This window comes from Cyprinodon tularosa, unplaced genomic scaffold (assembly GCF_016077235.1).
Source record: "Cyprinodon tularosa strain WSP-4 unplaced genomic scaffold, ASM1607723v1 ctg643, whole genome shotgun sequence".
NCBI classification, from domain to species: Eukaryota; Metazoa; Chordata; class Actinopteri; order Cyprinodontiformes; family Cyprinodontidae; genus Cyprinodon; species Cyprinodon tularosa.
In genome coordinates, this window is record NW_024039389.1 from 283 (window position 1) to 144,461 (window position 144,179).

At 37.1% G+C, this 144,179-nt stretch overlaps 5 protein-coding genes across 5 annotated transcripts in view; 1 reads left to right on the top strand and 4 right to left on the bottom strand.

Moving 5' to 3' along the window:
* Nucleotides 1-13,317: 13,317 nt before the first annotated feature.
* LOC119799009 (carboxyl-terminal PDZ ligand of neuronal nitric oxide synthase protein-like) lies at nucleotides 13,318-18,459 on the bottom strand. Its single transcript, XM_038308696.1, has 2 exons — nucleotides 17,951-18,459; nucleotides 13,318-13,491 (listed from the first exon to the last, which is right to left on the bottom strand). Exons 1-2 carry the CDS (start codon nucleotides 18,053-18,055, stop codon nucleotides 13,333-13,335), a joined length of 264 nt encoding a protein of 87 aa, XP_038164624.1. The 5' UTR covers nucleotides 18,056-18,459; the 3' UTR covers nucleotides 13,318-13,332.
* Nucleotides 18,460-24,867: 6,408 nt separating this feature from the next.
* On the bottom strand, nucleotides 24,868-31,279 carry cacfd1 (calcium channel flower domain containing 1). The gene is made up of 5 exons (XM_038308688.1): nucleotides 30,734-31,279; nucleotides 27,579-27,651; nucleotides 26,208-26,333; nucleotides 25,944-26,051; nucleotides 24,868-25,612 (listed from the first exon to the last, which is right to left on the bottom strand). Exons 1-5 carry the CDS (start codon nucleotides 30,840-30,842, stop codon nucleotides 25,522-25,524), a joined length of 507 nt encoding a protein of 168 aa, XP_038164616.1. The 5' UTR covers nucleotides 30,843-31,279; the 3' UTR covers nucleotides 24,868-25,521.
* A 2,384-nt stretch (nucleotides 31,280-33,663) lies between these two features.
* Nucleotides 33,664-40,066, bottom strand: ptcd2 (pentatricopeptide repeat domain 2). Its single transcript, XM_038308667.1, has 10 exons — nucleotides 39,940-40,066; nucleotides 39,251-39,343; nucleotides 39,049-39,178; nucleotides 38,850-38,967; nucleotides 36,910-36,988; nucleotides 36,719-36,810; nucleotides 36,049-36,162; nucleotides 35,879-35,953; nucleotides 35,675-35,788; nucleotides 33,664-34,499 (listed from the first exon to the last, which is right to left on the bottom strand). The coding sequence occupies exons 1-10, from the start codon at nucleotides 40,052-40,054 to the stop codon at nucleotides 34,278-34,280; spliced, it is 1,152 nt and encodes a 383-aa protein (XP_038164595.1). The 5' UTR covers nucleotides 40,055-40,066; the 3' UTR covers nucleotides 33,664-34,277.
* A 10,964-nt stretch (nucleotides 40,067-51,030) lies between these two features.
* On the bottom strand, nucleotides 51,031-77,803 carry map1b (microtubule-associated protein 1B). The gene is made up of 7 exons (XM_038308700.1): nucleotides 77,410-77,803; nucleotides 74,840-74,941; nucleotides 66,945-67,027; nucleotides 66,065-66,205; nucleotides 57,712-62,845; nucleotides 57,374-57,603; nucleotides 51,031-53,128 (listed from the first exon to the last, which is right to left on the bottom strand). Exons 1-7 carry the CDS (start codon nucleotides 77,597-77,599, stop codon nucleotides 52,973-52,975), a joined length of 6,036 nt encoding a protein of 2,011 aa, XP_038164628.1. The 5' UTR covers nucleotides 77,600-77,803; the 3' UTR covers nucleotides 51,031-52,972.
* Nucleotides 77,804-137,884: 60,081 nt separating this feature from the next.
* ptger4b (prostaglandin E receptor 4 (subtype EP4) b) overlaps nucleotides 137,885-144,179 on the top strand; it is a 6,462-nt gene continuing 167 nt past the window's right edge. The window contains exons 1-2 of the mRNA XM_038308697.1: nucleotides 137,885-139,013; nucleotides 143,195-144,179. The exon at nucleotides 143,195-144,179 is cut by the window's right edge and continues 167 nt beyond it. Of these exons, the coding sequence (XP_038164625.1) occupies nucleotides 138,204-139,013; nucleotides 143,195-143,764 (1,380 nt within the window). The 5' untranslated portion in view covers nucleotides 137,885-138,203 and the 3' untranslated portion in view covers nucleotides 143,765-144,179. The remainder of the gene's footprint in view (nucleotides 139,014-143,194) is intronic.

Genomic DNA, 144,179 nt, shown 5'->3' on the forward strand with positions numbered 1-144,179 from the left:
GTGAATAGTTCCGTCTGAAATTAATGAAAATAGTTGTTTTAATGGTTATTGAGTCAGATAAGTGGCGGTAATGTTTGATTTATCTAAAGGTTTTTATCTGTTACAGTGTAAATGGGTTTGGCAGTAATTTAAGGGCAAACAAAGAAGCACACCCACAGACCACAACAACTCTGTAAAGTCTGCAAGAGAAAAGGTGGATTCTTGATTCTCCTTTAACTGTACCAACCTGCAAGGTAGAGCCCATCACTCGCGGGACCCAATGCAAAGCAGTGCGGTGCGGGACAAATATTGAAAGCTCATTGTGGATGCGGGTGGGAGGGAGAGCGCACAGCGCGGGTGATAAGCGGCAGTCCCACAAACTAAAAATGTGTTTTAAAATGTAAAATTAAAGTCATAAATTATCAGCCTATGCAGTGTGCGAAATACCTGTCAATATTTGGGCGGGCGGTCTCCGTCTCCCAATTGTTGCGCAATACCGATCTAAATTTTCTCAATATGCGGTAGGCCTATAACATTGCAAAGTTAGCTTTAATGTCAATTATTTACATTCACCAGACAACCAAGGACTCGAGACTTTCTCATTCACCAACAGTGAAACAGATAAAGTGCACAGGCACAACAGATAAGATCCGTTCCTAATACTAAAATTTAAACATTCAATTTCACAATAAAATATAAAATGTACAATAATATAAAATATACAATACTTCTGCAGATGGTAATGGCAGCAGAAAAAATATTATTATTATTATTACCAATTATGTAAAATATTTTTAACAAGTAACAGTGCAAAAAAATAGTTAATAAATATAGTAATAATAGTAGTGCAGGAGATAGTTTGTCCGGAGTGATTTTTTTTTTTGAGGAGGGGTCAAAACCTGGAGTATGTGGCTTTGGGGAGAGAGTTTAGCTTCCTGACTACTTGGTGGATGAAGTTTTCTGTGAATCTGGTGGAGCGGGCAAGAGCCTGAACAGACAGTCAGTCTATGAAAACACACACACGCACAAAGACTGTGTCTGTCTCTCTCTCTGTTTGTCTCTCTCTTTCACAGACACGCACATGTCCTGCTTTAATCCAGTTTCTGATGAATGAAACTGGTTTGAATTTGTCCAGAGGAGGTCCACTGAGGTCCACAAATAGGAGTGAAGACATGTGCTCTGTTCGAAATCCTGGGATGCATCCTTAGAAGGCCTGATTCGAAGAACGATTACATCATCGCGCGGCGCCAAGGTCTGGTCGGATTCCAAGAGTCCTCGTTATGCGACCTCAAAATGCATCCTTCTTTTTGCCCGATTTGAATGACGGGTCTGATGTATCCTCGGATTCCTTGGTTTACCCAGGATTCATTGAGAGACCAAGCAAGCCGTGATTTGCTCCGTGATCAGAGGACAGGTTACTTGGCACCAAACAGTGGTGAAAATTGGAAGTTCAGTTTAATATAATACAAGTATGTGAATAGTTCCGTCTGAAATTAATGAAAATAGTTGTTTTAATGGTTATTGAGTCAGATAAGTGGCGGTAATGTTTGATTTATCTAAAGGTTTTTATCTGTTACAGTGTAAATGGGTTTGGCAGTAATTTAAGGGCAAATTCTAATATATCTGCAGTGTGGAGACTATAAATCCGATAGGAGTTTAATGTTTTTATTGCTGTTTTGCACAATATGCCTAACTAAGTATTTTTTGTTGTTGAATATTAGAGATTTTTCAGATATATTTTTATACATACATTGTTTTGATTTACTTATATATTTCAACCCCTTTTATAGAATAAAACATTCCTTTATTGTTCCACATTGGGCAAATTTACAGCAGCAGAAAGATTATTGAAAATGGTCACATAAATGTGGACCTTAGAAAAATGTATAAGAATAACATAATAGGGAAGAGTTAAAATATAAACAATACAATTCTGTAAAGTGTTTTAACAATATAAAACTGGAGAATAAATAACCAATGTCCAGCTATGGACATTTTTACAGTAATGGATATTTGAAAATAGCAGCAACATAAGAGATGTGCAAAAAGACAGCAGCATGTTATTTAACTGACTAAGATTTCTATCATTACATTTGCTTTTATCTGTTCCTGCTCCCGGTGGTTGGCTTCTTTATTCCACTCTGGATTCTCGTGAGTGTAGTCTTTGTTCACTTTATAATCAAAAAATAAATAACAGTTTTGAAAACTTCGGTTTTCATTCTTTTCTTGCTTTGTGTGTCAACATTCACGGTTGCTAAGCAACATAGCATACGGCGGTAAAACCCACCGAAGGGTAGACCTGACCTGTTTGAATTAACAGCCAAAACACTTCCGGTCTCCTTATTTTCACAGACTTCGAAGGATCCAGTGTAGGTAGACCGCGTCCTTGGAGGATGCAGCCCAGGAATTTCGAACAGAGCCATGCTGTCTTCCCGCAATCTGTTTCGCGTCTGATTGCGGAAAAGCGCATGGATAATTTGCATACGCGAACAGGATTGGCTGGCTCCACTTGGCAAAAAACAGAACATATTTTTGAATAAAGGTTTTGAATTTTAAATACTGGACATCTTGAGCTTAAAAACATTTTAGTGACCATTAGTGACAAAAATATTATATTTTAAATTTTTTTAAAATTTTTTTTTTTTTTGCTTTTGAGGCTTTCAGGGCGTCTCATGGGTTAATCGGGGGGGTCGAGCCCCCCCGGACCCCCCCGTATTTTGCACTCTGAGCCTATGTCTATCATATATATATATATATATATATATATATATATATATATATATATATATATATATATATATATATATATATATATATATACACACATCACAATGTGCTGGGTGGGCTCCATCATATGGTGTTTAAAATTATTAATTATAACTTTTTATATTTTTATTTCTTACGTGCGTATACAATTATGCACAATATATTATTCCTAATATCTTCAGTAGATTTTGGTAGGTTAGTTGAGTATTGCTGTAAAGCAGCAGCTCGTGCCACCTAACACGGGTCATGCACTATGCGGTGAAGAATTGGCCGGTAATGTGCTCAGCTAAGCACAGCGTGTTTAATTTCTCAAACTAATGACACGAATTGCCTTGAGCAGTAGGCGAACATCTGAATCATGCGGCACAAACTATTACAGGTGGGGGCGGGAGTGGGACTGAAAAATCATAATTCTTTGCGGGACTGAACACTGCGGGAGCGGGCGAGCGCGGGACTGAAAAATCTGTCCCGCGCAGGCCTCTACTGCAAGGCTTTTAAAACAGTCTTCTGTACAGTGGTCATACATTAAAAATACATAAAAAAATGTTCATTAAATTTTTTTCTCTTAGACATTGGAGTGGTGCATTTAAATGTTATAGAGCTAAACATGTAAAATTGGTGGGTAGTGGTAGTGTAAGTTTTTAACCTATCAAGTTTTTTTTAGATTTTTAACATTACAATTTATATTTTTCCAAGCACACAACAGTTTAAAGCAAAGTTTAGTTGGAAAAAATGTGCAGGAAAGATTGAAAAGCATGTTAAAATGTAAATTTGTTTTCTGAAATGATAATTTTTTTGGGAACTTAAGTTTTTTTTAGATTTTGTAATGTTGGTTTGCACCTCCCGGCCACTGTATGTCTAGGACCCTTCAGTTAAAAAAAAGATAGAAAAGATATAGGGACCAGAAGGATAAAAATATTTTCCCCCTCAGAGATACCTGAACTTATTAAGGTTTATTTTATAAACGATGAAGATGTTTTTTTTTTTTTTTTTACTAGATCCTGACAAGAAGTAATAGCATCTGGGTTTCAATCTCTGACAGGTCCAGAGTGACCGAGAGTTTAGGATAAATCAAGTAAAATACAGTTCAATGAGCTCACTGACACAGATTCAACAGGATTGGTGTTGAAAACTAATACAAATGTCAAGTTTGTTTCTTTCCTGCACACCAAACAGAGGCCCTCTCCTGAGAGGTTCCACACAGAGGAGTCCTACAACAAACCAAATATTCCTCCTGGCAGACCAAGTAGAGAGGCTGCATCTTTAAAGGCAGGAGCCCTAAAATGCCATTAAAGCTGATCAAAATTGAGAGAAAAACATACATTGCCTGCCCTCAGCCCCAAATCTATTCCTGTCAGTACTGAGTGCTAGATGTGCTAAATCCAGACTCTCTATTTTAGTAGGAGGAGAGTGGTGGTGGTAGAGGGAAGAAGGGAGGGAGGGGAGAGTATAAGAGACTAGGAGGGAGCACAGAGATGGGATGAGGAGGAGCGTTGCCTTCAACTTGTTTCTTTCTTGAGGAGAGAAACAGGCCTCCTGTAAATTCAATGTTCATTTCCCAAAGAAATTCCAGCGCACACCCACTCTGGTCCTTTTCTGAGCTGGCGAGCCATGGAAGAAGCCGGATCTTTCCGTGCAATGGAACGGAACATCAGCCTTTGTTATCCGGCCTCGTTAATCGATCGAAGAGGTCGCAAGAGGTCTCACAATAATGGAGTGCTGCGGCTTTCACAAACACACATACAAACATCCCTGTTAGCGCACACTTTCTGAGCCACCGCGCAAACTGAATGAATGGAATTCCTAAAAATCAGCACATTGGGGGGTAGGGGGATTTGCAGGATACAGGCTCATATCTTTAGCTTTGCCAAACAAAGACTAGGTGTGTGAACATTGCAAAATCTATTCTACTGATAATATTACATAACAACAGACACGAAGTAACATGTTTTAAAATGTAGGAAAATCAGACATGGTTTGAAACTTTCAATAATAATGTAAAATTTGTTGTGCTTCAGATTAGATCCACTGACTCTGATACACCTTAATGAAATCTGTTTCAATTGATCACTGTCAAAGCTCACCTAATTGGTAACAAGAGTCTGTGTAATCGAACCTTAGTATCCTATAGGAACAGTTGCTCTGTAAAGACCTCTGAGTATCAATGGAGAACATTATTAAACAAACAGCACCATGAAGCCCAAGGACAGAGATAAAGATTTCCCCAAACAATATAAGGGAAAAATGCCATTCTGATTCTGTGGGCGAATACTGAGTTTACAATGCTGTTTAATTTGCCTAAACGTTTGGGAATATAGTTTTGTTTTTTTAGATTCTTCATCATTAGCTTTGCATATTAACCAAATTTCTTGCATTTAAAATTCCTTCTGCTTTTGGCTCAGTGTTTAATAATTAACCAAGTGTACCATGGTAATGTCACAGGACATGTTTTTATGCCAACACCTAATAATGGAAGAAGTAAACCACTTCTAGCAGCCTTCCAAGACAGGAACTTTTATTTTAGTGTCCAGGTGGGGTAAGAAGGTCCTCAATAAGAGAAGCAGAGTAATAGAGTAACTGAAGGAGCTGTAAACATGGACTACTCTGTTGACTTGTGATCTGCTGGTCCATAAAACCTGCAAAACACTTAAGTATTGACTGGAGATTAAGCTTCAAGAAGGACGACAGTAGATATACAGGCAGTGATGTAGTAGAATAGTTTTGATCAATGAATACTTGTGTGTCATTGATCAATCGTGAAAAAAACTGTAGCAAGATTTTGCAAATTATCATTAACAGATTTGTCTGAACTTAAGCTAGCTTGTAAAGATTATATAGATTTTTTTTACCACATCTTATTTACGTTAAATTGTCTCCAAGGCAACTTTAGGTGTGAGTATGAGTCTGTGTGGATATCCTTTATGTCAAAACACAGGCAGCTCTAATTACACCTGAAGGTTGTTCTACAAGGTACTAACTCAGGTGGGCCTAAAACAAATCACTGCAACACTTTCCACATTTTATTATGAACATAATGTTTAATCGCTTCCCTTGCATTTCCCCATCCTGCACTGCTTTGTCACATAAACTCAGTAGAATACAGGCTAAAGGTTCTGGTCGCTTTGGGAGAAAATGTGAAAAAGTTAAAGTGAGGTTTATGTAACGCACTGTAAAAACTTCAGCCAACAAGCACAGAAGTCCTCTACGCTGTCAAACCGCCGTTCTCTGTGTGATGCCTGCTCCTGTTTTCCCACAGTGACTGAGACTAAGGAGATTAGCGGAGGGAGATGAAACCAGTGTGGCTTTGCCAGCCACTACACAGCCCCACTCCGTTATACGACTTCCTCCCCAGACTTTTCTCTCACCACCATCAACCTCAGTTTAATTACAAACAACTCCACTGAGGCTCTGTTCAGTCCCGTGGTTAAAAGCTCAGCTTCCAAATGAAAGGAGAGGAGCTTTACTTTACAAGAAAACAAGATAAAGGGAAAGTCAGAGAGGTTAGTCGATAGTCATCTAGACAAAGCTTTTTGCATTTGATTTGGCAAATAAGCCTAACTGAGCAACCTCTCCCTTTATTTCCCAACACTCAGACTATGTGAAAAGGTTCCTAAAGCTCTAACAAAGAAAATCCACCCACGTAGTTGAAACCGGAGGCTAAACAAACAGCTACTGGAGCTTGCACTTTAATAAGAGGGTTTAAAGGTAGACGGTAAAACTGGAAAACAGCTAACACTTCAAACTTTGCTCTTAAAGTTTTAAAAAATCCAGGCATTTAAACAGTATACCAAAAGCACAGGTTCACAACAACAAATAATTTCCCTGCTACTTGTATACAGCTAAATGTAGAGAAATGTGACTGTCTTCAACCTTAAAGATAGAAAACCTGTTTTAGAGCAGAAGCTGTCATTTTGACTTTCTCAGCTAACACTGAACACCCCTAAACCAGCAGAGTAAAAAAAATGCTACAAGGCTCAAGTGCATTTGTTTAACAATCATTTTATTTTGTTCACAACTCAAATTCAAACAGCAATGCTGAAACCGAGGCCATGCAAGCAGCCTGTGACAACACCGGCAGTAAGGGATGTCCCGATACAACCTTTTAATTCACGATTCGAAACACTATACTGCAGCTTTGAGTATTGGCTGATACTGATATCGAACATTGTTGAATTACTTAAATAAAGAACAAAAGTCAGCAACAACAGGTATGAGAAGAAGTGACCCATGTTTTATTAAGCAATGAGTTACATTAACTTTAAACAGAAGCAGAGTGTTTCTATCAGCATTTTAATATCTGAGATTTTAGATGTTAGGCAAAATGGCCCAATATTAGTTTGTTGGCTGATATCGGGTTGATATCTGATATTAATATCGGATTTGGACATACCTACTGAAGGAAAGGTGACAAATAATGGATACAGGGTTTATACAGGAATGAGGAACTCTTATTTAATGCTCTTTTAGTGCTCTTAGAAATAATCTTAATGCCATCAACAAGTACCCATGACTCTCATATATACATGGCAAATTCCTTCTTCTTTACTGTCGGCAGGCTGCAATTCCTTGATTTCCCATCACTTTTGTTAAAGTTTGCATTTTCCCCATTCTCTTGCTCTTTCTCTGCCTCGAGCTTCTTTTTCCAGACATACGGCTCTACGATCAACAGGAAGCAGTATTTGCAAATATGCATTGCAAATGTATTGCAATATAATATATTGCAAAATATTTGCAAATATATATATATAACAAATTGTTTTTATAATTTTTTTTTTCTAAATAAAGCATTTTAAATGCCATGATTATCACATTTAAAGAATTTTAACGCCAATTCAGGCCTTAATTTAAAAAAATGATAATTTAATGACTAATGATTTTAATGACCCGTGGAAACCCTGGGAGATTTCTTTTTTCTTCCAGATTTTATTGTCACAGGTACAGAGCAACGAAATTAACTATCTGCATTTAACCCAACAACTTTGTTTTGTCAGTTTCACTGACAGAATTTAACTCATATATTCTGTGTTAGTGTGTATTGGATAGGTATGTCAAAATTATTAATATTCTCAAAAGCATAAATACTTAAATGCTGTTTCCCGATACAGTACCAATTTGTCATGGTATCCATACTAAAAACCACATTTTTTTGCATGTTTTTGCTAATTTCAGATTTCTTAATTATTTGCACTTTAAAAGAATAATACATCAAACAACCTTAAAATACTGTATAGTCAAATTGTCTTATATTTGGGTTAATTTAAATTTTTTTTGTATACTTATGTAATAGAGTCTCTGATTCTGCAGAGAAAGAACGTTCCATGTTGAGATTGAAAAAGGTGAGCTTTTCATTTTAATCAATATGTTTTTACGACTTTAATTATTCAGCATTATTTATTCAATGGCATCTATAATGGTAAAGAGCATTAAGTATTTTCCTGGGTATCAATATCGAGTTTGAAATTTTAGTTTCATGACAACCTTAGTGCACATGAACACCAGAACCTGAAACAGATCTACAATGTAATATTGTGTTTTAAATGTTTTGTTCCCATTAGAGTGCTTTTAATGGTAATATAATGAGCTATGTGTATTTTAAATGTTGTTGCACTGGGACACTAAGAAATATGCTCATGGCTGCTGATCTGCTGAGACTCAACCAGATGAGAGGATCCGTGCCACTCTCATATTAAACCATAAATTATTAAGCCGACACTTAAAGCCTGCAAGCAGAGTAAGGCAGGTAGGCCAACTCTCCTCACAGATGAAAAAATCTAAAAGAGAGAGAGAGAGAATTTTTTCTCTGACATTCAGCAAAGTGCTGTAATCGGATTTAAATTAAACAAGTGCATTATCAATTATACAAGCCGGATATTACAAATCAAGGACTATCATATTAAAAGCACAAATTTCTGTGTATTTCACATTTTTATTTAATAGCCCAGCTGAAAGTAAACGTTCTAAGGAAAGGTGTATACTGTTTTACTCAGCTCCACAGGGTTAATACAGATGCTATTTTCCTGCTTGAAGGTGAAATCCCTCCTCATTATCACATATTTTGCAGACACAGGTTTCCTTCCAGAATTGCTACGTTTTTGGCTCCATCCATCTTTTTATAACCTCAGACCCGCTTATCTGTCCTTCTGAAGAAAAAAAAAAAAAAAGCTCTCTCCCACACAGTACTATGATATTTTGAATTATCGAATGTAATGATTTGACTTTAAAGGACCTAGAAATGAGTGCACCTCACTCTTTCCAGACCTTTACTGGTGGAATAATAGAACATATACAGGTGCTGGTCATAAAATTAGAATATCATGAAAAAGTAGATTGATTTCAGTAATTCCATTTAAAAAGTGAAACTTGTATATTATATTCATACATTACATACAAACTCATATATTTCAGATGTTTATTTTGTTTAATTTTGATGATTACAAATGACAACAAATGAAAATCTCAAATTCATCATATCAGAAAATTAGAATATTGTGAAAAGGTTCAAAATTGATGGCCCCTGGTGCCACACTCTAATCAGTTAATTAACTCAAACCACCTGCAAAAGCCTTTAAATGGTCTTTCAGTCTAGTTCTATAGGCTACACAATCATGGGGAAGACTGCTGACTTGACAGTTGTCCAAAAGACGACCATCGACACCTTGCACAAGGAGGGCAAGACACAAAAGGTCATCGCTAAAGAGGCTGGCTGTTCACAGAGCTCAGTGTCCAAGCACATTAATAGAGAGGCGAAGGGAAGGAAAAGATGTGGTCGAAAAAAGTGTACAAGCAAGAGAGATAACCGCACCCTGGAGAGGATTGTGAAACAAAACCCATTCAAAAATGTGGGGGAGATTCACAAAGAGTGGACTGCAGCTGGAGTGAGTGCTTCAAGAACCACCACACACAGACGTATGAAAGACATGGGTTTCTGCTGTCGCATTCCTTGTGTCAAGCCACTCTTGAACCACAGACAGCGTCAGAAGCGTCTTGCCTGGGCTAAAGAGAAACAGGACTGGACTGCTGGTGAGTGGTCCAAAGTCATGTTCTCTGATGAAAGTAAATTTTGCATTTCCTTTGGAAATCAAGGTCCCAGAGTCTGGAGGAAAAGAAGAGAGGCACTTCATCCACGTTGCTTGAAGTCCAGTGTAAAGTTTCCACAGTCAGTGATGGTTTGGTGTGCCATGTCATCTGCTGGTGTTGGTCCATTGTGTTTTCTGAGGTCCAGGGTCAACGCAGCCACATACCAGGAAGTTTTAGAGCACTTCATGCTTCCTGCAGCTGACCAACTTTTTGGAGATGCAGATTTCATTTTCCAACAGGACTTGGCACCTGCACACAGTGCCAAAGCTACCAGTACCTGGTTGAAGGACCATGGTATCCCTGTTCTTAATTGGCCAGCAAACTCTCCTGACCTTAACCCCATAGAAAATCTATGGGGTATTGTGAAGAAGAAGATGCAATACACCAGACCCAACAATTCAGAAGAGCTAAAAGCCACTATTAGAGCAACCTGGGCTATCATAACACCTGAGCAGTGCCACAGACTGATCGACTCCATGCCACGCCGCATTGCTGCAGTAATACAGGCCAAAGGAGGCCCAACTAAATACTGAGTGCTGTACATGCTCATACTTTTCATGTTCATACTTTTCAGTTGGCCAACATTTCTATAAATCCTTTGTTTTTATTGGTCTTCAGTAATATTCTAATTTTCTGATATGATGAATTTGAGATTTTCATTTGTTGTCATTTGTAATCATCAAAATTAAACAAAATAAACATCTGAAATATATGAGTTTGTATGTAATGTATGAATATAATATACAAGTTTCACTTTTTAAATGGAATTACTGAAATCAATCTACTTTTTCATGATATTCTAATTTTATGACCAGCACCTGTAGAATTGCCCTATCATATCATCATATCATATAATTAGCTTATTACCTCAAATCCAAATAAATACCTTGAAGTTTGCTGCTGTGAGTAGACAAAAACTGTCATGAGCAATTTGTATACTTTTTTAAATTATTTAACTGCTGTTTTCTTTATGCAACTAAGGCCCTATTAACACAGTGTATTTTTTGTTAAAAATAGAAACACTTTTTTTGGTGTTTCTACCATCTATATCAACCGCAAAATTGCACAATTTGCCTGAAATCGGGATAAGCTTGGTGACTTTCAAAAAATATACCACCTACTGTTGGCGCAGCAGGGAAATTACATATTTTGTAACATTTCTACTAGTGTTGTGCACAAAGAGGTGGTAAATACAACATTTTCCTGTTCACATACACTGAAGAAAAATCCTGTTTTCAAAGGATCCCTGTCCTGTAAAGCTGGTTCTATATCTGACATTTAAGGCTGTACACAGAAGAGGATTTTAAAAATTAAACAGGTCAGGTACAGATAAAAGGAAAAAGCCTCATCCATAAATAAGCATCTTTGATCACTGCCAGCAGAGATCATGTCAAAAAGACAATTTAATAAACTAGGGGTTGTTCTAGTTGCATAGATCATTTATACTCATCACAGGACGTTACTTCTTTCATCAGCTCATTAAGGCAAAGTCGTTCTGCGTTACAAATTGCAGCAAGGGCTTATCTAAGTGGGGTTACCAGCCTCATAAGCATAACTGCTGGACCGCAGTTTAAATTATGTTTTTTTGTTCTTTTCTCTTAGTGTCTATCTGAAGCATGTCATTTATTTCATTTCTATCCAGAAATCAAGAACAGACCAACTGAAAATGGTGCAGAAAGAAAAAGAAAGCATAAAAAGTTGGGTCTGTACTAAATGATTCATTAAGACGTTGTTGTTAATCAAAAGAAAAGTTGCAAATTTATTTTCCTGCATGCTCGCTCAGTCCGATCCGGGAAGGCTGTGATTCCTGAAGCTTGTCTGCAAGCGAGTCACACATAAATTACAGAACCGTCTACGGTTTCCTCTCTAGCTACTGCTTCGGTAGGAGAAATAGATTAGCTGCTTCTGTGATATCATAAAGCAAATGAAAACTTCATAAGAGAAAAACAACTTAGAGGCTGTAAATAAATCTTACTATCAACTGATAAGGGTGCAATAAAAATTAGCAACACTTAGTTTAATCAAAACCTACAATAAATACCTAGACACATTTCATCCAGTAATTCAGAGGGACACACATTCCACCTGAGTCTCTCAGCCCGTTGCCTTTCTATAAAAAGGCCTCTTTGAATTGCTTTCAGGCGTTGTGATCTGTTGTTCAGCGGTCAGTGAATGCATCACTGAACCGGCTGTACAAAATGCATTTGACAGCATACGCTTTTTATTCTGTGTGATTACAGGGGTTAATGTTAAAAGCGTCTCACTGCTCTTTCACGCAGCATTTCCTAAAGGACTTCATAGGAGCAAGAATGTTTTATTTTTTTTTAAGCTGCCCCTCATGAAATATAATGACAAAGCGTGTTATCAGATGCTGTAACCCAGGTTACTGACAATAAAAGTATGTTTACGCAATTTAAAGAAATGATCCAGCAATACATTGTCTGTGTGTAACAAATACACACAGACAATAAAAAAATCGTCCAGGGAAATATATGGATTTCTTCTTCAGGATTTAAAATAAATACCAAGATCTTTTAAAAAATACAGATGAAGGAAAATTTCATTTTGCTTCAATTAAAATAAGAAATTTAAGTGATTGACTGACTTGTCAATAAAACTTGTGTCATTTTGATTTCTTCTATCTGGTTTATTGCTGAAAAGCTTTTCTTGCTTCAGCTGTATAAAAACATGTGCAGGTTAAGCTTAAAGCTGAGTGTAATTTTTGAATGATTAGTCAAAAAATTGTAAAGGTGAAATATCAAATTGGTCTAAGGGGTGAATCGGTTACAGTCTCCTCTCTCAGTGTATATATCAACATAAGAAATTGATTTAGTATTACACACCATATCTGATCCTGTAACGACATCTTTCTAAAAATACGTGTATTTTTCCGTTAAATCAGACTGGTAAATTACATGACTGCAAAAGGTATAAGTAGTTTTACTGTTATAAGAAAATTTTATTTTATTTTTTTTTTTTACATAAAACATCTTATCCCACTGGCAATTTGTCTTACCTCCCTGTTTAAATCAAGGGACAATACACTTAACTGAAACAATAACAATTATTGCAACTTTTGTTTTCTGTACAGGGGCCAGGATCCCTTCTATAGGTTCCCTGGCTCCTATTGGCCCCTTTCTAAAGCAACCCATTGTTGTGCATAATATACACATTAAATTTACATTAAAGTTTACTCAATGTCCTCACTCCTTACAAAAACAAAGATTCTAAAAAAATATCTGAATGCCAAAAAAAAGAAGAAAAAAAGAAACACCAATGTGGTCTAATTTCCACATTGATCAGTGGCTTTTGGTTCTTTAGTGAGTCTTGGAGCATCTTAAGACTTCGCAAGAGAGAACACTAGTGTAAATTAGGACTAAAACCGAGGGTGGCGACGACTGGAGCAGAATAGACCGTGTTGCCATCGGGGGCAAAACCCGATCCCTTAACACTTAAAGCAATCCAGATCCTTAAAATTGAAAGTCAAAAATCAGCCCAAAAATTTAATATTTAAAGTAAAAAACCACTGGATGACTTATAAACAAATCCTTTTAGGCTCCACATTTTTCTTAAGTTTAATTTAAGCATTGACCTTACCCTGATTCTCCTCATAGCTGCCACGATCTCCATCCGACTGTTGGGCCTGGGCACGTCAAGACTTCCCACGTACTGTGGCACAGAAACACAACATTGGTTATTCAAGGATCCAGGCAGTGCAAAAGTCGAATTAATAACCTAAAAGCAATATCATTAACCAAGAGACCTTGTGCTGGTCAGACTTAACCAATTATTTCCATGTGAAAATGCACATGACAGGCATTCAGATCATACTTCAGAGAACAAAGTTAATCTGATTAAGTGTTTCATTTTGTTGTTAATTCAATCTGTATATTTTTTTTTCAGAATTTCTGTTTCTAGCTCTACACGAAGTGAGATATAGATGTAATAAGACAGCTCTGCAAAGCCCCCACCTCATGCTCCACCCAGCTGGCTTAAAATGAGCTACTTTTAGTTTGTGTTTTTGAATTTTTGCTTCTCTTGCCTTTTTGGATAAATAAATACGCAAGAAACCACCTTCAGCTTCGTCTCTGTATTTGGGTCCTGTCAAACCTCGACCATAGTAGATTGCACTAAACCCAACCCATGCTTGGGTTTAGTGCAAAGTAAAAATTGCAATAACATCGCAATCACTATATTGGTGAAATCGCAATTTGGATTTTGAGCAAAATTGTTTAGCCCTAATTTGAATTGCTGTTAGCAGCTGACTACATGATCAGATACCTTGAGTTTATTAACCAGCTGATCCTCTTGGTAGACTCCCACTGTTGCTCTGTTAAAAATAAACTACTGAAAAGGAAACTATATTCTTTAAATAAGCTTCTTTAGTTGCTGGTTACTCCATTTGTTTGTTCATTCAGTGTCCTAAATCTAATTATTTAGTATACATTTTTTTAAATCAATCAATAACAATTAACGTAATATAATTGATTATGTAACAATATATAGATACATTAAAGTATTTGAATAGTGTTTTCTTTTTCAATTTTGTGGTAAATATTTAAAATCATTATGTTTTTTACTCAAGGTTTTCGTATGACGAGAAGCTCCAATTAGCCAGCTACCTCCAAATAATGTGGTGGACACTACATTTTGCATTTGGAAAAGAACCTCTTTCTTTGGGAAAAAAATAAATAATGGTATATGTGTTTAGAAATAAGGAAGTTACCCTTTTTCAGATGATTTCCATGTCATTCGGCCATCTACAATTCCTTCAAATGTGACTTTCATTTGAAATTACAGCTTAGAAATTTGACGAAATGCTCCGTGAGTGCAGATCTCTCATTCCCCATTCTGTGCCTACCACACATGCTAATCATATTAGCCTCAGCATCGCTGCAGATTTTGCCTTCGAAAGAGAGCAACTTGTTTAATACACTATAAGATGATGATTCTTCTTGCATCACCTCAAATCTGTATGTTTCTATATCAAAAATAGGTTTAGTGTGGCAAAGAGGACACAGCCTTGCCTTATTAGTAAGCTCTTTGCAGCTTGCATATATTTAAATTCATGAGCAGCCCTGGAGAAAACGCTGCCTTTGATGTTGTTCTTATTTTGATTGCAGTAAATGGTCTGGGAACAGAAAATCCGAAACCACTGCCTTGGTAAAAAAATATGTCTGTGCGGATTAATATTTAGAGACTTCCTGTTTGCATCCATTCACTTCTTTTCATTGATAATCTTTGAGTCATTACAGCAACTTTCATCACAAATATGTGATTTCTATCTTATGCAAGTGCTGTTGGATGGAGAAAGCTGGTTGTACAGTAACCCATATTTCTAAAAAAAAAATTATGGTAATTTTGTTCATTATTTAATATACAAAGTTGTTTATGATCTAAATAATGAGAAGCTTTTGATAAACCAATCAAATAAGCAGCAGTCTGCCAGAGTCATGGAGGCTGATGCCTTTCTCCAGGAGTCTATAGGTAAAAGGCGGGATACACCATGGACAGGTTGCCAGTGCAGCAGGACGCCACATAGGGACATACCACCATACACACATTCTCAACACCAAGCCAATTAACCTAACAGTCCTGCTTTTGGACTATGGGTTTAAGCCGGAGTGCCTGGAGAGAACCCACGCATGCACTGGGAGAACATGCAAACTCCATGGAGAAAGAACCTCGGCCCAGAACCCGGGACCTTCCTCCTGCACCATGCGACCCATCTCTTTATTCATCAAATGTTTCAGCGTGCATCATGGCCTCAAAGCTTGTAGTTATGTCTGATTGGCTCAGAGTCAAGGGTTTGGACACAATCAAGTATTTCTTTTGAGTTTTTCTATAACAATTAACTGATTAACTAATAAATTAGGCAAGGCTCACACTGATTAGGGAATGGCTGCAGTTCTTGTCTACTTGTCCCAATAGATCTAGGGTTAGTCCCAATGGAACTGCATCTAGCCTGACCCAGCTGTAAATACTAAAGCAAAAGTTTAAGTGAGTCTCTGCTCTTCTAAGGAATTCTAGAGCAGAACTTGTTAGAAATATGCCTTTTCATCCCCCAGTAACTCCACTGGTTCCTTTTTTTGCCATTTCATTTCCACTTGTCAGGTAAGTTGGCAAGTTAAAGTGTTGATTTTATTCTGAAAGTCTGGTGGCTGACCTTTCCTATTTTTGGTTTGTGAAAATAAACAGCTTGGTCTGGGTGTCCAATCTAATGTTCTTCTGACAGAAGCATAGTCAGTCTGAGTCGATTGTAAAACATTAGTTAGCATATTTTAAAATAAAATAGAAAAAAAACCTATTTGGTTCCTTTGTGGACCCATGCCCCTATTACTCCTTGCTAAAGGCTAGAGCAAGGGTCTGCAAAGCGCTGCTAATGAGCTGCAAGTGCCTCTGCAATGGCTCTTAATATTGGCTAAAAATAAAAAATGCCAGGTTTTAAAGATTATCTGAAAATAATTTTCACTACAGATTGATACTAAAAAAATCTGGAATATGTTATTAGATCTATTTCTCGTCATTTGGTCTGTTTAATTTTTACATAAAATAATATCCTATAGAGCAAAATCCAAAATCAACGCTTCTTCTTTATGAACCTTTATGCTTTGTCCTCATTTTGAAAACAGAAAATAAGCTGCTTTTTTGTTTAAAATGGCAACAGCATTCCCCTTGATATTAAAAGAAATTATTATTTTAAGTTGTGTTTTATTTAAAGACCGTTACAGATTAGTGGCCCTGAAGAAATGAATCTCTGGATTAGAAAGGTTGCAGAGTCCTGGTCTAGAGAAACACAAACTGAGGATTTCAGACTGTCCTCTGTACATACAGTAGATATGCATGTAATGAAAGGTCAGAAGGTAAAAGAGCCAGTGGATTTATAGGGATGCCATTCCAACCCCCAGTTCCTCTTCTCTGTGGACACCATTCACAGAGATCTTTATTGTAAAACAACAAAGAGCGCCTTGCAAGAAACCGTTAAAACAAGGGAGTGGTACAGGTCCAAAGTTCAACAAATACTAGTTTCCTATAAGGCTGCTTTTATCTTCTCAGTTTTCCTACTATCCTATTTACAGGTCCAGTTAACCAGGAAAACAGCCAGGGAAATATATAGACTATATAATTAAATACATCAAATATAAAAAATACATTTATATATATTTCAAAAAACATAAAGTGATGGAAAATTTTGTTTCTAGTTTGTTTTCTGGAATACCCTTTGCTTTCCATGAATTAATGACAATGAATGATTACATGTTGTATGTCATGTATTTATTTTATAATGCTTATGAGACTCTAGGTGGGGCGGGCTTCTCTTCTCTGCAACACTGAAAGTTCCATAACTGTTTGCAGGCTGCATAGAGGAAAACATGCTGTCTAATCTCACCAAGACAAACTGAGAAGTTATTTTACTGCAGTTTGTCTGTAAATATCTCCACAGCCTTTCTGTCCTCACTTTTAAGACAAATAACTGTGCAAGCGAAGAGTAACTCTGTAAAGGCATAAAGCATCTGACATTTTGAGAAAATGTTGATCTTTTCACTAAACAAGAAACTGGACTAAGTCCTTTTTATCTTAACAGTGGATAATCTTTTGTTTCTACAACAGTGTTTTGCATGGATTAATAACTCTGCAATATCTGACCCTTGACCTTGAGCTGACCAGACTTAACAGAAGCTTTAATCTCACACTCCCTGCATACAGTTTTAGTTCCCTGGATGGTTTCATGTTAAAAGAAAATGAGGCCATGTTTACAAAGCTCTAAACAGATTTTGTTCCCTATCAGTCCTATTAATTTGAGTAAATAAAAAAAACATTTTTAGAAAAAATAAATGCAAATAAAGGGCAGGACTAGTTTAAATAGATGGGTTCTCTCATTCATCTGTCAGATCTGCTGTTGATTCTGCGTTTGGGATCTGAAATGATGATGATTTCTGGGATAAACCTGGAATAAAGCAGGAGCTGCTGATGCCATGTGTTCAAACTTCCTAATGGATCCGCCCAGTATACACCTGCCACTAACACATGGTGACACATCACGGGTATGTGGCCAAAAAAAACAAACAAAAACAAAAGAGAAATAGTCAGTGTGGTCAGACACAATGACTGGATCGTGTTATTTCACCTTGGCTTGGAAGTATATCCCGTGCTGGTAAGCCTCCTCGTTGTGGAGCGGCAGCCTGGAGTCCGCCACATCGTCCACCAGGTTGTACCTGTTCCTCACGGGCATCCCGGACTCCTTTCCCTCATGCAAAGAAAACACTGAACAGAAACTAAGCGGATCGATCCAGAAACGCTACAGCAGCCCCAGGATGTGCGCGCCGCGCAGGTTGTTCCCGGTGGGAAGGCTTCCCATGGCGCTGCGCTCTGCTCCAACACAGCCCGACCTCAGGAAGGACAAAACTGCGCGGCTTTTTTTTTTTTCCCTCTCACACACAAACACAAATCAAAACAAAAAAAAATCAAAGAGGGTATCATTTCACAATAACCCCTCTAATAGAAAACAAACAAACAAATAAAGGCAGTATTTGTGCTTTCTTTCCCAGGACAAATCTGTCCGCAGGTGATAAATCCAGAGTCCTGTTGGTGGATTCAGCGCAGCTCCTGCTGCAGACGAGCTGAGCGTCTCCCCCTCCTTCCCTCCCTCCCTCTGCAAAGCACAAAGCGACTCCCTCATTGGAGCGAAGTTCCCAGGCATGATGCAACCGGGAGCTGGGAAGACAGCCAGCAAACAAAGTGAGTCCTCCCCTCAGGAGGTGAAAAACAGAAGTCTGCAGCTGACTTTACCGTGGGAGGCTAATTCTGCAGATATGTGAGAGTCCCCAGATATGCAGGGCCCTGCAAAAGTATCCATGCACCTTGATCCACGTGGTTTTGTTTTTGTTTGTTTTGATTTGATTAACAGAGGTGGGTAGCATTTCTAATAGTAGCACTACTTATAAGAGAGTAAAAGCATTTGGTAAAACTGATTTACTATTTAAAATTGAGCAATAAAACTGAGAAAGATTTAAAACAGCAAATTATTTTCTTTTTTTTTTCAAAGACTAATGTAGTTATTGAACGTTTAAACAATATGTAAAAAAAAAAAAAGAAAAAAAAAAGAAATCCAGGCCAAAGACACACTTTAAAAAAAGATTTATTTAAAATTAAACTTATAAAACCAGTACCTCATGTGACCATAGATAGATAGATAGACAGACAGACAGACTGTGGGGTGTTGTATGGAGCTTTATTGTTTAAAATAAGCTTTTTGTTATCCAGAGAAAGTGCATTTTACTCAGGTAAGAGTAGTGACATTTATTAAGATATCTATTTAAGTAAAAGTAAAGTATGGTGCAATAAAGCTACTCCTAAAATATAATTTTTTTAAATCAAAATCATATACTAAAGTAAACATAGTGAGTTAAATGTTACTGCTTACTCTGTTAATGGCATAAGTAGTGTTAAATGGTGAACTGGGAGAGATTTAAATGATTGAGAAACTTGAATATAGTAAAATTTCACATGTTTTGACCAAAGGCATAAGAAAAAAAGAAAAACTGGAGGGTATATGGTGACTCTGGAGGAGCCGCAGAGATAACGAGCTCAGGTAGGAGACCTGTTGACAGTACTAGTTGAATGGATTGTAAATATTTATCCTTTTGAGTTACAAGACGTTACTGTAAACACATTATGTTATCTGATGTGACAAAGTTTAACTTTTGCACACAGCATAACGTGTTAGCATTTGTCTGTGACTAGAAACATTGTGGTCTGAGCAGGTGTGAAATACTATCAAGATGAAAACCGTAGGAAAACCCATAGAAGCCTGTTACAGTGGAAACACTTCAATAAAAATAGTGCATCAGCTATATTGGTTTTTAAAATCTATATATTTTTTCATATTAGAATTAAAGGGGAAAAAATTCTACATTTCTTTAAAAAATGTCAGCAATACTATTGTTTAGTTCATTTAATCTCTGCTTTCTTTTCTTTTTCTGTTTGTTTATCTGGATGCCTGAAGCACAAGATTATAAAAGGACATGAATTTGAAAAAAAAAAACTAAAAATAAAATTCCTAATGTTCTACATGTCTGTTGTTTTCTGCAGGTGCCGTTTGTAGGATATATTTTTTCTGCTTCTCTTTTGCAGAGGGGAGGGTAGGGTTAGGGTTTTCTCTATAATTAAAACCAATACATATAAATGCTTCTTGATAGTAAAATTAGGATTTGTCACTTTTTTTTGTCTTCTATATTTCCAGCACTAGTTGCTGTTTGTCTTTTATCAAATAAGACAGGAAAAAATACATTTATTTCCTCATTCTGAAAAAAACTCACATACCCTTAGGCTTGTTTTATAATGAAATGATTAAAACTTCTACGTACATTTTGCGTTTTCCCTCAGAAAGTCCATAAGACCCCTTTACAGCCATTAGTGTGAGTGTTAGGATAAGTTTTTATGACTATTATGTCACTTTTTATGCACAGTAAAGTTGAGAGTCAAGTGGGAGAAATGGCGAGTTGATTCTTGCTCTGCTTTTATTAAGCTGCAGCTGCTGCTGATGATGTCTAACATGTCGTAACGCAATACAGACCTGCAGGTGCTTGAATAAATACTAAACAACACATCAGTGATGATTATCATCCCATTATTTTGATGCAGGAGAATGGCTTCACTGTTCTGACCTACAGAAGTTTACATAGAGCGCCCCCTGTTGGTTCTAAAGTTGACTGAAATCTATAGTGCTATTTCATGTTTTAAAATTGTGTGTTTAGTAGGTTACTTTGCATCTTTTTAGAAAGGTGTTCTACTAATCATTCCAAATTAGATCTGTTCATCAAAAGATGTAGGAGACATTTTAACTGCATGAAGATCAGATGGTTTTAACATCTGGGTGAACAAGAGGGTTTTAATAAACCAAAGATCTTTAAAGAAAAGTTAATTTTTGTTTTGTTACAATTACTAATTTGTATACAGTTTAGCGTGTAATGACATTAGTATTCAAATATCATAACTGTACATTGCCTGAATTTGATAACCCTGTCAACCAAACAAATACTTACAAGACCTAAGGAATTAGTGTTTTACTAAGAAAAAAGGATTCCTTTCTGTTTTATGTATTTTTTTTTATCAAATAAGTGTCTATTAGCTGCACATATGTAAAGCAAATCTAAAAATCAAATGCTATTCACTTATAGTACAGATTTAAATGACGTTACTGTGTTTACAGTAACATCATGTAACCTACAACTACCAACATTTAGAATTACCGTAAAAAATAAATAAAGTAACGGCCACTTCAAGTGGGAAATAAATCATATGAAGATGCTAATTCTCATTAATGAATCCACTGTACATCTCAGCTTCTGTATCTTCTTATTAGATTAATTACCAGAGTAAAACAAGCTGTTATCTTGGTTGTGGCCAGAAACAACAGGAGGATCCATTGGTCTATAGCACTCATTCTGTAAAACAAATGAGATGTTAAAAACAAACTAAACTTTTTGAGGTCAAATAGTAATAGCACAACATATGACTGATTTATTAATTGGAGCATATTCTGTGTTTTGTAAAAAAAAAATAAAATTTTAATAATCCATGATTTGGCCCAATATGCCCTCCTTCATATTTCAATCTCACGTTACCAGTTAGAGGCTTTGTCCTTTCGTGATGCATTACATTGTGCCCTGAAACGATCCCGCTGCTCTTTTCCAACAGTAGGTCATACATCACTGTGATTAACCGGATGTCTTTTGAGGGCCATAAATGGCACGCTATGGTCGGGTCAACCTATTAGAAGCATAGGATGGATGTTTTATTAATGTGCTTTGGTCCAAATGTATTATTACACCTCAGATCTCTTCAAAAATCAGCAAAACATTAAAGAAAATAAGGGTCCTGTATTTAATTTCTGCAACAATAGGTACTGGCTACCTTTAGATTGAACATACCGTATTTCTTAAACCCAGTAAAAAAAAAAAAATCAGAGAGCACTTATGCTGCAAGTTGCTATTTAAGGTAGGAAGTGGTTGCAGTTACCGTGTTCCTTAGAAACCATTTGTAATATTGTCACTTTCTGGCTGGATTACTGCTAAGCTGCGGCTCATTTACTGTCTGAAAGCTGTACAAAACGAGATTTCCTTTTGCATACAGTCCGTGTGTACAAAAGGACAATAAAAGTTGCCTAAGTCTAAGGATTATTAAAACCTGTAATATTAAAATAAACCTCCTGGGAAAAATATTCATATCTGCATTTTGCTTTATGCAATACATGATAGGAGGAACAGAAACATGTAGAAGGTGCACTGCTCAGATTAAACCAAAATGTTATTTTGTCGTGTATAGAAAATACAAAGTGTTATAATAAACATGCAGAATATAACTGTAGGTTTGCATTGTTTTCCATACACAGGAGAGCTGTTCAGTTCATTGAAGGATACATCTAATTAAGACCATGGTGGAAGACCCTTCTCTACAAGGACAAGGTCCAGATAACCAGAGTATAGAGGAGCTGAGCAGCTCCTTTAGTGAACGAATTTTACTCCTCGTTTGTAAAAAGGAGCGCCACTGCAGGTCATTCATTCCTGCTGCCATCAGACTCTACAATGTGACTCTATAATGTCAATAACTTTGGGAAAATCTAATATGCAATCACTATTTAATACCCTGTGCAATAACGTGTTTTTATATTTTATACCTAGTGCATTGGCTATATACCCATGTAAATACCCTGTGCAATAACCCGTTATAATAATCATCATATATGTGTGGACACACTGTATATACAGTATATACTCCAATGCACCTTTTCCTTCTTTTGGCACCTTCTTCCTCTTTAACTATTAAGCCAATGTAACAAGTAAATTTCTCCACTGTGAGATCAATAAAGTCAATCAATCAATAACAATGCACCACAATACGCTCCACTGAATCTTAACTTCTGTCCCATTTTTTTTGCTTCTAGCTCAACTATTTGTATAGCTTTAACTTCACACCTAAGTACGTTAGTCCATTTACCCTGTAAGGTTAAATCTAACATTTAGTTTGGTCTCTACTTTAATTGATAAAACCTTTAAGCACAACTTCACAGAAACAAAACACACACTGAGTAGTAGTAGTAGCAAGTTTAATTCACAAAATTAGAGTTCACATCACAATACACACTGACTGTACACACATCTCTTACAGCAACACAGGCATTAAACGTCTGCAGACAATAGATGAGTCTGCATCAGTAGCTTGAATTAAATAAGCAATAAATAAAATAGATTTTGACAAAAGAATAATAAGACCGGTGTGGTGGTGGTATGTATTTTAACTGCCGTATATTAATAATGCTTACACATTCATGAACGCTGCACGTCTGTGTTTAAAACGCATCACCAGTTTTTCAACAGGCTAGAGTGATGCATTTCAGACATATTTGAAGAAGTTCTTTGTGATACCTGAGAGCTGTCCAGGGTGGTACAGATGAAATCTGATTAGTTACTGACTTTTTATAAATGTTAAGATGGAAAAGGCTGTAAGAGACACATGCAACTAGCCTCCAAGTTTTCAATAAAAACAACAAAACCGTGTCGATTCTGCCTCACTCTAATCTAATGACAAAGGTAAACCCAAACTCTGGCTAATGGGTGGAAAACAGACCAAAATATTCCCTGAATAAAGAAACGCAAACTTCTCCTTCAAATGTACACAAAGTCTAATTATTAACAATCTGGAATACTTTTAGAAAAACAGAGAAATAATAATTCAAAAATGTTTAAAAATGAGCACACATTCGTGTTCATTTGATCATCTGCTGCCAAACCCAGACATTCAGTACCTTAATCAGGAACAGGCTACACAGGCTGAGCTACACTACATCAGATAAGCCAACTAAAAGAAAACAAAGATAAAAATGCCAAAGCACAAAAATTTAAAAATCTGTTTTTTTTTATCTTTGGATATACTGATTACATTCCCCAAAGTTAAAATGATCCCTTTTGACTTCATTTGTTCATAAATGCCAGAAAGCTACAGTAGCTTGTGCTCTACCTTGTTTGTCTTCACTTTACTTGCCCCACGTTTGGCTGAATTAGGGTTTAAACTCACTGGGAATCAACCGCGTCCAAACATTTTCAGTTAAACTCATCAAGGTCCATTCAATAAACACCATTAAAAAATAAGGTGAACTTAAGATTCCTCCACTGTTGGAAACAACTATGGTACTTAAACACAATACGGGCTGGGCTACATGACAGCAAACACACCCTTCTTCATATTTACTTTCATTCCTGACAAAAATGAAACAATAACTCCTTCCTTACTATGTGGCGAAATAAACGTGGTTCCTCATTAAACCTTCTCTGTCACAATTCCAGTTTTTAACTTTTTAAATGTTCCCAATACAGATTTGAAATTTAGTGATTAAGCCTTTTTTTCTGGGCTATTTTATTATGTGTAAACATATCCGCCTTACTAGAAAGGATGTTTTCACGTTTATCATTTTGAGGAGTGCCTCAAAGCAATAAAGTATGCAATTTCCAATGAAATCAGAATTTATGGATTTCTACTTAATAGTGAACATGAAAGAAATATATATATATATTTATATATATATATATTTCTTACCATAGATATTTTACCTCCACCTCTAAATAAACGGTCTAGTTAGAGGACGTATTTTTCTAAGTTTATTTTATTTACGTTTTTTTTTTTTTTTTTTACATATTTCAAATTGGTGGCTGTAAAAAGGTGGCCATTGTATCTGTTTTGGTTGAATAATTCAAAATGTCATTTAAAAAAAACAAAAACAAAAAAAAGCAGCACAACAATGAATAAAGCAATTGCACACATCCTAAATATTTATGAAAACTGACCTTTTTACTTATTGTTCTTATGTGTTTTCATTGATTATTTTGCTAAGGAAAGCCTCAAACTTCTGGACTTATACATTGCTATAAATGTTTAGCTTAAACTGTAAGGCAGACCTTTTCGTTTTTGTCGGTGCCTGGATAAACTCCAAGCTTCAGAGCATTTGCTGACAGGAATCATTCCTGCTTGGGTAGTTAGTTATTAAGTTATTAAGACTCAGTAGTTTTAAGCAATAGAATTTCTTCTCACTTGAGTTTAAATGAAAATAGACCTTTCAGCAGGTATGAGTGGCCTGGATCTGTAAGACCTGACATTTCAACCACCGCAATAATCCCCTAGCTGGCTTTTTGTTCCAAGAAAGGTGAAAGTTTCATGTAAAAATATATATTTATGTTAATGTTTAAATTTGTTTCAGCTGGTGAGGCAACTGTGTTGCTGTAAATGGGCCTTCCTGTTTGCCCTAAGAATGCGCACTTTCCTTTTCTCTTTTACTGCCACGTTATCATTAGGAAATAATACCTATACTAGAAGGCTTCAAGGAAGTATTTTTAAATTTTCTGCAAATATTTTAAACTTAAACTGGAGATAAATAATGGGTGATTATTATCTAAATGGAGAATTTAAAACATAGCTGTAGTTAAATACTTTGAGCCATATTGAAAAAAATCCCATCTGGTATCCATCAAGGTATGTTTATGTTACTGGGTTCATGCACCAGACCAGGCAAACAAATAAACATTACAACAGTTCTGTAGTGTTGGAGAATAAAATCAGACAGATGGAACGAAAGGATGGCGGCGGGAAAAGTTTCAAGTAAAAACTGCAAAACAACACGATGGAAACACTGCAACAGGCGCTGCCTCACTCTGGAGCTCCATTTGCTGTCCCTGCCATCCTCTCATCGTCCCCCTGCTTCTGATGCTGTAGTCTGGCATAAGTCACAGCATCTCCCCTGGGATGGAAGGAAAGGAGGAGGCGGGAGGCGAAGGAGGGTTTGGTAATAAAAGCAGGTTTAAAGTAAGTGGGGGGAAAAAGGGCAAGCATGAGAGGAAGTTAGAAATTAGTGCAAAACTCACTCCATTAAAAACTGTTTACATTTAAAAAGGAATGCTGATTAGGATAGGCAGGCAAACATTTAAGTTCATGGATTAAAATGTTGTGAGCTGCTTTTAATGCAAATACCTGTTATAAAGTGATGTAATAGGAAATAAAAACAGCACGTTTAATTACAAACTCTGTCATGTGTTGCATGCATGTTGCATTATAACCAGAGGCTTTCTCACTTTTTGCCTAAGGATGCGAGGCCATAAAGCACGCCGGTAGCGAAGGCGATGGCGTTTCCAAACAAGGTCGTAAAAGAGAAGCTCAGGAACACGGGAAACAGGGCCATCCTGAACCAAGAACAAAAAAAAAAGAAACAGGAGAAAGTTGGCCGCTGAGCAAACTTAGCATATAAATGAATTACTGCAAACCAGGGATTCCCCCAAATAACTTCTATTTCTGTTCCCCTGATATCAGGCATTCTGACAATAGATGGTTGTTCTTACCCACAGTAAAAGAGGGCTTTCTGCCAGGGTTTGAGTTTGTCTGCGCGGGCTGCGATCGCGTTTGCAAACTCTATGAATTGGCAGCAGAATGGGACCTCACAAAGGAACAGCACGAAGGCATTCAACCTTAAGACAGAAGGACGGGGCCACAAACACAGCGGAGGAGGGAATTATTCAGCCGATGCAAATCTTAGACACAGAAACATTATTCACCCCTACAGATGTTAGAAAGTATTAATATATAATAATATCTGAAAGTCAATTAGTAATAATCAATGTATACTTGTTAAAGGTTTAGTGGAGGATGTTCTTTTAATGGGTGGATCATCAAAATAAGTGGTCCTCCTAATTGTCATATTCTTTTTATTCATTAACATTCTGGTAATATGTTTACGTAAGGCTGTAACACATGCTGCATGGAGAGTCTGGCAGAGTGGAAAAATTTCAAGTCTTCTTTTGGAAAGTAAGTTTGTATGAGCGGTGCAAACAGCAAATTTTAAATACGGATGGACGAGGTGTACTCTCTTGTGCGTTTAATAGGTGTTCCCTCTCAGGATTTATTAAAAGTATAGTGGAGGAAAATCCTCCACTATACTTTTAATGTTACCAAGTTCGGACTGTTCGTGGTATAATTACCAACCTTCTGGCAAAAACGCATCAGCTAAAATGAAAGTGAGTCAATGTAAACTCCTAATGTATAGAAATATAAAATTGTATGTGTGTATCGGCTTTCTTTCTGACTTTAGCCAGAAACAATTTCTTATTTTATGTATTACATAGAAGTACCTTAAGAATACATATTAGATTTTGTCACATTAGAGTCACAAACATCTGTGTATTTTGGGGGGTTTCATCAAATAGACATAAAGGAGTCAATATTTGGGAAGGCTTTTTATAAAAGGACCAAATATTTTTTTAGACCCACCTTTATTGGTGCATATATTATAGGTTTGTCTCTACCAGGCTTTCAGATATTGAACCTGTAATGTTTTTGTCCATTCTTCTGAGCCACATAACTTGATTTTCTGTGATTCTTTTTAGTGATTTAGATACAAGAGGCCCAACTGCTTTTTCCTATTTTTTGTTGTGTATCTGCAGCAGAACATTTGATTTAAATAATTTGCTTTACCCTCTCAGCATGTTATTAAATGTTGCCGCAGCCTGTATATCACCCATTATTTAAGTCAGGCAGCAGGGGAGACGCCTAAACATTGAGCCCTTAGGGCAATGTACAGAACAAGTAAATGTTTGGAAAAAGTTCTTTTAAAAATATTTTTTAGTTTCAGCAAATGCAAACAAGAAAGAAAAACAAAACCAAAAAAACTTTAAATCTAAAGGTGTAGATTAATGTGTAATAATTAAGGGACTTACACCATCCATACTCCAGCAGCGATGTTTAAAGGGTTTACAGTGACGCAGTTCCACACACCTGATACAGCACAGGCTAAATGAGGGAAAAGACAAAGCGGCAACACTATTACTGTGATAAAACACATTGTAAGTCATGGGATCAGACATAAAACATTACAACTCTTTACTGGAAACTTTTCAGAGAAGTGAATCTATAAGAGAAATATCTGGCTATAAAGGGATCAATGTCAGTTCTGTGAAAAACATTAACTTGAGAAGTACAAGAAGCTGTTTCTGAAATAAATCTGTATATTTACACTCCAAATGACACATCTGGAACACATTAGCATACGTCGACACTGTTTTAACCTTTAGATGTTAAAGATTTGACTTGGAGTTTAAATAGGAGATAAAAAAAATGATTCAAAGAGCACCAAGTCAAGAAAACGTTTTCTTTATGATTAAGATGAGTCACTTAAGACAGAATTAAGAACATGTTTCTTTCATAAAAAACAAAAAACAATAAAACCGTCATTCCAGACTCCCTGAAATGTATGCATCCTATAATATGAGCCGAACTGCAGCAGTCTATTTTAAATATATCTCTTAACAGATCACCAGCATCTTGTTCATATGTTCTACAAAAGCTGTGAAATACTCACAGTGACATTATAAGGGTGGGAATTAGAGAGGGAGGGTGAAAATTGGCTTTATCTCACAATGCAGAGGAATGTGAGATAAAGCAAACAACTGAAGAAAAAAAAAAAAAACTGATGATCTAAAAAAACACATTAAAACGCTGTACTAAAAAATATAATTCCCATACATGCCGCATGCTTGCATCAGTGATTGTTTAATAAGCAAAACAATGAAGTGGGTATTACCAACTGGCATCAAATAATCCAAATGTTTATAACTGGATATAACTATATTGCATTTTAGAATAGACAATTGTCTTACTGATTCAGAATCTGAATGGGTTGCATTTTTCACACAAAATGTTGATTTGAAGTCAATCTGGGATCAAATCAAAATGTCAAAATAAATTGGAGCCTTTTGCCCTGTAAAATACCTTGAGTTAACATTTGTTGACAACTGGAACAATATATATAAAAACCGAATGCAAGCAAAGATCACTAGGGCTAAAACAATCAGATTAATCATGAGTTATTGATTAACAAATCAATTAAATAATCCTCAACTAATTAAGTAATCGACTCATCATAAACTGGAGTATAGAGACTCTGAAACATGTCTTTAGGTGACAGAGCGACCCATTTAGAGCTGTAATTATACCAAAATTGTAAAAAAAAAATACATGAACATTTTGCATTTAAGATTAAAAAAAAATATTTTCCATCTGTCAATATGCTCTATCCAGAACAATTGGAAAACTTTTAGTTTCAACTGGTTTAATTTAGCAAAAAGTCTTATTTAAAGGATCTTTGGCTATCCGATTATTAGTCCATTAATCGAAAAAAAATAATCTACAGATCAATTGATTGCAAAATAAACATTTGTTGCATCCCTACCTGACAGCGTGTGCAAAAGACATTTATATCATAATATATAATTGTAAACTGAACCATTGTAGTTTGAAAAATGATTTTGAAGATCTAAAATTAAGAGGAAGAGAACTTGCCTTGCAAAGTTATTCAGTGGTAAATCTCACAGTATCACAAACACTGGAAAACCAGGCAGGCTACCCTGCTCCCTTACAGCTTCTTAATAATACATAGGCATTGAATATGCAGTGGTTAATGTGATCCTGGGACTCTGGTGTCACAGAGGAGGATGGAGAGGGTGGAGGGCTGGAAAACTGCATAGGCAGCACTTAGAAATCTACGGAAGAGGATTAGGGCCACTGAAAAAAAACAAAAAAAATTAACTGATTTTTTAATTTTATTTCAGTATAATATGGGGAAAAAAGTCAGAATTCTGACTTAATCTCAGAATTGTGGATCTTAATGTAGATGGGCACCATGAAGGAAGAGATGTGGGAGCACTCAGCTTCACTGACAAAGATGTGAGTTTTTTGAGAGGGCCAGTAACACATTGGTGGAAAGTAATGCAATTAGGCAACTTTTTACGTGCCAGAGCGGTCCCCTGTGATGCTATTTCATTAATGGAAGAGCAAAAGGTGATTAAAAGAAGACAGCTAGTCTCTAAAACAGACACGGCTATGGCTAAAAGCTAACATGTTGGTTGAATTCAGTCAAAATTCTGACAGAAAAAAGTCAGAATTCTGAGATTACCGGTAAAGTTGGAATTCTGAGATTAGAATAGGAATTCTGAGAAAAAAATGTCAGTATTCTGAGATTAAAGTCAGTATTCTGAAAAAAGTCAGAATTCTGAGATTAAAGTCAGAATATTGAGCAAAAATGTCAGTATTCTGAGATTAAAGTCAGTATTCTGAGATTAAAGTCAGAATTCTGAGATTAAAGTCAGAATTCTGAGAAAAAGTCAGAATTCTGACTTTAAAGTCAGATTATTGAGCAAAAAATTTCAGTATTCTGAGATTAAAGTCAGAATTCTGAGATTAAAGTCAGAATTCTGAGTTTAAAGTCAGAATATTGAGCAAAAATGTCAGTATTCTGAGATTAAAGTCAGAATTCTGAGAAAAAAGTCAGTATTCTGAGAAAAAAAGTCAGTATTCTGAGAAAAAAAGTCAGTATTCTGAGATTAAAGTCAAAATTCTGACTTTTATCCCATATTAAACTGAAATAATATTTGAAAATCAGTTAACTTTTTTTAATTTTTTCATTGGCCCTATTCCTCTTCCGCAGAAATCTATCTCCAAGATGGACAGGGTTTTTTTCTTTAAGGGGTTATTGAGCAAATTAGATTTAGTGTCGCTTTGATTCAGGAGTAGCTGGGTGAACTGCAAAGCAAACAAACAGGCGGCGCCCTGCTGCAGCAGGGGGACAATGGACAACTGATGAGCTGAAGAGAATCACTATTAATACTTTATACAAATCATATTCAATGAAATAATTTCCCCCCAAATATAACCCCAAGTAAAAACCTACAGTGGATAAATTGGATCAACAACGAATATGAGAATAAATCAACCATAAACAAACAAACAAAAAAAGAGCCTGTAATCGAGAAGAACACCAGCTATAATGAGAAAGGTTAAAGTTAAAGAGAGCACACGGACTCTGACAGCTACTTACATATTCCTCCTAAAACCCCGGCGATTTTGCAGAGCCATCTGTACCACCAGGTCATGCCATCTTCATCCGGAGCGGCTTTGCTGGGCGCTGCTGCCTCTTCGGAGCTCATCGTAGCGGGTTTTCTGCTCCCTCAGTCAGAGATCAGCTACTTTAACTTAGCGACAAAGGGGCTGGTAATTACCTTAATATCCCATCTACTGAAAAAACAAACCAAATTCCAGATTTTTATGCTATTTTTAAAAATATTAATATTGTTTCCCTCGTCTGTCGATAATCAGCTGCTTTTTGCCCACGGTCCTCTCTCCCCGTCACCCGGACCTAGCTAACCCCGGCTAACTATGGAGTAGCATCGCCACCAGCTGCCGCTAGGAGAAGATGCCACCACTGCATGTATCCTTCCACTTAAATTTCCAATAAACTAAATATCAAAACTTTATTACAACGGATAGAAAATCTATTAGATTGGGTTAAGATAAATAAAAGCAGCTCTGCTTTGTTGCTCGCGCTGGGAGCTCTGCTACGTCAGCACAGCGGTACTTTTGGGAGGAGTCTAAAATGCGTCAGTCTTTGTTTACAGATGTCTCCACATCTGTATATGTAGCTTTAAATGGGTTTCCTACTATTATGCTCGCTGCAATAGAAATACATTCAAAACATAAATTCATAATAATTGCATTACTCGTTTTTTTGTTAAATGTAAATATTTAATCATTCTAATTACCGCGTAACACTCATATAATACTGGACGTCATTGGAAACGTGTCAAATTAGTAAACATTTCCATGATCAAGACACAGAAACGAACCATTTGAGTTCAAATACACCTTTGGAACTAGCTGGGCTTTATATAAATACTGCATACAACATTTCTATGTTTTTACTTAGGAGCTGTCTTTTATCAAGAGCTGGGGAGATGCTGACCTCAAACGAACAGGGGCGTAGCTAGAACATTTCTATGAGGGTGGGCAGGCAAAAACCGATCTACACTGAGGGGTGGCCAAAAGTGGATCGGTGCCAGAACCTCAGGGTCAATCTACACCTTTCCAACAGGAAAATTAATGAGCAGAACATCCATATTTTCTAAATAAAGACAAAATATCCTTTCTTACAGCCTTAGCTAAAAAAATAGACGCATATATTTAAACATCTTCCTAGATAAAGATATAGTGGATACAATTCTTTCAGATTTGAGTTCTGGGGCAAACATCTTTTCTTTTCTCATTAGTTACATTTATCAATAATCATTCTGCAAACATAATATAATGACAACTAGTAATATCTACATAATAGTTATCATAGTTATCTATGATTTCAATGAATACTCCTATATGATTTGCAGAGACAAATCATTTTCTCATTACCCCATATAACACAACATCTAGTTCTCTTCTGACATCTTTAATGACAGTATATTGATGTCCAAAATTAACCAGTGTTTTTGTTGTCAAGAAAATGTTAATGTATGAAAAATTAAAATGTTTTGAATATTCCTGTCGAGACTGGCCCCCCATCTAGCTCCGCCCCTGCAAACAAACTGCTTTAATCAACACTTCAGATAGATTTGAGCTACTATTGTAAAAGAGAAGATGGTACACCAGAGCTAACTGTCTCCATGCTATGCAGCATTTCTGGATTGTGAGTTCAGTGCGGTTTGAAAACCTCACCTTTCAAGACTTATTTCCAGGTTAACGTAGGTAATCCTAAATATACTTTCAGTTTCTAAAAGTCACAAAATCTTAAAGTTACAACACAAATTTTGACATTCCATTTGACGCTGAGGTCAAAAATTGCATCACGCATCATCAGTCACATCCCGATTCACATCTTATGCCTTTATAAGACACAAACCACCAGTTTGATATCTTAAAAGCGAAGTGAACATTTACTACATAGGCAATGCAAGCTTATATTATTTCTAAGAAATGTATGTATATGAAGACAGACCAGCAATGTTATAGAGTATAATAATCATTGTTATCCAGTAGCTAAATGACTGGTAAAATCTATGTCCTGCAGCTATAACCAACTGTTTTTATTACTCTTAACAGTAATACTGGATTTGTATTTTGGGTAACTGCAGAACTGGCCATGCTCCCCAGAAATATGTCATGTTGGAGTGTTAATATTTAAAACTTTGAAAATCTGAAATATGGCAACAAAAAGAGGTTAGTGATCTTTAAGTATAACACATAATTATAAACCACAAATAGCTAAACTAGTATAAAAATATGTTGATAAACACACTTGACTTATAATTAGATGCCAAATAATACATTCATGGCTTCAACATTACGCTATTATATAAATAGTTCAACTTTAATTGTACCGCATGCTGATAAGATGAAGGTATTCTCAGAACCAGATTTATTTTAAAGTATTTTGAAAGGAAAAATCCTATTCATCGTATGAAAATAATCAGGTTCTGTATTTTTTTTTTTTATGTTACCTGTAAGTCAGATTAGCTGCCACTGGAGAAGTGTCCTTGTTTGTTTTGTAAATGGAGATACATTACAAGCAGATGTTGGCAGTTTTCATGGATATTACATTACAATTCTCCCAAACACAACAGAAAATATCCCCAAATTGTCAAATAAAGATTTTTTTCTTTTTAAGTGAACACATCTGAATGATTATTATAAATATAACAAGATATATGTTTCATTCTAAGGTTTTGCCAGTCAGTTTCTGGATAATCATGACCAATCCAATCACAAAAGCATCAGTGATGTTTCAGGTTTAAAAATGTTTTTACAAATCAGAAATGTACTTATCTCTGTGACATCAGCTCTACAATTTCAATGTTCATTTTACAATAAACACTGACTACATTTCTGTACATAAGGTGCTGGCTGACAATTATTACTCTGCAGTAACCCATCTTCTACATATGATGTCAAACCCAGCATTTTGATTCCAAAAAAAGAGAGAGGTTTAATATTACTTCTCTTTATTTTAAAACAATTTATTATTAAATATTTGACAAACCTTGAGTCACTCCTTCACACATCTATACAGAATATACAACACACAGCCCTCCTAAATCACTGTTATGTTAACATGGGATTCTTGGCAGCAATGTAACACAAATATTGTTGTTCTCTTGATGATTTTAAAATGTGTAAAGAGAACAGGTAAATAAGGAGTAAAATACTTCTCTGAAGACCAAGCAATCCAGTAAAGAGTTGGCTAGAAAGAGGTAATTTGGATGCACAGTATATGACTACAGAGTAGTGATCTGATTCCTTTATACCTCTTAGAGGTAAAGAATAGCTTTAAATAACCAACAATGCTTTCATTTTTCATGGCAATAAGCTCGGGTTCAACCTGGGAAGTTTTACAATGCAATAGAAGAGATTTGAGCTGCTTAATCTGGCAAGATTAAAGTATCTATTTCTATCTTACTCTGCCCATTTAATACATGTAAGGTAAACACCACTGGCTTTCATGATTGTGCTGGTAACAGAGCTCATATTTCAATGTGGCATTAAACTTTTCTAGTTCATCCTTTAGTGAGAAAGCTGATTTTAAGTGTTGGTACTGGGCGTCACTCTGACAACAGATTGGACTGCAGGGGCCTTAAAGTTCTCCGGCTGGTCCTCCTCTCCTCCTCCATTAGAGCTGGTTTCCTCTTCCCCGTCGGGGCACGGCATAGCATATCGTCGAGGGTCTGCTGAGTCACCTGAGAGGCCCTTTGGAGCTGAGCTACTATCTGCTCGACTTTCATCTCGAGTGGTCTACCTTCACTCCTCAGACGGAGTAAATCCACCTAAAAACATCAGCAGAGTGTGACCAAAAAATATTCCTTCTCTTTAAAACCTCACGCATTTTGTGACCTTACAACCTAAAACCTTTAATGAATGTTATGTGACAATTGTGGCCTACATGGAAGAGGAATAAGAAGAGCCATGAGACATTCATTTTAGAGGTTACTGCAGGTCAATTAGGGCAAAGATTCTCAAACCTTTCAGCTTCTGACTCACAAACTCTAACCAGAGTCAACCCATGACCCAAACTATTGGTTGAAAAAAAAAAAAAATACTGCACATACATTCTAAAAAGTCAATTAATCATGGGTTTAATAACATTACAAATGGCAGGAGCAACAAAAGTAGCTTGTTTTGTCAATTTTTAACTTATGCTCTTAGATTTTTAAGCACATGAAGTAACAGAAATATTTGTTATTTAGTGTAATTTCTGTAGTGGATATAAATATCCTATACTGGTTGATCAAAGACTCTAACTTTGGGAGTTAATGATCTATTGGACCGAGCAAAAATGTGGAACAAGGTGAGCTCTTTGGGACCAAAATTGATACTTTTTGATTTGCATGATGAAGTGTTTAGTTGGTCAGAGCTGATGGAAGAAAATGATGCAGCTTAATGTAATACTGGGATTTGTTTGTAGGCCAGATTACAGCAAACTGGGAGAAAATCTGTTAGATTCTAGAGAAAAACCTAGAGACTCAGGTGGAGCATCACTGCCTGGAATGATTAAAGTTGAACCATATTAATGTATTAGAACGGTTCAAACAAAATCAACCATGACATGGACCCAGATATGTAGCATTACTCTAAAATCGATGTTCCCAGAGGCTCACTATCAATAATGGCAGAAGCCTTAGTTTCTAGATGTGCAAATCATATAATCCAAAAAGTTTTGGAAAGATGGTTCAACAGACTATTGACTAAGTTGGGGCTTAAAGAGATGCACACAACTGATTTTTGATACAAGTGATAAAAACCTTTAAAATCCATTAATCATTTTCAAATATTCACAATTTTTGGTTATTCTATCTAATAACATTTAAACAGCTTTCACTTAAGATTGTGGTTGTATTTTAAAAAATGTGAGAGACACTGTTGTTGTTTTTTTAATTAGTGAACACTATAATGAGTATTTATAAGCTCTTCTCTTGTTTAATCAGCATTTGTAATCACTTACCACTTCCTGGGCAAACTCTGTCTTCTTCACAAAAAATGGACTTTTGGGTAACATGGCTGCTGACAGGATAGAAAGAGCCTCTAAGATTTCTCCGGACATTGCTAGAATCATAATCTGTAACGCAAGTAATAATTAGATATATATAAACTTTAAAAACAAATAAACTAAGGCTAGATTTAACTGAATTCTGTGCATCATATTTACCTTTAAGTTCTGGCACAATATGCTGTCACTGCTCATAATTTGTGAGTACATATACTTTGCCTTTTCTAGATTGTTCTGGAAAAAGAAACAAAAGAAAAAAAAGGGACTTAAAAAAAAAATACCACAAACCTCTGCAACACAAAGAAGATCGCAAAGAAGGTTAAACCCACCCGTTTTAGAGCTAATGCTACAGCGAAGCAGTATGCATGGCGGGGGATGAATTGTCCTTTGGTCTGTTCCTCTTCTATCAAAGACAAGCAGATTCTGTAGGATTCTGCTGTATTCTAAACAAAAAGGAAAAACATAAAAAAATAAAAACATTGCTTATTTTTAATGATTAGGGTAAATAGGAAGCATATAAAAGTGATTCTGTATGATTTCCTTCAATATCTGTGAGGAATATCAACAACAGCACATCACCCTTGGTTCAATGTTATTACAATTCATTTATTCAATTAATGCTTAAACTAAGTTTCTATTTTATATGGTTTTGACTAAATACTCTTCTAGCCTCATTTTACAATTTTTTTTTCATTGTAAAGGTTAAATGGTCATTTGTTGTTTAAATTCATAAAATATCAATTTATGTTAAATTTCCTAGGCGATCAATATCTATAAAATCAAATTTTATTCTGTAGCAGCAGTACCGGTAATAAAGTGGCTTTTTAAACAGAAAGGGTTCCAGACCTGTGTGTTAGCAAATTTTAAAACAAACTTTACCAACAAATGTTTTAACACTCCATTAATTTTAAGACATTTAGTGAATCTACACCTCTTGGCTTTGATGTATCTAATCAATATTTCATGTTCTAAATAAGCACAATCTAATCTAAACATTACCAGCTTATAGCAGGTACCGGTCGCCAGTGTCACTGTGTCTTTGTTGAATGGGACTCCTTGGCTCCTCATGGTTCTTAAAACTTCCATAGCACCTAGAACAATACATATATATTTATATATACACACACACATTTTTTAGATTAGATCAAATAATTTTACATGTGGACATCCAAAGTTATTCTGCTTCTTACTTTCATATGAGCCTTTAATAAACAGCATGTTGATGGCGATGTTAAAGGAAGTTGAATCAATGAAAAAGCCTTTCATATTCTGTCCAGAGAGGAAAAAAGAAGCATTATTAGTACCGTATTTTCACGACCATAAGGCGCACCGGACTAAAAGGCGCAGTCTCAGTTATGTGTGCCATTTCTGTATTTAACACACACATAAGGCGCACCGGACTATAGGGCGCGTTTTTTATATACAGGTACATGTCCTCTACTACCTTTAAATACCTCTACTGCGTATTTAAAAATACAGCGGGGGCAAAACTGAGTATGATTGTGCTTTATTCATGTATTTATTACAAAGTATTAATCAAACCTGGCAGCTGGCCGTGAGACAGACACATCGCAGATGACACAGCGCTGTGGTCACTCCTAAATTAACTTAAAATCCTGAAACCTGCCGACGGAATATGTTCGCTTTTATTGCCGGTATCCTGGTGCCTGCAGCTAAAATTATTTAGATGAAAAACACCTGCCAGCAGCCCCGGTGAGGCTGCTGTTGAAGGGATTTACTGTCAGCGCACCGCTGGTATGTGGGGGTCTGAGCGGCTCCGACAGAAATATATAATCGGGATGAACTGACTGCAATTATTAAGTTTTCAGGTGGCCTTTCTCACTTAAAAACATATTAAAACTACTTTATTCCCACTGATCACAGCAAATATAGCTGCAAGATTTAGATTATTTAGATGAAAAAACACCTGCCAGCCGCCGCGGTGAAGAGGAGGAGACGCGCCCAGCGGCTGCTGTTGAATTAAGTTTTCAGGGAGAAAAATACAGCGGGAGCAAACCTGAGTATGATTGTGCTTTATTCATGTATTTATTACAAAGTATTAATCAAACCCATCAAAGTCATCATCCTCTGTTTCTGAATTAAACAGCTGCGCTAAATCAGAAATGCCAATTTCCCCTTCTGCGCTGTCAGAGTCACTTTCCGTGCAGCGCAGCTCCTCAGAAATAATGCCGGCTTTTGCAAAAGCTTGAAGAACAGAGCCAGCAGACACGTTAGTCCATCTACAATCCATCCGCAAGCGGTGGCGTAACTTGCACGGCGCTGCCTTCCACTTATCCTGAAACTGTGGTCTCCGTCTGTCATCCATCGCTCCCACGCCGCTCGCAGCCTTACTTTGAAGGGCCGCTTCACACCAATGTCGAGCGGTTGAAGTTCCTTTGTCAGACCCCCCGGGATAACGGCGAGCACAGCGTTCATTTGATTCACCTTTTTTTCACATCAGCTGTGAGATGGGCGCGCAGCGATGGTGATGCGTGGAAAAAAACACCTGGTCTTCTCAGATACACCTGCCTCAGCCACGCATCCACCCAGCCTTTTTCATTTAATATCATATGTCATCAGGGCGCTGTGTCTGTCTCGCTGTCAGCTCCCAGATCTGCTTCTCTGATTGGTTGATGCGGCGCGTCCAGCAGCAAAACTTCAATTTTTCCATCTCGAGCAGCAACAGCGCGGTGGCGGCGCTTCAGATGCTTAAACGCTCCCGACGTGCTGCACCAAAACGCGCTGCGGGACCTTTTGCTGCACCTATACGCGCGTCAACCATTGACTTTGCATGTAAACTCGCTGCTTCTGCTGCACCTGCTGGGTCCGGTTCACACCGATGTCGAGCGGTTGAACAGCGAGCACAGCATTCATTTGTTTCCCCATGTTTTTCACATCAGCTGTGAGATGGGCACGCATGGAGTCATCTCCTCAATGAGGTGGCCTCAAAAGTCGCAGTTACAATACACATAGGGCGCACCGCACCATAGGGCGCACCGCACATTTTGAGGGAAAAAAAAGACGTTTAAGTGCGCCTTATAGTCGTGAAAATACGGTACCAGTTAGTTCAGACTTGTTGACATTATCTATTATACTTAATCATCTGAGTTCCGGTGGTTGTTTTTCTTACCTTATCTAGTAGTGTTTCAGCAGCCATCCCTTCCATTCCCAGCTCATAGCAAAGCCTCATGAAGAGAGGCCCAAACTTGAAGTCTCCATACAAAAGGTTACGGTTTTCCGAGTGATACCTGTTCACATTTAAGAAATGCGTTACTCACTTTCATAGTAAAGCTAAAGGCTTGGGGCAGCTAAGCAGAAGTATCGCGTACCTATAGACGGCTTCCCTGGCTACTAGCATATCATCTGGAGTTTGGCACAGGTGGAGAAGCAGCTTCAGTTCATCTCGCAGGATCAGCTCATTCCTCTGCATCTTTGCTTTGAACAACTCAATATAATTGCCTGTGGAGTTGTATTAAAAGTTGAAGCTGATTTGACATCAAAACTGCAGCTCAGTAACAAACCTTTACTCACCTTCTGAACCGTTAACCAGATGAGCCACAGCCAGCTTCCTTTGCTGGAAATCCTGCAGTCTGATGACATCTTCTGACAATAAATGTCTCTTAGCTGTAGATAGAAATGGAAGACAGTAATACATTTTTACAAGCACCGGTTAAAACAAAGACAATGGACTAGTCTTTTATTAAAATAATTCATAGAAAAAACAGCAATGTATGCTTGTCTGTCTCCTTAGATTATTTTAAGCAGCAAATGCTACCATAGAATTAGCAAAAATGTGTAAGAGAGGTTGCTCTGAATTAGATGAAGAATTATTTGATATCATAGCTCAATATTTTCAAATAAACAACACAGATACATGGCATTCCTCAAGGTTCAACACTTGGAAACATTTTTTTTTTTTTTTTTTTGTATTATTATGGATTTCTGTAAACTTCCCAAACTGCCTGAACCTTTGCATCTAGCACCCAAGGTGCAACATTTTTTTATTGCAATTAGCCACTTCTTTTTTTATTGATAGTAGTGTGAACATAATAGTTTGCAGCAAATTCATTTCCTTTACATCATGAGTAAACCACGTTTGTTATATTATTATTCCAGCTTGAAGATGGCTTTTACATGCCCCAGTCTGTGAAGTGGCGGACCGTTTCTTCAATTGAATAAGAGAGGACAGTCGCTGTAAGTTTTCATTCAGTTTCACTTACCTCCAATGCAGCCCTGAATCCAGCCTGGACTTAAAACTCCCCTAAAAATCCCTTTATTTGGTCTAGAAAGTAACGACCGACAGCATTTAACGGCCAGTGTCCCCAGCAGCGCCATGACACTGGTCGACGGAACTAAAGCTATGGAATCTAAAGGGGTGCTGTGTGACACAGAACTGGAGTTCTGACAAGCAGGTTCTCATCATAATTAGTAACCACAAACACCAAACAGTAAGTTATAGTTAATTTTCATATTTAAAAGCATTCATATATTATTGAAGAGAAATGTAACATTAGGTTAAAAGATTGACAGTTCAGATACGATCGTTGGTATCTTCCAATATGGCGCCACGCTCTGTAAAGCAGGCTCCCTCTTGTGTCTCCTTTTTTACCCAGTAGGTGGATCAGTTATACCGTTTCTGCTCAGTTCAGTGAAGAGTAGAGCGTTAATAATAATAATAATAATAATAATAATAATAATAATAATAATAATAATAATAATAATAATAATAATAATAATAATAATAATAATAATAATAATAATTAGCATTGTACAATAATCCAAAGAAAACAATTACTCTCAAAAACTGCAGTGCTGACTTAATTCATGTGTTTCACAATTCAGACCAATAGATCCTGGTTGAGAAGAGTGATTTAAATATTTATCTTAGATTGTACTGACTGTACAGATGACTGACATTTTATATATTTTTTAATATTTTAATTAATTAAAAAATGTCTATTATTAATAGGATTACTGTTAGATGTGGGTCTAGTAGTAGTAGGTTTTGTAATAACTTACACAAAATGAAAAAATATAAAACTATTACTACACCTCTTATAAATAAAATATTCTATATCAGGGATGTTGAAGTTAACTAAGAGTCACATTTGCCTTTGGTTTTTCGAAATCAAAATATCCACATCCAGAAGAGCTGTATAGCCTTTTAAAAAGATGACAGATTTTTAAGCAGGTCTAAAAACAATGTGCTCATTTTATGAATCATAAATCCATTTCTTTTTGGGGGGGTTTGAAAAAAGGAGGAAAAAATTACCCTTTTACAAAAAGCAACTAAATATTTAGATTTTGAAGTTGGCAGTTTTTTTTTTAAATTGTATTTAGGAAATTGATGGAAAATGAACATGTATTTTGAGTTTTAATGATTAAAGAAAAAAAACATTTTAATTCTGTTGTGAAATTATTATTTGAATATTTCATAACGAAGATATTATCTATTTTAATTACATTTGTACTTAAATGGTTGCTCTTTTCTTAATTGTTGACCATATCCTGTCAGTGTGGATACGTGATTCCTGAGATGCATATACCAGACCCCTGTCTATAAGCAGCGATGTTTTTAACTCTCTCAGAACCAAATCTTAGTTATATGGAATTCTCCATGCTCCACTTCAAACCCTTAAATAGTAACAATTAAAACTACTGACAAAATTTAATGACAGGCACATGAATGTGTCCTAAAGAATATTTATAATAATAAAACCTAATCTTTTGGTCACATGTTTATTAATTTAATTTAGTTCCTTGTGTATTTTCTTTAATGTAATATAATAAGTTTATACCTCTTCAAGAAAAATAAAGTGTTGGAAGAAACTTCATGATTCAAAAACATCAAAATATACATAGGTGGACAATATACTGTAAGTCAAACCAATTTTGAGATTCAAAACCATATATAAAGAAATGTCTCTTAAAATGGACACCTGTAGGTGAACTTCACAATGAAATACTGGAATGCAATCTGTGCTGCACACAAAATCCTGTCATACTGGTGCAGATCAGTCATTATAACTAAAAGCTGCACTAAGCGTCACTTCAGATCACTTTAGTTTTATGCCCCCATTGACCTAAACATGATTACATAACAGCAGAGGGGCATCCTTAAAAGTGTTGAGTTTTACTCTCTCTGTAAAAGCTTAATGTAATCATACATTTAAATAAAACCCTTTAAAATACTTTTTAACTTCACTGTTTAATAGTACAGACCTCACATTGTTTATATGGCAAGTCTTAAATATTAAATGTACTGCCTATGTTTTCCTCATCAGCTATTAATAAATCTGTAAGAACGCCTTTCAGAGGAGCATCTATCAACCCTGCACCTGTTTAGAAAAAAAAAAAAATTATAAGTTAACAAAAATAAACCCCTAACATTGGATGCTTCGATAATAAAAACCTATGTTAAACAGCCATGCAGACAGAAAATAGTGTCGGGACAGGGCGGTTCCCCTCTGTTGCCCTGGCAACTTGATCTCAGCCTATCCAACTGAGATAGCTCAGCCAATAAGAGGCAGGGCTTTAGATAATTTATGGCATCCTAAAAGGTGCGAGGCTTTTTCTCTCTTTTTCTTCACTCATTCAGTATATAATTGCACATCATTGTATACTTTTCAAAGATAAAACAGGATAAGCAGCATTTTGGTTGTGTCTTTTTGAGCTAAGGGATTGCAGCTTTTAGATGTTTTTTTGATTTATGCTCATGTGCACATCCCTTTGGTTTTGGAAAGTGCCTCGGGTGTCCCATCATCATTAATAAATGTCCCCACCAAAACGGTTTTGGAAGAGGGTGCAAACAGCTGGAGCAGATGGCTGTCTATGCCACTACCCTTGATAGAAAAAAACCCCTCTATCTTTAGAAAAATCTAGGGTCTCTGTTTTTTAGCAAACGTTTTTAAGAGTGACTTTGATCACTCTCAAAATGCAATGCCAATCAGGGTTTGTTACAAATATGCTATTCTAATGTCTCACGCATGATCTAGTGAAGTGGCTGGGAGTTTTCTCATTTGTATGATTATTTTCTTACAATATTACATATTATGACAGTACATGACAAGAAATAGAGGTGTGCAATTAATACATTTGCTAAAGTAGTCAGAAAAACATGGGTTATGAGGTAGAAACTGTCTCCTGTAGCTGTTATTAAATAGGCAGAATTATTGATTATCTTGATCTGCTGTTTTTTTATGTCTAATTCCAAATTTCCCTCTGATGCAACACAGAGTAGAGCCCCAAAAAAGCCTTCTCAAAGTGTGGATGGGGGAGCTAGAACCCATAATTGTCACTGGGAAGTGAAGGGGAGGGCCGCACCCTTTTCAGATTGCCTGTCTAACACAGGGCCGGCGCAGTCATGTATCTGATAAACAACCCACTTAAATGTCAGGCTAAAGCTGTCACCTTGACATGCTTGCTTGCAACTGACAAGAAGCTAAATGCAACAATCTCTCAGCTGGGTGAGAAGACAGTTATTGACATAAATTCTGTGTATTTCCTATTCAATTTTAAGATATTCTATTCTATTAATTTCTCTGTCAAACAGGAATGGGCTTAAAGGAGAATATTCAAAAATGATAACTTTGATTAAAAAAGGTGCAGTGTTACTTTAAAATAAATAAATGTGTGTAGTGGAAGACGTTTTAAAAATTAAATTTTCTACCGGCAGCTTTTTTGAAGAAATTTAGAAGTAATGAACATCTAGTGGTTTTTATGAGACAGAGAAAACAAATAAAATTACCTCAACAACATTAGGCAAACATTTAAATGGATTTTTGGATTTATCTGTATTCTAATCATGGAGCCTTTAGGTATAGTTAAAAAATGTACATTCTTGTGTTTTTACCTTTGTCAAATTGTATCGCTTTTCGTGTGTTTAGATCTTTTCATACCTGAATACTATCTCTGCTGTCACAGGATGTACCAGGATGGTCCAGTGTTTTTAACTGGCACCTTTTGTGAAAACAGGCTTAAAAAATATAAGATTGTTTAGTGTAAAATATGTTAAACACCTGCTGTAAAATATTACACAAAGTAATATAATCAAATAAAATTGAAAATAAAGTTTTTTCTATATAAATTACCAACCATACAGTTGAACAATTAGTGCACCACAAAAGCATGAAATCTAAATAAGTAATTTTTTCTTAAAATAAGTGCATTTTGTCTTGAATTGAGGAGGTAAGTGGGACACTTTGCCAATGGAACAACACAATTTACATTTAAATTAAGAAAAAAACTATTGCATTGTCTTATTTCAAGTGCATGCTATCTAATTATCTTACTTGAATAGTAAAACACTCATTCCAATGACAGATCATCTTAGTTACCTACTCAAATTAAGGGTAGATACACAAAATTTAAGAAATTTGTACTAATTTCTAGGCTGTTTTTGCAGACACAATTACTGAGAATGAGCAGGAACACCTCATAGCCGATGATCTATTCTGTACCTGCCATAAGGCCCTTGCTAGAATATATGGTTATATGAACACTGAAATATATTTTTTTTGTATCAAGCCATTTGATGAGTGCAGCTGGAATGTAGAAAAGAGTTATTATTTGATAATTACGTAGGAGAATGATCCAAAATATGCAGTCAAAAAACAACACTGAAAAATTAAAATAGCAAAAATATCTTAAATATTTATCTCTGTGTGCTTTTATGCAATAAATTGTTAGAGGACTAACTGCTTTCTTGTGGACTTGTAGATTTTGAAATGGCTATTGAAACATAATTTCCTTTGAGGCATTTTACAAATTCTTATCAGCGATTCCAATCAGGTTTTGCTACAAATATGCTATTTTAATGTTTCCTCCTTTATGTTGTAAGGTTAATCATTTGCATGATATCAGACAAATGTCAACCTGCTTATCCTGTATATGGAAAACAGAACCTCTGTTTCATCCGGCATCTCATTTTGCAACCATAAATCTATCATCCTTGAAATGTCTGGCGTTCAGAGCTCAATAAAGGAAAATCTCCTCCCTTGGGCTACTGTGTCACATACAGTCAGTCATCTACGCTCTCATGTAATTAACATGTCAACTCTTCTGTTCTCTGTCATTATATTACAAACCATATGATTTCATTTAAATAGAATGGCTATGAATGCTTTATAAATCACATATTAATTACACAGCTGTTATAAATACAGACAAATGGCGGATGGAGTGGAAAGATAGACTGGCATGAATACAGCAAGGTGCAAGAATTTGTGGATCACAAATATCTAAAACAAGAAATCAGACATTTCCCAATTCCCTATCCTGCCTTTCATTCTAATTAGCAGTTCAATCTGAAAAACTCACACAGAGAAAAGATAATTAGAAGAATTTATTGATAAGAAAGTATAGTCTTTGGCGCTCAGACCTCGGCAGGAACATTCATGCTGAATTATGCTTTAACATGCATGAGTAGATAAATGTGAATAGGGATGTTCCCCCCGGGCCTGAAACTGGTGGTGGTTTAATCCGAGCTGGTTGACAAGGTGATCTGCTGGGCAGAATTGTGGGACTAGAAGACTGAGGGAGCTGACGCCGGGGCTTCACTCAGACTCGGGATATAGAGGTCCTGCTCGGTGATGCAGGTACCGTGAAGTGTCCATGATGAGCAAGCATGAAGCGACAGTGGAGAGGAAAAACTCCCCTTTGGGAAGAAACCTCTGGCAGAACCGGGCTCAACATGGTGGTCTTCTGCCGGACCAATGTGATGAGACGAGGGATGGTGACAACTGGGATTAATACTCTCTGATGAGGTTGAGGTGAAGTCGTGTCATGGAGGACGATTCAGCTGCGATGGCGGAGAAGGGGATGGAGGTGGGTGAATTGTCGTCTGGATCGAAATCCGACATTGCGATTGCAGGATAGCGGCTGTGGTGAGATTTGAGGGAGTTTATAAAGTGGAAGCAGGACGCTGATTGGGCTTCGTGGTGGAGTAGTTCAAAGCTGATTGGCTCGCTTCGGAGACGGATCGGCTTCTGATGATGTGAGGTAAGTCAGAGTTTCTTCAATTGAACTTTCGCTAGAGCTTCATTTCAATCTGAAAAACTCACACAGAGAGAAAAGATAATTAGAAGAATTTATTGATAAGAAAGTATAGTCTTTGGCGCTCAGACCTCGGCAGGAACATTCATGCTGAATTATGCTTTAACATGCATGAGTAGATAAATGTGAATAGGGATGTTCCCCCAAAAGCCGAGGTCGAGGCCGGAGAGTCCGTATGCTCGTAGGGCATACGCTAGGGACAGAATAAAGAATGCGTAATGAAATGCTGAGAAGGTTTGCAAACAACTTACCGAGCCAGGTTGTTGATGAGGATGGCGACCACGGTTGACGCCGAGAACTTACCGATGATGATTTACCCATGATGATGATGATGAACCCATGATGATGATGATGAACCTATGATGATGATGATGATGATGATGATGAACCCATGATGATGATGAACCCATGATGATGATGATGAACCCATGATGATGATGATGAACCCATGATGATGATGAACCCATGATGATGATGATGAACCCATGATGATGATGATGATGATCCCATGATGATGATGATGATGATGAACCCATGATGATGATGAACCCATGATGATGATGATGATGATGAACCCATGATGATGATGATGATGATGATCCCATGATGATGATGATGATGATGAACCCATGATGATGATGATGATCCCATGATGATGATGATGATGATCCCATGATGATGATGATGATGATGAACCCATGATGATGATGATGATGAACCCATGATGATGATGATGATGAACCCATGATGATGATGATGATGATGAACCCATGATGATGATGATGATGATGAACCCATGATGATGATGATGATGATGAACCCATGATGATGATGATGAACCCATGATGATGATGATGATGATCCCATGATGATGATGATCCCATGATGATGATGATGATCCCATGATGATGATGATGAAGATGATGATGATGATCCCATGATGATGATGATGATGATGATGATGATGATCCCATGATGGTGATGATGATGATGATCCCATGATGATGATGACGATGATGATCCCATGATGATGATGACGATGATGATCCCATGACGATGATGATCCCATGATGATGATGATGATGAATCCTGCGGATGATGATGACGATGGTGCATCCCATTATGATGACGATGATAATGAATCTTGCGGATGAGTCTGATAATGAATCTTGCGGATGAGTCCATATAGAACATATAACATGACGGATACAGACATGACGAGACGCAGACATGGTGCATATTGATGCATTGGAAATGCAAGCAAAATGGCGTAGGGATGCATGACGAGACACGACGAGACACAGATAGGGAGCATGTGATGCATGGGGAATGAATCTTGCGGATGAGTCTGATAATGAATCTTGCGGATGAGTCCATATAGAACATATAACATGACGGGATACGGACATGACGAGACGCAGACATGGTGCATATTGATGCATTGAAAATGCAAGCAAAATGGCGTAAGGGATGCATGACGGGACACGACGAGACACAGATAGGGAGCATGTGATGCATGGGGAATGAATCTTGCGGATGAGTCTGATAATGAATCTTGCGGATGAGTCTGATAATGAATCTTGCGGATGAGTCCATATAGAACATATAACATGACGGGATACGGACATGACGAGACGCAGACATGGTGCATATTGATGCATTGAAAATGCAAGCAAAATGGCGTAAGGGATGCATGACGGGACACGACGAGACACAGATAGGGAGCATGTGATGCATGGGGAATGAATCTTGCGGATGAGTCTGATAATGAATCTTGCGGATGAGTCTGATAATGAATCTTGCAGATGAGTCTGATAATGAATCTTGCGGATGAGTCTGATAATGAATCTTGCGGATGATTCTTGCGGATGGTTACATATATGAAGAATTGATGCATTAGGGAATGCATGCTAAATGGTGTCAAGGATGCATGACGAGACACAGACCAGACGTGACGTGACACACAGGAGAATGCATATAATGCCTGTCATAAAGGTGAGATTGCATGAATGCGAGCCAGAATGAAGATAGCATGAATAGCCAGGAGACAGCATGGAAGACTGCATGAAGCAGGGAATAATGAAGAAAACTGATAAGGAGTGGGAGTAGAAAATGAGTTAGAGGATAGTCGTGATTAGGTCAGAAAATTATGAAAATGAGTTGAACCACCACCAGTATTTGAAATAGTGTTACCTAGAGGCAGAGAGCACTGAGCTGAGAGAATGGTGAGAGTTCTGGGCGGATGAATGAGGTATAGGCTGGTGAGCCATTGGCCCAGAGCTGAGGGAAGCCTCAGAACCCCGCGAGTAGCTGCAATGCAGCTGCTCGGTCCAGAACGTAAGCCCAGATTACCTACTAGAGGGAAGGCCACGTGATTCTAACAGTATCCTAAGGTGGTGAAGAACCATGGTGGACGTAGGGTAATGCTTGGGCGAATAAAAGTGCTGAATGCCTGAACATAACGCACTGAGATGATGAAACGTTAGTGACTGCTGCCAGTGATGCTTCTGATGAAGGCATGAGAGACTGGGAGGAGTAGAGACTTATTAGTGGCTTCAACTACTATGAAGTTATCGCAGTGGGCGGACGCGATTCCTTCCCAAAGCCCCACGATGCAAGCTAGCTAGGGTTAGACCTCACACAAGCATAATGGGTGTGAATAAAAGAGGCCATGAACCACCTGTCCTGAAGAACCCCCCAAAACCTACGGATGCAGCATCCGAAAAATTTTGAAGCATGGCAGGAGATAGATAATTTCGACATAGAAAAGAAATTTGTCCCAATTAGAAGCAGTCAGACCAGGAGATCCGAACGGCAGCCTACGTTCAGTAATCTGACCAAGGAGAGGGACGGAAATTGCCGGATCAAGCAACTGGGAATGAAAGCGCGGCCTTGAGAAATAAGCGCATGGCAAATTAGCTGACCTAGCAAGGAGCGCAATTGGCATTTAGAAATGACTGATGTAGAACATCAGTTTGTGTGTGTTGTTTTTTTTTTTTTTTTTTTTTTTTTTGAAGAAGAAGAAGAAGAAGAAGAAGAAGAAGAAGAAGAAGAAGAAGAAGAAGAAGAAGAAGAAGAAGAAGACAGAACGATAATCAGAAGTAATAATAAGGGGTGGTAAGATGACGGGCTGCTAAGACTGAGGTACGATATATATGAAGCGTGCACAGCGGGGACAGACTGATCGGATGGCCTCCTGCAGAAGCTCTGAGTAATCACGATAGATGCTGAATGCGGCCAAAATTTTGGCCAAAAGAAAGATCTCTGGTAGACGGAGATCGGATGATTTAAGAAAAACGGTGACGTCACCTGCTGATCGACTTCAGGGGAGGGAAGAATAAGAGACTAAATTAAAATATTCCCCTGAATAATTTAGAATGGGGCTAGGGAAAATATCAGCATGTGTGTTAATATAAGTATGCCTGATAGAGGCAGACGAAGCATAAGAGCAAACTCAAATAGATAGAAAATTATGAATGAAAACATGGTTGAATACGTCTTACCCTAAGGCTGGCCCAGGGCGGGCGTTCCCTAATGTGAATGAGGGGAGGGGGAGGTCCGTCTGAGCAGACAGCGGCAGGGATGACGTGGCAGTGCAGGGATTCCCACGTTTGGAGCGTGCGGACAGCGTCGAAGGATTGAGTGAGAGAGTCCGGTGGAGCGGAGGGAGGCTGAGAGCTGTTAAACGCCAGAAGGACTAGACGGGGGAGCTGCTATGAATCAGGAAGCTGAAGAGGTCCAAGGCTGCATCGAAACGATAAGAAGGAGCGGGCGTGGTGGTGACTGCTGCTGGGACAGATCCGGGAGGCCTTCTGCGCCTGGCGAGGGGAGCGGAGGACTTGCATGTCTTTTGCGGCCAGGAATCGGAGCGGATTGAAGCGGAAGGCGAGGGAGATGAAACACGAGGAGGTAGGAGGGAGGCTCGTTAAGACATCTGAGCAGAGTCTAGGTCGGAGCCTGGCAATATACCCTTGGAGTGTAACGCGGAAGAAGGAGATGAGAGCGGCTAGACGGGAGCTTCTCCGAGCGGGGAAAACTGAATTGTCGTCTGGATCGAAATCCGACATTGCGATTGCAGGATAGCGGCTGTGGTGAGATTTGAGGGAGTTTATAAAGTGGAAGCAGGACGCTGATTGGGCTTCGTGGTGGAGTAGTTCAAAGCTGATAGGCTCGCTTCAGAGACGGATCGGCTTCTGATGATGTGAGGTAAGTCAGAGTTTCTTCAATTGAACTTTCGCTAGAGCTTCATGACAGGATGCTACCAGATATATAAGAGGGATAATACCGAACATGTCAGTTTTTTGCCTTTGGAATTAAATTCACGTCCAATATTAGCAATAACTTAAGTAAATTGTATATTTAAAGCATGAGGGTAAAATCTGTCATCAAGTATTGCAGTTTAGTTTACTTAAAAAATTAGTCTTTATTGCCAAGATATTGCAAAAAAAACACATAATGATGTGTAAAAGTTCTTTGCAACCTCTCTGTGGCAATTTTTACAGCCGATACTGGTTTATATATGCATTTCTAAACCTGAGTTATGCCAATCAGGTAGGACAAAAACTAAAGAGTTACATAAAGCGTGTTGAACCAATAACCTTTCGCTTCAGTTGCAGGGCAAACTTCTGCATCCAACGCTGTATAGGGCTGCAGTATGAAGAAATAAAAAGTAATGCCTTGCCTGTTTCTCAATAGGCCCATTGCAAAATAATCCACTGAGGAAGGAGAATTTATTAACCAAGAACATTTGGGCAGAATGACCAAAATAGAACTCTTTAAATGCCAACGAAGATCGTATCTGAGGAATTCAGTGGACTCCATAAAATGTCACACTGACACTGAAGTCTGAAGGTGGGAGCATCACGGTGTGCTGTTTTTCAACATTGTACTGGTAGATGGATGGTAAACTGTAGAGTCATTCTAGAGAAGAATTTGAGATTACAATCCAGAGAGCCAAGGAATTTCTTATTTGGCCAAAATAAATCTTCTAAAATATGAACATCTTAAGATCTTTCCAAAATCTGCTATGAGATCTGAAGAATTAATGTCATATAAAAGTCAAAATTGCATCTTAGTAATAAGAATTCCACTTAATTGTTGTATAAATCTTATTTATCTCTTCCTAATTCTTACACAGTTCCTGTCATATCATAGGTACCAACTGAAATGTATGAAAGTTACTCTTTGTAATGTTTGAGGATAAAAAATAAATGGCTTCAGACATAAAATAAATAAATAAATACTCGAGAAGACCATTATTCATTAACGACATATTTTATTGTGTCTGTCCTTAAGTTTGTGGTTACTCTTACATAAGATTTACCATAACAGATACAGTATAGGACAGATTGCACACAAACATCTGAAAGCACTAAGGAAACTAATCGCTATAGGTTAAATATGAGTCTGGGGAAAGGGCAGAAAGAATGCCAGAATCACAAGACAAATATACCACGCAGCTGCAGACAAACATTATTAAACTTCTTCGAAGAGAAATACATGGCGAGAGGAAAGGCAGATAGAGAGAGAGAAATAGAGGAAGTGTAGGGAAGAAACTAGAGAAAAGTCAGTTCAGTTTAACAGTAACTACTTGGTGATGTGGTGGTAAGAGGTGCCCTTGTGGGAAAACCAGTCTGTGGTGGTATTATGAATACCTGACGTCATTTAGTAGATATCCACTGATGGATATACTAAGCTTGTAATCAGGACTGTATGTGGTTTCTTAAAAGCTCCTACATATGCTGGCCTGTCAATGCTGATTTGCGGCCAAAGTATTATTAGTTTGATGAGAGTCATGTTTGTTCTTCAAAGTGTCTAATGTTGGTTTTACATACTTTCGTCAAAAAAAAAACACACAAGCCATTCCCTCTCATCTCTGTGTGTTGCCTCTCTTGTGACCGGGATTCTTCTAGAAGTTCATTTCTTGTCATTCTTACCCATTTATTTTTTTACGATGAGCCTTTAGATGTAAAACATGTTGTGTCCTTAATCATGTTTTCTGTGACTAAAATGCCACTGGCGTTCGCTGGAGTTTGTGTAGAGTACATATGTCATTGCAAAACGTGCACAAATCACTGATTGAGTGCTTGTAAAAAAAAAAAAAAAAAAATCAGGCTTTTGTTTTCTTGCAGTAATTCATTGTGATTGTTAAAAGCAAGCCTGAGCAAAAAAAACAAAAAACAAAACAAAAAAAAGGTAAGAAAAAGCTTCAGTACATCATAACTCATGCATGTCTCCCAACCACTCCATTGGCAGCAAAGCTATTTATAATTATATTACAATTTAGAAAACAAGACATTTTAGGATTATGAAAATATCCTGCTTCACCAGCTTTACAATGGGAAAAGGCCGTAGCTTACTGATTACATAAAAACAGTTCTAGAAATAAGATCAGGTTCCCTTTTTAATAAAATGAATTCTGTAAATAAAACAGAGTTTCCAAAATGAAAGGCAGTCCTCCAAAATGTCATACAGACATATGTCCATTACATTATCTTATATAAACTAGAGAGGTTTTTGAAACCTGCTGAAGGATGGAAAAAATTAAATAACTCAGATCTTAACACTAGACTTCATTATGAAATAAACAAAAAATTGTTCAATAAATTATACATCTTAACTAACCTAAAATTTGAAGAAATAAATTATTTTAGTAGCAGCAGTCATAATATGAATGGTTGTCTGTCCCTAGCATCCCAGTTTATTATCATAATTTCTCACCAGAACTGTTTTTGTTTAGTAAATATGTGGTATTTATTAACCCAAGCCTTCAACATTCCTTTAACACTCTAAGGCAGTTGCAGAAACTATGTTTTTTATTCTATTTGATGTAAATAAGAGCTGTTATTCCATAACGCAGCACGAAGGCGCTTCATCTCAACAGTAATGAAAATAACAATAAAGGCTGACCAGGAATATTAGTGGGAAAAAAGCAGCATCACTATAGTAACTGAAACTGACATGGTTGGACATTCAGGGGTGTGCAGCTGGTTTATTTGGTTTCTTACCCTCCGATCTCTCTTTGACCCTTTTTTCAGGGTCAAGCAGAGACATGAAGGCCATAATCACTATCTTTTGGTAACATTGGTTAACTCTCATCTCCTATCTTAATTTCTTTCAGTATTTTTGTGTCAGTTTACGCTTGGTGCTACATTTACTTCTCCAGAAAACTTTCCCTCCTGGTATTTTATTAGAACAAGGCTACAGCTCAATCTTGCAAGCTGGGAAGGATTCATCCTGCATGACCACTGTGCTGCTGCTGGCCAAAACCATGATGTTCAGCTCCTGTTGCTTGTCGTGGGTCTCCTGGTACCATTCCCTCATCACGTCGGTGTCATGGGTTGGAATTAGAGTGACCTAAGAAAAGAAAAGAAAGCTGCTAAATGTGTGTGGATTTCCGAATCTGCTCAAAACACTGATTTGACACAACTTTAAAGGAATAATGAAGGATTTTGCAGTGGGATTGTGTAGAGTAGTTTGAAATGGTCATTGAGTGAAATGCAATAAACATGGCAGAAACCTCAGAGGTGTTTAACTCATTGTTCTTAGATTTTAAACTTGATGACTTTGTAAAGTTCTTTGTATATTTTCAACTATACCACTTTGTACATATACAGACTGAGAATGAATAGCATGAGTAATTCTAAAAGATGTTGCAAACATTTTTCATCAGAAGAAACATTAAAAGAAAATGTGAGCAGCAAAACTCGTTTGGATGCCAGATATAGATTTTAAGAGATTGATAACGTAAAGCACTCTCATTTTAGATAAACATCAGATCAGTAAGTAAAAAGATTAGCTTTTCAATCTAATTGTACGAATAAATGCCTAGCAACTGCCTACCAAACATTGGTTTGGGTTAATCACAGTAATAAATAAAAAGTCTTAAGCTGCGGGAACCATGAGAAACAACAGGCTACGCTTCTAACGATCTTGCAATTGTTCTTTAAAGAATCTAATTGTGGATTCTGACAAAAAAACGAATGTGATAGCAAAAGCTATATTTTGGTTTGGTAGTGGACTTTGTGCATTTTGCTTATACTAAATATTTCCTAGCTGAAACCATAATACTTCAACGCGATTGAATGACCTGATTAGGGTCAGTCTTGAATAGCTAAATCAGGACTTGGAGAAGATGGAGAAGAAGCAGGAGGGGATAAACGAAGTGGACAGTGTTCAGAAGGTTTTAAGGCAGTGCATGTCTGAGTAAGATGGCATTATGGTTTGTTCAGTTTGCTTCTTGGAAATCAAAATCCCCCCTTAAAACAGTGTCTTTTTTATTTTATGGTTGTACCTGGCTGGTCATTTATAAACAAAATAGACAATGATATTCCCCAAGGGAGAAAGTAGAACACTACCGGCTAAGAGACTACAACTTCTCAGCTCCAAGTTTATAAGTAAATTCGTTTTTTTAACCATTATTCTCAAACTGTGACATGGAAATATGCAAAACTATATAGACATCTAAAAAAATAACAAAAAAATAAATCAACCACAGTAACCACATTTCAACCAACATAACTCAGCACTAAGATGACTTTAGGCCACATTTTGCAGAATTAAACAAGTTCACATGAAAATGTCAGCCCATAAACAGTAGCATCAAAGTAGCACCCTAAAGGCCAAATTTAAACAGTTTATCTCTGAACGAATGTTGATTTGAGGCTTAGTTACTCTTCACCATATTAGCGTTATGGAAACAATTTAATGGTGAAAAAAAATAGAACTTTACGTTAACCACACCAGTATGTACTTTAGAGCTGGAAAAAGTAAGGTTATCACATGTAACTATCAAAGTTCACATGTAAGTCTGTTTACTGAATACTAACAAAACTTTCAAATCAAACTCTATATTGCATTTTCCCAAATCACTTTGCGTTGAGCAAACTGCTTTACAGCAATGAACAAAATAACTACAGAACAGTTATGGCTCTCCTCTCTTGGACTTCTATTAGAGTTTCTTTTAGAGTTTTCAGTTATCTATGTCATTCTGTTTTGTTGATCTTTGGTTTCTTTTATATTTTGTGTTATATTTAAACTGTGTTTCATTTTTTGAGTTACTCTCTGTAGCCCTTTTGTCTTCTTGCCCGACCCTTACTTTAAAGGAATAGTACACCCAAAACATGATTAGCCTTCATTTTCTACTCACCTCCATGCTGAACAACACTCTGGAGTACTTTTTTGATATCTCAAATGCATCTGGAGATCTGGGAGGCTTCTTGCTGTCTGCTGACATTCAAATAATGGAGGTCCATGGCGCCCGAGACAGAAAGGTCCATAAAAGTCCACAAAAACGTGTCAATATTCCTCCATACTGCTCGTCCAATGTAATCCAAGTGTCCTGAGTGGGTAGCATCCAGAATTTACTCGAAACGAAGTCATTTAGAATGTTTTTAGAGCATAAACAGTAGTGTATAGGATTTCCTAATAGCGCCCCCATGCGCGCTCGCGATTCTACGGAAGCCGGCAGACCAAACCAGCGCATTCAGCTCGGCAAAGAACTCATGCTCTTCCTCAACACTGAAGTCCTCAGACATTTTTCTTTCGTTGTTTCTTTCTTTGCACAGGTAAACAGCACATTTCTTCTTCTACGCTTGCATTATCGGCAGACCAGACGCTGAATGCGCACTTTCTTCCGGTTTGGTCTGCCGGCTTCCGTAGCGTCGTGAGCGCGCATGGGGGCGCTATTAGGAAATCCTATACACTACTGTTTATGCTCTAAAAACATTCTAAATGACTTCGTTTCGAGTAAATTCTGGATGCTACCCACTCAGGACACTTGGATTACATTGGACGAGCAGTATGGAGGAATATTGACACGTTTTTGTGGACTTTTATGGACCTTTCTGTCTCGGGCGCCATGGACCTCCATTATTTGAATGTCAGCAGACAGCAAGAAGCCTCCCAGATCTCCAGATGCATTTGAGATATCAAAAAAGTACTCCAGGGTGTTGTTCAGCATGGGGGTGAGTAGAAAATGAAGGCTAATCATGTTTTGGGTGTACTATTCCTTTAAGTTACTTCTATCCACACCTGCTCCATATCAGCTGATTAGCCCATTAGTTATTCTGTCCCCCATATATACTCCTCCTCTGCAGTTCTTCCAGTTGCTGGTTTCTCATTGTTACTTGGCTTCTCATGTGTGTTTCCCCCTGGGTTTCGGTTTCCTGTATTTTGTTCTTGGATTTTGTTTCTGTTGCCTTTTTTATTTCATTAAACCTTTAAGAACTCATCTCTGCTGTCCTCAACCAACCTCCACCCAATCCAGACAAACACATTAAGAACATTATCAAGTAAAAAGGTAGAAATACAAATATGTTAAAAACTAAAATATCACATTGATTTCCTAACCAGTTGTCAAACATAGTCTATTTAAAAAGAAAAAAATAATACATTTGGCAAGTTTTGGTATTCCCTCAAAAATCTATTAAAATGTCTCTGAGCATTCTCAACCTTGAGTAACCCTATTCTACATGAGCAAAAGAATGAGTGTAAAATATGAAACGGCAACAATTCAAGGCGATTCTGGTCAGTGGTCGATATTAGATAAGAAAAAGGCTGAAATAATTTTAAAAAATATCATGGATAAATATTTGTGCTAAGTTGTAACCAAAATATTATTTTTTTTAGTAGTTGTGGACATTAGATATTACCAACACAAAAACATTATCGCCTACCTGCTGCTTTAATTCTTTGATGACCCAATATGATGCTAGATTTTATGAACGAGTATTCCTTAAACCAAACACAAATCAGTCCCTTAATATGATAAGCAAAAAAAAAAAGAAAGAAATAATGAGGAGTAAAATGGCAAATGGAGGGAATATATATAAATGTATGGGTAGGACAAGTGTACAATGAAATATGCAGTGGAACTGTTTCTGCATTTATGAATATGTTTTGCTGGAAAATATAGAACTAAACAAATTACATATCAGGTTTATTCTGTGTTGGTTTTACTCATACGGAAAGAAAATTAATTAAACACACAGAGAAAATATGCTATAAAGCTCTGAATCACAGAACATCCTTAATGCTTTGTCATGAGAGGGAATCAAAGTGTAAAAAAAAAAGCTAAAAACTATACATGTAGGATATATTTTGTCTGTTCCCTACCAGAAAATAACTCTAGCCACCGTAAGTTGGTTTGATAAGCTACAGGAAAAGACAGGTTGCCTCTTATTGCGCTGCATTTTTACTGCCTGAAGTTGACAGCATCAAGACCAAAGCTGCATAGCCTGAGGCATATGGCAGCTTGATAAACTCTCACTCCAGCCAGGAGACCTGTAGCAGTTGTCACATCCTCCCTGTTTATTGAACACACTATGCTCCACAGCTACAGTCCATGTTTTTTGTTTTACAGTTTTCTTTTCTGTTTTTTTTTCTCATGTAGATTGTTACCTAAAAATCTTATGATACTGAATAGTCCTTAGTACTTCTCATAAACCACTATTTAAAAATAATCTTGTTAATTAATGGCATTGAAGATATTTAAAAGATCTCTGGTATACCATCATGATCAGCTGAGGTCAATTTACAGTGTTGATACACATAAGTACACCATAAAAGGGTAGAAGAAAAAAAACTCCAAAGAAAACGTACCTGCATGCTGTTTCCCCACTGGGCTTTGCCTTCAAGCAAAGCATCAAGGACAACCCTACTGGGTTCCTGAGCAGTCTGATTGTTGCCACTGACCACATAGTAAGAGGACCGAACACGCTTAAAGAACTCCGTATCCACATTTTTGGCACTGCAGTGATTGGGGATGTAAACCAAATCCATATACATAGGAGGACAGCTGGACAGAGAGGGTACTTTCCCACTTCCGGTACCTGTAGAAGGAAATATTTTTAGAACAATCTCATTTCAACTGTTTTAGATAGTGTATTTTATGCAATGCATTGACTTAAAAGTGAATAATCATTCACAATAACACCCACCCAACGTAGAGCTTTTTACACCTTTGGATGCAGATGTATTGGTTGCATTTTTAACATCTTTTCCTTCTCCAACGCCCTTCTTTGGAGAAGCAGTATTTGAGTCCTTAACCTTTGACAGACCACTCTTCCTTGCTGGTGATGATGTCTTTTTTGAGAGCTTTTTCTTTTTGGGTTTATCTACTCCATCTGTATTAGCATTATGGAGGTTTTCTTCAGCCTTTAGTGCCTCTGGGTCCACCATACAAACATCATGGTTACCTGAAGTAGGAGCAGAGTCCCTGAGTGCCAGAGGAGGAGGATCGGCAAGCCTGTACGTCAGAGTTCTGTCACTTGGCAAAGTTTCCGAGTCATCTTCAGAGTCAATGTTCGCATCTGCTGTGATGGAGGGACACTCTTCTGTCCCTGGTGGCACATCTGAGTCTGTCTGCGAGGGGGCAGATTCACTGATGGAAGTGGGTGGGGTATCCTCACATTGCCTGGCAGAGAGCTTACCTCCTGGAGGTGGAGGTCCACCCCCTGACTTGACCAGAGGCTTTTCCTCTCCCAAGGCACTTTCTTCATTAATAAAGTATTCCATTGGGTTTGGATTGATGAATGATGGAGACAATTCAGTCTTGGGGTGACGATACTCACAAGATTTTACAAGGCAAAGGTCAACATCTGTCTTAGATGGAGGGTGGAAGGTATTTTTTAATGAGTCTGGCTCACCAGAGCCACAAGGAGAATTGAAGTTGTACGGATCAGATGAGAGAGGTAATTCTGATAATGAAGGATCTTCTTGGCTTGTTGAAGATTTCTTTTCAATTGTGGAATCATCCTCACATTTGAATGGATTAGTTTCTGTTTTCAGTGATAAACTATCCCCTTTTGAAATATCAAAAGATATTGATGGGGAAGGTGCATTTGGAGGTGATGGTGACTTGTTACATTTCTGCTCAGAATCTGATTTGGCTTCAGCAAGAGGACTGGTGACATATTTAGCTGAAGAAGCACCTAACACTGGAGAGGGTTCGTTGGAATGAGGAGACAGGGTGACAGATGAGGCCCTAGGGCTGGTTGGAGACTTATCTGTTTGTTCCACAACAGCTTGTGGGTTCTCGGTCATTTGACATGGAGTTGTAACAGAGGACTGAGATGCATCTGAAGGGGTTGCAGAAGTGGCACGAGCTGAATCACCTTCTTCTAAAAGTAATGAGTTTTGAGCACATTTGGAGTCTGTAGATACTTTAATCTCTGTTCCATCTGAGGGGCTGTAGTCTACCTCAGTTGGTCCATTTTCTGTAGCATGAGAACTGCTGCCCAGTGACTGGTGCTCTGGAGATTGCTTGCTGAAATCCAGGGCTAAGGAGTGATCAGGTGACTCCTGGCCAAATTCTATAGACATAGTGGAATGCTCTGGAGATCTTGTGTCCTGTGTCTGCTCCTTGAGTTTGGTCTTGGGTGAGATTTCTGGGGAGATAGACATAGGCCTTGGACTATCCTCTTTAGTTGGTGATCCCTCTGCCTCGTGAAAGGTGGTTGGAGTCTGAACAACTGAAACAGAAAAAGAATCATCAACCTCTGTTGAGTGAGGTGATCCCACCTCGGCATGCAGAGAAGGAGAACCAGTAGTTGGCTCTGGCAATGAACTGGTGGCCAGCGAAGCTGTGGAGGCGGAGGCCAAGTGTGAAAATGTATCTTCTGCAACTACTTCTTCTAGAGGGGTTTCAGACTTGTCTGATGTGGTGCCCTCTGAAATAGACATTTTACTCTCCTCTTTAAAAGTTGTGAGAGGATTGAAATCGGCTTCATGTTTGGTCAGCGGTTCTGAGGACAGGACTGAATTGCTGTCTCCTTGAATTTTCTTATTATCTGAATCGATTGGTGATGACTCATGTGGAGATTCAGGTTCAGGTATTGATGGGCTTTTTGGACAGAAATCTCCCCTCTGGACCAATGAAGGCTGTTCTACTACTGGGGCATTAGGTTCCGGTGTAACTCTATTGTAGGAGTCTTCTTTATCACTTGTAACCTCTACAATTACTGGACCCTCTGACATGGTGGGTAGAGCTTCTACCTTCTCGTCAACTGGTGACTGGTAATAAGGTGTGTGACCAGATGACTGAGGAGAACTAGCCCCTTCCAAAGGTTTATCATCAGGGCTCTTGTAAGAATCAGCAGCTCCTTGGGTGTAACTTGCTAGGGTGGATGATAGTTCTATTGGAGGAGACATCTTTGACGAGTATTCAACTTTATTTAACAACTCTGTTGAGGGAGAACAAACTAGAGGAGATGTTGTGGGATCTGAGCTAACTTTAGCTGAGTCATGGCATTTTCCTAACTCTTGAGCGGGTGCAAATCCTCCAGCCTTTCCAATGGAGGGAACCTCCTCATAGAACTGATCCTCTTTCAGAGGTGAAGGGGGAGATACTGTTGAAGCAGAGTGGTTGTAGGCTAGCCCTTCTGTGATATCACTCTGAGAAAGATGTATCTCTGGCATATCTTGCAGTGGAGAAATGTTGTTTTTATTAAACTCCCCTGATGTTGATTTTGCAAACCTGTCGGCATCCTGTGATATAAATCCTGCCTCGTCATTGTTGGTCTCATCACTAAGAATGTCTCTTGGAGTCAACATCTCATCCATGGGAGTAGGTAAACTCGATATTTCAATAGTAGACTGTGTATAACCAGATGTGACTGTGTACTCCTCTGGTGGTTCGTCTCGGTTTTCCTCATCTGAAGCTGTGAAGCTCTCAAAGCCAGTAGGAGGCATTTCATCCTGGTTGGATGCAGCAGGAGAAATTGGGGAGGACACTTTGGGTGAAGTTGATTCACTGGATTTTTGCTTCTCTATTGTTTCAGGTATTATATGCTCCTCTATTACATTTTGATTTGTGGTATCATCATTATCCTCATGTTGAGCTTTTTGTTCCAGTTTATTATGTTCGGCTTGATCTTGATGTGGAAAGACAGTAAGGTTATTCTGATCTGATTCTTCTTCCTGTGGTTGGTATACCTCCTCTGTCTCTCCCTTCTCTTCATAGTCCCCTCCCTCAGAAGTCTCTTCTGTGACAGTACCCTCATCCTCAAACCTCTCACCTGTGCTGCCAATAAGTTTGCCTTTCAGGGCTTGTTCTTCTGGAGTGCCTCCACTATCTCCTTCTACCTCTGTAGTTGCGATGCCCTCATCTACAGACTCTAATCCTTCCGGTGACTCTTTGGTTTGCATCATTTGTTCATGCAGAGCCACAGGAGAAACTTTGTTCTCATTTTCCTTTACAGTAGCATCATCCTCTACCAACTCTTCAGCTCTGAGCTCCTCAAAGTCTTTTGTGAGGTCTTCTGGCGAGGACATCAGAGATCTTTCTGCCTCTGGATCTTCTACAACGGGGACAGCAGCTACTGCTGGTTTGCTTTCTGACTTTGTTTCTTTTTTTGTCCCTTTTGACTTTGCTTTATCCTTTAACTTGGACGGAGCTCCCAGATCTTTCTTTGAAGAGTCATCCTTTTTCAGTGGCTTTGGTTTGAGAGTCCTTTCCTCAGCAGCATTTGACGTCTTTTTAACATCTTTAGAGAGTCGTTTTGAATCTTTCTTTTGCTCTTTTTCCTCCTTTTTCTCCTTCATTGGAGAATCTCTTCTAATATCCTTTTTCAAAACTTTCTTTGCCTCATCCTTCTTTACCTTTTCTTCCTTTTTAATTTCTTCTTTCCTTGCAACTTCTTTTTTAACTTCTTTTTTCTTTTCTGTTGATGCTTTGGCCTCCTTTTTCACCTTTTCGGCTTTGGATTTTGTATCAGACTTTTTTTCTACCGTTTCCTTTTGGTCAGTCTGATCTGCGTTTGCTTTCTGTTCTTTCTCCTGTGCCTGTGCCTTTCCTTTTTCCTTTTTTTGGGGGACTTTCTCTTTTTTCTCTGCCTTTTGAATTTTCTCAGGAGTTGATTCTGATTCTGCCTTTGCCTTTTCTGGTGTTTCTTCCTTTGAAATCTTTCTGACTACTTTGCTTGGTGATGGCTTAGGGGTAGATTTTAGTCTCTCCTTACTGTCTGTTCTGTGTTTCATCTTTGCTTGCTTAAGTGTTGGTGTTGATGGAGTACTAGAAGGCAACGTTTTTTGAGTGACAACTGCCTGTTTCAAGAACTCTAAATGCTTTAGTTTCTCTAAGCCTTCAAATATGTGGTCCTGGGTGGCATTTCCAGGAAAGAGAACCCGCACAATCTTATCTGAGGGATTTGCGGGGTGCCACACAATAAGTGAAGAGATGGAAGTCAAGTACGAAAGAGGGAATTCAGACTCTTTTCCATTTGGAAGCAGAATGGAGGTAGTGTCATTCTCACTTCCTGTCCACTGCTTCATAAAGTGCTGCATCTCCTTGCTGTTTTTCGAAGGATTGAGCACATACATTTCAAGCCTTCCAACACCCATTTTCTGAAAAAGTGTAATTGGTTCTATAGTGTTTCCTACAGGCTTTTGTAAAGTCTCAATCCTTAAATTTAGCTTGTTTAGGAACATCTGGGTTAACGCTGCCTCCTCAACATTCCTGCGCACTTTGTAATCAGGTTCAGGGTTTTCCAGGTTATCAGGGAAATTTACAAACACAACACCAATGTCTGGAGAAATCATGTTCTTCACCCAGTCACTGTTAGCTGTTGAACCCTGTGATTGCTCCTCCTCAAGCTCTGCAATCTTCCTCTGCAGCATGCTGTTGATGCCTGGTAAATTGTCTTCCCCAATGTGAGTCAAGAGGATAGAGTCAACCCGATCTAGATGTCTAACCAACTTCCAAAAGCATGACTTCCTGTCAGAGCCACCGTTTATGAGCATGTTAAAGCCATTTACAGCAAAGAGAGCAGAGTCACCTCGACCACCAGGGAAAATATAACAGCATGGCTTAGAAAGTTTGAGGAATCCACCAGAGGTTGGAGGCTCCAACATGTCAAAAGGAGATGGGATCTCAACTGATTCTGATAAATACTCTGTGAATTCTGAGAGACCCTCCATTTCAGGAAGGATGAGAGTAGAGTTTAGTTTCATGTTAATAAAGTCCTGTAGATTGTGTTTGTCCAAGTTGGAGTTTTTCCAATCTCCTTGTTCGGGACAGGAGAGTGTAAGGTTGGCTTTGTTTGTTGGAGGAATAGTGCTGAGTAATTCACCAATCTGTGTATGACAAAAAATAAAGAGAATTGTATTGTGTAAGAATTAATTCCACTTTCAAAAAAAATTTTGTCTCATTGATTATAAGATGTTATTATTTTTAATATTATATGAAACACTGCTTATTTTTTTTTTCATTTACAAGTTTATTTAGACCAAAAATATGTCTGATCCCCTGACTCCAATCTCTAGATTTATTATAATTTTAACCCTTTAAAGAGCACTCAGTAAAATATATTCAAATTGCAAAACCATGTGAATTGAATGCATGGAAGACCTTATTACTTTTGTAACATTAAAAATAAATTAAAAAAAATTTGGCACCTGGAAAAAATCAAGGTCATTGTAATAACCATAAACAGCCACTTGCACTAACATGGTGAAAAAAAAAAGGAAAAAAACCCAGGATGCTTCTATAAGATATTTGTGAAAACAACTGACAGAAAGAAACAAAGAAACATTTTTTGTTACCACATAAACCTCTGAACATTAATGTTGATACATGAACTTCACTTGTTTTACTTTTTAACTCAGCTTATTAACTTGTAAATTATTTTTTTTTTACTTTTTACGTAGTTTTTAACACTTGCTTTTTTTCTACTTAACTTATTAACTTTTTAACTAAAGGAAATACTTATAGCGATCTTGCAATAGGTAGCTCATCACACCCACACTAGGCTACATTAGATTACTGGTTATATTCTATGAAGCGGTTATAGTCAGCTCTAGGATGAAGGTGGACCACGCAAACTACATTTAACCTCAGGAATTTGCAATGTTTGCAAAGTGGTGATATCCTAGATACCAAAAATAGGAACTTGGACTATAAAGGGTTAATGCCGTTGTTAGTAGAATAAAACACACCTGATGTGTTAAAAATATAATCTTTAGCTGTCTTGTTCACTCTTTTGTTTATTTAACCCAATGTGTCACACATTAGGGTCTGCTGTGGAAATTATTACAGTCACAGCAAATTCCACATGGTTTAAAACTATGTAACACTCAATATAATTGTTATTGTTTATGGTAATAATTAATCAACATCAATGGATTTAACTGAAATATCATTCTTTTAATGAATTTATCTTTTGCATACATTAGAGAAGTTATGCTCCATTTACTGCTCCACTATGTCTGGGTAGCAATTTCAAAATAAACACGATGAATACAGTGGTTTTTAAAAAATGCTAGAAGGTTTTAAATGTGGTGGTTGAAAGGTTTAGAAGTATTTTAGGCCAGGTTAGAGTCAATAGCTTCTCTGTGGTTTGCAACACAAACATAACATCTGATGATGTTATGTTTGTGTTGCAAACATAACATTTGAGGGCTCCGTTTGTAATCAGGAGAGATTACAAACGGAGCCCTCAGAAAATCCATAGCCTCTGAGCTTTTGTAAGTATGTTCCGAAAGGTGTTTCGGGTTATCTGACTATTTTCTTTTAACCTGATAATGTTTGAAGAAATTTTTAGATTTCCATAAGGATAGTTAATACTGTGCCTGGATATATTAGGTTAATACAGTTTCCTCAGTTTTAGTCTCCTTATATTTGATAGGCAGTTAATAATAATCCATCCATCCATCTTCTTCCACGTATCCACGGTCGGGTCACAAGGGTAGCAGCTTCAGTAGGGAGGCCCAGACGTCCCTCTCCCAGCCACTTGGGCCACCTCCTCCGGGAGAATCCCAAGGAGTTCCCAGACCAGCTGAGAAACATAGTCCCTCCAGCGTGTCCTGGGTCTCCCTAAGGGTCCCCTCCCAGTGGGATATGCTTGGAACACCTCACTAAGGAGGCGTCCAGGAGGCATCCTAACCACCTCAACTGGCTCCTCTCAACATGGAGGAGCAGCAGCTCTACTCAGAGTCCTCCCAGGATGACTGAGCTCCTCACCCTATCTCTAAGGGAGAGCCCAGACACACTATGGAGAAAACATATTTCAGCCACTTGTATCCTGGATCTCATTTTGTCATTCATGACCCAAAGCTCATGACCATAGATGAGGGTAGGAATGTAGATCGACCGGTAAATTCGAGAGCTTTGCCTTTTGGTTCAGCTCTCTCTTCACCACAAGGGACCAATAAGGGCGGGTTATACTCCTGCAGCAGTGTGTCGCAGAGAGCTTTTCGCAGATATTTTTATTTTATGCCCAATTTTGAAGTGTGGTCTGCGCTATGTTATTGTACGCCATATTGCAAGAGGGACAATCATGACCTAGCTGTGGGTGTTGATACGGCCAAGGCTGTGAGGAAGTGGAAAAAACGTAAGAGGCAAGTTTGTGCAACAATGGAGGGACATGAGGGCGAAAAAGAGCGGGGCCATCCAGGTGGAAAAATGGTCCCAGCTTTCTAGCGCACCTCGCTCTTCTAGCTGGTCCATCTTCACAAGTCGTTTTCCACAATGGAGGACATACAAAGAAAACAAGCCAGTAAGGTACTGTACCAAACAGGAAATATGCATAGTGTAGAGCGGATGTAGATTTGAGCAATCACAGGACTTCTGTCTGCAACACTGTCTGCGGTCACTACAATTTTGGAGAGGTGCACCAGAGTGTCTGCGGAAGTTGGGGGGGGCGTATCTGCAATCACTGCGACGACCTGGTTTCTGAGTATAAACCAGCCTGTACAGTGCCGTCTTCACAGTAAACAGCGCAAAAATTTGACGGTCCATCTTCCCCTCATTTGTGAACAAGACCCTAACATACTTAAACTCTTCCACTAGGGGCAGTACATCCTCCCCAGAAGGCCCTCTTTTCTTTTCCGGCTCTAGACCATGGTCTCAGATTTGGAGGCATTGATCCTCGTCATGATGATTAATAATAAGTAATAAGTTAATAATAATGTCTTCTGTTATTAAATGCATCACCAATGTCTTAATTATAATAATTTGTTATCACGCAGAGGCTGGCTTTCATATTTGTTTTGCAATTTAAAGATCAGGTTTGTTTACATGTTTGACGTGTTACATTTGTTACAAAACATTTTTATATAAAACATTAAATTATAAATTGGTTATAAGAGGCTTCCAATCCTTTAATATGGGTGACAAGAAAGTGCACCTTTGGGCGTGTTGTGTGATGCAAAGTCAGAATAAGGTCTTTATCAGGTCTGGATTATCAGACCTTTTTGCGATGATTAAAGGGCTCTCTACACATCGCAAATAATAAAGCCTTTAAAACAGTTCATTCACTAAATCATATTGACACATTTTGTTGCATTCTTCCTCACCTCCTGATCAGTGAATATCTCCATAAAATTGCAAAAGGAGAAAGATCCCGACTGAAGAATCAGCTCCCCTGTTTTTTCTGAGCACTGCCCAGAGAGGACCAGAAGCTTGTTTCTGGCTGTGTCGGAGACCATTAAACGGACCTGCATATTAAAGAGAGAAAGAATATCACCAGTTATGCTGATATATGTTGAAATAAAATGAAAAAGAAGATGTTACTGTTGGAGAAAGACAGGAAGTGGAACATCAAAGCATAACAGATAGGGGTAAAGTGATACCAAGCTTTATTGTTGCAGCGATCAGCTTAGCAGTGTGGTTTATCTTGTGTACCACCAGTTATGTCCCTCTCAAAACCATTAGCTAATTAGCTGACATGCTATCTCACTGCCCACTCATCTATCCTCTGTATCTGCTTCCCCCTTTCCCCTCCCTGCTGTTTTTTTTTATTCCACCTCAGCAGCATCAGCCATTCTGGGCGACTAGCCCAGTCAATCTTGCAGTGCTGTGACATATCGTTAATGAACCTTAGGCAGCAGACATAGATGAGGCTCTGGAGGCGCCAGTTAGAGCAATGACACAAAGCAAACTCTTGTTTGACCTCTAATCCAGAATAAACTGCTAAGAACCAAAACCACAAGCTGTACTTGCTATTCAAATGGTAATTACATTTTTCCAGGTCTATAGATTTAATTCCTCCCATCTTTGCTATACCAGCCACCATTAAGTGAAGCAATCGTCCTTGTCAGGCTGCAAATCGTCTGCAAAGGTCTTAATGGATAAAACAACAGGAAGTCAAGCTATTGATTCTTGTCGAAGAAAATGACAACAGAGAAAGCTGCAAGGAAATAAGACATTTCCAACAGCAGATGTGGCTCATTTTACCTCAGTGCTGACGGCTTCATCCGAAGGGTTAATGAGCACAACCGTCTCCAAGATGTTACTTTTGTGGTGAAGAATTCGTTGCCCTGAATAGAAGCAAATGAGAAAACTTAGTTTAAATTTTTTTTACTTCATCTGCAGGGATGTAGAAAAGTATTTGTTCCATAACAAATGTATTCTGTTTTTATTTTTCTGTCCCACTGGAATATTTCAGGTCATGAATCATTTATTTTTCAAAAAAGATATCCTGAATAAATTGATTAATTCATTAAATTTTCAATCCAACCTGACCCTATGTGAAACACTTATTTTTCCTTAAATCTAGTGGCTAGGTTTGCCACCCTTGAAGGCAGCAATTCCTGTCAAGTGTTTGGAATATCCATCTTTCACTGTTGATGAAGTTTGTCTGCAATATTGCGGGATTGCTGAAATAACCTCCCTGTTTAAAGTCAATTTCTGAAGGTTTTAATTAATAAAGGTAATTTTTAATTGTTCTGAGGTGGACTATTGACAAATAGTTCAAAGTTTAAAATGACGGTTAGTCAGTTATGATTTTTTTTGCTGAAGAGCAGAATGCATGGTTTTATCCACAGACGCTTGTTTATCTTTGGAAAGCAGCTGTTTCAGCTTTGGCCTTTTTGACAACTTTTTCTTTCACATTGCCCAATCAAAAACGTGATCCCAAACTGGAACAAATTAGTCCTACGGTGCTCTAGATGTTGCTCTGGTTTCTTGTTTGGCCTCCTGAATGGATCACTGATGTGCTCTTGGGGTACTTTTGGCAGGCCTTCTATTTCTGGGAAGGTTCACTATTACTGCTCCCTCTTTTCTTAATGAGTAGACACTGGTTCACTATGATCCTGTTGAGTCCATCAGAAATTGCCGTGCGAGGTGGATAGATGTCAATAACCTTGTTTCTAATATGTTCTTTAATTTCATCAGATTAGTGCACACTGTGTTGCTAGCTGAAATCCGCCAGCCTAATTCATGTTCCCTGACTAGCTTATTTTAATTGATTGACTTTACAGGTCAGGCAGGTTAGCTCTCATGTTGTTCTCTACTTATTAACATCTATATACCTTTAAGAACATATCGAATTTTTTTTTTTAAACAATGCTATTCTTTTTTTTTCATGATTATATTTTCAATTCCATGCTAGGCTGGACATTTTTCAATGCAGCATTCATTTTGGGCATTTCCAGAGCTGCCTATCTGTCTAACTTGTCCAAAATAGGACAAGTTACTGCAAGTACATGAAGCCATAAAGAAAGAAAAAATAAAATGTTTAACTGCTTGTATTCTGCCAGCGTCGATTTTTTTGGAGCACTTTTAACAACTTAGTTGTATCGTAATGAAAAATAGGAAAGTCACGCTGAATTGCCTTATTCTTATGAGGAGCGGCACTCAAACAAATTTATCATCTGATTCATCAACCGTGGATGATCTGACAGCAGCAATATGCTTGTGTAAATGTTAAGAGCCTCTGGAGCGTAAAGCTCTTTATCAACAAGATGGATGAGATCTCTGAAGGAGGAGGACGGAAAACACATTCCTTAATACAAGTTTATTTCTAAAACTGCTTCAGGACTAAATTTCTATGATATCCCACTTTGTTATATATATATATATATATATATATATATATATATATATATATATATATATATATATATATATATATATATATAATGCTTAAATGAATCTTTGAATTAAAGATTAGAAATCTCATTCTTTCCAGATTTAAATTGAAAGAAGACCATAAAATCCTATTATTGCATTACAGTACATATAAAATACAAGGCAAATAAACTTATTATTTCTGTAACAGATCTAGATTTGCACACTCTTTAATTTTTCAATCCCTCTTTCCTCTGTAGTTGAAAAAAAAAATAAATATCAGAAAAGAGAAACATTTAGAAAACATTTTAATACTCTTTTAGACAATGAAAATGAAGAAGAAAACATTTTGATCAGAAATATGAAGACTATTTTGTTACTTTCCACCTTAAAGGATCGTCTACAAAATGCTTCTTTTTACAAGTCAGATCTGTCTCTCTGGACAACTAATGCACTAAGTGATAGCCTTTCAATCATATCCAGTTCTTGGTGATTGATTATGATAATGACTCTGTGTGCTGATTGGGGGATCAGTGGGGTTGGAAACAGTTCCTAATGAACACATCTGCTTTTATTGAATCAGCCGGACACTCTTTTTGCATTTGAACTCCCTGATCAAAAAAATCCCAACAAAGCATCTAGATGCAAACAATGGATTTAACTAAGATATAACAACGCCTTTAATAAGATGCAAGGAAGAAATTCTGTTATCTTTACATTTCATTTTTACCATTCTAACTGAACAAATACAGGAAATAGTTAAATATCTGAAAGGGAAAATACAAAATGAATTTTTAGGCAATACATTTAATGATTTCATTTGCTAATAAGGTATTTTAGAAAATCTGGATGCCTGTTGTGTGACAGCAACGTCTGCAATATTCAAATTTTTTTTTATTCTCGCTGTACTTCAACATTAAAGGCATATGTGTTGGTGATCGATAATTCATTTATAAAGCGTCACATTTCTCATGAGCTCTCATTGTTAGTTCCACACCAACAATTGACATCAAACATGAAGCACAGAAGCACATTAAGAACTCAACACAGCAACCATCGTCTAAGTTTTTCTCAGTGACCTAATCAAAAATGACAGATCCTGCCAGGACGATTATTTTATTCCTGCATTACATTTGATCTCTACTTTTGATCCATATAAAAACACCCAGAGAGACTCTTAATTGCAGTAAAGGTAATGAGACATGCAGTGCTGAGCAGTGTCCTTCCAGCTGAATAGAAAATGCAAAACCAGCACAGTGTTCCTGCTCAGACTGAACCGGACGCTACCATCGATCAGGATGGCAGCTTACCTAAAATAAAGCAGGAGCAGGAATAATTTAATATCTGCTTCTTCTTTGCTTTCCTAAAATATCAGATTACAATAGATTAAAAGAGAACCAACACATCTAACACAGCCAGCTCATGGAGCATATGGCAAGTTGGTTGTTATGGTTGTTTTAAAGAGGGTTGACCTAATGATCAATCAATTTACTGCACCACTTATTTGAGGCCTATCAAGTGGGTCTAGTTTCGAACAGATTTACAGATAAACTGGGGAGCAGTGGGGTGAATAAGGGTGGGTGAATAATAAAAAAAATATTTTTTTTAAGTAGGCGAGTATTCATATTTGACACTTTTTTCAAATAAATATTATACATTACCATCAAAAGTGCTTTTTTAAAAAAAATAAATCAGAAAGTCAAGCATCCTTAATCGAGTTGAGGTATAGAAACAATTCCGAGGCTTCATGATTTTCTTCACTTAAAGCAAAACTAATGAGAAATCTAAAGCTAAGGCATCGGATATCCAGCAAGAATAGACAGAGGAGCCCCTGTGAAGTGTAAGTGCTTCACACTAGCATTGTTGTGGATTCTCCATCCTGCGTTTGCTTCTCTCTATGCTGTTCCCTGACAAGTAAAAGTATGAAATGATTAAGGATTATGTAAAAACTGAAGTATATTAAGATTTTGGACTATTTTTTCTTCATAAGCATGGATTGTTCTCCTCCAAATGGCTAAGCAAGGGATTCAGTGTTTGCTAACAGACTTTTGGTTGGTATTTTGGGGTAAACCTACTTTTCTGGCATTCAGATTGATGAGAAGCTGCTTCTCTAAAAGGTTAAAATTGATTAAACTAATTTATTATAAAGTAATTATTTTCTTATGGATTATACAGCATCCCCCCACACACAACGCCACTCTAAATGCATAAAGTGTAAGCATTTTTTTTTTTTTTTTTGATGGTTTTACTCATTGGCACTCTTAAGAATTTACTAAAACAAAGGTGCCTGCTTGGTGTTTATCAGAATTTTAAAGAACTTCAATCTGGTAATCCATAGCAATATATTTGCTTATAGCTTCTAGACAGGATGAGGACCCAAGTTTATTTTGCTAAAACAGTAAAAGCCAACAAAGCAAAATCTCTAGGGCTGAAACAATTAATATATGTTGTATGAAACAATTAATATATATATAAAATAATAATAACAATAATAATAAAATTAATCGATTATTGAAACAATTGTCAACTAATTTAGTAATCGATTAATCATTATTGTGTTAACTAGAATACAGAGACTCTAACACATGCATTTAGCTGACAGAGCAACCCACTTAGAGCAGCATTTATATCTACATTGTAAAAGAAATATGTAAACAGTTTGCATTGAAATTAAGAAATAATGTTTTTATCTGTCAATATGCTCTATCCAGAACTCCTCAAGTGGAAAAGTTTTGGTTTAATTTCGAAAAAATCTTCTTTACGGAACCTTCGTCCATTAGATAATCTACAGATTAATCGATTTGCAAAATATTCATTAGTTGCAGCCTTAGTAATCCCCAAAACTCACTGTTAGAGGATTGCAGTACAGGTCTGCATTTTGCAGACACTAAGTCTCCATAACAAAGATTACATACTATTTATATGGCAAGGCTCTGTTTAGGGAGCGCACCAGGAACACAGACTTTCTGTCCAATGATCAGACATGGAGTTTGCGAAGATCTACCTCAAATATGAGCTCCAATGTTAGTTTAACGTTCCACTAACATTGAAACTTGAACTAGGAAGTAAGACTGGCATAATTTCTGAGAGGATAAAACAGATGCTAATATTGCAACTATTACAAAAATACTATTGACAATAACTGTTTTATGCTATTTTGTCCACAAAGTTTAAAACAGATAAAGCACAAAATATTGACTAATGTTGATGCAAATGGTAGCCATCTTGAATCCAGAATTTAGATGTGATATCATGAGCTCTTCAAATCATAATTCTTATTTTTTAAGGAAAATCTAAGTTTCAAACTCGGAGTTTGGAGATTTTGAATTTTGACCACAAATGGAACGCAGTGAAATCACCCCTTGCCCGTTTTACGGTATGGTGGAGGATATATGATGCCGTGGGCCTGTTGCTATCCAAAGGTGCTAGAAACCTGTTACACACTCAACAAAGACTTTGAATTGTTATTGAAAAAGATTATTTTACCCTACTTGTATTTACACATCAAAAGAAGCTCAGCTGCCAAACTCATGAAATGTCCCATTTTCAAAACTATCTGTTACATAACAAAGCCGTGAGAATTCCCAAGAGATGGCTGAAAGAATACTTTGATGTGATTTTGCTGTGGCAGCTGTGGGAGATATAATATTCCACTTCTCATAGAATATGTTGCATTGTTAAGAGTATTGAAATATCATGATGCTTGAAATTATTATTTGGTGTTCAGAGGAGAAAACTAAACCCAAATCAACAAAAAAAATCTGCCTTTTCCCACAACATTCCCAGACGGCAGACCTGAATCCTAAAGAACACCTTTTATGTTGAGCTGAAGAGAGTTTAAAAGTTTATCCTGAGAAAATTAACAATGTTGTGCTATTTGCTTCAGAATAACAAGCTATGGGATGAGACTCAGTGCTGAAGTTTCTGCAGCAAGGATACCAATAATTATCCCACCAGATTTTATACATTTATGTATTTCTTTTTTTCCTCCACTGAATATATCTATATTTATAAAAGGTTTTTCAGTTGGAGATAGCATAGTAGCAGGGAAAGATAAAATATTTCTAAGGCTTTGCACCAATCTTTACCAGGGTTGTGAATATTTATCAAGGGTGGGGTTAATACATACTTTTTTATTATCTGTGTTCTTGTTACCATTAAATAGGAAGAGAACCAAATAGAATATGGTTGTATAGTGGCAAACATCTCCCTGTTCATTTTAGAAAATTGAGTAGTTTTTAATTATATATATATATATATATATATATATATATATATATATATATATATATATATATATATATATATATATATATATATATATATATATATATATATATATATACTTTTTTTTTTGTGTGTGACAAAAACAAAAAACAAAATCCTGCTGAAACAAAACTGGAATTATAGAAAAGTGTCTATAATTCCAGTTTTTTGTTTTTTTTTAATTCATTTTGAGAAAAGATTTAGGCAGAATTTCTGCAACAAACAAGACTAGAAATAATATGAATTCGACGTTTGCTGTTAAAGATTAATTTTCAAGTCTTGGTTTCTTTATCAGATCTTAATCTCCTTTAGTTTTCATCATTTCTGCTCATCTTTGGCATTTTATGCCTTTTCTGTCCCCTCCCCCTACTCCCTTTCATGCCTCTCCTCTTTCTTTCCCAGCCTCCGACTCCCTTATCTCCCATCATGCTCCCTGTTCCCCTCCCTCCTTCAAGTTGGTGGACAGACCCTCGCCACTGGGGATCCTACGCTGCTAATTACTCCCAAATCAACTTGTGCATCCAGGCAACAGCACAACGGAGGAAGAATGGAGAGTTAGAAATGGAGGATGGAGAAAACTGAAGCACCACTTCATTTTGTTTTAGATTGATTTCTGCATCAGTATAACCTTTTTTAAGAAAAAAAAAAGGATCCTACCCTTTGATTTTATAAATCTGTTTGCTGGATGAATCTACTATGCATCCAAACGTGTGAAATCCTGCTGATCATTTCCAGTGTGAGGCAGAGCCAGTCAGGGACTTCAACTGCTGCTCAGGGTCAAGGCCATGATACGCAGAGACAATAGGTACAATGGATCTTTGTTTTTGAAGTGTCTATTTTTCTTTTTACTCTGCAAAGGCTTGAAATGTTAAAAAAAAAAAAAAAAGGGGTATATTGAGAGGGCATATCTGAGCACAGGTAATTTGAACCCAAACTGTAACAAATATAATCTGTTTAATGTGCTGAAGGTTGCCTAGCTCCAGTAATGAGAAAGCTACGTGGAATATGGCGTTACTGAATCTTAATCAACATATATGATTATAATAATACAGTCAGTTTAAAGCTCTTTGAGGCTATATTTTTACCGTAAGTGTTGTCCTTAAATCTCTGCATTCAAACAAAGCATATCTGGACCACACCCTTTTTTCAAATAGATCCCAGTTAGATATAAAATACAAGCCAACAACAGCGATCAGTGAGTAATTATTTTGCTTTCTAGGCCATTTTTGAAGACAGAAAAACAAAATGCACTTAATAGGTTTGCATATACTGGAAAATATTTCCCATAAGTTATTGTGGTCAGAATGAGCTGTGCTTGTGTCAGCGAATACAAAAATAGATGGAAAGTAAATGATGGGATGTGATTTACTGAGGAGGCGGTTTAAATTAAAGAGAAGCATCTCAGCTGTACCTTGCTTTCTATCTACCTGAACAGCTTGCTAATGCAGCATCATTCAGTGACGGGCGGGGCTCACCAATCTCTTACATTCTTCTTATAGAAAAAGGATAGAACTGCAATCTGTGCATAATATTTTCTCACTCATCTGAGGTTTTAATAAAAGCTACAAAGGCTGTATAGAATAAGAATGGTTGCATTTTAATTGCTTTTTTTTACTTTGTAAAATCTTTTTATAGACAGTTTGTTTTACATTAAATTATTTAAAAATGTGAATAATTCCATGTTAAACATTTTTTCCTATAAATCAAGTATTAATAAATAAAGAATAAATTATTGCTCCAAGGATTGTCCTGAAAGAGACCACACCTTGCTTAATTAAAAAAAAAAATCAAAATCATTCCCCACATCTTAGGATTTCTAGTAATCCAGTTGGACAACTGGACCCAAACCCTGCCAGTAAAATGCTGCCAAGAGAACCAGCAGCTCCCCTCACAATAGGGAATGATGGGATCCTTTCTTTTTTTTCTTTTCTTTTTAATCTGTCTCCCATATGTGCAGGAAATAAATCAGCATGTGTGAAATTATCAGTGCATACTCCCTTATACTTCCAATTTACCTTTGACATCAGCAGAAAAACGAGCCGAGTGTCTGGAGACAAACAGCTTGAGCTCCTGGTCCAGGTTGCAGTCAATGAGGTTGGTGTCCCATGATCGGATCCCTGCAACAGAAACATACCGTACAGCAAAGGTTCTTTGATATAACAGTCATTTAGTTAAGGCATCCTGTACAGCCTCTCCACCCACCCACACACACTACTACTGATCATCTGCTTCTGGTTCATTGGAAAACTTGGAGTCAACATGTCTAGACTTGCAACAAATTTGGCATGAGCAAAGGGATCCATAATAGGAAATATCTATAGTGCTTTTTGTGTTCTGCCCTGGGCAAATGGCAACGATGGCCTCCGTTCTGCTGACTCATAGTATCACCTCTTCTAAAGTATAAAATTATACAGGGCAATTATTTTTTCTTCTTCAAGCATATTAGTTTACAAAATGAAAGGTAATCTAACAAAGTATATTTTATTTAACAAATGAAAATTTTTTAATTTGAATAAGGAATTTATTGTATGTGCAGAAGTCTTTATGTTTTTATTAAAAAAAGAATCTAGTCAATGTTAGGATCTGTAATTAGATTTGTGGCAAAGAAAGTCTTTTGTTGAAGAAACAATTTAAGCTTGGATCCAGCTTTTGCAAATTCAACAAAAGCTAAGGCATATATTACTAAACCTAAAAGCAAATTTGGCACCTTAACCCTTAAAACACAGGTTGCCAAAGAATAATAGGCAATAGCTGTGGATTTCTGAAATTCATCAAGTCACATTTATGGAAACAAGTTAGTTTTTAGCTTTTAAGATTAAGGACAAAACGTAAAATTAAATTATCCTTTATTTGACCTTTTTTTGCTTGATATTTTTATTTGACAGTTTTATTTCCTAATTTTTGCTTGGTTTTTCAGTGAATTTGAATAGATCCTATTCAGTTTCAGCACCCTATTATGAAACCGATTGGATTAAAAAAACCTTTAGGAAATTAAAAGGGAAATTTGTTTGAGGAATGAAGGCTTGTCCACCCACATTAAAACAATAAAATTATTAAAAGTAGTTTGTGTGTAATTGATATTCCTAAAATGGTAAACTTTATACAAATATTCTCATTCCATGCAAGCTTTTCCCGTGTATCCACAGCTACTGTAAGACCCTCTATCCAATTGCAGTAACTCCCCCAGAGTTAAGATGCTCAGCTTCTAAGCAACTTTTAATAAACCATTAATGCTGCAACTAAAATTAGAAAATCAACTTAAATTCTTCCTCCCATATACAGACCTTTACACAAGTAAGAGAGTTGCTAATTTATATTATCTTAATATAATGATTCGTAATACATTCAACATACAAATACAATGTAAAGCAAAGAAAATGCAGCTCAAAATTAAACAATTTGCTTTAATTTGTAACAACTAATTTAGGCTTTCAGCTTAGAAGCTTAAAGAATTAAGTTGAATGATTCAATTACTTGAAGTGATTCATTAAAGTTCGAGCTACATTTTCTTTTTAGAGTGTAGGATATTCAGTTAAACTCAAATCCAATAGTTTAGATGGATCTTTCCTTCCAAAATAAAATATTTAAGGAATCTAAAGAAAGTTAGACAATTAACGTACCAAATAGAATGAACGATTAAAACATTGATAAATATATAAGTAAAGTTTAATTTGATCAGGAATTCATTTTTATAGTAAACACAATCCAATTTGACTTTAATTAACCCTACAAGGCCAATTATAAGCTTACAGTGCCAAGATTTATATAACTAAAAAATATAGGCCTATATATTTTTGGGCTGCCACTAAAACATAATAAATTGAATATACACTCCTTAAAAGCAAATGTGTCCTTTTAAGAAGCTGTGTCATATGTTAGAAGAGCTTATTCCTCTCTAACACAACACAGAGAATGTAGTCTGAGAGGCAGGCCTCGGAAGCAACTGTATAATAATAATAATAAAACACCCCGCCCAACTCATTCCAAGGTTGGGTCCTCATCGCTTTCCGTAGGGACCGCAGTGCGGATTGGGCCACGCCCACAAGCCGGTGTAGGGATGAGAGTGCTGGATGCGGGATGAAGAGGATGATGATGGAAACATGATCCCGCATGATGGACGGAAAGGTCTGATTGATTTACAAGGAAATCAGCTCAGTCTGAGGAGACAAAGACACAAAGCGAACCCCAACCCCCCCTGCTGTCTCCTCCAGCAGTGGAGTATTGAACAAAAGAAGCACCTAAATAATGCCTGAATAAGGGGATATGACCGCAGCCGCTCTGGACTTGTAGACATGGGATGCGTTAATGACGCAGTGTCCAGATTTGGTGCTGAATCATTATGCAGCTGTCTTCATGTCTGCATGACAACAGACAGGCCAAACTGCTCAGATCATAAGAAGTGGGGAGAAGATATAATATAAAATATATATATATATATATATTAAAAAATAACCCCCCAATAGAAATAGACGAGAGTATTTTCTAAGTGTTGAGTCAACGCGTAATTTGCGCCGTGTGCGTAAAGTGCTGCAAATCGAACAGGTGAAAAAAAAAAAGTGAAGTCATGAGCTGAGCTTCACCTCACCTTTCTCTATGTCCGCAATGGCACATTTCAGGTGCTCTTCTGATATGATCTCCCCGATCACCACCAGCAGGTAGAATTTGCTGTCGTTGAAATGCTGCGATGGGCTGGAGGACGTGGGAGAAGCTCCAGCAATGTTGCTCTGGGCGCCCAAACTCTCCATTTCTGCAGGTTCTAGCAGCGTGGCCATCATCTCCTGTCTGTTTTCTACACTTATCTGAGCTTATCCTATGGATCTAACCAGCAGCCTGCCCCCTCCCCCCCCTCTTTTGTATTCGCCTACTCCCCGAAAAGTGCCGGACTGGTGTCCAGACCTGCGAATGGAGCGCAGATAGGAGTGGCTCTAGCTCTTTATACCGGCAGACATTGTGTCATGCTCAGTAACCGGGGAGAAGAGGGCGCCGGGATTTTATTATTTATTTTTTTTGCACACTCACTCCACAGCTGATGTCATACGCAACGAATCAAATGCCTCCGGAAGTCAGCAAGACACGTTGATGCATATATAGTCACCATGGAACTGAAGTTATCATTTGTTCCTCACATACTAACATTCCTCTGACAACAGAAAAAAAAATGCACAGCAAAAACAAAATTTAATCTGAAGCAAGAAAATACAAATCACAGCTACAATAATACATATAGTTAAATATAATTTAAAAGTATGGATTCAATTCAGTTTATTTATTTAGCGCAAATTCATAACACATGTCATCTCAAGGCACTTTACAATTCATCAGATCATACAGTCAAATTGATTCAAAGTTTTCTATCAAAGGAAAACCAGTTGATTCACAGGCGTAACTTTCTGATGGACTGGTGGGGATATGCCCCCACCAGTAATTTCAATAGACTTTGGCTCTCGGCAATAAGTGGGACACATTTCTAAATTTCATTTTGCTGCTTTTGAAGGAGGATAATCACTGATGTAGCTGAAAGGGGAAACATCCAATTAATCAATCTAAATTTTTGTGGATGGATTAATGAATGGATGAATGAAACAGAAACTATGTGCATACTAGGGAGGCACAATATATTGCTGTTGGCATCAGAATCGGCTGTTATTCATCCTTTTGTAATATACATTAATGTCTAACTACCCATAAATATAAATATCAGTGTATTTTGGTTCTTTTTTGTTCTCAACAATAGGAATGCATTCAATAAATATATGTTTGGGCTCTATTTTGGGAAATACAAACCCTATTGAAAGCGTTTGTGCCGAGTAACTGTGGGTCCATCAGCCGCCACTCTTAGAGTGCCCCCATCAACTTTCATCACAAAGTTACACCCTTGTGTTGATTGCATTGACTCATTGACTCGAATGCAATCCCTCACACTAAGCATGCTTGTAGCGACAGTGGAGAGGAAAAACTCCCTTTTAACAGGAAGAAACCTCCAGCAGAACCAGGCTCAGTGTGAGCGGCCATCTGTAGAGGCCGACTGGGGTTCAAGGAGACAGAAGCAGAGATACAAAAAGCAGCTGTTAAAGGTGGCCCCGTGTGAGCCTCGTTTGCTCACACTTACAAAAATAAACAAACAAACCATTAAAACTATATTCAGATTATTGTTTGCGTCATCAAGGTGAGTCTAAATTCCTAATTCCTTCCTGGAATAAAAAAGCATAACTGGCTTAAATATAGCCACAGCAGCAAATTGAATTTGTGGGACTTCTAGTTTAATCCACAGAAATTTTCTTACTATAAACAGCAAGAAATTGGTTACTAATGTTAATTTAATTGCTTGTAAAACATCCTTCACAACATTAAAAGCTGCATGTTCGTTATTTCTGTATGGTTACAGTTTTTATGCAATTATACTGCATTTTATACCATATTTTCTTTATCCAAAAAACTATTTACATTATCTGAACCCATTTTGCAAATTTTGAAAAGTTGCAGACCTTAAACTTCAATAGGATTTTGCTCCATTCATCGATCCATCGGCTCTGAGCAGCATACCAGCTCCAGCTAAAGAAAACCATGCTGACAGCATGATGCTTGCACCAGTATTTGATTGTTTTTTTTTAATGATGATGTGTGTTATCAGTGTGTGTACCCGATTGTGGTTCTAGACTAAATTTATCAGGGAAGGCAAGATGGGGCTAGTCTGCATTCAATCTAAGGTATCAGAGTAATGGGGGCTGCATACACATGCACACTACACAACTTTTATTTACTATACCTTTTATTTTCTATATTATTACGATACACTACTTTTTGGTGGCACATGATCTAAATTAGATTAACTGAGTTTGTGGTCTAAAACATGAAAAAAATGGGGGGGATGAAATGAATATGACAACTTTTCCAGGTTAATGTACTGTATATTGTTAAAAAGTTCTGTTTAATTAGGGTTTTTGTGCTGTCATTTGTCTTTTGGTATTTTAACTAACACACAGATACATGGATTGCGGTTAAATCTCTCAGAGAAAAGCGCTTTGAGAGACTCTTTGATTGTGAAAAGCTTCCTCCCATCACCCAACAAGTGTTTATATGAAAGAAACATCTGATCACAGAGGAGGTTAAAGATGGACGACTACAATGAATTGCAAATGAAAAGGACTGAGATCACAGGCTCCCTTGCTGTCATGTTTTATCAGACAGGAAGTATGTGAGTGCATGTAGGTGTGTGTGTGTGTGTGTGTGTGGATGGGGTGGGTATTTTTACTCCTGTCTTTCTGGGTATCAGAGTGTGGACCATTTTTCAGATTTTAATGTCAAATTGAAGACAGTTTCTGCCAAAGTGAGGACATTTTGCTGGTCCTCACTTCCTACTTACCTAACAGTTAGGTTTAGGACTAAGGTGATAATCTAGTTGAGGGTGAGATATGCACTGATAATGATTAGGTTTAGGTTAAGGGATATTGTCAGAGTTAGAGCATAGAAAGGGATGAAAATGACAAAAAAATCAATGGAAGTCAATGGGAGTCACCACATGGTCCTCACTACATATAGCAAGACAAGAATGTGTGTGTTGTTTTTTCCCTCTGTGGATGGTAAAAGCAGTGAAATTCAAGCCTTTGATTTTGACATAAACGTTTCTTAGTGTTCCTCAGAGGACAATGTAAATGGTTTAAAACAACAACAACAAAGAACAAAACAAAAAGATCGAAGATAGAGGTACTCCACATTATTGATCTATTATAAAATACATGAATACGGACACATATAAAACCAAGCTACAATTAAGGGTAAATTAAAGTATATTTATATTTCCTACACCAAACCTTACAATAGGAATATGTAACAAGACTTAGAAAATGAAGGTGTAGTCATAGGGGAATACTCCAACATATTTTGAAATGTGGAAGAAATGTAAAAACCATGATTCCCTGACTAACAGTTTTGTGTTGGAGTATCCCATAACCTCCTAAATTAGCTGTTGTCTTTATGTTTGTCTCTGATATCCACAAAGAGGAAGAATCCTGCTTTCGTTAATCATGCATATTATGAAGCTTAACATGGATATTTGATCAGACCGAGATCTGGGGAATCAGCAGGAAGAAATTATGCCTTAGGCTGTTTTACTGGGATTTGTGCAAAGGTTTTCCACAATGCAGGGCTACTATATCTATCTTGTGGTTAGGGGTGGTGCTTAGTCCCAGCAATGGTGTTTGAGGGCCAGCACCATGTAACACTTGGATGTTATAACCAAACAGTAGGTAGGTAAAGATATTGAATATTTCTGCAGCTTTTCCTCTCTGTGATGTGAGGAAAGACGGACGGGTGTCACTGCTGCTGTGTTATTGACGTTGTAGTGCAAGCTGCTGAGTGTGAATATTTTAGGGCCTATGTGCCCTGGTGGGCTTGGGTTCTCCAAAGGCCATGGGAGGTTGTATCAAACATTTATTATACACTGCCAGAAAAGGAAGAGACATTAAAAATACAACAAGGTACCACTGACAGCCTCTCAGATAGAGGTAGGGATGAGATGGATGTGTAAGGACGGGGGGTTGTTTTGTTTTTTTCTTCTTTTTTTGGTGGAGGGATGGTGAACAGAATAGCCAAAGCTTTTGCTCATGCAGGTGCATTTGTCTGTTAATAGACAAATATTAAAGAGAACACAGATGGATATTAATAATTTAAATATTGAGTGCATCATAAAAAAAAAAAAAAAAATCAAGCAAAGCGATCATTTGGCTTGTTGGCTAATTCAGTCTATAGTGTGCTGAGTGAAGCACAAACACAAAGGAATTTAATGCTTCTACATCATCTTAAATACAGTAAACACAGGTATAAACTTTCAGCTTACTACAAGCATTTTTTTTAATTGTTGATAAATGTTTTCTGTTTTTGCTGTTCCAGTTTTAAAGTGTAATGTAATATTTTACATAGATTTCCTCGCTTTCAAAATAAAATCAAAGAAATGTTTTCCACAACTCTTCCTGTTTACCTACCTGGGTGCATATGTTGGGTTAATTAGAAATATTCATCACATGAGTCCAAAGGGAAGAATAATGTGTATTTTGTGAATTATCAATTCTCATTATGTAAATGAAAAATGTGTCTCACTTATGATAAGACACATACAGTATATCTATATGGTATACCCAATGAGCTTCTGCTGTCTCTTATCACATCGAAGTAGAGAAGGTGAATCTTCATTAGTGCAGACAGAGCATTTATGGGGGGCAACATGAGCTTAAATAGCTTTGTTTTTCACATTTCTATGAATTATGCTGCATTATATTAAGAAGAATTCCTTTTATGAGGTGGGACACCTTCTCCAAATACATCACAATATGCAGCCTGATAATAAAGCATTTTTACTTAAAGCAGCACAGTCATGCACCTTTAAAAAAAAGCTACAGGTGAAACACCCTTTTACTCAAAAAATGTACTAATAAATTAAAAAGTACAAATTAGTGTTAATGTCCAGCATATTGTATTAGTTTTGCACTACCCCTCAGAGGATCATTCATGTCCTTCTGTTCCTCATAAATCATTCTGCTAATTGTCTCTATGACATCTCTCTAGCCTTCAGAGCTGATTCCCTCATGTGACATTGTAGAAATGATGTGCTTGTGTTTGTAAAAGACATAATAAGGTAGCAGGTGAAGAAGTAAAGAAACTAAGCAGATTGCTTCAGGCTAGTCATTGTAACAAGAATTTGGGTGTTAGATGGCTCAGGGGAGAAAATAAGAGTTATGGACTTTGATTATCAGTTATTCTGATAAGTTGCAGAGCTGTGAATTACTTACACTTTGTAAATCTACTGTAGATTGTCGCTAATTTACAAAGGGTTTAAATGAAACAAACTGGATCTTTTATGCACAGATACTCCACTAATATAGAATATAAATATATTGAAAAGACAATGCAGATTTTTTTTTCCTTTCTGCAGCTGCCAACAACGTCTAGCCATAATTCTGGCTTTGACCACTGTTACAAACAGAAATGGTGGTGTCCATTTGAAATGGCAGATGTCATTGGACTGACACAGCTGTTAAACCTGGTCTGTAAATTTTTACTGTGGCTTAGATCGAGGGAACTCTTGTAGCTTCAAACTTCAATAACTTGTCTTTTCCAAAATCAGCTTGTATGTCTGTCTTGCTGAAATATCCAACTGTGTCCAGGTTTGGAAATATTTTTCAGTTTTGATTTTAAGTAAAGCTGAATAATCTTTAAATACTTATTCTGTTTACTTTGTAACAGAAACCAGTATCACATGCAACACAACAGACCCTCAGCATGGCACTGTTGCACCACCAACCACTGTAGGTACAGTGAGCTTAGATTTGAAACTCTGCCTGAACTTGATTCTTCCAAACCTTCTTCTTCTTTTGCTCAGTCTCTGCCTTCTCTGATTGTAGAAGCATTTTCAAAAAGAAAATTTGCTAATCCCTTTGGACAGCTATGCATTTTCTTTGTTTTTTAAAGGACAAACATACTAAGCATTATAAATAAACTAAAGTAACCTTAAGATATAAGCGTCTTGTAGCAGCCATCTTCTCTGAAATCTTTTAAGGAACATTTATCCAAATTATAGTGTTAGGTTTCTGTTTCTGTTATGTTTTTCTTTTGAGTATTCAGTCTTACTTTACTCCTTGATTTCTAGTGTTTAGTTTTCTTTTCACCATGTTTTATAGTCCTAGTTATTTGATTATCATTTTGTTGTTATTTCCAGTCTTCCAGGTTTCTATTTGTTGCTCTCTGCTGCCCTCTTATGTTCTCCTTCTTCCCTAGCTCTTTCCCTCTCTTGTTCTTTGCACACCTGCTCCCACTTTCCTCATTAGCCCCCTCTTTGTCTCGGTCTCCTTTAAAAAGCCCTCTCTGTTCAGTTCCCCTTTGCTGGGTCCTCATCAAACACTGTCTACATGCTCCAACTGCTTCTCTCTGTGCCTTCCGAGTTATGTTTGTGATTCCCCTGATGTCCCATGGTTTCTGGTATGTTAGACTTGTTTTCATGTTTTTGATTTTTTGATTTTTGGACTTCTGGTTTCATGTTTGTTTGGACTTTGTTTTCCTTTTGGATTTTTTGGATAACCAGCCTCTGATTTTTGTTAAGTCCTTATGAAATCCACAACAGATTCACCTCTGCCTCCCTGCCTCTGCTTTTGGGTCAACAAACCATAGTCAAATCCTGACATATAGATCATTTGTTATTGTGGATGAACATATTTAGTCATGCTTTTGAATGTTTGTTTTTCTTTAAATGAAATAGAAATAAAGATGAATTACAACATTCACACTCAGTTCATATATGTACAGTTCATTCAAGTGTAGTCTTGTATAACCATTCAACATTGGAAAGCAAAGGTTAAAACAAACACTGCAATCCCCAAAATACCATCATTCATACCATCCATTTGATAAACCCAAAAATCTAACTGTGACTGTAAATGACATTAATCATATCAAAGAAGGGGAAGAAATATATGTGCACCTAATTTATTTCATTTGAGATCTTTTTTCACAAAAAGCTTTGGCTTATATTGAATACTTCATCTACCATTAGTTCCATGCACTGACTGAATTAAAAATACCAAGCAGAAAAGCAGCCAGTCTGACCTGGTTTACTAGATGTGCTGCACAAAGACAATCTAACTGCACAGTTAACAGTGTGTATGTGTGAGTGTACCTTTTCTATCTGTGCTAGTTGACTGCTGTGTAGGAGGACACTGATTACCCTTCAGACTGCTTCAGCCATCACATTTTCACTCTGTTGATCCTTGAATTTAGCTGACACTGAAATGCCTCAGGATCTATTAAACTCATCCACATTACAAAATTCAAATGGTTATTTTACTCAATCAGTTGCAGCTGTTCTGTTCCGACCATTCACTGTTTTCAATAATATGAACAAACCATCCTCACTGTATCAATTTTTACTGGTACGAAAATGTTTGAGAGTTTATATGAGTGGTTGATAATGGTCATATCAAGCAGTATGAACAAAATAGAAACAGATATACGACCCAATGAGAGTAAATAAATAATACCTCTGCCATGTAAACTCCTTCTGCTCTTCTCTTTTAATTCAAGTGAGCAGAAGTACCTGTCTCTTTCCTAATCTCCCTCATTCTTCCCACTTGTTACTCTGCTCATATATTGTACTTGCCTCTCTCTGTCAGTCCCCACCAGATTGTCTCCCTGCCTCCATGACGTTTGTTCTATTGCTATGTGCAGTGCCCTTTCTATCAGAGTTCTTGTGCTGGCTCTGCCCTCACAGGATTCACATGGTGTTCTGAATCTGGTCATGACCTGGAATGCCTCTGCCTGTTATCATATCTTTATCCTACCAACATCCTGTTCAGCTAATTACCAGTCAGTCCAGCGATCATCAGCTCAGGGGGTGGGGCTAAGGGCTGACTTGATATAGCCACTCCTATCCAATAGCTAGCCACCCCTTTGGCTATCCCTATCAGGTGCATTTTCCCTCTTAAACAGAGGCTGGTAGCACTGATGCTTTTAAGTGAGATGTCCCAACTAATTTGATATTTTAATTGTTAGCATATTAACCATAAAATGAAAGCAAAAATTCAGATATGAATTATTCACATCAAAATGGTAACTTTAATAAGGACAAATACAGATTTAATGCTCTTTACAAAACTAGATTTCATCTATAACGGGGTTGAAGGGACAGTCTCTGCAAGTGATTTAGGATTAATCTATGCAATATTATGTTTAGGAGCTGCACAACCCATCCAGTGTGCATATTATGTAGAACCATGACTGATTAATGTGGACTGCATTGATGTAAACAATATTATATTCAATTCAGTTTATTTCTATAGTGCGAATACAAAACACATGTCCTCTCAAGGCAATTTAAAGAGACAATTCAAACAGAACATACAGTCAAATTGATTCAAAGTTTTCTATGTAAGGAAAACCAGCTGATTGAATCGTCATTGACTCTTCAGCAATCCCTCACACTAAGCATGCTTGTAGCGACAGTGGAGAGGAAAAACTCCCCTTTAACAGGAAACAAAACCTCCAGCAGAACCAGGCTCAGTGTGAGGGGCCATCTGCCGAGGCCAACTGGGGTTCAAGGAGAAAGAAGCAGACATAGAAAAAGAAGCAAAAATATGTGCACACAGAATTAGCACAAGCTTCATGTTAACCTAATCTATATCTAGTGATTTATTTGGAGAATGCAGATGTGGACTTTTCCTTTTTGGTACATTGTGATTATTGAAGCTGGACCCTGAGCTGGTTTTGGCACCTTTCAGTTTTGCGACACCCCTGAGGGCTCAATCGTCCCTGCCTGTCAACCCCTATGAAAATGTCTGGCTCTGCTGCTGCATCCGTCTGCCCAAAACCAACCATTCAGCCTGTTTAGTCTTCATCCACCTTCTCAAGCCAGCTTAAATCCTGTGTGTCTACAACTCCAGTTCCGTTTATCAGCACAAACTCCCAATAAATCTTTTAATAGTGACACAGAGTCCAGCTGGTTATTGAGTTTTACAGAATCTTCAGGTAACAACCTCATGTTTTGGGAGAATATCATGTCAGATATTCTAATGCTGTCCAATCACTTTTCAGAACTTAGTTTCATTAAACTTTAAAATTATTAAGGACCTCTAATAGAACTTGACTTAGTAAATCACATGGTATATGTGCTGATGGAAGAGGGACAGGCAGGAAATTGTAAGGTATTCAAAAATAGCCAAATATCTTGGCTATTTTGGCTTGGATCAATGAAATTTTTATCATGCATTTGTGTAGGTGGAATTTTGAGGAACATGCTCAGAATCATTGTTTGATCAACAACACCCTCTTGTGGTGATTCTGAAGAAAAGGCAAACTGCTTGCTATGATTTTAAATCTTATTCATTAGCAATTTTGATAACACCCCATTTCCTCAAGGTCATATTGGCTAGGACCCCCCAAACCCCAAATATAAAGCAGCTGAATACAATTCTAAATCCCACAATTCAACTGAATTTCACCTCATAGGTTTCACCTCATTCACCTCAAGGTAGAAAGACTATATAAAAATATTCCTTTTTTCCATTGATAGGAAAGTCTCTCTATTAGCCTAAAGCAGTGGTTCTCAAACTTTTTCTGTCATTCCCCACTTTGGACAAGGGGGAATTTTCAAGCCCCGCCTGTCCCCATCGCCCCAACACAATGCTAATGAAATATGAAACAATCTTAAAATGTTCCAATTTTATTGAAGTAACAAGTAGTATCTAAATACAAACTATCTACGTCAAATAACAGCAAGCTCAAAAATAAAGAAAATAAAAATGCAGCTGTGTCAAAATTTGTATCAAGCTCAAAGATAGAAAAAATTAAAGTTCCACTCTGCAATCTGTTAAAAGAAAATAAGTGAAATCCAACAGGCAATACAGGTCTATTTATCCCTGCATTAGTGGCTGCAATGAGCCTGTTTTGCATTGCACAGTTTCTCAAAACGGGGTTGCAGGCTTGATACTGCCACTCTCAAGTCATGCTTTGTTTTCAGTGAAGCAGCAGCTGAAAAGCCCATCTCACAGAGATATGATGTGGCAAAGGGAAGAAGAATGCACACAGCTCTCTGCCCGATGAGTGGATACTCCCTCTCCACTCCAAACTAGAAACATGAACATGTGGCTGTGTGAATCAAACGCCGTTATTTATTTAAGATAAAATATTTCAAATTCAGTTATTTATGATCAACCTGCGCCGCCAATCCCGGCGCATGTGCGCTTTATTTGCAGTCTGGACGCTGAGGGTAAACATTGCAGCGCTGAGAGCGACTCCTGCGATAGCGGGGGAGAACGGGGTTGGGAGGGAGGAGGCGCCCCACGGCAGCAGGACAAGAAAAGGAACGATACGTGCTTTCCCGTAACCCCCAGATTCCACATACTCCGTCAGCGCTCCGCTCCGCTCCGCCCCGCTGACGTACGTCGTGCGGAGCGCTTGTCTTTCATGGAAATCAATGAGAGCTGTTCCACATCCACCGCTACTCCTCCGCACGTCTCCGTCCACGTACGTCTTCTCCGTCCGTCACCGACAAATTACGGAGCCGAGCTATTTTTTGCTCCGCTCCGGTCCGGCCAGGTCAAGATCCGCAATTGCAATCGCACCAAACAGGAAAAAGAACCTTGACAAATACCGGTTCGTCAAATTAAAATATAGTAGCAACAGATCGGTGACTAGAAATTATAGCACAATTCTTATAAATATCTAAAAAATAAAAAAAACTAACACCGTTTATTTAAATGATTGGATCCAAACTATTGGTTATTCACCAACCAGGAAGCAGATTTCTCATCTCCATTAAAATATTTATTTTATACCGAGGGACTTAAAGTTTAATCAAATCCATTCAAAAGAAACTTCTTATTACATGAATGAAAAGAGATGCTGAGTTGTAGAGAACAAGTTCATTTAAAAAAAAGCAGTTTTGAATTATCCTTATCTCTGTTACAAAAATCTACAAAAAAAAAAAAAAAAATATATATATATATATATATTTGGGCAGAAACTGCACATATGCTGGATGATGGTGGGATTTTTTTAATATGTCATACTAAATTAAGCGCTCACAGGGTTCATACAGGAATGAGTGACTCTAATTTAATGCTATTTTAATGCTATTTGAAATGATTTTAATGCCATTAACAAGAACCATGTACACAAGTTATTAGTGTACATGAAATATGGAGCTGTAAGCACAGTTCCATGACTCCTGTATGTATGTAAAAACACACACACACACATATATATACGTATATATATTCTCTAGCTTTTTCTCCGCCTCGAGCTTCCTTTCCGAACATACGGCTTTATAAACAGTTCCACGCAAATTAATAGCGATATAATATATCTGACGAAATTGTTTTTAGAAGCATTTTTATTAAAGAATCATAAATGCAACGATAAACATATTTAATTAATTTTAGTGCCAATTAAGGGCTTGACTAAAAAAAGAATTATGAATTGTAATTATTTTTAATGATCCGCGGAAACCCTGGTTCATCTGGCGCATGCCCTCTACGATCTCCAAGGAACTCAGAGCGGAGCGGAGGGGACAGCGGCGGCTGTAGGCTTTGCTTTGTGCAGGCGGTCTGGAGCGCAGCGGGGCGGAGCGCTGACGGAGTATGTTCTCCAAAAGTCGCTAGATTTGTCGCTAGTCGCTTTTTTGAAAAAGAGTCGCTGGAGGGGTCTGAAATATGGCGACAAAGTCGCTGAGTTGGCAACACTGGGGCGCGAAAGTTTATTCCGTTACAAATAATATGCCGACGTCACGTCAATCATCATTTTGGCACTTCAGTTCCAGGTGAAATTTTTCTCATATCTAATGTTCTTTTAATTAGACTGCATGTAGGCTAGTAATGATTACTTTGTGGGTTTGATTAGTCTAAAAAGCGGCAACATACAGCTATAAGGACAGTTTGCTCTCACACGTTATAGTCACACACACACACACACACACACACACACACACACACACACACACACACACCGGAACTTGGCGCGCCCCACCTGTCACGTCTCAATTCCCCACCAGTGGGTCGCGCCACACACTTTGAGAACCGCGGGCCTAAAGCATTTCTTCTTCTGTGGATAAAAGAGCATCTTGATCTAAATGCATCCCTCTTCATTTTCTTCTCATACTTCTCCTTCGCTGAGTAAGTTTTCTTGCTGTCATCCAAAATAACAATTCTAAAAGCTGTTCATCAGTGAAACACACTTATGGCTGCAGCAGAGATGATTTGAGGGAACTGCCATCTGCAGCACCTTTAGAGGCTGTGAAAAGCTCCAAAGATTAGCAGTATTAGGTTTATTTATATTTAAAAATGCATTTTAAATGTGACAACCTGTACTTCTCCTCAATACTTTAATGCTTTTTTTGTTCCCTGTAAGATAAAAAACTTAACACATACTGACTAGGTGCTATTACTGTTGCACTATGATCATGAGATTCTATATGTTACCACATTTCATTTCATTTGAGGAGACATAGGTGTAGGATGCAAATGTTTGCCATGTAACCGTAGGGTCACCAGTTCGGGTTGAGTCTGCCTCAGCCGTTGTGTCCTTAGGTGAGACACTTCACCTGAGTTGTCGGCAGGTGTTGGTGGCAGACTCGGTATGGCAAAACAGGAAATATATTGTGGAAATGGATGAATAACTGCAGAGTAAAGCACTTTGGAGTCCCCTGACTTAACATATAAGACCATTAACTATGTCTAGACACACTCATTGAAAGTACCACCATATTGAAAGCTATGAACATGCAGTGCATTCTTCTGTTGAAGCCCACATGTTTTGTGTTTTTGTCTGCAACTGATAAATCTTAGAGAGAACTGTGGAATAGACTGTGATTGTGATTTCAATGCAATGATTGTTGGATCAAAAATGACCAGAAGGCAATGTTTGTCTTTGTACAGCTCATACTGGAAGATAAATTAAGTTAACATCTGTAGTTTTTTTTCTAATGCTGGGATCAATCTGGGAAAAAGTCATAAAAGTTGAAAAAATATATTATGGGCTTTTTTTACTGTTAAAACTCAGCCTGGCGAAGAAAGATTAAAACCATGTATGTGGGACCAATTACTATTAATTCAGCTTTAACATTTGTGCTTGACGAAATTGCTATTCTTTTATCATATTTTTATTTATTTATTTATTTTGTTGTTGTTGTTGTTGTTTTTGCTTTCTTACCCTGTAAACCAGTGTTTCCCAACCTTTTTTGACTTGTGTACCCCTGTGGGGATTGTGTCTTACCCTGAGTACCCCTCTTAGTCAAAACTATTGATGACTGCCCAAAAGTGAAACGTACAATAACTTATTAAAAAAATAAAAGTTATTTTACCTAATCTTTTAATCTGTGTATTCAATTCTTAAGCATTTTTATGCATTTTATGGAAGGGGGTGGGGGCATTTGGATAACATGCCTAAGAAAATGCCCAGAAAGTTTACAGTTTACAGCTGTAAACTATTAAAAAAATTCTGCACGTCTTGTCATTTCACTCATATATTTGAAAATGAAAAAAGACAAATGATCGAAAACCTTTCAAAATCTATTGTTTTTAGGTCTAAATTATGCCAAAAAAGTTAAATCCGTACTTAAACTCACACAATAACAAGGCCTTGACTTTAAAAGAAGTCAGAAATCAGCATTTGTTGAAATAACCCAAATTTCTGAGCAAATCTTAGATACACCTTGGTCTGTTCTCCACCAGTAACAGTGTCATTAAACAGTGCACCTGTATGAGAGTTGAAATACTTGGTGGTGGATCTCTGCTTCTTTCTGTATCTCTGCTTCTGTCTCCTTGAGCCCCAGTCGGCCTCTACAGATTGCCGCTCACACTGAGCCTGGTTCTGCTGGAGGTTTCTTTCTGTTAAAAGGGAGTTTTTCCTCTCCACTGTTGCTACAAGCATGCTTAGAGTGAGGGGTTGCCTTTGAGTCAATGAGTCGATGCAATCAATTATTTGACTGTATGATCTGGTTGAACTGCAAAGTGCCTTGAGATGACATGTGTTATGAATTGGCGCTATATGAATAAAGTGAATTAAATTGAATGGTGTCAATTTGATTAAGTATATATCAACTTTTTTTCTAGAGTTGTATCTCAGAAGTCTGTTTTGAGTCAGCCTTTCATAAATTATTGATTGTGTAGAAGTTTGGCACAACCAGACGGGGGAGCTGTGATGCTGTAGCAGGAAAAAGTTAACAAATTTAAACATAGGGTGGATGCAATCCTTATGGGGAAATTACTGCAGTACTTCCTTGTCTGATATGACTACACACATGTGGAAAACTCAAACACAGTTTATACTCACTGTAGTCTTTGCAATTCATTTACTAAAAAAACCTTTATGACTTTTTTGTCGATTACTAGAACAATATTGAAAATTTTTCATGTTCTAAATAAACTAGCCATTGATTCCTTGAAGTCTACTGCCATGAAAGTCAGAAAAACTAATACTTGGACTCATGTAGCTATAAACTTGGTATTCATTTATTAACTCTATGATTAAAGAAGTGTGGGTCATGCTCACAGAGTGATGGCTTGCTTTGAATGAAACAAAATTTATTTCAGACAATATCAGACAATTAATCAGACAATATCAAAAATATCAGAATAATATTAAAAAATATTTCAAACAAATAAACAACCAAGTACACACAAAAAGAGACTGGTTAACATCAAATCAAACCAAACTCCAATTTTCAAACAAACTAAATTCACCTGAACATAAATAGAAACAAAACCTGTTGGTATACAGTATACAGCCAGAGGATGGACATTGATTACTGTAAATGGTCTGAAAAGCGGTATGCAGAAGTAAAAGCTATTTTTCATACCCCCCTCCCTCTGATCGCACTTAACGTAACTTGAATTAAAATAACCTCTTTGTTAAACTTCTATGTTTTTTTATTCAATATTCACACAAAGAAAAAAAGGGAAAAAAGAAATATATATATATATACAAAACTCTTCCTCACCCACTAAGGGTGGTCTGCCTCTTAATCTCCAGGCTCCGGTCCTTTACCAGAGGCCTGGGAGCTTGAGGGTTCTGCTCAGTATCTTTGCTGTTCCTAGAACTGCACTTTTCTGGACAGAGATATCTGATGTATTTCCAGTAATCTGCTGTAACCACTCCTCAAGTTTGGGGGTCACTGCCCCAAGTGCCCCAATGACCACGGTTGGTCATGCTGAAACCATGGGTAACAGTTATCTGTTTGCATTTGCGTGGTACAAGTAGAGGTGCTTCAAATCTGTATTTTCCATTACTGGATTAATCACTCCCTTTTTCACATGATTTAGATATTTCTACCCCAACACACCTAATGCAGACCAGCAGTAGACAGCAGACTGCTGCAGAGCATGATGACCTGCTGATTAGTTAAACCCTTGTTTACCCTACAGTAAGTTCACTTCTCTGTTGCAAAGAAGGGAATTTAGAGTTGTAATTTTGCTTGAATCCAAAATGCTGTGAGTTAACAATTGTTTGACCTACAGGTAGCCAACGCAAATATAAAAGGATTTATGCAATGGTGCTGAAATAATGTTTTCTATTTTATTTATTTCTAGTAAGGTTTTACACCTAAAATCCACTAAAAGCATCAAAATATGCTGTTATTTTTTCTGTTTCCTGCAATATTTCAAACTTTTTCCAGCTTTTGCAAATCTGTTGCTTTTATGTAACAGAATATTAAGAAACACCAGATCATATTAACCTCCTTTTCTGCTTTGGGTAATGGACATATTGTTGATAACATATTTGTATAAGAGCAAGTTATACGGATATTTTCCCTGGATTTCAGTATTTTGTTTGTGGACTTTTGCTTCTGTTGCCTCTTTGGATATTAGACTTGCTAGAAACCACCACTGCTTCTGTCTCTGCCTTTGGGTTCTCTTCAAACCTCCACTCAACCTGACAGCCCTCTTGATTATTCTGCATTCCTTCATCTACTCAGTTCTGATCTCCTGCCCGTCCTTCGACCTCTGGGGCTGCAGCATCTGGGACTCTCTGGACGGTGCACGCCGTGTCTTGTTGGCAGGCGCTCGGCTGGATCCAACCTCGTTATCTGGGCACAGACTGAACAATCAGACCAGGTTAGTGACTCACACGTTAATTATCATCCGGCAGATAGACGTGGTCACTAATCTATGTTCTCCTCCTGCAGAGATTCCTGCCTTAGACACCGACACTGTTCTCTGCAGTTCCATCATCAATAAATGTTTGGTTAAATCTAACTGTCTTTCCTCCTCGATTACTGGGTTGTTTAGCTCTGAACCTGACAGTCAGCTTATCTAAGAATGCAGAAAAGGCAAAAAGTTATAAGGTCACTTCTTCTCATGCAAAAACATTAGGCCACTTTTTAAAAAGGTTTTGATTCAGTCATCAGGAAGTACTTAGGGGAAGACCCCAGCACCAGCAGCAGTGCTACTATAGGACAACAGTGTTAGAGCAGCTGCCAACTACCACCTCTGCTTAGTGGGTAAAACAAACAATAACACTGAAACGTCAGTGGGGTGTTTCGCCAGCTTTCGTCACACCTGTTGGACTTTGTGTACCCTAAGTTAACTGATAAAAGCAATTATTGGTAAAACATATTGAAAGAACCATCAAATATTTAACAGTTGATTCAAACAAATCAGTACCCAGCTGTTATGATAAGTTTTTCACATTTTTTTCATTATAATTTAAAAATGAGACATTTGCGGTCATAAATAATAAAAGCACAAAATGTTTTTTTTGTTTTTTTTTTTGCCTTTTCTCAACCTTTAAAATTTAAACAGATGAGCTCTCTACAGGACAGGGAATCTGCAAAAATAGTTATAAACAAATCTGAAAAATGTTTGGTGCATGACTTCTTCCCTCATCCCCTGGCTGGCCCTTTTATACTGATTTTAGGAAGAATTAATAAATTAATTCCTTCAGATATCAAGCTGCTGAATACTAAGACAGTTGTGGCGGGTAGCACACAAGGTTTTTAGATAATTTATTCACTCTTTATAAAATCTTCCCAGTCTGGCCTTAATAATCAAAAACAAGATAAACTTAACAGGCCTCATATTTCCTGCTAGTTTCCAGTAATTCAATTTTGACAATGATACAGGACTGATCTGATCTGCTGTCTGTGTCACCAACATTTTGATTATGTCTGAATGTAATTTTAACCATTATGCAGTTTTTGATCTTTGTACGAGAGACCCTAACCCGTCTGGGACTTATAAAGTTGTTTAAATCTGAATCTAGTGGGATTTTATTTGGTTTCAACTGCTTTCTCAAAGGAAGGGGAAAGAGTATCATCACATTACTCACTGTTATCAGGAAAACTGGCTGGATCGAAAGGCGGTTTAAATGACGAACAATTTTTAAATATATAAAAACACACAGCTACATTTTATCCGGATATCTAACAGGTTTGCTCTGATTTCTGGCTTTTAGATAGAAACTAAAAGTCGGCTTTGTTAGACATCGATTTGTTTAGTGAAATCCTAAACATTTACATATAAAAAAACATCAGATATCTCTAGGGGGAGAAAAGTTTCCCAGCATTCATTTTTTTGTGTTTGTGGATTTTTTTCTTTTGTGATTGGTGCTTAACATTATAGCTATCACCACTGTTAGAGCATGAGTAAAGCCTTGTTCTCAGACGATCTCAAACACTTGTTAAACAGTGCAGGTTTGTTGTTTCAGGCTTGAAGCTTTGTCTGTTTATGCTGGTTTTATTCAGGAATGTCAATCAATACAAAAAAAAAAAAAATCCCTCTTGGATTCTTCAGATCTTCCTATCTCTTTACCCAGATCCATCTCTGGCAATCTCTAAAATAAAATTAAAATACTTTGTAAAAATGTGTTCTGTCCCAGCAGAATGTCCATCCTGTGCTGGCCGCTGTTTTTTGGCTCCATGTCATGGTTCCTTTTAGTTCAAAAGCTCAGACACATCTTATCTAAAGCCCTTGCTCCATGTTATCCACCAACAAACTGACTGATCTTCATCCAAATGTTTCACACAAACCACACGGACACACACACACACACCTGGGCACACTCTCAAAATAAGCTTTTCATTTGGCAGGCTTCGTTTTATTAACCTGCCCAATGAAGCAATCCAGTTTAGCTATTATCAGTGCTGGGAGGTTCATACACTCCACAACTGTAGCGGGGAAAACTAATGCTGCATTCTGATTACAAATATGGTTTAGACATTACTTGTTAGAGCAGCTGCTGTGCGCATCCCTTCTCTGTCACACGGGTTCAACATGAGGAAATTGAAAGTGGCGAAGGTCCTTATCCAGTGAAGCCAGAGGCCAGAAACTGCATATTTGCTTCAAGTGACTCTAATTCCAGTAAAATGATCCATTGCGTAATACTTTCTATGAATTAACCAGGAATGCAAGGACTTCAGATCTGTTTTTTAAACATAATTTTAAACCGACAAGGATTTTCTATGTTCACAAAGAAAAATATTTTCTAACTTTTAAGTCTCTCAACCTCTTTTGAAACAAACATTTCTATTCTTCATATCTGTACGGCAAAAACCTCAAATCAGAGCATATAAGATCTCCTATGCAGAGGGCGTATGCAAGAATTCTGTCTGAACTTTGCACGTATTCAACTCTTGCTTGAGTCTTTGACCCTCCTGACAGCTGACCTGCGTCTCATGTCTGTGGACTTTTACGATGTGAAAGGTCAAATAGTTTGTCTGTGTTTTGCATCTTATCTCTTGTAACATATTTTCGAACCCCTCAGCTTGTCCCAAGGCAGCATCACATCATCTGTTTTGTGTATATTTGGTCCATAGTAGTCAAAGGTGGTCAAAGTTACTGTCACTGCCAGCTAATGACTGAAGTTTGTTTATCTGCAAGTCTAAAATAAATTTAGTAAAGATTTTTTTTTTTGCTTTTTCCCGAAAGTAACTGAGGTTTTTAAATATCCTACAGATAAGGATCTTTGGGAATATTTTTTGAGGAACAAAAGTTAAACTCTTTACCCTCAAACAAACTGATTTGTTTATGATGTTTTGCAGAGTTATCTCCTTTAAATCAAACTAAGTGGGATCAGATATACTGTTGCTGGAATGAAGAGAACTTAGTTAGCTATTGGCAAAATTCCTGATTTAGGGTGATGGAGCAGAGGTAAAAACTGGTGTGACAAGGCTGCTGGACCCTCTTTTAGAAATCTTTAAATGTATTTTAATTGTGTTTGCAGGGAGTAGCCAACATGAGGGATTAGCTGAATTGAATTAGCAAGAACTCTTTTAGGCCATAAATAATGATGTCTTATCAAAAGTAATAAGCAGCAAAAGGCTTTTCCAACAATCCTACATACATTCCCCACTGACACACACAATAGTGTCCATCTTCACTAGAATCCATCATCAGACTCACAAACATGCTCAACCCCAGTGGTATTAAAATTTCCTATCTTCTCTGGGAAAGCATTTATCTTTTACAGATAACATACAAATGTTTAGCTTGGATAATGTTGTGGTTAGAAAGGGACACCAGAGCTTTCATCCTGAGATTCAATTCCTTTCCCAGAGATAAAGGGAACAGATGTGGTCTGTTGCAAGATGTTATACTAATGGCCTTTTTTGAGGTATTCTTATCGGATCCACGATGTAGTACGGTAGTTTGCCCATGAGCAGACTAGGAAACAATACTTAAGCTAACAAGGCTTAAAATTTTGAAATTCCCTTTGGGAAGTTTGAATCTTTCTGTATTGACCCCTATTTTTATAGATCTGGCATTTGTAAATTGGCTTTATCAAGCTAAAAATGGTCTATAATTATAGAAATAATGCATAAAAAGTGAAAAAACAAATACTGTAGCTCTGCTTCAAAGTCAAAAGTGGTTACAGCAGCCACAACTTGCAATTAGGACTGAATTTTACCTTCCAGTGAGAAGGATAGAGAGGGAAACATATCCCAGCTTACCATTAGAGAACCACAGTAAAGAGCACTATGATTGGATTATGAAGTCTGCACAACAAGCATTAGATGATATTCACATACCAAATGGTTTTGTGTAATTTCTGGCCAAACAGAAACGTAAACATGTGGAGTTTTCCAATTTCAACGGCGACCAGAACCTGTGGTCAGATTAGCCTAAGCTTGAGTTTTCAGTAACTATTACTGGGAAGAAGATGTGGAAAGCATCTCTTCCCACTGTTAGTTGCTTTTACGCTGCTTCACTTCCAAAATTCAGTAAAAGTAAAAGGCATCATATCAAACGTCTTGTTCTTATGTATTACTTGTGTCAAATGACTGTCAGTGTGTTTCAACAATGCTTTTTTTTTTGTTTATGTTGCAATGTCCTGATACATGTAGTCTACGTCTATTTTCGTCTGTATTGTTGTGTGTGGAAGAAACTGTATATGTTGCAGCATGAAAACCAATTCAAAGAATCAGGTTCTCATTAATGGAGCAGCTTAGAGTAATAGTTGCAGAGATAGAGTTGCAATTTCTTTTGCACGTAAGTTGTGTTCTGGTTCCTTGAAGCCTAGCAACCAGTCACATTTAGACCTTTGAACATAATGTTTGAACCCTTGATCTCAACGCAGTAAGCAAAAGAAATGGTCAGTGATCCCTCTCTCTGTATACTCAGCCTTGTTTAAAGTGACAAGGGTGATTGAATTGATTAATTTAATCTTCTTAATCTCTTAAAAAGGAAAGCTTTCCAAAATAAATAATGCAAAGTAAATTGCACAATAATGAAAAGTTGATTTTTCTCCATAGTGCCAGTGTGAGACCCTGCTACTGAAATAAAGCATAAATTAACTTAAAAAGTTTTAAAACATCATTCCAAGAGGGACTGGTATGGAGGGGGATTTATCTGTTTGTTCACCAAGAACTTTAGCAAAGCATAACTAAACAACTTGCATTCTGCACTATCCCTTTAAAAGTTAACATATTTGTCCAACTTATTATTGTCATGCTAAATCACTGACTTAATTGTGACTGATTTTATGTAATAAGTGGAAAATAATTATGCAAATGCTTCTGAACATTATATGCAAACAAGAATCTTAAACTTGAATGTCCAACTCCCCTAACTGGACTGAAATAAACTCCCTTCTGAAAGCTCTTCTGAAAGGTTGCAGATATAAAGCCGTAGTCTTAAGCGATTGGACAACATTGCAAGCTCAGGCCAACATATAAAATTTTTGCTAATAAGCAAAATACTCTATATTGGTTTAAACTAATGCTGTTCTTCAAGAAATAGTCAAAAACCTTTTTTTGTCATTATCATTTATTGTAATTATTAGTATTAGAGACTCAGTTTAGAATGCTTATAAACATGATAACCCCTGCTGGTATTCCAGTCAAAGACCTAAACAGGTAATATCCTTCTTATTGAAATTTGTCTTCTTGTTTGTCTCTTTAAATGTGGACTCTGTTATTGTTCCGGACAAGCAATGAACTTCAGCTTGCCTTCGATATTCATGAAAAAGGTCTGTGTTGACCTGTGTGCAGCAGTTCAGTCTTCATTACTTGCTTGCCTGCTCTTCAGCATGATGTGTCTTGCGAGTACCAACGCTTTCGGATCTCACTCACATTCTCCCGGACCTCTGGGGTACAGTCTGCAGCAGCATAATGAATTAGGAATTCTGGGATGGGAATCTAATTGGTGGAAGAAACCACAACCTTAAAGACAACATTTTAGAAGCCACTTACAATGCAGCCAATGATACAATAGCAATATTGGAGCAAATCATTTCTTGTACTGCAGTGATCCAGTGAAGTCTGTACCTAAATGCATTTTTGAATCTGTGGCAGGACTCAATATTTCTGCACACACACATCCTCCATGCAGTCTGACTGTTTAACCCTCCCCTGTACATCTAATTCAATTATTGGTAAAAGATGCATTGTCAAACTTCCTGCATTTATTCATTAAACTGCATTTAAAATGTGCCTGATTTCATGAGTATGTGGCGCATTAATCAGCTGTTTATTCCGCTCTTGGACGCAATCTCACTCGGACACTGTGAGTTAGTTTCTAGAGCCCTGACTGGATAACACGCCATAATATGTGACTTCCAGTGAGGTTAAACCTCTTAGGGGTCTATGGAGCAGGGACAGGTCCTGAAGCTGGTTGCTTGATGCTGATTGGCAAATATACTTAAGGATTTTTGACTGACAGTTGCCAGACTGTCGAGAAGGAAGAGGGATCATTCAGTCAGAACAATCATCTCCAGCTTAAATATTGTCGTGGTTTCTGGAGTTTATTTTGTCAGAGTGCTTCACAACAGCTATTTTCTTCTTGTGTAAAAATGTGTTTTAAAATTTGTTAATGCAATACTTGGTGTTTGAATTTAATTAACAGCTCTGAGCCTCACCTGTTTCAGAAAGCAGTAGCCGGCACCTAGACACACCCCAAAAGACTTGATTCTGTAAATGGAATGTGGTACAAAAACACTCCACACTTATTAGATAATTTTTCTTCGGTTCGGTTTACAATCATGCACTTTTGTGTATCCCGTAAAGTCCGCAGCATCTATCTATGAGATTTGTCCTAGATGTTGTCTTTTGTCCCTAGTTTAACCCTTCCTGACCAAAGCTGTGGTTGTCTGCAGCAGGTCCAGAGGTAACGTGTGGAACTTGTTTTGCTGGCTGGGAAGGAGCGAGGAGACACGGTCGTTCGTCTCCAATGGTTGCGATAGACCCAGCGGCGCAGAGCTGCAAGAGCCGCCCAATGCTGCTTGCGGCTTTAATAAGATTTGTTTTCTTCGGTACGGTGTACAATCATGCACTTTTTTATGTTGCTGTATCCTGCAAAGTCCCAACATAATCCAAAGGTTTCTGTTTTTATTTTTTTTTTTAATGTTAAAATCTTCAAATAATATACTATACTTCTTCTTTCAAGATAAGGCAGAGGGAAATGTACAGTCTGACATCTCTGCATGGGAACTTATTTTTTTTTTAAATAGGCAAAGAAATGTATATAACAAAATATCTTTTTAGCAGATACCTGATGAACTAGATGGCTTGTTGTCCTTTCAGTCGATTAATTTGGTCTTTTTTTTCATAATGCCATATGATCCCATTTGATCCATCCCTTTAAACGGATGAGTCCAAAACTGTACCAATGTTCCAAGATTAGGTCTTAGGAAATCCTGATAGGGAACAATCCCACAATCGTCTTTGGAATCAGAAAGTTAATGAGTTCTCAGGATGATGTTCTCATGAATGAAGTTCTCAGTGATGTCAAACACGGTCCTAACAACATGAGTGCTGACAGTGTAGATGGAAACTGATCCTTTAACAATACAGTGTAAATTATTGTTTAGTTACACAAAGTGGCACAAATGCAGCACTGACTTCCCATCCAAACATACAATTTGCTCCTTAAAAGTAAAGGGACACATCCTTCACTAGTTGAGCGATGCAACAACAAATTTAATATGCAGCCTAACTTCTTCAGGCTCTGATTCTGAGAAGAATCTCCTAATAATTTACTGAACTAAAACAATGCAAACAAACCATTGCAAGAGTCTGTTTGTGGTCTTTGTAAATGCTGATTTATCAATTAATCCATTTAAGACCTTGTTCGGGAGCAGTTCTTTCCATTCTGCTCTGGTTAAACAAGCAAATTCCTTAAAATGAGGTCAGACACTAATCTATCTATGTACAGTACAACACTCTGCAGATGTATTGACACCCTTGCTAATGATCATTGAAGGGTTGTACATTAAATTATTCTTTTGTTGCAAAAGCGTAGATTTCTGGCTTTATCCTGCTGAAAGGTCGAATGCCGATCCAGGTTTTTTTAACTTGTTTTTATGTCCTAGGTGTCCGTGATGCCATGCACTCTAAAATGATTTTCTGGCTTTCGGAAAAACAGGCCCAGAGCATTAAAGTTCCCATCAGTGAGATCCCTTATGCTCTATTCTCCAGCTACTTGGTTTGATACTGCAAACCAGTGTAGATATGTTTTAGTGGTGAAAAGTACATTCTAATTACATGCTAGTTCTTTGTACAATGATTAGAACATTTTCTAGACCAAAAGAGATTTATACCAGGTCAGCACATTCACTGCTGACCTGGTATACCTCCCTGGGGAGATGTGGCTGGATTTCATCTAATCAAAGCTTCATGCATGCTTGTATGATAAAATAAGCCCATTTAGGTAGATCAGACTACGATTAGACACCACTGGATCCTCAAACAGCAGAGATGCTGGCAAAATACAGTTTGCATATGTTTTTACACATGCAAAGAAATAGAAAATGAAAACTATATAGCTTTATGTTATAATAAAATGGTAGTTCTCTCATAAATGTGTAGTGCTTCAGAGTCAGTTTGTCATGATGGAATTAGATGTCTAACCCATATGCAGAAACACACGGAGGTTAGGAGAAAGTTCAAAGGTTTATTGACAAAAGGTGTAAATATAATGTAAACATGAACTTGGGTGGTCAGACTGGACACGGCTGGATCTCCACTGAGGAGGACAGAGAGGTTAGAGGAGTTCCAGGTAAACTTCTGTTTATCAAATGATGGGGGGAATACCTGCTAAGAAGTGGAACTGATCAGGGAGGGAAACTTGAGGGTCCAGAGGCTAGTAGGCAGGCAGAGGGCTGAGGGCTAGCAGAGATTGAACTGAGTGCAGGCAGGCGGAGAACTGAGAGCTTGGCAGAGGCAAACTGAGTGCAGGCAGGCAGATTCCAGGTTGAGGTCTCTTTCTTCAGTGTTTCGGGTTTCAAGTCAGGCAAGTCAGGTTCTGAGAGACAGGGAGAAAACAGGGTCAGACAGGTTCACAAGAATCAGGCAAGATCTGGTAGACTGGCTCAGATTTTGCTGGTACCATTACTGGCAAACACTCTGGCACTGGAGTGTCAGTCTCCGCCTCCTTAAGTAGGAGCCTCCTGATGAGCAGATTGAAGACAGGTGTTGCAATCAGCTCATGCCCCCAGGAGATCTAGTGCGCCCTCTGGTGGAGAAGATGGACACAGCCTCCAGATCCCAACACAGTGTCAGAAAAGCACAATATTTAATTTTTTTTTTTGGTCTTTTTGTTTCTTTAAATGTGTGAGATTGTAAAACACCTCGTTTTCACGTAGGGCACCAGTTTTCTCCACAGGGTTGGTTTTGAAAGCTTTTTTCTCCCTAATAATGTAAAAAATCATTAGAAGATAACTTTTGTACATACTCTCTATACCTTTGTTTGAACATCTGAAACCTTGATGGATGAAAAAAAAAGACAAAAAGTAGTAAAACAACAAAGCTTTCAGGAGACACTTTATGTTTCTTAGCACAATATGCTGCATCCATTATCCAGTGCATTATCCGCAGTATCCATGTCTCTACGTAGTAAATGCAGAGGTAGAGTCAGGCTGTCATATTTCAACTAAAATACTAATGTTATTTTTATAGAAATCATAACATATATTGCTTAATATTTGAAGGTACTAATACGGCAAACAAAATTACTCAGCTGTCATAGTTCTAGGGGATTAACAGAGGATTTAGATTAGTGGACACTCCTCCACATAAAGAAAACTAACATCACTCCCTGGTCCAGGACTGAATTAAAAAACAAACACTAAAAAGACAGGATATTATGCTGATCAAGAAATCTTATTTGATCATCTAATTGGAACGGAAGAATTTTGTCTATACTAGCTGTTATTATTGTTGATTTTTGCTGTAAATGAATAAAAGGAATATTTTTTTTCTCCAATGCATTTATTAGATCTGTTGCAAAAAAAATTAATTAATAAAAATAAAGATATTTATATATATATATATATATATGTTGCCAATTTAAAAAAATCTATCACAGATTGGATTTCTTTCACAAAGTTGTGGTTCCAATCCTGACAGGAACTGAAGCTTCCTGTGAGAGAAAAAAAAAACAGCCTTCCTCTATTCTTTTGTCCCTTTGTGAAATAAGTATAAATATTAGAACAGGTAATAGATGCAAAAGATGTGCAAAACACAGCTCAAAACATGACACTAAACAGATGCTTACTGTAAAGGTCTTTAAACTTACATCTACCTCCTTAGGCAGTGATGAAAGAGTCGTCACTTACCGTACATAGAATCTGTTTTTTAGACAGTCATTGTAGACAGTCATACCTTGCTCTGAGATTTTACATTCATGTCAGTTTATCCAGCTGTGTGGTAGTATAACCTTAAACAATCCTGCTGTTGAATTCATTGTGAGAACCAGCAGGTGGACTCTGCTGATGTTTCATCCAAAATGATGCATACAGCAGCAGTACAGCAGACATGATTAACCAAATACATCTGCTTAAGATCTTGAAAAGAGTTGAAGGCTTTGCATAAATATTGTTTTAACAAATGGGTGCTTCGCTATAACAATCGAGAGGGCCTAAGTGGGGCTTTCAAGAAGCCTTCTGATAGAATATGATAGACTCTGACCACCCGCTGCTGTAACACATGAATGGCAATCATACAGCAGGGCCACATTGGGAAGCATTTATTATCTAGAAGTTTTCCATATGTGCTTGTTGCAAAACTTTTTCCAGATCGTATATACCACTTGTGCAGATGTGTCCCTTCTTTCTGTGTTGCTTTTAACAACCTGACAGGCTGAAGCAGTCAGGAAGTGGCCTGTGAAAGCAGGCCGGTTCAAATAGGAAGTGGTGCATTGTTTTTTTCTCAGTAAAAATTTCATCACTCCATCTGTCTGAACCAACGGCTGTCTGGGATTTTGACATGAACTAATGAAAACATACAAACATGTCTGCTTTGACAGATGGAGCAATCTATCTTTCGTGGTGTGCATTTCTTGTGCAGCTCTGTCACACTCCAATAACTCAGCTTGGAGTCATTTTACTGCATTGCCTATTAGGTTTATGTGAAGCAGCTCATGTCTTGATCTGCACATTCTGTGAAAGATTCTCCCATGTGGTCATGTAAATATACAGAAACCCACCAAACCCAGAAGAAACTTTATGTTCACATATATGGTATGAAAAAACATATACGCTTGTTTATCTCCTATCTGTCGTCAAATTAGACTGATTGTTACTGTTTTTTCCATCAAGTAGATTACAAATATTTGTGACTTGCTTGATGCAAATAAATTTGGACAGTAGGTTGTTTTTTAGATTAAAAAAACATTCAAGTCCTCTTTTGGGAATCCTTTAGAGATCAGAGCTTTGAGAAGGCAACTTCTAAAACTTTGACGTAGTTATCTTTAATCCACAACGAGCTCAGATAAACAGTAGCATCTATTAAAAAGATGACTTCGCACTTAAGATCTTGGTCTCAGGTTTTACAAATGTCAGATCTCTTCCTCCAGATTTTAAAGTTATCTTTAGGAACAAACATTGTTTTAGTATTATCAGCCCAGCTTGGAGTCAGGTTTTCTTCCTCTCTAAGTGACCTTTTATCCAGCATCTTAACAAATTCTCATTCTTTTGTTTTGGGGTTTAAACACACATTTCGTAGCAAAATATGTTTCTCACTTGGACACAGATCTCACCCCATTACAAAATAGTTTGATGGTTGGACATTCATCAGTCATCTACAAGAATATAACTGATTTGAAACTGCAACTTCGGGTATCTGGAAAAGGTTCCTAGATGGGAACAGGTTGAAAGTACTTTTACTAATATCATTGCTAATTTCCCTTGATTTTTTTTTTTTTAAGAAAGTAAGCAGAATATTTAAAGTGTGAGGCAATTTAACTCAAATTTTGTAATTCAAATTCAATCACAAAAACAACATTATTATTCCTAAAAGAGAAATTCAGTTTCTGTACAGCCCGTTCAAGAAGACAGAAAAAAACAAACCAAAACACAGACATTAAACATAGGGGTGGGGGGTGCTGCTGTCAAAGGCGCCGCCCTTACAGTTAAGAAGAAAAGAGAAAAGGATAACAGCGGTTAGGAGGATAGAAAAAATACATATTTTACATTTAATCCTTATCAGGAAACAGTCTGAGATTATAAAAACTTCAGCAGAAGAAGGAACAGCTGTACAACACAACATCTTGCAGGGGAATCGGTGAAGGGTTGCGTATGTTTATATCTGTCAGCATGCACGTGTGTGGGATTTGAGTGTGTGCAAAGTCAGTCCATGAAGCACTTTTCCAGGGTCATTGTCCTTCATGTTATGCAATTTCATGCAATGTTCATCAACTGGTTGCAACAGAGCAGGTTCACAGAAGTCCTCAGGGAAGGGAGAGGGCCGAGGGAGGAGCTGCGTAACCATTAAGAAGCTCTCAAATTGTTTGAAGAAATATGAATTTAAATCTATTAAAACCTCTAAATTTGAAAACAAGTTGTGCACCACATGAGACTTAATAATGTTTTTTCCCTCACTCATGTTAATTTTTTCCCCCTCATTTACATTGCAATGTCAGATCATGCTTCTGCATCAAGGATGATTAAATACTATACGTACAAAATGAACACCCCACTCAGAAGGCTAAAAGGTGAACCTGGTACTTTACATTTTATCTTTATATTTTTAAATATAAAATTGTAAAACTTTAACAGGAAAAAAAAAAAAAAACTGTAATTCCCTTTTTATGTTCGATTTGAAACAGTCATGGGAGAGTACACCTAAGGAAAGAACCTAATATTGTCGACCCAAATTCCATCAGCATTTATCTGTGGCGTGGGATGCAAGAGTTTGCTCTGAAGCAGGATGGTTGTGGGTTCAAGTCCTGGCTCTGGGACTTGGGCAAGGCACTAGATCCGCATTGCTTACTGTTGGTGGTCAAAAGCCCCAGTGGTGCCTGTGTATGGCAGCCTTGCTTCTGTCAGTCGGCACAATGTAGCTTCCCTCCAAGCAATAGACGTCAATTCTCCTGGCTTAAAAAAGCGCTATATAAGTACATTTACAATCTTATATGGTAAAACATTTTTCCATTATTTTGTCCATTTTTTTTATAAAGTACCTTGCCGACAACTCAAAGGAGATGGAATCTTTGTTAATACACTTCATTATTTACCCATTTTATTTGTTTTCTAAGCAAAATTTCACAGCCTAGATTGTTTCTTATTTCCATGGATTTTCCTTCTATCTAACATGTATTCCCACAGCATCTATTAAAGCCTAAGATTTGATTTTCTGTCACATAATTCTAAATATGGTTCTTTTGTTTTTCACGATACTGATTTCTCATTTAAAACCAACCAAAACAGATCAAATAGAGAAATGGGGCCCCACAGAAAAATGTTCCTCTTGATGAAGACAAATATCCTTTTCCTGACTGTTGTTGGAACATGAAAGATGGATGTCTTTCCAGGGAACCATAGTTTCGGCCAGATGGACAGGAACCTGTTCTTCAGGAAAGAGGGTCACAGAGTGATAAAAAAAAAATGGCTCACACCCGTCTTCCTTGTTCCACAACCTAGACAAATCTGAACCATATAATAAAGAGTGAGTGTTCTAAAAATAACTGTTTATTTTTCTGATTGTGCTGATATATCTACCAAAGTAAAGTTTCAAGGATGTTTAGGAAGAGCATTAATCAGAGGAAATAAAGATTAACTCTGGAAGAGCTGCAGATCTGCTTGGATTATCTGTCGTTCCCTCCATAAATCTCTTCTACAAGGAAAAGTTGCAAGAAAAATGCCTTGACAAGTCCTGTTAACAGTTTGCAGCAAGTCATACAGGAAACACAGTTAACATGTGGAAAAAGATGCTCTGATCAAATGAGGCTCTTGGCCAAGACTAATGCGTATCACCTTGGACATGTAGTGACTTCGATCTAGAACAAAACCCGCTGCTGGCTGAGTAGGTTTCTACTGTGACTCGTCTCCAGGAAGGGCATGATATGTTCCATTTGTGTTTTGCATTTCTATTTTACAATTTAAGACAAACTTTGGTTCGATCAAACAAATGCACTGTTTAGAAACTAAACTAAGAAATTATGTGAAATGACGTTTAAAACAATGACAGGAAGTTTGCAAGAAACCCCTCATCCATCCACCTGTAGGACACACCCACTTCGGGTAAATAATGCAAGACCACCTCCAGGCAATCATCTGATGAGTAGAAAAATCTGAACACATATGCATCCATAACAAGTAAACAAAACATAGAAAACAGCTTTGGCATCATCCTTTTTATTTCAATCATTGAGAAGAAAGTTATTTAAAATGAAAGGACCTAAATAAGGGGAATTTATGGAGGAAAATAAGATGAGGGTCCTGAAAGATATGATGCTGGGCGGCAGTTCAACTTCAGAATACAATACAACAGCTTCTAGTAAAGTACACTTGTGTATTAAAATGGTCCAGATACAGTGTTTGATAAAGTACTTAACTATAGTACTTAATATAAGTATTGTTACTCATAATCAAATCTCAGTTAACTAGAAGTAAAAGTTGCTCAGCAAAAAAATCTACTCAAGTTAAAGTACTGAAGTACTCACCTGTGTTAAAAAAAAAAAAAACTTTTCTAATATCACTACATTGTTATATCATTTCCAGAGTAATTTCACAGAACCTTGTAACTTTGGGAAACCACCTGATTACACTTGATGGACGGATGATGGATAGATTATTATTTTCATCTTAGCATCAGGCAGCTGTTTACAACAAAAGCAAAAAAGCATTTATAACATGGTTATCTTTCTGTACAAAAGGACAGAAAGAAGGAATTAGTGGTCAGAACTACAGTGCATTCAGAAAGTATTAACACAGTAAAATACTGGGTGTTAAAAATTCTTATTACTCTAAATAGAGTATTTCCAACTATACTGAGTAAATCTGCTCAAGTGTTGGCCTTAAATTTGACAGCCATGTAGTGTTACTTTTACTATACATGGTGTCGATTACCCGCCAGTCTCTGAGAGGTCTTATGCATTTGACACTAGTAAAATTAACTCTGAAAAAATTGACACTGGCTATAGAGCAAATGTTACACTAACTTGGAGTGGGATTATAGTTTTTCTGAAACAGAGTTATATATATAGCTGCAGGTGTTCAAGTAACACTTTTCTTTACTGCACACTATTGGATATTTTCCAAATTCAGCTGATTACAGCCTTACTTCAACCCTGCCTATATAAAGTCCAACAGTTGATATACTAGTGAGTGCACAAAAAAACGAGGACGAGGTCAGAAGGATTCTCTGTGAATCCTCATGACATGATTGAAAATGTGGGGAAATATACAGAGATGTTTGCTGCTATGTGAGGACAGTGGCCTCCATCAGTGGTAAATCAAGAATATTTGGAACCATTAGGTCTCTTCTTTAATCTGGTCAGCCATCTAAACTGAGTGATGGGGGCCTTTTTTTATTGAGCTGCAGCATTCCACTCTGGAGAGAGGAGAACGTTCCAGATGGGCAACCGCCTTTACAGCAATCCACCAATCAAACTTGCTCCAGGAAAGGATCCAGAGCAGAGATCTAATTTACAGCCTGATAAAGTTTGAGTTTTACTGCAAAGATGAATGGGCTAAGCTGTCTCAAGAGAGGTGTGCTTGTAGCATAATTTACAAAGATTACTGGGGATTATAATTCCTGCCATAGATGGATCAACGAAATAGTAAGCAAAGGCTGCCAATAATTACGTAAAAGTGATATCTTAGTTCTCTATTATGAATACATTTGCAAAAATATAAAATAAAACACCTATTGTAGTCATGCGGTGTTGTGTGCAGAATTTTAAATAAAGAGATACATTTACTGTAACATAATTGACCACATGCTCTATAAATAAAGAGAAAAAGGTTTAGTAAATGGTGGAAAAAGGTGTATTTTTTTCTGTTCTTTGTATTTCCTTATACGTAACTCAGCAATCGTTTGCAAATTTGTTTTACACATTTATAAGACAAATAAATCACCCCTAGATCCGTACTCTAAAATATAAATAAGTGATTCAACAATGCCCTTCAAAACAAGCAATCATTTAAAATTAAAAGAACAGGAAACGTCCGCCGGTATAAACATAGGGCTGATGTCCAGTATAGCTGGTTAAAATGCATTTCCTTCTTCAAGCACATTGAGATAAAACAGTCCCTGCTCCTTATTATTCAGTATATTTACACAATTATCGAAGAAGCAGGAATAAGGACTTTATAATTAACATGAAATTTAATGAAGGGAAATTAGATTTGTTTCTTTTTCTTAATGTGCTAGGACCTTGAAACTGATCAGTGAACATTCTGATCTTAATTTCTATTTAATATTAACTTCTTGCCAACTGCAGTATGTTACATTTGTATGCTTCTACCTTGCTGTTTTCTTTTTATGTTAACTGAAGAAATACAAGCACAAATTTCTTTATCAGCCACACCTGGGGTCCATTTTCATGTTTCCCTAAACATTCTTGTTTTTTATCTAGTGTCATGATCAGTTTACTTTCTGAATTCCCCTCCTTTTCTTCAATATAAAAATGCAAATGCAGCCCCTGTTCCTTGATGAAAACCTGGAACAATCTGATGCTGAACAAATCATTTTCTTTTCCTCGGGGTTCCAGTGAGATGCTCCTGATTAATGTTTTGTTTAGGCAAAGTTCCCTTTGTTCTCCTGCGGGTAGGAAAGCAGTAGGTAAGGAAACGTGTGAAATGCCTCAGGTTATGTAGAATAAATAAGAAAACATACTCATATTTTTTTTTACGGGTAAATGAATCAGCATGTTCATATAGTTTGAGTGGAAGTCAAAGCTTATCTTCGCCTTTTAAAATTCATCATATTTGCCAGAAATAAGCTGCTGCTATGTGCATCTTTAAATGCTTGAATGTTAATGAAGCAGCTGGGAATCAATCATCATTAGAATGTGGTAAAGAGGATAAGCCTTGTTTACTCATTTTCAGATAAAAACCCAGACTTTGAGCTATTTACTACAAAAAAACAAAACAAAAAGCCCCATTTCAGTATCATTTCAATTAAACAAAGAGATCCTGAAATAACACCCAGATATGTTTCTACTTTGATTACATTTTTTGAAAACATTTCTTTTAATGATTTCTTTGGGGTTTTTTTTTACGTCGATATCTGAGTGTTTGAGTGTGTAATTATGTCTTTAAGCTCGGGCACTTGCATTTTATAATTTGTTTGTTTTACTTTTTTCTTGTTAAATTCTACAGAACAAAAACTTGGAATCTAAATATTGACAACAACAAAAAATTATTAGTTTTCATTCCTGTTTGCATCCCAAACAATTACCCCAAATTAGATTAAAGAAGAATGTGTTTCCAGATAGCCCTAGTTATGGCCGGGTGGAAGGAAACCTCTTATTTTGTTAGGAAGTAGGTCAAAGAAAGTGACATTCTATGTACTTTTATACTAAGGAGAGAATATTGCAATTGTAGATATAGTCTTGAGAGAAAATCTTGAAAAATATCAAACCTCAGCTATTGGTTTATAAGGGTATTAATTAGAGAAGCAGCAAAGAGATCTGTGGTGACTTTAGAAGTGAAGCAAAGTCCTTCAAAATGATCAGTCATGCATTCCATAAATCTGGTCTTTTCGGTGAAGTGGTGTGATGGTCTCTTCCCATTTCATGTGCTTTGCAGGGACTTGTTCTTTTCTGCCTCTTCTGTTCTGCTCTTCTATTCTGCAACTGATTGTCATAACACAGTGTATAAAGAGGGGTGGTATGCAGAGGTGTGGAGGACTCTGTCTCAGATTCAGATTCTGCTCCAGGCAAACATCTCCGATTCCAGCCTCACTTCCTGTTGCATGGAGCTCCTCATTCTGATCTGGCTTGTGTTTCAGATGCTATTCCCTGCTCTAAAGATTTTCATTCTTTAATTTCACTTTTTCTTTCAATAAATCACATTGTCTTTTGGTTTTAGCCACAAGTCATGTAGAAAGCACAACACACATTAAAGAAGGCTGTCCAAAAATTGAATGTGGTGTTGGCAGCATCGTGCTGTGGGGATACTTCTTTTCAGCATGATAATAGAAGCTTATTAGAGCAAAAATTGCCTTAAAAGAAAGACAGTTAAAGGCTGCAAATAGTGTAGACAATAGAGTTGGACTATTGGTCCTCTCCAAGCAGAAGGAAACAAATGTTTCTATTTGTAATTTAAATAAGCAGCTCTATTTAAAACACATGCGTGTAAACTACTCTCCATGCATATTTTTAATCTTGTATGACTGCAGATTTAATACTATGAGGATCACGTATATCAAACCATGTGTGCACGTTCCTTTGCTGCACTTGTGGTTTGCTCTCTATGCGCATATACAGCAGATTGTCTCGTACTTGCATGTTAACCTGTTTTTGTGCACCGAGGTAAACTTTTATTACTCTGAAGGTGTAATTCACCAGATAAAGCAGTGTGTTTGTGATTGGAAATTCCCCCTCCTGAGGCTGTGCTCTTCATCCTACTAGCAAAGTAACTTCAAGCTGACCTCTTTTCTTTAAGAGTTGGAAGTTGGTAACTTAAAGCTGCAGTCTGTTACATTGAGAAGAGAGCAGACTTCGACTGAAAATTTGAAGAAAAACAGGTTTCACGCCACTCCCCCACCCTCTCTGCTTCACTCATGCCCCACCTCCAAGCCCCACCCCTCTCACAGCATCTGCGCGGCTACCGCATGCGACCAGAAGCGTCCAAGCAGCGTACGCGGCAGCTCTTCCATTGACATCTTCTTTTTTGAAGTCTTTGCCGTGTAAGCAGTTGTCGGCAGGGGCAGTAAGGGCAGTTTCTCTTTCGCTGGTGGCTGTCGCTCCGCCATGACTTCCACGCGCGTCCTCCTGACTGCAGCAGCCGGGCAGCAGCGGCAGGTTCAGTGGTGAGAGGGAGGGGGTGGGATTCAGCGTGTGTGAGCTGTGATTGACACTCCATCAGACGCTCCTCTGGCTGTGATTGGTTGTTTTGTCTCGTCCTGAAATATTCTTTCCAGATTGCAATACAGGCAGTAGGCGGGACCAATTGAAGCAGTTTTTTTCACAGGTTACATATCACATGTACTGCTGTCTGGGCATAGGGACAGTTTTAGCCAATATGACAAAAAAGTGATTTTTAAAAACTTACAGACTTCAGCTTTAAGTCGTCCTTAAACATAACATGGTCTGGATGAATATTGGATTCTATGCGGCTATAGGGTTTCTGTTAAAAATGTTTATAGAACAGCTGCAAAAAAAGTTTTGGTCAAATAGCCCGATAATTGTGCCAGCTCAAACATTAGTTGGAAACGGGAAGACAGTGGTTACCTTGGCAACACGTCACAACTCAAGGAGCAGGATTTCCTGAAAAACAGCCCATGGATGCACAGGGAGAACCTTTTTGCTGAAAGAGTTTTTGTAGATCCTGCTTGGACATCAGTCCTTTAATCCTGGAAATGTTTTTCAGGTGATAAAAGGTTAAATATCTGCCTTTTTTTGCCTCTGAAAGTTCAGGTCTGACTCCATCGTAACAACAAGATTTCGGCCATAAACTGTGGTTTCTAGCTGTAGTAGCTGAAGCTGTGAGATAACTCTCTAAATCTCTTTGTTTGGTCTGAAGATTATTACCTCAGTTTCTGTTTACATTCAATTGGGAAAAAATATGGTACATAACAATCTGTTTTAAGCATCTAGCCAACACCATGATGTGATCATAGCCACTTGATGACATTTGAGGAGAACCGCTCGGATTGGATTAAGGACATCAGGACCTTTCAACAGTAAACCATTTAGACTTTGGCCTTTTTATATTTGGCTACTGTTCCAAACGAGTCTCACTGCGTTGTAGAGTTTAGTTCTTCCCGCTATCATAATCCTCATCGCCATGCGGGGGACCAAGACCAGGCATTGTTGGCTTGGTCAGCCAGGCTGATAGCTGATGTTAGAATTTTCTTGTTGTTCATATAGTGGCCCACTTATGTGGCTTATTATTTGTAGTGACCTGGTCTATTTTTGAACAATATTTAGTGCTATTGTTACCAAAGTTTTGATCAAAGTAGTTTTTATTTTACTTTTGTGGGCAGAGGAATGATCAGATTTTATATTCCGTTTAGTGGGGTTCATCATATGAAACAGATTCAAAATAAACTAAAAGAAATAAAGGTTGAAGCTATGCCTAAAATTATTACAAAGTTTAATAAGCTCTATGTTAAAGTGCCTTCCATTCTAAGGCGAGTATCTGTTATGACATCAAGAAACAGGAAGAAAGTATGAAAAAGGCTCTGTTCTCCCTTCAGAAGCTGCATTAATTTAAAGGAAAATTCCGGTTTTTAACACTTTTAGCCCATTTTCTGTAGTGTCCAGGATGAAATCGAATGATCGACACCAAAATTTTGACAATTGGTCCTGTCTCTGCTTTTTGGCTCATGCAGAATCCCCCCATGGCTGCTTCAGAATGGCTTCCATAGTGCATGTCCGATAATGTCCTTAAAACAACCTTAAACGTTCTTTTTTTAAAATATGCTACTCACCGGGTCGTCAGCGCTGTTCAATGACGTTCCAAAAAAAGTTTCGTAAAGAAAAAAACGTTCCTGTAGTGTTTTATTTAGCATTTTGTAAATCCCATTGAGTTCTGTTGGAATAGTCAATATCCCTCCGCCACCGGAAACGGAAATGGGGCCTGTTTACGCTTAGTTGTAGTCTTTTCGCAAGGCTCAAGTGTTTCTGCTTCACTCTGTGTACTCCGACGTCGAGGTGCTAACGTCTCTGTTAAACACTCACTCTGAAAATGGAATACGAAAGGTGGATTCTTGAGGAGGACATATTGGACTTTGAGTTTGACGGTAGAGGATACCGTCAAACTCAACTAGTGGTCTGGAGTGTGCAACGCTTCAGATTCGAACGGGAAGCGGAAGTTTATAAGCGGTTGTGATGTATCGGAAAAAATAGTTCTGGGATTTACAAAATGCTAAATAAAACAAGACAGGAACGGTTTTTCTTCACGAAACTTTTTTTGGAACGTCATTGAACAGCGCTGACGACCCGGTGAGTAGCATATTTTAAAAAAAGAATGTTTAAGGTTGTTTTAAGGACATTATCTGACATGCACTATGGAAGCCATTCTGAAGCAGCCAGGGGGGGATTCTGCATGAGCCAAATAGCAGAGACAGGACCAATCATCAAAATTTTGGTGTCGATCATTCGAATGCATCCTGGACACTACAGAAAATGGGCTAAAAGTGTTAAAAACCGGAATTTTCCTTTAAAGGAGGAACAAATTCCCTCAGGGAACTTACTGGTCCAGTGTGTCATTGATGAAATTCTCATCCAGACAGGCAGTGTTTAGTTATATTGGCTGTGTGCTGTCCTTTGCATAATATAATCCCACCACCTGTTTTACAGGAACTCAACTGGTCATTTATTTAATTCCGTTTCAGTCACACTTTTGAATGGCACAATACAAACAAATGGTTGGCAACACACTGCTCTGGATTCTTCTTTGCTGAAAAGAAATATAAAGTAACGATTCTGGGAGAACTGGTGGGTTAGAACATGTTCCAATCGATTATAGATTTTTATGCCCAACCCTAGTTGCAAGGCCACGAAGACTTCCTCCCATGTCTGCTCCATCATTCACCGGATTTGCTTTACCATTCCCATGTCTGACTTCCTATCTGACTCATTTGTTCATTAGAAATTGATTAATTCTAGTTGTTTTTATGTTCCTGTATCTGTATTTTTATTTTCATCTCTCTTTTTATTAATCTTTTGTATTTTCTGTAAAGTGACCTTGAGTGTCAAGAAAGGCACTGTTAAATAAAATGTATTATTATTATTATGATTATGATTATGATTATTATTATTATCATTATTATTATTATTATTATTATTCTGTTCCATCACCATAAATAGACTCCATTTGTTTATCTGTTGGATGATGGAGGGGAGCTGTCCATCATGAAGCAGTGAAGGAGCCTCTGTGAATTAGTGGTGAGTGTTATTTCTAGAGGACACCTCAGTCTGAGAGGCGCTAAGCAGCAGCAGGTGACACACGTGCATCAAGTTCCTATAATAACTGGCTTGCTTGGTATTTAAGAAACAGCAGGACAGCCACTCCTTGCTTGATTGTCAACCTACGTGGGAGAGTAAAGCTATCTTTGTCTCTTTATGTTTTTATTTATTTATTTATTTTTTTTAGATTTTACTTCCTTGAAACACTCTTCAGAGTTTACCAAGCTCTTTCTGGTGTCAGTTTCCCTGCTGGATCCTTTGCACTCCTCAAGACTCAAACCTGGCTGACACTCTTCTGGACTTTTCCACCTTTCATGGTTGTCCTCCCCTGTTCACCTGCTCTTCAACCCTCTCCTGTCTGTTCTTTACCAACAGCACTTCACCCAGTCTTGGTGCATACCACTGATGGACCTCATCCTCTTCCAGTGAAAGCTCCAACAACTGAAACTCATCAACTCACTGGAACCCTTTTATTACCCAGAGCAAAACAACTCCTCCAATGCCCTCATTCCACCAAACTGAAAGTAAGCCAGCATCTCATGCTTTCATTATTTCATCTCCTGCTGTGACTTTCCAGAAACATCCAAACCCCAATTTCCTAAATGAACACAAATTTAATGAACATTTTAATAAAACAAAAAAACAAAAAAACATCTGAATCTTACAATACCCGTGAATCTGCAACTAGTTTGTAGCCAGTTTATGTGAATCATTCAGATAAGAAGACAGTTGGTGCTGACCAGTTTTACAATCTAGTGGAAATTGATCAGGGATTCCTCACACCACTAAGCTTTTTTCAATTATCTGCACCTTTGTTATGCAGTCTTTGATTGCACTTGATTTCTGCACAGAACCCACCCACTGCACAGATTGCATAAAATCCGTACAGACAACAACATTCCCAGCGCGGTCTGGTCGATGTATACATTTTGCACCAGCTTTTGCATTAGACTTCAGCTTTCCTCTCTTCATCAACAGAGAAAGCAAGCGGGGACGTGATGAGCGATAGAGAAAAATCCTACCAGATAGCTCCAGGTCCTGAAAGATTGTGTAACTCAGCTAACCTAAAAACAACATGTGATTGTTTCAAATATGAGTCATTTTTTAGATGGAGTTTCTAAATCAGTCTGATATGAATCTATGTTTTGCACTGTTGCATCAAATAACTTATCCCTTAAACTGATTCATGGAAGACTGAAAATCAACTGACCGAAGTTAAATGCGATAAGATCTCAGATTGCATGTTGTTTATACAAACACATTGAACTAGTTTGTAATGCGGTGGCAGATATAGCTGTTTATCCATTTTCAATAAGAAAAAAATTGCTTCCTGTCTTTCTTCTTCTCCACCTACTCTTGCCTTACTAACCCCTAATGGTATTGGATCTTCTCTCATTCTCAGAACAACATGCTTATGAAGCAGAGATTATGGCTCCCTCATATCATGGATTAATCAATGGATCCTAAGAGTTTATTTCAGTTATTTTTCATAAGCCTCTTTGTTACAATCCGTTCAAATATTCCCCCATCAGTAGGTTAGTATTAAAACAACTAAAAAAGTTTAGAGAATCTGTTCGACTGGAGGAATAAATTGCAAGATTATGATGCATCTTACTTTGAGAAGATGCTGCTAATGCTTTTATAGCATTTCTGTTCTGTTTTTATTTGTAATTCAATTAATTTTTTTTTCTTTTTTATAGTGCCAATTCACGAGCAATGTCATCTCAAGGCACTTTATCACAATTGAGTCAAATTATTCAGACAGACTGGTTAAAAGTTTTTTTTTTTTCATCAAAGGGAATCTAGATGATTGCATCAAGTCATTGACAGCTCAGGATTTGTTTTTTTTCTAAATTAGCACGGTGAACAGTATGTACTTGCATCATTGCAAACCCTCACACTAAGCATGTACGCAGCAACAGTGGAGAGTAAAAACTCCCTTTTAAAAGGAAGAAACCTCCAGCAGAACCAGGCTAAGTGTGCATTCTGCCAAGGGTGACCGGGGTTCAAGAATAAAGAAACAGACACACAAAGGAACATAGAAGCACTGATCTCTGAATACTTTCTGTTGGAATTGGTGACAGTAAACTTGATCCATAGGTGGTTTTGTCTAGGAAAAAAAAGATAAGCAAAAATCACAGGTGTCAAGTAACGAAGTACAAATACTTTGTTACTGTACTTAAGTACACTTTTTAGGTATCTATACTTTACTCCATTACTTATTTTTCCTCCTACTTTTGACTTCTACTCATTACATTTTCACACAAGTATCTTTACTTTTTATTCCTTACATTTTTAAAACAAACGTCACTCGTTACTCTTGGCTTCGGTTTAAAGCACAGGTCACAGATTAGCGGACTGCGATGTTATGAACAACATTAAATCCAAATATGTTGTCCGAGGTAAAGCTGATTTATTTGTTGTAGTCTCTTGTTATTCACACACAACAATAAACAGTGATTATCCAACGTGGGTTTTAAAACTGCAAAGCTTTGTCTTCAGCTGATAATCAAACGCGCATCTACACAGACCAGTGATGCATTCGCGAGCGTCAGACAGCTATGGTGCATTCAGGAGCATGGGACATTTCATACTTACAAGGAAAGAGACATAAACGGAACAGAACGTAACTCATACAATAATGTATTTATTCAGAAACAGTGTGGGCTTTCTTACAATACTGAATGCTCTATAATTGTATTTCTGTTATTTTCTGATTATGCACATCTGCTAGCTTTTTATTCTAAAAAATATATAATATTACAGCAGCAAATTATCAAAGTTTTTCAAAAGCCTGTTTAAAAGCTCCAAATGAGGCTACAGATCATACAGCGACAATTGCGCTGTCATTGTTTTACAGGGCAGAATTTGCATTTGCTGACTCTTGTCCTTTAACTACTGATGGATATACAGGAATACAGTCGTACAAGTGTCAACTCCTCTCAGATAGCACGGGATGCACTATTTGGCAATTTCTATTTTTATTTTTTTAGCTTTTTTTTTTTTATTCAATGCATAACATGAATGCATAAATACGTCATTTTATTTCAGTGTTAAATTCTATTTAAAGTAACAGATCATTAAAAATGTCTCCGGGCATTTACTGGTTGATTTTCTTTATTCGGACCCCACTGATTTTTTATTAGTTACCCGTGGTTTAATGTTTATAAATATATATTTAATGCCATGGATGAGTCATATAATGCAAACACTCATTGGTTAGCTAAAGGAAATCATCAGAAGCAAGCAGGTGTTCTTCAAACTGCAAACGTGAATTGTCTATGCCATGCTACAATGTCGGATTTAGAAAAACATGTCTAAATGTCTGAAAGGTCGGACACAGACGAGAGCGTATCGGGAGATGGAGACAGAGACCAACAAGACCTCCCTCATCCCTGGCCTTATCTCAAAGAATTTTTTGATATAGTGGAAAAATTGTGCTTTCAATTCATATAGTGTTATCTGGCCTTTTTCTTAAAGGTTACTTTATACTTTAAGTAGTTTTTGGAGCACATACTTTTTCACTTTTACTTGAGTAAAGAGGTCAACTTGATACTTCAACTTTTACCAGAGTGTTTTTAAACTGCAGTATCTATACTTCTACTTAGGTAACAAATGTGTGTACGTTTGACACCACTGGCAAAAATACTCTGAGCTACTCTATTATGTATGATGGTAGTGGTTAATCAAATCAGCTGATTATTTATAACTATACTATAGGAAGAATACAATATGAACAGGTAATTAGAATGTCCTGGATGAGGGAGGTGTCTTCATTTTAAACCGGTTATATCTGGTCACCTTTTGCAGCAGAGATTTCTATTAAATTGACCTAATATAAACTATTGTTCTTAAAACAATAGCTTTTGAACCTCCTCTGAATCCTACAGCTGCATGAGATATTATCATGAATAAAAGCTGATGACTCCATAAACTGTTGTAAATTCAGATTTTTTAGATGGGGTTTCTAAATCAGTCTGATATGAATCTATGTTTTGCACTGTTATCCCTTAAACTGATTCATGGAAGACTGAAAATCAACTGACTGAAGTTAAATGCGATAAGATCTCGGATTGCATGTTGTTTATACAAACATATTGAACTAGTTTGTAATGCGGTGGCAGAAAAAAAAAGGTAATTCCTACTTGATCATGATTATAGCTGTTTATCCATGTTCAATAAGAAAAAATGTGCCTCCTGTCTTTCTTCTTCTCCACCTACTCTTGCCTTACTAACCCCTAATGGTATTGGATCTTCTCTCATTCTCAGAGCAACATGCTTATGAAGCAGAGATTATGGCTCCCTCATATCATGGATTAATCAATGGATCCTAAGAGTTTATTTCAGTTATTTTTCATAAGCCTCTTTGTTACAATCCGTTCAAATATTCCCCCATCAGTAGGTTAGTATTAAAACAACTAAAAAAGTTTAGAGAATCTGTTCGACTGGAGGAATAAATTGCAAGATTATGATGCATCTTACTTTGAGAAGATGCTGCTAATGTTTTTATAGCATTTCTGTTCTGTTTTTATTTGTAATTCAATTAAATTTTTTCTTTTTTATAGTGCCAATTCACAAGCAATGTCATCTCAAGGCACTTTATCACAATTGAGTCAAATTATTCAGACAGACTGGTTAAAAGTTTTTTTTTTTTCATCAAAGGGAATCTAGATGATTGCATCAAGTCATTGACAGCTCAGGATTTGTTTTTTTCTAAATTAGCACGGTGAACAGTATGTACTTGCATCATTGCAAACCCTCACACTAAGCATGTACGCAGCAACAGTGGAGAGTAAAAACTCCCTTTTAAAAGGAAGAAACCTCCAGCAGAACCAGGCTAAGTGTGCATTCTGCCAAGGGTGACCGGGGTTCAAGAATAAAGAAACAGACACACAAAGGAACATAGAAGCACTGATCTCTGAATACTTTCTGTTGGAATTGGTGACAGTAAACTTGATCCATAGGTGGTTTTGTCTAGGAAAAAAAAGATAAGCAAAAATACTCTGAGCTACTCTATTATGTATGATGGTAGTGGTTAATCAAATCAGCTGATTATTTATAACTATACTATACTGTAGAAAGAATACAATATGAACAGGTAATTAGAATGTCCTGGATGAGGGAGGTGTCTTCATTTTAAACCGGTTATATCTGGTCACCTTTTGCAGCAGAGATTTCTATTAAATTGACCTAATATAAACTATTGTTCTTAAAACAATAGCTTTTGAACCTCCTCTGAATCCTACAGCTGCATGAGATATTATCATGAATAAAAGCTGATGACTCCATAAACTGTTGTAAATTCAGATTCTTCTCAGTGAGGATGTAGAATTAGACCTTTTTGTTGGGGGGGGGGGGGCAGAGGGTGGCAAGGCTATCTTCGGGAGGGTCCACAGACATGAGAATAATTTATTTCTTTATCATATGCCTTTGGAGTTGCTAAACTTTTACTATATTTAAGTGCATGTGAGATATAAAGAGGATAAGATTTGTGTATGTAATTTCCTATTTATTTATTTAACAGTCTAGGGAAAATCAAAATCCAAAACAATGTGGCATATAATAGCGTGTGATTCACACGGTGTGAATGTGTTTATGAATGGGTGACTAGATATCTTGAATAGAGATAAGCAAATAAAGTGCTATACAAGAAGGTGTTATTTGTCCTTTTACCATAGAAACCATTGTTTGTGCAAGTTAGTTTTAGTTTGTGCATTATTTTATTGGTCTTAAACTAATAATCAACAGTTTAAGGTAATATCTAGAGGTTATTAGCTGCCAAAACTCTTTGACTATAGCCGTGCATTTGGTAGAATCCTGATTAGGTTCATAACCCCTTTGATCCCCTTAATTAACTACCTTAAAATATAACACTTATTTAAGCATTTTTTTTATTGTTCCAGAAAGAGGGTGATGGGGCAGAGGTGGGCGGGGCTTAGGGCCAATAAAACTGTCACTTTTGAGATGATGAGGAAATGGATCTTTGCCAAATCTCTAGCATATCATGTCATAAAGTAGAGGCATATGTTCTCTTAAAGTCCACAAAAATGTTAATAATTGTGAGTAAGGTTTATTGCCAGACCATTATGATCTTTATTATGATGAGATTAAAAGTTCTATTTATACAGCACTTACAACATAATGATGCCAAGGTTTCACGCTATAAAAATCAGTTTGATACCCCTGCCCAATAGTTGCATTCACATAGCAGGTCTTGATGCTAAATTGAGAAATGTTGCTGTTAATCTATAATTTTGGTGGGATTTTTTCGTATAAGGAATTAAATGTAACCACAATTAGACTTCCGTTTGAGCAGTTCAGGATGTCAAAGGGACTTGCACGTGCAGAAGAAGAATGTAGACGCGGGTGTGTACTGTTAAAGCAATTGAATGATGAATGTAATTCTCACTATAGGTGTTTATAAAGAAAACAAAAACAAAAGCACAGTAGTGGATGCTGGTGTCACCATGTTTTTATGAAAGTCTTGAGTGAGAGTAGCGGACAGTTGGTTATCATGATAACATCACTAACCAAACATCCCAGTTATCAACACAGATGTTTGCTATCAGTTAAGCTGTTACTGCAGAGATCTTAATACTGCTTATAGGAGTCACTCAAATTTAATTTCTTCAGAGGTGAAATCAGACATGGTTGATTGAAAGTTGCATATTGGGGAAAATATTGGATTTGGGTTGTATTTCTATGAAATTTTGAAAGCTTTTTTTTTATTATTTCAATATTTTGGGAGAAAAAAAAAACTACAATATTTTTTTGTCTCCTACTGGCCTTTAAAAAATTATTCATTTGTTAGAAATGAATTGTGACAATGATCAACCATCAGTATAATTGTACTGGACAATTTAGAAGGAAGCAATGCAACACTAAGCATTTCTTTTATAAAACCACAGGGTAAAGCAGATAGAAACATTAAAATGGCTAACACATTCTGCTTTCCCATCCAGTCTCACTTTAATAACATGGCTAGGAAGACATGGCTTCAGCAACGCAGTCTTTAAATACTCCATCCAATGTTGGGTTAAAAAAAAACAAAAAAACATGTAAGCCAATCCTTAATTTGGTATTCTAGATAAACCTTCAACTGCATGAACTCTGTAATTCATTCAATAATTAATTTTTAATTATTAGGTTAAGCCCTGAGGAAATAAAATGTCTTGAGATTTACAAGATTGTCACCACAGCATCGGTTCCTGGCATCTTAAGCAAAAGTGTTCCTTTGAATTCTATTTTAAGGACTTCTGTAATTGCCTCAAGGACTTCATGTGCATATACAGTTGATAACCAGGTTTCAGTAGAGTAAACAGCTCGGTCAGACAAGGTCTGGTCTTCACATAGCAGCTACCTGCTCAGGCCTGTTGGATTGTGGGTAAAGCAAGGTGAGGTTTAAGTTCTTGTGGCTGGGTTTGTATACAGAATGAAAGGCACAGGGGAGGTTTTGGCTCCTTTTTAGTAATTATATAATTCAGCCCTGTCTATGAAAGCTGCACAACTTAAGTACTTGATGTTTTCTCAGCAAGCAGCCTAAGGGAAATAGTTTGCAACTGTTCAGACCTGCTTGTTGTGTTAAAACCACACCTGACTGTTGAACTGATGAGAATAATAAGTATCTGAGGAGCGTTCTGAATGTACTGAATGTAAGGGAACATGGGGACAACTGAAAGTAACACAAGTAAGGAAACCAATAAAGGGCTCATGGACACATGCCACAGATTTTCTCTCATACCCAGTAGGTTGTGACAGATCCACCTAATTAATATACCAGTGTATGTATTAGGAGAGAGGATGAGGATGCACAGTTCTTTAACCTGTCTGCTAGACTGCTGGGTCTTCATAGTGCACTTAAGCTATTCCACATTGCAGCTGCCAAAGATAAGAGCTGCTGTTTCTGATCAGAGCAAGTGTTATCAAGATAGCGCAGAGCACATTAAACCTTCCGACTTCAGAGGAAATGCTTTCAGTCAGTGAGTCATGATTCAGGAGTTTTCACATTGCTCAATGGTGTAAGAATGAACTAAATCATGTATTTTTCCTGAACCTAAAACTGTTTGTCTATTCATGACAGAACAAGAATATATATTTCCTGGTTTTACATGCAGACAACAACCAGGACTGAAATCAAAATGATAAGTTAAAGACAAATTATAAACTTTAAATGTGCTTTATAGTTGCAATAAATACGTTTGCAAAAGAGGAAAACAAAACAAAAAATTTCTCCTACCAGAACTACTTGGTAAATTATTCTGTGTGGACACTTTTTGTTATGATGCATGCCACCTTATTAGCACAAGGAGACATCAAATCGATAAAGAATACAACATGGGCGCTTCAAGGAAAGAGCTTCTTTTTTTATAGATTTTCTCATTGGACCTACTTTGGGCAGCAAATGATTAGCCAAAGCAGGAACAAAATGTAAAAGAGAAAATCTGTAGAAATATTTTACCTACTTTGAGTGACTAGTTTACAGGGGAGCATGATTGTTTTACAGTCGGACGGTTTTGGATGTGATTCAACCCTCCTCCTGCTGAATCTCTATGCACCCCTGAGCAAGACACCGAACTGAAACTTGCTTATCTGTTTTTGTATTAGTGTACGAATGACTTATTGGGTATCTGACACAATGTGTGCTGGAATGGTCTTCAAGACTAAAAACTTGCCCGTTTACTTTATAACATTTACCATAAGCTCTCTGATCTGAATTTATGTTTTTGAAGAATCACCTCCTGCTACAGTTGTCTATTTTTGCACAAATGTTGGAATATTCAATTCATTTAGTGATATACTTATATGTTTTATTATCTGTGGTCTTTATGCTTTGATATGTCCTGTACAGAACTAGATAAACTCAATTGAATTTTTTCTTTGAGATTGATAAAGTATTTTTTTATCCATTCATTGATCTTTCCCTCAGGGTGTAGTCTACTCATTTTTTGTTGCCAGCAGTTCAGGCATTTTGAGATATTTTGAGGGGATTGCAGATTTATCTCGTTGTACAATGTGTGCATTTAATGAACTGTTAGATCTAAGAATGTAAGAAATGTAAGACTTGTACTAATTTTGTGTCTATCTATCTATCTATCTATCTATCTATCTATCTATCTATCTATCTATCTATCTATCTATCTATCTATCTATCTATCTATCTATCTATCTATCTATCTATCTATCTATCTATCTATCTATCTATCTATCTATCTATCTATCTATCTGTCACAAAAAGGTATTAAGAAATATTTATATAAATTTTGGATTTTCCTTACCTCCTTGGATTGATACTTTATGATTGAATGTGATGCAGTGAAAATCCATACATTAACTAAAATTTTTATTTAATGTGAAGCAGGATTAGCGTTTCCTTATATTTAGGGGTATTGGAGCAACTTATTAGAGTAACTTATTTATGTGTAAATAAGTTAAAAATGTAAATAAAGATGCATCATTTTACTTTTTACTTGAATAACAACATGAATAACCACTACTTTGTCTTGATCTTCCACAAGTACAAAAACAATCAAATTTGTGGTTGTAAAATTAGGTTTAATAAGAAAATCAAGCAGTTTTATAAACATGTTTAATTTGAATTCTTTACAAGCCATACTGAAACCAAAAGTGAAATTAATGAATCTCATTATTAATCAGATGATTTGCTTTGTTTATGAGATGACCACATAGCTCTTTCTGTTGATAGCATTATTTAGTCTGTGCTCATAGCAAACATCGTATACAGAGCCTTGCGTAAGCATTCGGCCCCCTTGATCTTTGTTTCAGGCTTCAAACATAAAGATAAAATTGTAATTGTTTGTTAAGAATCCACAAGAAGTGAGTCGCAATCATGAAGTGGAACAAAATTTATTGGTTATTTTAAACTTTTTTAACAAATAAAAATCTAAAGAGTGGGGTGTGCAAAATGAATCGGCCCCTTTACTTTCAGTGCAGCAAGCTCTCTCCAGAAGTTCAGTGAGGGTCCCTGATTGATCCAATGTCGATCTAAATGTCTGATGATGATAAATAGAATCCACCTGTGTGTAATCAAGGCTCCGTATAAATGCACCTGCTCTTTTATTTAGATTTGGATACAAACAGATTTTCCAAGCTTTAAACATCCCAAGGAAAAATGTGCAAGCGATAATATTGAAATGGAAGGAGGATCAGACCACTGAGAATCTACAAAGATCTGCCGTCCTGCTAAACTTTTAGCTCCAACAAGGAGAAGACTGATTAGAAATGCAGCCAAGAGGCCCATGATCACTCTGGATGAACTGCACAGATCTACAGCCGAGATGGGAAACTCTGTCCACTGGACAACAATCGTTGTGAACTGCACAAATCTGGCCTTGATGGAAGAAATGCATTTCTTAAAGATATCCATAAAAGTCTGGTTTAAAGTTTGCCACAAGCCACCTGGCAGACACAGCAAACATGTGGAAGAAGGTGCTCTGGTCGGATGAAACCAAAATAAAACATTTGGCAACAATGCAAAAAGTTATGTTTGGCGTAAAAGCAACACGGCTCATCACCCTGAACACACCACCCCACCAACACGGTGGTGGCAGCATCATGATTAGTTCCTGCTTTTCTTTAGCAAGGACAGGGGCGATGGTTGAAAGTGATGGGGAAATGGATGAAGCCTAATGCAGGAATATTCTGTAAGAAAAACAGTTGAAATCTCTAAAAGACCTGCAACTGGGCCGGAGATTTATTTTCCAACAAAACAGTGATACAAAACATAAAGCAAAATCTACAATAGAATGGTTCACAAATAAACATATTGAGGTGTTTGAATGGGGAAAAAAAGTCAAAGTCTATTCCTGAATCCAATCGAGAGTCTTTGGAAAGAACTGAAAACTGCTGTTAACAAACTGTCCATCTGACCTCACTGAGCTGGAGTTGTTTTGCAGGAAGACTGGGCAAAAATTTCAGTCTCTCAATGTGCAAAACTGATTCCCGACTGGTAGCTACAAAGTGTTAACTCAATAATGTTGCAAACCCAGTTTTTCTGTTTTTTATTTGTTAAAAAAAGTAAAAAAAAAAAAATAAATGTGGCAAGAGGACGAAGAGTTCAAGGAGGCTGAATACTTTCGCAAGGCACTATAACTAGGGTTGACAGGAGAAGGACATGCAACAGATGAAAAAGAAAGCAAAATTAAGTTCCCTGGATGCATTTCTTTAGAAATTATAACCATTTTAGAAGAACATTTTGGATGAGCTCATTTCTGGATGTAATCTTTTGGAGTAATTCAGTGTCAGCCTCCGTTGGATGTTCAACCGGCTGAGTTTATTTGAATTCTTGCCTCCTGAACCCTCAGTGTTTACAGATTTGTTTCTCATCACATCCAAGCACTCTGATCTCTCCTTTGATACAATTACAGAAAAATTTATTAGGGTTACATGTTGAGGACTTCCTCTTCTCAAGAGTTTCACCTCTGACCTGAGCTGTTTCTTAGTGAAGTTTTGTGAAACTCCTCATAACAAGAGAGGTTTGTGTGGGAAGTGTGATTAGCTCTGCCTTTCTTCAGAACAAACACATAGACTAAAGAAAAGAGTTATTCATCCAACAGGCTTTTGTTGAAGAGTTGTAGCACTTGTTCTTCGCAAACATTTTAAAAAGTTTGATTGAAAGGCTGCAGGACCCGACATGCAAGGTTAGGCAAATCCTGACTTGTGTTTCAGGGATATGTTCCCTTATTTAGACTAGCAAGCATCTTTATGTTTTTTTATTGGACTGCATCTGTTGGCACACTGAACTGTTTGGGCATAACATGCATAGCCACAAACCGCAACAGTAAAGTAAACAGCAAGGCACAGATCAGCTCTTGCAAGAGACAAATAGAAAACAGTCTGACGCTGGCACTGACATTATAAATACAGAAAAAGCAGACATAAGTGATAAATATTTTAGGGAATTCAATTTCTAAATGTTACTTGTAGGAATCCTGTTTACAATTTTAGGGTACAGCTTTTTTTTCAGCAGCAAGTACTTTTCTGTATAATTAATAAACAAAACAGTGTTTTGACAGTGTCCATAGAGTCCAATAGAACCAAAGAATTTGAGGTTTGGTTACATCAGTTGAATTACACATGACCTATCGCTCCCTCAGAGTGGACCTGAGTTAAAATGAGAGGATGATCAACGATGGGGAGTCGTGGAAGGCTCAAAGCTAATGCTTCCCAGGGGAGCTCAGAAATTCCCCTGGTTTTCCCAGGCAGGGACTCAATTTGCACTCTGTGTTGCTTTATCTTCACATACTGTACAGAACAGGCAACCATATCGGTTTTAACAGACTTCTACTCTAATATATGGGCTTTATGCCCTAAACATAATCAAAAATGTTGGTCATTACATTTTACAGTTTTTCAGTAGGGGACTAAGCAAACCTAGTCCAACCATTGTAATGCTGAAAGTAGAGTCAAAGCGAAAGAAATTCCCTCCATTTCTCTGGAACTCCATCCTACTGCACAAAGGCACTCTGCACAGGTAAAGCATTTAAGAGAAACTTAACCACACATGAACTCCAACCTAGAGGCAGTTTAGGACAGCCAGTTAACCTGTCATGTGAATGTTTTAGTCGTGAAAGGAACTCAGCTGCCTAGAGATAATGTGCAAACTCCACACAGACAGACTCTGTCAAGCAGTTAAACCTCCCTACTATGAAGTGAAAGTTATGATAACTATTGTAAATTCCTGTAAAAAAGGACCTTGCACTATTATAGGTTAGCATTTTGTATTTATTACTAGATAGCAGGAATGCAGAGGAGTCACAGTCATGCAACCCTCTAGGCACTAAGATGATATACAGTGCCTTGTATTCATACATTTTGACATGTTATAACTATACACTTTCATGCTTCTTTAGGGAATTTTGTGTGATACCTCAACATGAAGTAATGTATAACTTTAAAGTTAAAGGAAAAGTATACTGGAATCCTTTATTTACCAGTTCTATATAGTACACACCAGCTAGGCCATTGTAGAAAAATGATAACAAATAAGCTATTATTTAAAAAAACACTGTTTCTGCAATTTTACTCCAAGTAATCTATAGGATACAGACAGACTGTGGTTTGAGTCAATTTTACTTAAATTTAACAATTTGGTGTACATATCAGACATTATGAGTGTTTATAAAAATTTGCACTGTATGCAAATCTGAGCATAGCACCCTTATTGGAAAATGGGATGTTAACAGCCATATGCAACAGGAGAGAATCAGCTTTTGTCATTAAAAACATTAAAAAAGATTGAATGAATAAATTAATATCAGATTTGTCTGACTTTTATTTACAGCCTTTACTTTCTTGCTCTTAATTATACACAATACTTTACAGGGGTTTGTTATTAACATGCAAAGAAACAAGCTGGTTTGTGGCTGTAATGTGTTTAAACATAAAGATAATTATTTTCTAAAAGACATATGACATTACCCTACAGTCTCCCGTTTCACTTATACAATGAGCAAGAGACAAATAATCAGGATGCATTAGCAGCATCACGCTGAGAATCTGTTTAAAAAGCCTGTTCCTGGAAAATGACCTGAAAGGTGAGTCATGTACCATTTTCCCTTCCCTGGGTTTATGTTTGAAGATTATTTTTTCTCTCCTCCAAAAGTCAATCTGTCTTGTGTGGGAAAACAGATTAGGCAGATTTACATATGACCTATGATGAATCGCTCTCCTTTGCCCTGCTGAACACTCATTCAGTTTTCAGAAGGTAATAAGATCACCTAATCTGTCTTCTGACCTCACAGGTGCTGCTTTGGGTAAACATTGTGATTTTGTGTTGTATCAACTTTCCTGAATGATCAGAATACAAAATCCTAATGACCGTATTCCTCCTCCTTCCTGCCGTATGGCTGGACAAGGTGCTTCTTTAGATGTGTTCTTCAACAGTTGGTAGGTCAGTGATTTAAAACTAATAATAGATTAGCAGAGATGTCAAAAGTATTCATGTTTATTACTCAAGTAGGAGTATAAATGTTTATATGTTTAAACACACTTTGGTAGAAGTTAGAGGATCAACTTAAGCTTTTTACTAAAGTAAAAGTGTAAAAAACTATAAGATCACCTAATCTGTCTTCTGACCTCACAGGTGCTGCTTTGGGTAAACATTGTGATTTTGTGTTGTATCAACTTTCCTGAATGGTCAGAATACAAAATCCTAATGACCGTATTCCTCCTCCTTCCTGCCGTATGGCTGGACAAGGTGCTTCTTTAGATGTGTCCTTCAACAGATGGTAGGTCAGTGATTTAAAACTAATAATAGATTAGCAGAGATGTCAAAAGTATTCATGTTTATTACTCAAGTAGAAGTATAAATGTTTATATGTTTAAACACACTTTTGTAGAAGTTAGAGGATCAACTTAAGCTTTTTACTAAAGTAAAAGTGTAAAAAACTACCTAAAGTGTAAAAGTAAACGTAATGCAGGAAAAATATTAACGACAGATGCTTTAAACCTCATACTGAAGACTGCGCTACCCTATTATAGGAACATTTTTCTACAATTCTGCATGATAACTTCCTTATACTTAATTTTCTAAGTTTTTTTTAACTGATGGCAACAGTGTCAAATTTAACTTTGCAATATCTTGAAAAACGATCTATTTTGATATGTGGTGAACAACATGTTGGTGCAATGCAGAGTTCAACCACAAATAAATCCAGATGAAACAACCTGTTTCAATTATTTTTATTTTTTTTATCTAAATACCAACAGACCATAATGTAAATTAGCTTAAATTAAACAAAACCAACAAGTCTATTTTTAAAATGGAAGGAGCAGAAAGTAGAGATAACTGCAATAAGTAAAAAGTTGTCTAGAAAATATACTCCAGTAAAGTATAGATAGCCAAAATAGAATATATATATATATATATATATATATATATATATATATATATATATATATATATATATATATATATATATATATATATATATATATATATATATATATATATATATATATATATATATATATATATATATATATATATATATATATATATATATATATATATATATATATATATATATATATATATATAAAGTATTAGTTTTGGCTATCTATACTTTACTTTACTTTAGGAAAAAATAGAATATATATATCTATATCTATATATAGATATATATAGATAAATAGATATATATATTCTATTTTGTTGCTTATTTTTAAAGGTTTATCAGTTCAGTGTGATTCAAAGTCCACAGTGCCTTGCATTATCATTCATATCCCTGGATTATTATGGAATATATCAAGGGAATACTGTATGATTGTAAAGAAGTGTGCAAATAAATCAAGTTTTATAACCTTTTTTATTATTATTATTGTTATTGTTATTATTATTATTAACCATGCTTGCATAAAATTTAAATCAGCCTGACCAGACAGCATGCATACAAACAGTAGATTTCAGATCTTGATCATTCTCATTTGAAGCCAGCTGCAACTCTGGGATTATGTTTAGAGTCTTTGACCTGATGGACTTCAATCTCACATCTTTTGATGTTTGAGAGATGCTGTTCTTCCATAAAGGCCATGTACTGAGCTCCTACATTTCCTCATTTCCACTCTCCATCCATTTTCTCATCACCTAATTAGCTTCCCTGTCCCTGGTGAGAAGAAGCCTACCACAGCATAATTCCCCCACCACCATGTTTCCTGGGGAGGCTATGCATATTTTCTTTATAGTATTTTTATCATATGTAGAGTTTTGTTTGTAAGCCAAATGTTTATTTTGGTCTCCTCAGACAAGGGCACCTTCTTTAACGTTTTGTCTTCTCCATGGCTTTTTTTTTCAATGCAAAAGCATGTAGAGTCCTAACAGTTGTGACAGTTGTGACAGTTGTGGCTCTTTCACTGAACAAACAGATAAACACACATGCCCCTTAGAGCAACATAAAGTGATTTTCCAACACGTAGTTAAGCAGGAGGTCTTAACAACAAGAATAATACGGTTCTAGAAGAGGTAGTGTAAGTTTGACGAAGCATGTACCAAAATGTATTGGCGGTTGGAAACAGGAAATGAGCCTATTTCTGCTTTGATACATTCTGTCTTACTTTGTGGCTGTTTGTCAGCTGCTTTCTGCATCTGATGTTGCATTTATTTATAGTGAGAAACACTGTGTTCAGTTTCATTTAGCTAATTATGATTTATACAAGCAAACGTATGCAACACAAGTGTAGCCTTAGCCTTTTAAAAGCTAATGTTTACGACATATCCATGTTATTGTTTTGCTGGAGAATAAAGGACACCGTGTACATACCATTATTTGAAAATGTAGTCTACTATTTGTTGTGATCTGTTAGAAAACCCCCCCACAACACCTGCTACTGGAACATGCTTAGAAAAAACCTGAGGAGCAGGTTTCCTGGTTGTTCTCATATCAGTTGCTGAGCTGCCTGCCTGGCACAGATTACAGCCACAAGACGATTATTGGAATCCGTATGTCTGTGGTTCGACAGAAAATGCTCCACTTCTTTATCGCAATGAGTAAGGCGTTTGTTGGTATAGCACTGCACAGATGCAGCATTTCAGTGCACGCTTTAATTGTGTGCTTTATGTGGTTGCTGAGTTTCCAGAGTGGCTCGTTTCACTCCTCCTGTTGAAGGAAAAACAAATTTCTGTAGCACATACTGCTTGCTAATACAAAAAGTAAGCTAGATCTGTTGAAGATATCCTAACTAAATTAAAATCTTTGGCCTGAGGCGGAAATAGCACAGCTATGTTTTCAGCAGCAACTGGGAATTTGAGAAATTGCAGATCAGCTGATTTTTATGCAAAATAAACAATTTCCCTTACAAATAAGGGTCAGAAAAAGAGAACATTTTAAGTGAGCAGCATTCAGGACATAATACCTTGTTGATATCAGAGGAGCATGATTTGGAGCTCAAAAACGTACTAGTTTAAACCAAACCAGCGCTAACTGTATATGCATAGGAGGTTAGATCTTTGTTTTTATGTTGTCTAATTTAAATTCTCATCCTACTATAAAGATTATGACAAGCTCATTACACCATACTTGTTATTTTCCAATTCAGTTGACAAAATTGGCCCCTGATGATGTCTTCTTTTACTGAAACATGTCTGCCTTAAGCTTGAATATGCATGAAGTTGCATTGAGAGATGGTACTTAACATTAAAACCACAGTCTGACCATCCCCTTTCTTTCATGACCACAGCAAACTCTTCTACTGTTTGGTTCTGACAGCAGGATAAAGCACCATGTCACATACATCAAATCATATTTCAAACAGGTTTCTTCCTTAGTTTATTATTCTCCACAGCGATTCCCAACCACCAGATCTTAATCCAACAAAGCACCATTTGGACGAAGTGGAAAAAATGAGAATTGGATCAAAGCGTCCAGCTTAAAAATCTGCAGTAATTGTGTAATTATATCATATCAAATGAACATATTTGATATCAAATTTCTTAAATTGTTTAATCAAGCGTTTCTCAACTTTTTGGCATAGAGATGTGAGAACTGATGAGAATCTGGAGCAAGTTAGTAATTAGAAAGAGATTCTTCAGTTCTATAAATGACTCAACTTTCACTTCTTCTTTGTGGGACAAAAAAACTCCACCCTGAGGTCAGAGGAAGTAACAGCCATGCGTAGATTTGCAAGTAGTTCGGCAAAATTCAAAGTGCATTTCTAATGCGATTTGTTTTGTTATTGTGTGAAAAACACAAACATCCTGCAGCTGGCTAAGACGTCATGTGTAGAGTGCATTAATGCAGCAAAGTCATGATTTAATCCAGATAAGAGTCTTAACTTCCTGTCTTAACTTCCTTCAGATGAGAAATATAGACATCAAAATATGAGCATTCCTTAAAAGTCTCCATGTTTTGTAAAAGATGCATGCCTGTACCTTAAAATAACAGAAATATAATTAATTAAGGATGGAATTTTACAACACTGCTTCAAAAAACTGTTATTTAAATCTTTTTTCTGCAACTGTGGTTTTGGAGTGACTCGGAGGTAAAGTACGGGGTATGTCATAAATGGGTGTGAAAAGTCACCACAAAAATAAAGGGATGACGCATTTGAAGCTGGAACCTCTTCAATCCTCATTTCTTTCAAAGTTAAAAACAAATTCAACTCTATTTTGAAGTGCCTAAAAGTGGTAAAATGTCAAAAAGATGATTAACCTTACTTATTCTTTTATAGAAATAAAATAAATACTTATGCCCCTTTGGATTGAGCCCTCTCCCACCACCTCACACCACCATTGAATCTTCAATATTGGGACCAATATAAATATTAATATTGAATTGATTATTTTATAATTTACTATAGTTTTCTATAACCAGATGATATCCTTATATCCAAATGCGTACGAGAATCCAGCTTTGGTCAGTTTGTCATATTTTACCGTTGGAAAATATTAGCATTTAGGGTTTTCCCCTTGTGATCACTATGATTGACGGTTTATTTTAGTCTGTCCTTTTTTCAGATGGCTTGAAACCTAATCAGCATGAGCCACTATTTTGTTTCCTTAAAAGAATCATATCTAATCCATGTCAACGACGTGGTTTTATCAGCTTCCACTGAAACACTAACATCAGATTTCTGTGAACATGACTGAAGAAACTGTCTAAAATGAAAGTGATGTGTGGAAAGTTACAGATGTAACTGGACTCATTCAGGTATTATCTATATGTATATATGACACATATATGACCTGAGGACTCTCAGGCTGAGGAATGCCTGGAATTTCCCACCAGTCAGCTAGAATGAGAACCCCTGATGGATGAGAGGAGGAACATCTTCAAAAACTATAAACAACAATGGTATATATATGTATATATATATATATATATATATATATATATATATATATATATATATATATATATATATATATATATATATATATATATATATATATATATATATATATATATATATATATATATATATATATATATATATATATATCCGACTGTCCTGTTCTTTTGGAGTGGATATCTAACATATAAAGACACTGCTGTACTCCAGAAAATAATAATCAATAACCAGTTTGATTAAAATTGTGGTGACAAGATAATAATTTCAGTAACTGTGTGGATGACTATTTCTTAGACTGAATAAGAACCTCTGTTCTTTAATAAGTAGTGCTGTCACAGTTTGGGTCCTGACTGATAAAAATGGTGGCAGAGATACCTGCAGTAGCACCAGTATATATGGCGTAATACTCCTAGTTCCTTTAATATGATTTCCTTGAGCATTAAAACAAATTACAAATGCCAACCGGAATTATGTAAGAGTAGGCTTTTCTCTTGGAAACTCGAATGGACATATTTTCCGCCAATCAATTAGTGATAGTGAACCTTATCAGCTCCTTTTTGTGCTGATTTAGCACATTTTGAAGGAAAGACAGGGGGCCCTATTTACTTAGCGAGATATGTCAGAATTACTCTAGGCTCACATTGATGGAAAAAAATCCATCATTAGTTTCATCATCTATTACCTGTACTGTATGTAAAAAAAAAAAAAAAAAAAAAAAACACTTTTAAGAAATAACAGCATTTTAAAAAATCTTTGTTGGATCAAAAACATTTTTGTAGCACTTTAAAGGAGGATGATAAAGCTTTCTGTTCTGTTTGGTTAAAGAAAAGGCTGAGTGGTAAGGAGGGAGTGTTGGCTTAGTGGTTAGAGCAGTGCGCTTGTGCTCTGAGAAGTTTGCAAGTACAGCCTGCACTCTGGGTGCCTGAGCAAGACCCTTAACCCCTTAAGATACACAAGTGAATTTCTCTATTGTGAGATCAATGATGTACAAGTATTGTTATTATAATTATGAATATTTGGAACAGAGTTTTAAATTAGAAATAAAATAAATTCTTCATGATGTTACCTGTCTCTGGACAAATTTTAAAGCAAAGGAATATAAAGAATAATATCCATAAAAATAGATTTATTGCTGCTATCTTCTAAAGGGAATAAACTGTTCTTTATTTAAGGCAATCGCGTGGCAATTTTGGAAATGAAGAGCATTGCCATTGCAAAAAAAAAAAATAATCCACAGAAGCCTGTTCAATATAGGCCCATATCTTCCATAAAAATAAAAACTGAAAAACTTCAGTTTCTTGAGCTAAAGAACTATTTTCAGTTGTGAAAACATGAGAAACTTTTTGATATATTTGGAATAATAATCTAAATATGTAAAGAAGAGCGATAGTTGTAATCTTTACCATTACTGAATGGTTTGTCAGTATGTATAGCTTTACATGATAGGTTATTTAAATCAGTGAAAGTTCTTCCAACTTAATGCTTTTTCTGGTGAAATGCAGAAAAATAAACTTTCGGAGTTGTCATTGTTTGGATTTTTTCTATATATATAAATTAAGCTATAAAACAATGTTCTTACAAGACAGGTTTCATTGTACTTTTTGTGCAATAACAACACAACTGTTTAAAGTAACTACAACCTATAGTAAGATCAGCAGTGGTCAGTATTTGTATTTATTAGATTTTGACCATTTTATGGTTAAACATCACAGTAGCTGCTTATTACAGCCGGTTAAAAACTTAGACTGTTACTGATCCTGACACAAAAGTGCTGGGTTAAAATGAACATGACCAATTTCATTGAGGGACAAGGACTAAATAACAAATTATAATTTCTCTTCAAGAAGTTTGAGATATCTATTCTGTACAACATTGCATTTTCTAAGTCTGCTACTTTCAATTAATTAGCAAAAAGGTTTCAAGTTACAAATCATAAAATTCAATGCTTGACAAACCTAAAATACGTTTTGAAAAGCTAAAGGGAAATAATCACCTTATATGACATTTTTAAAAGAGATTAGGGGAGTGCTGGTCTCTGTGTGTTTACAATAACAATTGAGGTATTATGCAAGGAGGTACTGAGCTAATCCAGTTAGCGCCTCCTAAAGGAGCTGTAAAAAAATAATGATGATCCGGTATGAAAAAGAAAAAAAAATATTTGACTCCATGAAGGTTAAGACTCAAATGGTGCTGGAGTTATCATATGAAGGTTGAGCTCATAGATACCGCCTACAGATAGTGAACAAATCTGTCATGATGCCCAGTGCTGGAATTCTATTTAGGCTAAAACAGGACAATCAATGTTTTCAGGAATATAATGTGACTGTGCCTGTTTAAAATAAAGTCCTGAATTTTAAACATTTTTTTGTTTGTTGTCTTTTAATTTCGATTGCGCCACCTTTCCTTTTCTTTTACAATACATCCCACCACAACATGCAACCTAAAGAATAATGTTGTAGGCCAATAATCATCATCAACTAAAAATACTGAAATCTTTTAGTATATTTGTTGCTAATTTTAATCTTCAACAACGGTTAAATTGTCATGAACATTTTGATTCCAACTCACAACATAAAAAAATAAAAATAAAAATATTCGCCACACCTACAAGCCTGAATAACCTGACTTGAAGGCATGAGGATGAGTGACAGTAGTTTCTTCCAAACAAAAACTTTCATCCTAAGTGATGTCTGAGATCAGTCCTGTATGATTTTTCTGAATTCATGTTCTGTATTCATTTTCCTTATTTATTCATTTTGTGGAACATTTGTTTTTCTTTGCTGCCTGCATATTTTGTGCATGCTTCATCCTGCATGTAACAGGTTTTAGACCCACCACCAGGGGGAGAGCTAGATGGGGGACCAGGGGTGGCCATGGCCAACCTTAACCAATCATTGGCCACCCCTGTGGCCACCCCTACCATTTTTTACCTCTAATAAAGATGGTGGCAGCAGGAATTCTCTCAAATGGAATATTCAAAACATTACATGTTTTTATGGTTAATTATACACATCAATATACTAACATCAAAGATAACAAATACAGAATTAATGCTCTTTTCAGAACTAGATTTTGTGTTATATGGGGTAAAGAGAAAATGTGTCTCTGCAAGTCATCTGGGAGTCTTCACTGAAATCATAGATAAATAACAATTTTAATAAAAACTTATCAAATAATACATTTATGTAGATATCAGTGCTTGTAAATATCAATTTTAAGCAGAATGTTTATTGATACAAGTAGGTAAGTAATGACGATGGAAAATATTTACACCCCAGAACTCAAAACTGAAAGACTTTTATCCACTATACCTTTTATCTAGAAAGCTCGGATGTTTAAATATATGCGTCTACTTGTCAGCAAAGCCTGTAGGAAAGTATAGTTTGTCTTTATTTAGAAAATATGGATATTTTGCACATAAATTTTCCTGTTGGAAGAGTGTAGATTGACCCTGAGGTTCTGGCCCCAATCCGCTTTTGGCCACCCCTCAGTGTACATTGGTTATTACCTGTGCACCATTATAAAAAAGTTTCAATTAGCAGAAGATTTTTCCATTTTGTCTACAATTTAAGTCAATGTAACACTCAAAACATTTTTGGAGAGCATTTAGGAATTTATTTTTAAATGGTTTCATTTACCCTTTTTATCTGAGTATGGGTTTTTTTTCATGAAATTTTTAAAATGCATTCATTTTCTCTTAACTGGAAATAGTAAGTAAATTATAACTTGAAATTATTGATAGATATTTACATCAATAAGGGCGTAAGGATTACTATTTATAGCTACAGTTTACCTTTTTTAAGTGAAGTAAAAAAAAGTCTAATTTCAAAAAGGAGGGATTTCTGTAATGTTTTAATAAGGGTGCTGGAGAAAGAAAATGATTAGTGTCTTCCTGCTGATCTGGTTTAATCTGCCTTCTACTGCTCTGACCTGTGGTGATGTCAACTGAAAAGTGATCGGGGGACAGAAGCTTAAAGAGGAGCTGAAACTGTGAGCGCCTGTAGCCAGTGCGCTCTGGGCGCGCAGACTGACAACACCTCAGACGCACATAGGAGGAGCAAACTAAAACTTCCCTATCAAGTTTGTGGGTGTGATGAGGACATGAAGGTGCGAGCGTCGAGACATTAAACAAAACCAAAAGTTCTTCCTCTCCTGGATTCATGCTTTTTTTTCCACCTCCACAATAAACATGGAGGTAAAATCCTGTGCGTAAAAATGGACCCTTAGCGGACACGATGGATTCGTTCTTCAGCCAAAAACAAGGCGCGTTAATGGAAAGTGTCTCTCCTTTGAAAGTAAGAAGACAATGTTTGCCATGAACGACTCGCTAGCAGGTATGAACAGCACCGCGGGGCCACCGTCGCCTCGTCCGCTCACCATCCCGACCATCATGTTCTTACTCGGGGTGCTGGGAAATGTCATCGCTATCGTGGTTCTGCGCCTGTCGAAGAAGGAGCAGAAGGAAACGACCTTTTACACTCTGGTGTTCGGGTTGGCGGTGACAGACCTCCTGGGAACCCTGCTGGCGAGCCCCGTCACCATCGCCACCTATGTGAAAGGCTCCTGGCCTGGAGGAGACCAACTGTGCCAATACGCAGGCTTTATCCTGCTCTACTTCTTCTTGGTGCAACTGAGCATCGTGTTCCTCATGTCAGTGGAAAGGTTCCTGGCTATAAATCATGCTTACATTTACAACCAGTTGGTCAACCAGAGACTGGCTGCGTGGACGCTCTTTGCGGTCTACGTGACGAGCTTCTTGTTTTGCTTGCTGCCCATCGTGGGGATCGGACAGGTGAAGCGCCAAGACCCCGGTACCTGGTGCTTCATCGATTGGAGGAGCAACGACACCACCGTGAGAGCCTACAACTTGATCTACGCGGGTTTGAACTCGCTGATCGTTTTGGCAACGGTCTTCTGCAACGTGATGGTTTGCGGTGCGCTTATCCGGATGCACAGACGCCTCATCCGACGCACCTCTGTGGGCATCGACCCGCGGAGGGACGCGGAGCTCAGGCGCCGGCGGAGCATCAAGGGGTTGGCTGGAGCCGAGATACAGATGGTTGTGGTGCTGATCGGAACCTCAGCCGTGGTTCTAATCTGCTCCATACCTTTAGTTGTGAGTATTGGATCATTTATCTCAATAGTTCTGCTTATGGATCTATGCGCTCCAGATGGAAGCTTCTTCAGTTTAAGACAAAATTAGGCATATTGACGGCATTGAAGATAAACACTCAGTAATTGATGACTGTTGGGTTCTTTTTGAACATTGTGTACTGAAGCGCACGTGTGGTTGTTCACACTTCATCTGGTTCAGAGGTTGAACAAGTTTCAGTTCTCAGTTCTGACCGCAAGGCTGCAGGCATCTGACAGATAGGTCGACCCCCTCTGAAAAACAAAGCAAAATGTTTTAAGGTTGTTGTTGATCTGTAAGGAAAATTGTGCACAGAAAATAGAAAACATGGCTACAAATTTACTATCCTATTAGCATGGGCGGTTCTAGAGAGGGGCCAACAGGGGCCAGTGCCCCCATAGATCATGTCCTGGCCCCTGTTATGGCCCATGTACTGAAGACATAATACTCTAATGATGATATGCAGGTCATTTGGATCTATTTAAATTTTTTTCTTTACAAATTCTGTTTTACAAATTATTTATAAACAATAAGGTGATAGCTTCAATGGTATTGAGATAGGATCCCAGTTTTCATCTGCTAAATGTTTTTTAAAATAAAAAGAAAAGATGAATTTATCTTTTTTTTTTGTTCTAATTCAGATTTTATACAAAAAAGTAATTTTAGCTTAAATTAAGTCAAAAATATGTAAAATTCCTAAATTATGAATGTATATTGATCCAATAAGACCTTTTTTATTTTAGTCAAATCTAATTAAATAGAGATTTCCCTTTATGCTGTTATATTTGAATCCCTAGGCCCGTTTTTTATTTCATGATTTTCTGTGCTCCCATGAAAACACGCTGGCCCCCTCCCGGCCCCCTGGTACATTTGGTCTAGAACCGCCACTGCATATAAGGTCCTGACACCAAAACTTTGATTTTGGACTATTATGAGCCAAACATGCAGAAAGATCTTGTTTTAAATGATAGTAATAATCATACAAATTATTATGATGAAATCATTTCACATTTTATACGAAGTGCTAAGTCAAGTTCTTGGGATGTAAATTGTTTATTCAGCCTCCTGTGTTGCATTAATTTATTATATTTCTGTTAAATAATACAGCTAAATAAAACAGAGGGTTTCTGCAATTACTTGATGAGTAATTGTGGCTAAATAAATAATTCCTTGGAAAAACTAAACCTAACAAGCTCAGATATAAAAGGTATCCATCTATGTGATGCTTAAACTATGTGTGGTTTGTACAGCAGGGACTACCTGTAGTTCCTCTTGAGGGCCCTTAAGCTTGGAAGGAAGGTGGCAATTTTAATGCTGATCACCACCAACAACCCACTCCAATAACACTAAACAGGCAAAATATATAAACAACTAAATATTTAAAATTTGGCCAGAAGAACCTATTTGAGTCAAGTTTCACAAGAAGGTAAACTGGTTATTTCTGAGCTAAAAGCTCATAAAAGGCACAGAAATTCTGGGTTTGGGACCATAAGAGAGAAATTATGAAATATAAAAAGTAGTTAACCGGTTAGAAATGATTACATCCTCATTACAGATTAACTACAGCTTATTTAGTGATTAGTGAAACCTTTACTCTGGGATGGGGGGGGGGGGGGGGGGGGGGGGATCAAATATGCATATGCAGCTTTTCTTTTCTTTTTATTGTATCCATGGATCATAACACTGCCATATCCAACCCACCAATTATATGCAGTATCTCCATTCAGTTTGACTAATCAACATCTAAATTAAACTAAATGAATTAAACGAGCCCTCATGGTTTGGTTAGTGTTTCCATTTAAATGTGTAATTGGATGTATAGTTGAAAATAGTCTCATAACGCAGAAATAATGTAGAACCGGATACGACAAACATTGAGATGTTTGTGCCTCTGGATTTAAGATATAATGAGTGTCAGTTAGAGTCATGGGAAGCAAAAGCCAAAGGCTCTTTTATGATTACTGCTTTTCTTGGCCCATTCCCATAAAGATCCAGCATTTGCTGTTAGTCTTTCAGGGTTCAATTTCTGTGCAGTTAATCAACTGTACTGTAAAAAAAAAAAAAAAAAAAAAAAAAAGTCTTTACACTCTTTAAACATCTTCTTAAATCATGTCTACTAACTGTTATGAAGTGTAGTTTGGTTTTGTTATGAAAAATATAGGTAATAATTATAAGTGGAAAGAAAAAGGCAAAAATCGTTTTTCAAATTGCTTTACAAATGGAAAAATCTGAAAAGTGTGGCGTGTATTTGTATTGAGCCCCCTTTATTCTAAATAGCCTAAAATCCAGAAAAACATAACTTCAGAGAAAAAACTAGTAGTTTTTCAATTCACAAATCTGGCGCATGTGACAAAGTGTAACCCTTCTTTCATGTTCAGTAATCCTTAACAGCCCTTAACTTTTAACCAATGCTCTCCATCAGTTCCATTAAATCTGAGCTTAAATGTAAATGTAAAAGTAGACTTTTGGAGTTTAGATTTGCAAAAGGTAGGGATTGAGGGGACCTGCAGCATGTACTGAGTCAAATATGCTTAAAGAAAATCCACAGTACATGATTCAGATTTTAGTTGGTAAAGAAACAGGTGTCTTTTGTGTTTCACTCGACATTTTCTGTGTTGTTAGAATGCATACACATGTGCTAGGGGCGTTCAATAAGTAGTGCATGTGACACACTTCCAGATGTTTGATCCAGCTGAACTTTTGCATATGAGGTTATTTTATCTCTGCAGATTAAGTAGCAAATTACAGCTCTGAACTATTTGTGGTTTCTGACTTACAGGTGTTTAAACTGAGTAAATTCTAAAATGGAGCCTGTTGAGTGTCGAGCAGTGATCCGGTTTTTCTGTTGGAAAGGACTCGAACCACGGGAGACTTTTGATGAAATTAAAGTAATTTATGGCGAAGATGCCCATTATATGACCTTGCAAAATGTTTTACAGGGTTATATTATGGGACATTATCACTATAAGTTACTTTCATTTGATCAAAAGTCTCCCGTTGTGTGCGTCCTTTCAAATGCAAGAACACAGACTTGACTCAGTTTGAACACCTGTGAATTAGAAACCACAATTAGTTCAGAGCTGTAATTTGCTATTTAATCTATAGAGATTTAAATAATTTCCCACGCAAAATTTCAGGTCGATCAAACATCTGGAAGTGGGTACTTATTGACCGCCCCTCATAAACACCCTGTATAATGATCTACTATTTTAAAAAAAGTCTTTTGTGTTCTCACTCTATATTACGTAAGCCGAGAGCGGTCATGTCCCTCAGATACTTTTTCACAGTGGATTTAACGAGAAAACAAGTTAATTTTCTCATTGTCTAAAGATAACGAAAGCTGTTTTCTCGTGATAACGAGATGATTGGTTTGTGTTAAAACTGATTGCATCATTCAACACCACAACAGAAGGAGAGGATTTATAAGTCATAGCAGCCTATGTGTAATTCTGTAAATAATCCTGTGTTCAACTTTTAGGTAACGAGACAACGTTGATGGTTTGATGATTTGCTTCCACTTCTGATTCATTAGCCATTAGACCTATGCCTCCACTGGCTTAGCGCCGGATGTTTTCTGAACAGCCCCGGTGTTACACCTGTAACAGGTATTAGATGCATTAACCCCCAAAATGAGTCCAGATTAAAGATTTTCATTTAAAAACAGTCATATTTGTTTCTACTGCATTCCATGCAATCCAATCATCCACCACGACCTGACAATGATTGAAAAGAAATAGGAAACTAAAAATATATTATTTGTGCACACATGGTACCGCGACTGCAGGCATAGACGGACTGGGAATCCAGATAATTATCTCGTTATCTTGAGAAAACAATTATTTGTTAAGCCGTGATAATAAGATAGTTATGTCGTTATCTCGAGAAGACAAAGGACAAATAAAAAAAAGTTGGGTATGACCGCTCTCGGCTTCCGTACTATATACTGTATATATCCTATGCAACTTTTTCTTCCTTTGGCACATTCTTCTTTGACGAATTGAACTGATGTAATGAGTACATTTCTTCACTGCGAGATCAATAAAGTCAATCAATCAATAAATTCTAAATCTTTTAAGAACTTCAAAGCTTTATGCAGTTTGACAATTCTGTTCACTGTTCATATACTATGAAACTAATTTAGAATATCTTTTTTTTTCTATCACCAGTTGAGGATCTTCCAAAATCAAATCTTCAAAAACCAGACAATGGAGAAGTCTTGGTTGAATGAGGACCTGAGAGCCATCCGCATGGCCTCTGTCAACCCAATCCTAGACCCCTGGTTCTACATCCTCTTGAAAAAGACAGTAGTTCTCAAAGTAGTAGAGAAGATCAAGTGTCTGTTCTGTAAAATGGGAGGCCGGGGACGGCGGGGGGGAGGACACTTTCTGTGTGGAGATGGACCCCTTACCTCCTCTATCGTCTCAAGGGATTCGCCGTCGTTAGCGTCCCATGAGCCGGGGGAGAGAGTCAGCACCCTACAGAGTATCCTTTACCCGACTGATGGGAACATGCTGGGACTGGTCTCTTTCCAGGCCAGGTCAAAGGAAGGCTCCAGCTTAGGAGCTGAGCAGACGTCACATTGCACACAAGAAGACTCCCAGCCTCAGACGGAGCTCCTGCAGAGGGAATCAGAGGACAACTTGATCCCTACTAACCTTTCAATTGGCCCGAAGGACACAGCCCTGCATGTGACCCTCACAGACGAGACCGCTAACATGCAGGAAAAATGCATTTAGCCATCAGCATCCCCAGTGTATGATCAAGGCATTACTCCTCAGTAGTGATTCCCTCAATTGATTCCAGTCACTCTTGTTGTAATCATAAAGGGACTCTTCTGTTGCACTTTTAAAAACTTTTGAACCACTCGGCCGTCGGAAATGACACTCAGTGATTGTAAAGGATCAATGTCAAAATGTGAATGGCGTTTTAAATTATTTAAAGTATGAAAATGTGTGTTACTGTCTTCTCTGTGAGAAGGTTTAGATATTTCTGTGCCATTTTACATTTCTTAAAGATGAATATACTTAAAGTGTCTTTGTTTTTTAAAACATCTGAACATTTGAAAACTGATTGTATTACTTAAGGACCCCTGACACTTCTAAATAGTATTTTCCACATTTCATAACAAAAGGCAGCTATACTATGTTTTTT

What these genes read in the sequence shown, in the direction of transcription:
- map1b (XM_038308700.1), bottom strand. Translation starts at nt 77,599, where the DNA reads ATGATGGCCACGCTGCTAGAACCTGCAGAAATGGAGAGTTTGGGCGCC. An exon ending in CATTGCGGACATAGAGAAAG is followed by an intron (nt 74,942 to 77,409) that starts GTGAGGTGAAGC and finishes TTTCTGTTGCAG; the next exon opens with GGATCCGATCATGGGACACC. An exon ending in ATGAAGCCGTCAGCACTGAG is followed by an intron (nt 66,206 to 66,944) that starts GTAAAATGAGCC and finishes TTTAATATGCAG; the next exon opens with GTCCGTTTAATGGTCTCCGA.
- cacfd1 (XM_038308688.1), bottom strand. Translation starts at nt 30,842, where the DNA reads ATGAGCTCCGAAGAGGCAGCAGCGCCCAGCAAAGCCGCTCCGGATGAA. An exon ending in GCTGCTGGAGTATGGATGGT is followed by an intron (nt 26,334 to 27,578) that starts GTAAGTCCCTTA and finishes TTCTGTCTTAAG; the next exon opens with GTTGAATGCCTTCGTGCTGT. An exon ending in CTCGCATCCTTAGGCAAAAA is followed by an intron (nt 25,613 to 25,943) that starts GTGAGAAAGCCT and finishes CTTCCATCCCAG; the next exon opens with GGGAGATGCTGTGACTTATG.
- LOC119799009 (XM_038308696.1), bottom strand. Translation starts at nt 18,055, where the DNA reads ATGCCCGTGAGGAACAGGTACAACCTGGTGGACGATGTGGCGGACTCC. An exon ending in GGATATACTTCCAAGCCAAG is followed by an intron (nt 13,492 to 17,950) that starts GTGAAATAACAC and finishes TCTGTGCCACAG; the next exon opens with TACGTGGGAAGTCTTGACGT.
- ptcd2 (XM_038308667.1), bottom strand. Translation starts at nt 40,054, where the DNA reads ATGGCGCTGCTGGGGACACTGGCCGTTAAATGCTGTCGGTCGTTACTT. An exon ending in TAGCATTAGCTCTAAAACGG is followed by an intron (nt 35,954 to 36,048) that starts GTGGGTTTAACC and finishes TTCTTTTTCCAG; the next exon opens with AACAATCTAGAAAAGGCAAA. An exon ending in CAGAGTTTGCCCAGGAAGTG is followed by an intron (nt 34,500 to 35,674) that starts GTAAGTGATTAC and finishes TGATGTTTTTAG; the next exon opens with GTGGATTTACTCCGTCTGAG.